Consider the following 144,179-nt stretch of genomic DNA (forward strand, 5'->3'; position numbering starts at 1 on the left):
AATTCTTTACCTCAGACCTTTAAGCCGTTTCTAGGGGGGCGGGCAGTAACTTGCACTTTCCAGTACCGTACGTAAACAGACTCAATAATTTGCTGTTTTCAGGCGTATGGATTCCATTTGCTTCCGGCATTTTGATCAGATTTGTAGTGCTTACGGTAACATTTTCTATCGAATCACTAAACTTTTATCACCGAATTCCGTACAAAGTTCTCAAAGGACCATACACTTTTTTGACTTGCATTATGATCAAAAATACTTGTCAATTTGCTATAATTTTCTAATTGTATATAAATTGTGAGATTTTGGGGATGTGTGTTTGTTTGTTGGGTTTTACGTCGCACAAACCAAGTAAAGGTTACATGGCGGCTTTCCATCTTTTCTGCTGCATTCCGAGCATTATTTCAGGCCTATGCAGACAACTGCTTACCTATTCCCTCTCCACGGGAAGGGAGCTCTTAGTAAGTTCTAACATCAAAGTTACAAAAATCATATATTTATTTGTTCTCCCCGAAACCCAAAACTCGACGCCTTCTACAATAAAACACGGGTATTTATGTGCATAGACAATTCCATAACAGGTTATGTCACTGTTCTATACTCTATCTTTTAAAAAGCGTCTTAAACGATATGAAACCGTTCCATTTCAAATAATGAGCGTCTACTGAACTATAATACCGATAATGAACGTATATCGAACATTTTAATAAAAAGCTATTATAAATGTTTGTGCTTATCGACAAATGTTTACATTTCATTTTAATTTACAAAAACTTAAAATAAATGTAGCTAAATTTAATAAGTGTAAAAACCTTTGACCTGATATTTATATATTTATTCATAACACCCCACCCCTCCAAAAAAAAGTGAAGTGTAAATGACGATCATTTATCAAAGGGGAGTAACTATGCATGGTCATTTATTTACAATACGCCATTTCTGTAACCTTATCTCGTACAATAGTATTTAAATGGACGATAAAAGCATCTGACAGAGCTAAGAATTCAGGGTACTTTGCGTTATTTGAGCCGCGTCACGACAAAACCAACATAATGGGTTTGCGACCAGCATGGATCCAGACCAGCCTGATCCGCGCAGACTGATCAGGATCCATGCTGTTCGCTATCAGTTTCTCTACTTGTTATAGAGTTTGTAAGCGAACAACATGGATCCTGATCAGACTGCGCGGATGCGCAGGCTGGTCTGGATCCATGCTGGTCGCAAACCCATTGTGTTGGTTTTGTCGTGACGCGGCTCAAATAACGCAAGGTAGTAGTAATTAAACTATACTATAGTATTGCTAAAAAAAAGTCGTCTGCTAACTACCGACATCAAATGGAGAAGGTGAGATATTATTACTTTCTTTCATTAAAAGGCATAACGTTATCGCTTTCAAATATAGCCGATATTGTAGGAAAATATGTATATTTTATATTCAAAGATATATCTTTATTTTATGCTTTTCAGTGGATTACTGATTTATCCGTGAAAATTATATTTGGTAATTTCACAGTGAAAATTATCAAAATATAATTTCACTCTTTTCAATGACGAAACTACTTTTTTAAGATTTTCCCCATGTGGTACCTCAATTTTATTTTTGCTGACAATTCTGACAATGTCAGGCTGTTTAAAGAAAAAGCAAAACTGAAATTGATAAATAACTTAAATGTCAAAAGTAATAAAAAGAAGAAAACTTACTTTTATTCATTCAAATTCATGAAATTCCAATCACCAAATTTCGTTTTTTTGTTTCATTTTGACAGTTTCAAAAATACATTCCTTCCCCATGCAAAACTGCTCTTGATGACATTTGGGCATATTAAAGTATCCTACGAGCAATAACTGCCGTATGCTTTATGAAAAATTGAAAGCATTGACAGCCATAACTCGAAGAATAAGTTAAATCAACCCCAGCGTTCTTGAGCAGGTTTCCAAGTTTTCCATTTTCCTAGCTCCTTTTCTGAATGTTTTCACATCTGTCAACACTTATTTTTAGTCTGTTACAATCCTCAAATAAGTTTTCTTTCTTTTAAAAATGTGTATGACTAACAAATCCAAATTATATCCCTCTGAATCTTACACAATTATTTTCCTCCCATGAAATACACAACTTTTAAAAAATGGCTGCCGCTTACAATTTACAAAGCCAGGTCTAATATAAATTCGCACTAAGTAAACAGAAATATGGATGGATGGTTGGACTTTTTCTCCTACAAGAATTGTTTGTTTTATTATCAAAACAAGCGATCATTCATATTTTTTTAATAAAATTAATAAAATATCACCGTCATTTAATGATGATTGGCGGACTTATTTTTCAGCTCAAGACTTCTTTTTTTTAATGAGAAATTCCGAATAAATGGGGCTCTCAATGGGGGAAACAGTTTTAATATTAACGTTAAAATTATGGAAATTTCGTTTAACTTGTTTTTAAGCATAAAATAAAAAGAAAATTTGTCTGTTTGTTGTGTAAGATGTAATTTTATTTCATCTCGTGAACTTTAAAAACAGTATTCTCACTCGTGGCTTCGCCACTCGTGAGAATACTGTTTTTAAAGCCCACTCGATGAAATAAAATTTCATCTTACACACAAACAAACAAATATCCTCTATGTCCGTTTGCCCATAATCGTTTCTACACAAACATGATGTATAGATCAAAATGCGCGAGGCGAATAAAAGCAGTATTTTTTTTATCATGTCCTTTAAATATTATACAAAACGTTATTTATAATTTAGAGTATTTCTATGAAATATTCACTTTACTGTAGGGATGAATGTATACTTCAGGATACAAATGCATTTAAGGTGCCTTTCCTGTTTATAATGTATGCTTTAGAAAATTCGGACAAAAACAAATAAAATTGGTGTTTCTATAATGTTTAATTGTTAAGAGTAGCCCTATTTGCTAGATTATCTATATGAAAACATAGATAGTATTGTAGGGACACATGTATACTTTACGATAAATAAATGTATTCATAGATATATCTGTGACTTTATTCGTTAGAGTGAACATAATACATGCCTTACTAGGTGAAAAGTGCGCGGTAATGAAATGTTCAATTCTTACACTGGACGTAAGTCACTAAGATATATCTATAAGATATTCACTACAGTGTAGAGACGAATATAGATTTAAAGATAAATTTTTGACAACTCAGGCCGGTTGTCAGTCATAATAAATACAAGTACATGTATATCTAAGACAATACGAATAAAGTCGGTTTTGCTGCATTCATTAAGATATTTTTTATCAAAACAAAATTAAACCATATAGAAGGGACACGGGCATATTTAAAGATAAACATATACCTGTCCGTTTATCAGTGATGGTCCCGTCGTCTGCTGTTTATCGGTATATTACCTGATTTTACAACTTATGTAAAATGTCAATTCTAATGTATTCCTTAAACAATATAAATTATATATATTTCAACGTTCCGTTTTGCTTTGTTTTTTTAATGAAGTAACTGAAAAGTATTTTCAGTCTTTATTTTGATTAGATATGCATAAAACAGTACGCAGTAATAAATATCATGTAAATTAAGGAATAATAAAAGTTGAAACGCATGCCAAAAATACGTTACCAATGGCGGTGAAATATTCTGAATATATGCCTTTTTGTGCGATATGGATTATTTGTACCGATAAAGTCCTGCATATTACACAGTAGCAAAGAATAAATGAATGACATTCGAGGTATAATACATCGGAATTTTGTAAATTATTGTCTGATTTTTACTATCTAATATTACGTGATATGGAAACTGCTCTCCGTGTAGCTAAAGTAACATTATGCTCATGTTTTCATTATCAAGATTAGCTGTATGGACTGCATAATTCAAAAGATTTATGTTTTTTATATTTGTTTGGGTCGTCAGACCAAACAAGTAATGGTAGCGAAATTTCAGACTCTAATGCTGTTAATTGCATTAGACAGACGGACTGTCACATGACAGACGGATTAATTTTCAAGCAAAATAATTCCCGAATGGTCAAAGATTTCTAAAATTGTTTTATTCTTTATAGATATACATGCTTATAGTAAGCGCCATGATTATTTACACAAGTGTTAAACAACAGTTAGCGTCGTTACAAAAATTCAATGAACGCAGCCCCCACCCGGCCCAGCAGATACAAACCCTAACTTAGAATAATATGGTTTTCTTCAGGCCGTTAACATATAAAATCACCGTGGCCGAGGGGTATGCGCGCTCGCTTAGGAAGCGAGATGTCTTGAGTTCAAATCCCAGTTAAGGCAACTTTTTTTTCAAATTGTTTAATTCAAATATACATTGAATTGAATATCAGTGTTGCAATTAGTCTTATAGCCAATTTACTACAATTAAAACGCTGGAAAGCATTGGTGGCACTATACAAAAACAAATTGTTTTATAATCTCACAAATCTAATATCAGCCACGATATCACAATTGAATTAAAATTCACTGCTGAATAATTTTGAAAATGATATAACACATATATATTTTATTCGTCGTTGCTCATTGTCGTTAAACAATAAAACAAAGCATACATGGAATGACTTGGCAGAAAATTCAAATACATAAATAAAACTCACACATTCGAGGGGGCTATTACTAATTTTACTTGCACATATATTTCGATCTACTTTAAGAGTTCTTAAGCTTATCTACTCAGTATCATGTAGACGCTTAATATGCCTCTTCACTGACCAAGAGTTATCTATGAAAGCGTCTGCATGACCTGAGTCAAAAACATTATGTTGAAAAAATGCCTAAAGACATACAGTGTTTTTACTGACAGGAAACTCAGCAGGTGTCCAGGCTCAAATATACATGGACTAAGTGACGTACATTTATCTTAAGCCAGTTTTTGCCAATACGCCGTCTTTGATAGAATTTTTCTATTTAGGTCAGGCTGTCTTGGGGGCTTCAGTCCTTTAAGCTCCATCCCGATGGATCCGAACCTGTAACCCTTATTTTTACCCGTATATCGTTTGAAATTCCGTACACTCTTGAGAACCATATATGTTCCGCAGTCAATTTCATTATTTATTATGTAACATTATCAATACTTATTAATTATATCAATAATTCATCGGTAAAGTAACATCAATATATATAGCAGATAAAAGGTTATAACAATGCGTGCTAGATTAGATTATTAGTTATAAAAAATTTAGATAGGTAATATGGCCCTATATAAATGGTGGTTTTGGAAATATAGCCTATGTCGCTAGGCGATGGTTATATCACTAACAAGCGTTTATATAAAGCCATCTAAATAAAAATGAAGTTTTTTAGTAAGTTTGTATAATTGATTTTAATTAATATAATATAATATATTATTTTTGTAAGTTTGTATAATGTTATATAATATAAGTAAATATTCAACATGTTTATTCATTTAAATAAATGAATAAAAATACTTTCAATGCATCGAAAATTAGATGATCACGTAAATGACCATTACGAATAACAAATTTTTATGGAAATGTGACATCATTTTATTTTTAAATGAAGGTGTTTAGATAATTTTTACCACGCAATACCATCCGATAGTTTTGAAGTTTATTTTCATTATCAACATTATTTTTTTATTATATCAGTGTCACTCTGCCTGTGTATTCCCGTTATAATATAAATTTTGATTACGAAAAACTGAGCTCCTGACAGACTGTTAATTAAGTCCGTGAATGGGATATTACATTTTTTGTCCAAATGACAACAATAAATGGTCGGCGAACCATACGCTAAATAACTATGGAAACGCGCTGTATAACCAATATGCGTCTACGTGACACCTATATCAGACGACATTGAGCACGGCACCTAGGTATCGTTAACAAACATAATCAACATACGAAAAATAAAAAAATATTATAATATATTTAAGGGTGTGCTGGAATTGTAACGTATAAATACATGTATTTTTCGTGAAAAACATATCGATAAAAGAAAACTGTTCTCCTCAAAATAATGTCGATAAGAATTCGGCTAAACAATGAGTGAGAGCACGAGCGCCTCATTTTAAAGTTTTCACGAGTTTCATAAATTCTATAAAAACCCGTTTGTTAAGATATCTTTATGAAACTTTCATTGTCTGAAAGGGAACAACGTTGCATTAAAGAAAAAATAATACAATAGGGGAGAAAAAAATGTGTACGGTACCGCTATAACTACCGCGCGCAGCAAGCTTAAGTGCAATTTTTCACAAATTTCATTTATCGCCCAAGAACAATTTTATTAAGATATTTGGATGAAAATTCCACTGTATGGTAGGGAACAATATTGCATTAGAGAAAGAACAATAAATATTATGATATACAAGTTTACAAGTTTTACAAGTTTATTCATAATTCATCCAGAAGGTCTTAGACCCATGTGGCAAAACATATACATATATACAAATATGGCGACAAGGTACATGCATCACAAGTACAAGTATTGAAACGGTTGTGTATCTCACTGTATAAATCGTATGTAAAATGATCTGACATACGGTAGGTTTTAGTTAATTGTGCCAAAAATATGTTAAAGTATATACTGTGATGAAGCTAAGATCCAAAGCTTTCATTGGTGTTATAAATTTTAAAATCGGATTAATTTGATTGTCGAAGATAAGGGAAACAACTGTTTTTTATTCATTCGATATACCTCAGTTGTTTGCGTAGTTCATATTGAAACTGTTTATGGGTGTATTCTGTACATAATGTCAAAATATATATCTAAGTACATGTATTTTTAGGGAAAAAGCTTAAATCAGATAAAAGATGGACTTTCACTTCCACTGAATATTTAAACATATCGATATTTATTAAGATATATAAGGATTATTTAGATCGGAATATAGTTAATTACATATACAAGGTAGACAATGATACCTTAGGTATACCTTATACTACGGAAGAGTATACTGACCCCCCTTACATATTTTATATGCCTGTTTAAAATACGACGATACATGATAACAACATAGTTCGTAATGGTTTTTTAAAATTTATATATATAGTTCATATTGATCTTTCCTGTTTTTTGGTTACTATACTGTTAAAGATACGTATTATAAACTTAAGTCTTTCTGAAGACCTTACTTTAATTTATAAGAATTATGTTTTTTTCTTCTTTTCATTGAAATTCTACCTCAAGAAGCAGACGTTTTCTTGATGTAAACGCTTTTATTCATTTGAAAACAGTATGTTTTCGAGGCATTATTTGTTTGACAGATATAGAGATGATATAATCATATATAATATATATATTCTTTACCTGAGTTTTTAGCTTAGGTGATGTTTTATATGTTTCCTAACATAAGTTGATCGTTATGATAACACGCTTGCGGTATACGAGTATCTTGCCAGTATTATATAAAATATTATAATTTAACTGATATATATTATTATTATATAAATGGTGTTGAAACTTATACTATAAATATTTTTTACATCTTTTTCAATGATTATACATGTTTTTTTAAATATCAAAACGAGAAAAGGGCCATTTAATATTATAATAATAGATGCGACTTATTATACCAAGAGAATCTAATTTAATTTATGAATTCATGAGATTCATATGATAAAGGCTAAAGTGTACAACTAATGTATGTTAAGAAGAACATTCTCTTCTCTTAAATTTCCAAATATCATCGAAGAAACAATGCATATTTGTGATTTATGGTGTATAATAACAGATAAAACTGTGCAAGATTTATTTCAGATATCATATAACTTGTCACTTTTTTAAAGATATGTATTATACAAAGGTTTTTTTTTTCTTGAAGGCATAAAAAATATATAAGGGGGGTTAGTATACTCTTCCGTTATTATACCGCTATAAATACTTCGCGCACCTAACTAAAGTTGAGTTTTTCACAAACTTCATTAATCGCTTAAGAACTTATTTATTAAAATATCTGGATGGAAATTTCACTGTATGATAGGTGAACATCTTGCATTTAAGAAAAATAAAAAAAAGATATTATAATTTATTTTAGGGTGTGTTGGAATTGTAACGTATAAATACATGTATTTTTCGTGAAAAAAAGCTTAAATCGGAATAAAAGGGTGGTTGAAGTTTCAAATATATAGATATTTATTAAGATATATCGGGATAATTTAGATCAGAATAACGGTAATTGTCTATACAAGGTAGACAACGAAAGCAATTTATGAAATCTTAGGGAGGAAAACCGGGGCGGGAAAACACGCATATAGTTCTGTTCTTAAAAACCGCGCAGCATATTTAAGTCGTGTGACTGATGAAAATTTCACTGAATACTAGGGACAATGTTATATTAAAGAAAGACTAATAGATATTATAATTTATCTATCTATATATCTAAAGAGGAAATTATATGTACAAGGTAAACAATAAAAGCAAACTATGATATCTTAGGACAGAAAACACACATGTATACCTGATAGAAGTACCGGGCCCGGCAAAAATAAGTTTTTCACAAACTTCATTGGTTTCGCGTAAAGTTATACAGTGATATACTTTCATGGAAACTCTACTGATATATAGGTTGAAGCATTGCAATTAAGTAAAACAATTACATTATATAATATATCTATATGCTTGTATGGTACAAGACTTTAAAATACATGTACATATCGAAAATTGAAAATGTCGAAAAATCAGAAGTCGTAAAATCTCGTCTGCATATTATGAAATAAGGGCGTGAGACCAATGTCGTAAAATGTCAGTTTGATCACGGTGACATATATTCTCCGGCGACAATTCGAACTAAATGTTATCATATCAAACTAAATAAGATAAATAAGGAAACAATCGATACGTTGGTGCGACACTGTCTCTTATTCAAAATGCACATAATTCAAATACATGTACGAGGTGCATGGTGAGAACATATAATGGTGAAAATGAACGGAAGCTATCTATAATCACGACTGTCCCACAATTATATGCTTATTACGGGACAGACACGTTGGGGGGGGGGGCTTTTAGGGTGTCGGGCTATTGCCGATTGTATGATGAAAGCATTATCCAGGGACAGGGGTGCGATAACGCCTCCTTCGGAATCAAGTATATTAAATGATGATAGTGCATTAATAGACAAAAATGGTGTTGATACTGTTCAAGAGATGCCGTAAAATGATAAAAAATCACTGTATGGATCTATTACATGCTTTTCGGTGATAAATATCAGTGAATTAAAAACTGATAATTTCACTGTTTTTAATTTAAGCCCCCTACGTTTTTTGATTGAAATACAAGCGTTCACAGTGCTTGAAACCACCTTAATGACGTGACTTCGTAAATGACGTCACGTTGTATATTTTTTTGGCGCGCCTTCCATTTAGTATTAGGTTAAATGTCATTTAAATGTTTATAATATAATACAAAGAAAATTTGTGACACTGAAATAAACAAATATCCTCTATATATAATATTACTTCAACAACGGGACAGAAATTCAAGGGATGAAAATGTCGTTGTCTTCAAGGTTGTGTAATATTTCGATATTAAATCATTGCTCCAAGTATATCAAAAAAATGTATTATAACAATGGCTGTTTTTAACATTTTTCGAAAAATCATTATTACGGCGATTAACGCGGTTTTCATAGGACGACAACCATCGCATTTTTTAACAATAAACTTTCATTTATCAAATATTTCATCTATATATAAAGCATCAGATTTCCCTTGTTAATTGATTTTTAGTGTTAAATAACATTATTTTGGACCGCTTTTCTACAATAAATACCCCCAAGGAACATACAGTAAAGCATATGCAACGGTTCTCATTTAGATAATGTTTGTCTCTATAGCACATGATTAATTGGGCGGAGCGATAAACCGTTTAGCGTCTGGTCAATTTCGCTGCGTGGCAGACTATACCTTTACGATACTGTACAAATGTGCATGTTATGTTTATGTGATAAGCGACGATAATTTCCATTACGCCGCCTGTCAATCAAGCTGGCAGGGGTCACAGAGATAAGCTAATCAGCGATCGTTATCAGTTTCACCCTAAGATGCCTACGAAGCCCATCATTTACCTTCAATAAAACAATGGTGCAGAATTAATTAAGATTGAAATTATTTTAATTTCATATAAATTTAAAGCTATTTAATCGGTATATTACATTATTAATAAAGTTACCAGATATACTGACATATTGACATATCGAGTAAGTTAGTTTATTATACCAAAGTCAATTGATTTCTACAAATGGAAATAATAAGTTTTGTAGTGGGTACAAAACATTTATCCTGGCTGTAGCACAATGCATTGAAAAATAAAAAAACGTTTCAATAAATCCACAATTTTTGCCATTACCTATTCATAATCACATTATAAACATATAATACGGTCCCAGAATATCCAAAAGATATGACATTTTGTAGTTTATAACGTATAGCGTCAATAAAAACGCAGCCGTAAAAATGCAAATGTAATAAGTGAACGTTGAGAAAACGAGGCGCTGTGAATATCGGAACTCTTTAAATACCGGACAATTAATTTAGTCATTCGTTAAACGATTGCATGAAACATTGACAATACCGGAATCTGTAAAAACCGAGAATTGGACGGTTGAAGGGGAAGATTAACAGTATGAAGTCAATTATATAGATAATTACCCTGACAATACCGGACGTCGAAGGTGTGAATAACCTTGCAATTGTCAATTGGTTGTTTCTAATTCGCTAACTGAGCGGTAACGAAATAGTAATTGTCTGATTTGTTTATTATGTCTCTTTTCACAGTTTGATTTACTTTGATTTATATTTCTTTCTTTAAAACATTAAAAATGTGTATTATTCTTTATATTTCTGTTTAAATAATGACTAAATGACTATTGATACTGCATTATCTTTTCAGGACTTTACAACCGGATCATATATATTGTAAAATATTATTTTGTAAACCCCTTATGTATTTTATTAATACCTGATTGAATAAAGATATTTGAATTGAATTGAATTGAATTGTTTATTATGTCTCTTTTCACAGTTTGATTTACTGTAAAGCATATATGTTACCGTTTAAAAGTTATGCCTAAATGCGCAGGTAAAATCGGTATGAATAAAAACACAGATTTTTTTATAATGCGTTGCTTTTGTATATTAAATTCCGTATGTAGAAATTTATTGACTATTTGTGTAATAAACAAACTTACTCGGTCCGTCAATATGCCAGTTTATTTGGTAACTTTATAAATGTACTAATTAAATAGTTCTAAATTTACATAAAATTAAATAGACAGGAAGCTTGTCTTAGGTAAATGGTGGACTTCGCAGGCATCTTAGCGTGAAACTGATAACGATCGCTGATTGGCTTATCTCCGTGGCCCCTGTCAGCTTGATTGACAGGCGGCGTTATGTCAATTTTCAATGACTGCATGTTTATATTTGATACAAAATAACTAGTTGTATGGCTTTATGCTACGCACGCCTTACGGCACACTTGTTTTTCATCCCTTATTACATAATCGCTACGTCTTAAAAATCTGTATGACACCGATTAGATTACCATTTGAGCATATTACCGTTTAATCTTATAAATAATGTTTATTTTTGTTTGTTTGTTTTGAAAAATTTTCAGTACTAATTTTTCATCCGACGATGATAACAATAGAAAAATGAAACAATTTCCATTATTGGAATTGCTTGGTTTTATCCATTATATGAACAATATTAAAATTTGTTTTCTATAAGGTTATTATTACAACTAAACGAAGTGATCAACATATTGTTTGTTTTTCGAAAAAAAAAAAAACCTTACCGCGGTATTTATATTTTATGAATTCAAATAAGTTATATACTTCAAAACCAGGAGAGACTTGCAATTTAGCTTGTGAAACTATTTGAATGTCAAAATAGACTGGATGAGACAGAAAATAAAGATAGCAGACCGGCGAAGAGTACATCAAAGCATTTTGGATTGTTTTATATTTAAATGAATTTTGGTGATTAAATCGTTACATATGATACTTTCCTGTATTCATTCCCGTCATATTCCAAGATAAAATGCCAATGCCTGTTTTGTTATAATTATTATTATCATTATTATTATTATTATTATTATTATTTCTTCTTATTATTATTATTATTATCATTATCATTAATATTATTATCATCAATATTATTAATTATTATAATTGTTATTATGATTTTTTTTATTTTATTATTTATTATTATTTTTATTATTTTTTATTATTATTTTTTATTATTATTATTATTATTATTTATTTATTATTATTATTATTATTATTATTATTATTATTATTATTATAAATTATTATTATTTCTTCTTCTTCTTATTGTTAGCATTTTTATTATTATAATTATTTTTATTATCATTATCATTATTCATATCATTATTATTTATTATTATTATTATTATTATTATTATTTTATTATTATTATTATATTAATATTATTATTATTATTATTATTATATATATATTATAATTATTATTTATCTATTATTATTTTTTTATTATCATTATTATTACTATTTTATTATTAATATCTTTTTAATAATAATATTATTATTATTATTACTATTATTACTATTTATTTTTTATTATGATTATTATTATTATAATTATTATTATTTTTAGTATTTTTGTTATTAGATCTATTATTAATTATTTATTTATCTATTATTGTTATTATTGTTATTATTATTATTATTATTATTATTATTATTATTATTATTTTGTTGCATATTCCCTGCCATTTTATTTGATTTTTGGATTTGATTTTATTCGTATATTTTGTATTATATGTTATAAGCGCCACACCTAAAAGATAGAACACTCTCCCATTTGCAAGGAATGGGAGTAATCTCCCATTATAAGAAATTTGATTTTATCCCATTTATCAAAATAGGATTTTCTTCCCATTATTCAGATGGGTGATTTCACCCATGGGTGCGTTTCACCCATAATGAAAATGGGAGATTCTAAAAATATTTATATTTCGATCTATATTTTTCGGAAGGAATATCTAAAGTCAAGATTAGTGATTTTTTTTTTAAATAATGGTATATAATTTTTTTTAATTCTCCCGTGATTTTTTTCTCCCATTCTCGTAAAGGGGAAATGAAACCCCACGAAACTCCCACTGGGAGACCAAATCCCCAGTGGGGGAATCGAAAAACCCCATGGGACGGCCAACTTTGAATATCTCCCCTGCATTTAATTCTAAGGGTATCGCCATTTCAAAGGCCAGGTTTTACTTGACTCTATCTCTATTATTGACTGGTCTTTAAATTTTTTCTCTAATCAATTTAAAAAAGGTAGCTGAGTTTGCGAAAATCCCGGATTTGCAAACTTATTCCGGAGGCTGTTTATAACTTTTGTCGTTTCTTCTCTTTTCCCTCAAGTCAAATATAACTATCAGGGCTTACGGAGGTGGATTCATAAATGAAGTTTGCATCTGGTAAGATAAAAAACAACTTCTTTATAGTTAAAATCACAAACTTAACGCATGCTTTTACTTGGAGACCATACGCCGCTTTTTATGGAATGGTACGAAAATGTCACGTCTGCTAATGTTTAAGAATTTACAATTGCAGCATGCTCGTGTTGAAATGTTTAATTCCTGTTAAGCCAGTGCTAAGGGACGTTCCCTGTACATGTAACTTGCACTTTCTAGTAAAGTCTATGAACAGGCACAATCAAAACAGGCTGCAGCATTTTCAATTTTCGTTTAGGGCATTCCATTCTGGAAAGATTCTGTTTTTTTATATTTTAATATTAGTAATAAGTGAGTACATTTATGAATGAGAACAAAAAGTTGAAAAACTATTATTTCATGTTTTTAGGACAGTAACTTAGAAATCATTTTCCATATACTGTAAAGTGAGAATATCTTTCATTTTTTACAAAAAGGTTTTATTTTTTTAACTTCATGTTTTTTATCTGCCACCTAATTTTTTCCTTTCACACACAGGAGAAGTAACGTTACCCATTAGCAAATTTATATGATGGATAATTGCTTTTTAAGGATTGAATTCCCCCATTAGGTACTCATAATAGACAGCTTAATTGGAATCAGATTGTTATTGGAATGTCCAGGGGTCATTTTATTTCACATATTATGTAAAACCAGACGAACAGACGTCGAAATACATTCCTTGCGGAAAATATTCACGTCTTGACAATTATTAATTATATCTAAAGATATATAAGTGTCTCAGAAACTATGTGTCTGTGCAAATTGCAAAGGTTTCATTTTCTATTGAATTAAGTCTAACGCCGTTAAATGTTTGACTTATACCTTAAGGTATTAGGCCCCTAATTGAAAATTTTAGCATATTTTTCAAATGGAAGTCTTTTTTATTTCAAAGCATTCAGGACATTATTTGTGTACTTTTAGGAAGTTTTTGCCGTGTAATTACAAAGAAATAAGAAAATTTAACTAAAAACTTGTATCAAGTCCTAGGGGGGCAAAATGGACAACCACCAGCAAATGTTCAAAAAGAAAAAAAATATTTTCAGTCAAAAAGTTAAAAATTTACTATTTTTAAGTTTGGAAGACATCATACAATAAAGTTATACAGTAAACAAAAATATATGATCAAGCATTTCAATCTAAATGTATTTTAAGTATATTCCTGAAATTCTAAAATGTGTCATTTTGAGCATACTTTTTGTCCGACCCATATAAACAATGTCAAAAGTATTAGAAAAGCAGATTAGTGCATGCAAAAATAGTGATTTATATTTTATCTATATCATATGCAGTGAAGTATATTAAAAAATGAACAACTTTTACCGACAAAATATTCCAGAAGAAAAAAGAACATTTGAGAAGGTTAAATTTGCCGACTCGTAACTTGAAAAAACTAAAATTGATTTTTTACCCAAAAAAGAGAGAATAAATTCACTCTCTGCATTTCTAAAATATTAGTTATGTAATAATTGTTTTGTGAAACAATAAAGAAAAAATTTAAAGAGTTTTCTATTTTTCCAAGTTAAAAAGTCTTCACTACAAGTTGTTCTAATGGGATAACATGACATAATTTCATTAAAAAAAATCTTAAAATAATAAACAAACTTGTGTGTCTTCATTCTGTTTAGTTTAATAAATGATTAATTATTATTTTATTAAATGCTTATCAGTGAAAAACTTGCTTTAATCTGTGAAATAAAATATATAACAGCCACCGGAAAATCTTTGCACCACCGGGAAAGTGGCAAACTTCACTTTCATTTATACTTGCCCTAAACACTTAAAATCATGTCATCTGATAGATTTCAGGTTAATTATAAATAATTGACTTCATTTAATGCTATTTTAATTTTTTTTCTTATCAAAGATTTTATCTTTAAAAAATTTGTCCGGGCGGAGTTTTATGTATTCCGCGCGGAATTGTGCTGTCCGGGCGGAATTATTTGTTCATGGCAGTAGGCAAAAATTTGAAAACATTATGTCTTGTAAGAGTAAGAATAAGTTATGTAAAACTGCCAAATATTTGTATGAAGCATTTCAAAAAAGGAAAAGATTTGTCGATGTAGAAGCTGCCTCTTAATCTGCATTATATAAATACACTTCATTATACTGTATATCTGTGACAATTTTTGTAGGGTATATGTAAATTTATTATGTGCAAGCACTGTATTATGTATTTTTTATATGTTTATGTTGTCTTGTCCATATTCTTCACTTTGCAATTGTTAAATTGGCCAAAGGCATGTTATTATGCCGATTTGCTGAATAAACTGAACTGAACTGATTATTTTGTTTATCGCGTGGCCACAACTTATATTAGCATAAGATTGCAGCCTGAAAATTGTATCTTGTGGTCACATCTGATTATCTTGTGGTCACAACATTATACGTTGTGGCTACAAGATGATATGATATAATGTACTGCAAATGTCATTTCTATGACACCATAGCATTTAACTTTATTTATTCAATATATTGTACATAAATGACATTTACAAACATTGCACAACAATGCAATTCAGACTGGATTGGAAAACAAGTAAAACAATACTTATATCAATTCCTCTCCACCATAGCATTTAGATCAAACAAAGCTTAATATTTTTCATCCTTTTATTTTGAAGCAAACACGTATTCTTCAATAAACTAAAAGTCTTGATTATGACTTGAAAAGGACACACATACTACTCCTGTTCTGAATTTACTTTCGCATTTCTGCCTTTTACTTCATATACTTCACTGATATTAATGACAATTTCTTTTGACTAAGATAACACCTCATTATGAAAATCGTTAAAGTATAAATAACATTTTTTTACTTTTTATGTAAAACACTTAACAAAGAACCTTTTAAACTTTATTAATGAATTACATTCAATGTGCTTCACTTGTTTAGATTTCTAATGAATTATAAACCTGATGGGAATTAAGGATGATAACGCATGTTTATATACAGACAGTCATTGTATAATTAAACCCTATGGATTAAACATTGCTTTATTCAATTTTCGTTTGAAACGATTAAAATTTTATATTGTTTTGTACAATTTATTTTACCGCCTGACCTCAAGTTTTGAAGACATTAATACATTTCTTACGATTTTTATTTCGCTTAATTGACGCATCCTGGTAGGAACAATTTCATCCGTATGTGTGCAGGGGGGGGGGACTGGAGGTAGGATGAGCAAATGAAGAAAAGCTCATAATTACATATAAATACATAGGTTTATTTCTGTATTTCAAAAGTTAGATGTCTAACCTAATTTACAGTTCTTTGAAACTAGTAGATTTTTGTAACTTCAGTTGGTTCTAAAAAGTTTGCATTAAAGCATCAACCCTGTTCATATAACCTGGAATATAGTAGTGGTGTTTGTTAGTCAATTCAATTTCCTTGAATTACATTTTGCCTCCATGCAAACTTTTAATAATAATTTTGTAACAAAATTGTCAGTAATTTTTGACAATATTGCATTTCAAATTTGTAAATGACATACATTTTTAAAATGAAAACGAAATTAACCAGATCTTTAAAATGATTAATTACATCACAACATCATTAAATGAAAAATAAGTCACTATTTTTATCAAAGGAAGCTTTCAAATAAGAAACATGCATTTGTGAGAACTAATGGGATTTTAATTACATCATCCCTTCAAAAGATCTGTTTGCTTTGTAAAAATGTTTTCCAAAATTATAGGAAAATGTTTTTGTTAATTTTGTCAGTATTAATAATGTTGTTTATGCTGCTGAAATATAATTATATTTTATCTGAAAAGAGCGCAACTATTTGTCATTTCCCTGCATAACATAATTAAATGAATGGCATTCCCCCGTCTTGCAACGTCTGGAACACATAAATGACGAAATAAACAGGCTTCTTATTTTGCGTATTAATTATGCTATTTGCATTAAAGGTGTCTTTTGTTTTGAGTCGGCGACCGCGGGGTCTTTCACCAATACGGATCAATGTCTGAGCACTGTCATTTACGTTTTGCATTACTGTCATGTTATGTGACACTATATGTAATAAAATATAAAATGTATGAAATGAGATAAGGATGCTCGGATTGTTCTTAGATAAGTGGAAACAGAATTAATTAAATTAAATGATAAGCAAACTATACAATAATTGTTTCAGAATGATTTAAATTAAAACAGTAATAATGAAAGGCTTGATAAAAGAATGACCAAGAATGGCAATTTTTTTCCTTTCAATTGCCTCAAACACCAAAACCTTTTGCATGTTTCAATGGGATACTAAGAAAAAACAAAGTTTTTTCAACTTGTGAACCCTGTGTCAGTTGCTAAGTATATTAAAATTCAAAGAAATTAACTTGAAAATAACACATAATGTTATACACAGACGTTTAAGTTGCAAGTACTATTCCTAGATCAACAAAAAAACTAAGAATTAATAAGTTTGTTAACAATATGTTTATTTGACTAGACTGTTGAGAATACTTTGATAATTTAAAAAGAAAAAGAATATTAAGGATGTCGATATTTATTAAATATAAAATATACCATTAATTATATAATTATTGTATTTTTGTAGGCATCTTTAAATGAAATAAAGCTGTAATAACATTGTTTCCAACAATATAAATAAGTAGAGTAAGTAAAATTGAATTGATATGTAATGTGCATTATATTGTACGTGCAAATGCAAACAACGACAACAAAAGAAAAACATCATCATCAACAACAACAGCAACAACAAAAAAGATGAAAACCCACAAAAATAATCAAATTGCAAAAAAATAAAAAAAATAAATAAAGGCTGGAAATAATTTTAAAATTAGTTTTATTTCAAAATTTCTTTGATTTTGGATAAAGTACAGCAGCTGTTATAAAGTTACAATAATATATAGTTACATTATATCACGAGAATCATTTTTTCTTGAACACATATTTCACCTTTAACACGTTTAAAGGTATGATTCAGATATTTAACGACGTTAGACATAATTGAATAGAAAATGAAACCTTAGCAATTTGCACAGACACTTAGTTTCTGAGACACTTTTATATCTGTTAATATAATAAATAATTGTCAAGACGTGAATATTCTCCGCAAGGAATGCATCGTCTTTTCGTCTGGCTTTACATAATATGTGAAATAAAATGACCCCTGGACATTCCAATAACAATCTGATTCTAATTAAGCTGTCTATTATGAGTACCAAGTGGGGGAATTCAATCCTTAAAAAGCAATTATCCATCATATTAATTTGCTAATGGGTAACGTTACTTGTCCTGTTTGTGAAAAGAAAAATAATAGGTGGCGGATAAAAAACATGAAGGTAAAATAATAAAATATTTTTGCAAAAAAAAGATATTCTCACTTTACAGTATATGGGAAAACGATTTCTAAGTTGCTGTCCTAAAACATGAAATAATGTTTTTACAATTTTTCGTTCTCATTCATAAATGTACTTACTTATGACTAATATTAAAATAGAAAAAAAAACAAAAAAACACAGAATCTTTTCAGAATGGAATGCCCCAAACGACAGTTGTGAATGCTGCAGCCCGGTGTGAGTGTGCCTGTTCAAATACTTTACTAGAAAGTGCAAGTTACATGAACAGGGAACGTCCCTTAGCACTGACTTAACAGGAATTCAACATTTCAACACGAGCATGCAATTGTAAATTCATAAATATTAGCAGATGAGTTCATACGGTGGTTATCATGGAACCTTTAACGTGAAATGTTCTTACCATTCCAGAAAAAGCGGCCTCCAAGTAAAAGTATGCGTTTAGTTTGTGATTTTAACTATAAAGAGATTTTTTTATCTCGAGGGATATCTGCTTTTTAAAACTTATATTTCACTTATCAGATGCAAACTTCATTTATGAATCCACCCAGTAAGCCCTGTTAGTTATATTTGACTTGAGGGGAAAAGAAAAGAAACGACAAAAGTTATAGTTGGATTGAAAATTGTCATTTTTAATGATAAAATGACGGAAAAAGTGAAAATATAATATTGCATAAAAACAAATTCAATGTTGCTAGAAAGAATTCAACTATAAAATGTTTTTTCCTTGAAAGACAAAGTTGGGGATTGAACCGCCTAAAATTATTATATAGTTTTAATTTTAAATTCCAATGTTATATCATCAAATAGCAAGATTTTTCTATGATGCCACAACAAATTAAGATACATCAGTACAACATTACTTTAATGCAGATCGATTTTCTTAATAAAGTGCATACTAGTACCTTAAACGAATAATATCTCTCTACCTTTTCAATATGAGAAATCCTGTTCATGTAACAGGAAATGTCACTTTCATTTCGGATTAATTGAGACAGTTGAAGTAGCTTATCTTTCCTGGCCATGACAAGATAAGTGAATGCTTCAGTTTATGTTGCAATGTACATACAATTTGTATCTGCCACAGACGTAATCTTGCAGTTAATGAATTATGGGTTGGAAGGAAAATTACTTCAGTCTCTATTATAATACCATTAAAGTGCATAAAGCTATATGTCTGATGCATGTTATTAACAAAAAATATTGGTGGAATTTAAAAAAAGAATAATTCCAAATATAAGAAAAAATCTGTTTGTATATTTTTCATTAAAGCTGATGGTAAATGCACTAAACAGAAAACAATACTAATTTAAATACAGAATAGAATTCTGTTCACGAAACTTTTATTCTGTTACTGTACATTATTCATGTGCGTTAAAAACAGAAACAGTTTATCTAACACCCATTCAACATTCTACCATTCTATGTTATGAAGCCACCCAGCAAGCTTAAATGAGGTCGGTTTTTCTTCTCAGGAATCAAATAAGGACATAACAAGGCGGGACTAGGTCTTCTTTGGAAAGCGTCATTTTTTTATTTATAATCTCAGTGTCCTTTTAAACCACTCAAAACGTTATGTTAAGAATCGCATCTTGTTATTTCTGTTAAAAGGTTAATTTAGTCTGAGAATTATTGTTTGTCTTTTGAATTTGAAACTGCACACAAAACAATTTAATGGCACGAAATCGTAATATCACATTTTAAGTAATAGCACACAATACATTAGAATAAAACGATATCAGTGGCATATCAAGTCATCTAAACAAATCATTTAATATATATTTTTGTATATTTAAGTACGTGTGTTAGTGTATTTCAATGTCAGAAACAATCCTCTACATTTGTAATTTTTCAGTTTATGCAGGGACATAACTACAATACATCAGTGTTTTGTTGACATTAAAATTGTTTTCTTTCTCCAGCCGTTGATTTTTCAAGGTACAATTTATAGGAAGTAAATGTGTAACAATGTATAATATCGTTTTAGCTCAAATAAAAATGTGGTAAAGTCGTATATTTCAATAGGAATATAGATACATAAATAAATTTTGATATTAGATATATTTTCTTTTCACAGACATGGACTCCATTACTTGACATAAGTATATTTTATTTTGCAGAATATTTATACAGTTTGATTCTGACTGGACAAAATACAAAATCTTCATTTATTTTTAACTTTTTCTCTAAACCTCTTGTTGACTTAATTATCAGTTGTCTACACCTCACCCCCGCTCGTTCGATCAATCAATTGTTGTACAAATAAATAGATGTAGTTTAAAGTATAACTGTAAAACTGCATTGATAGAGACCAAGAACATTTTATTTTCGTCTGCCTATGTCTGATATATAATAAATAAATTGATTTTTTAGACGCCTCTGCTAACTCATCTAAAGGCTTTTCGATGCAAATATATGTAAAGTGTGACATCTGTTGCATTAGATTGGTCGGTCGTCAAGCAAGTTGGTCTTTTAAAAAATATTTCTGAACGTCTGAGACATTAATAAAATTATTCACTTCTTGCAGCAGTCAAGCTAAAATGAAGAATTTATGAAAATACAGAAAATATGCATGAGTTTGCAAAACTGTATAATAAAATGGGACTATTCTGGCGTCATCGGTTTTATCATTATTTTTTCTTTATACGCTTCGAATTCTATATTACTGGATTTTCTGTTCTGAAATTGAAAACAATTATAATTCCATGTTTATTATAATCTTGGTACTCAATATGATGAATATATATACGAAATTTAGAAATTTCGATCTTTATCTAAAATGAAAATTTCCTGTTTACAAAACCTGCAAAAAGAGAAGGGAAAGAATTAACATAAATTTGGGAAAATGCCAACATATGTAAAGGAAAACATTAAATAAATGCCCTTTCCTTCTCATTATTTCTTCATCACCCTATTCCAAATATATTGTTTGCCCAGTTCTGTTTTGTATTCATCGACTAAAATAAGATCATTTCAAATTGATACTTTTTTGCGAGAAGACATACATGTCAAGTTGTAGCTCATATTGATCTGCAATGATAATTACTTAAAAACGTAGTTTAAAATGTCATGTTTATGATTACTGAATACTTACATATTCATATTGCAATAGATAATACCTGTAGACCTGTAGTCGTTTTTGTAGAATGTTTGACGTACCTTCATTCTGATTAAATTGATGATACAATGCTTTATAAATTAATGACTGAAAGTGCAGGACAAAAGTGAAAGTGCAGGACAAAAGCAGGTATATCTTAAATCTTATATCAACAATATGCTGGAGTTTAAAATGAGTTCTGTAACAATATACGTTGAGTACATCACGTGATCAATTGGACAATTTTATGTGAAATCGACAGAGTTGAAAAGTATGAAGGTATTTATTTATTTCCCCCAATATCTAGCAGAACATAAAACATTTACTTTCATTTTTGTTGAGAAATTAATACGACTTCTATATAAGTTTTTGCCCGAGATTAACACTCATGATATAATTATATACAGTCATCAGAATAAATAAGACCATTTTTATTAATTTGTCAATGGTCATGAATGATTTTAAAATACCATCTCTAATAGCAAATATATATTCCAGTTCGTGTCATCAACGAAAACATGCTTCGAATACAAATTGCCAACAGTTAATTCAATTGTGTAAAATATTAGTACAAACATCAACTAGGGAGAATAATGTTAATGAATAAGCAGTCTAGATTTTCTATGACACAATTTACACGTATTTATAGTAAAAGTTAAAAGGTTGGAAAGTTGCAAAAAAAGAAGGGAAAGAATTAACATCTTGTTGGGAAAATGCCAACATATGTAAAAGGAAAACATTAAATAAATGCTTTCTTAAGCCCTTTCCTCCTCATAAATTCTTCATCACCCTATTCCAAATATATTGTTTGCCCCGTTCCTGTTTTGTATTCATCGACTAATATAAGATCATTTCAAATTGATACGTTTTTGCGAGAAGACATACATGTCAAGTTGTAGCTTAAATTGATCTGCAATTTTAATTACTTTAAAAAACGTAGTTTAAAATGGCATGTTTATGATTACTGAATACTTACATATTCATTATGCAATAAATAATACCTGTAGACTTGTAGTCGTTTTTGTTGAACGTTTAACGTACCTTCATTCTAATTAAATTGAAGATACAATGTTTTAATCAATAATTATTATTGACTGAATGTGCAGGACATCTAAAAAGCAGGTATATCTTAAATCTTATATCAACACTATGTTGGAGTTTTAAATTAGTTCTGTAACAATATACGTTGATTACTTTACGTGATCAATTAAACAATTTTATGTGAAGTCGACAGAGTTGAAAAGTAAGAAGGTTTTAATTTACTTCCCCTAATATCTAGCAGAACATGAAACATTTACTTGTCATTTTTGTTCAGAAATTAATACGACTTCTATTTACAAGTTTAAGCCCTAAATTAACACTCATGATATAATTATATATAGTCACCAGAATTAATAAGACCATTTTTATAAATTTGTCCTTGGTAATGAATGTTTATAACAGCAAATATATATTCCTGTTCGCGTCATCAACGAAAACATGCTTTGAATACAAATTGCCAACAGTTAATTCAATTGTGTAAAATATTAGTACAAATATCAACAAGGGAGAATAATGTTATAGGAATAAGCAGTCTAGATTTTCTATGACACAATTTACACGTGTTTATAGTAAAAGTTAAAAGGTTGGAAGGTTGCAATATTGCACTAAAACAGTACTCAAATAAGAAGGGTCTATTTTAACACATAGGCAAAATGCCACCCATGGATTTACAAATGCAATGATCTCCCTATTCAGCTTAGCGGACGGACAAACAACACGAACGTGTCACGATGTTACCTGTGTTATAAATGTCTAATGTCTAGCCTTTTCTTATTTTCCACTCCCGGCACTATTGTTTATATCATAGAAATAAAAGCTTCACATACAAATTGAATGTATTGTTGCTGTACAAAATACAAATGCAATACAAAAGTATTTTTTCATTGTCAAGTTACCCTCCCACCAGGAAAGAGTTCAATTTTATTTTGTTTTTGATTAATTAATCATTTGTTTTTCATTACGTCTCAAAAACAAACACTGTTAAACATATGTCAACAAAAACTTTGCAGTAACATAAAAATTTGTATGCTTTATTTCAAATATATAACTGTCCAAAGAAATGGCAGCCATTAGAACTGTATCACAACATTGTAATATTATATGTTATTTTGGTTTTGGAGTGATATATGTGGATATATTACCTGGCAAGATTTTATATCACCCGAGCCGTTAGGCGAGGGTGATATTTTATCTTGACAGGTAATATATCCACATATATCACTCCAAAACCAAAACAACAATTTTATTACACTTCCCATCCCGAGTAAGATTTTAAAATAAATCATTTCTGTTTTAATTGAAACGTCGAAATAAGATCCCCTTTAGGGTACCCCTTCACCACAACATGACGTCACGTAAATACATGACGTATTTGGTTTCGTACCTAACGAATGTAAACAAGAGAAAAGGAGTAGCCTGTTGAAGACACTTTTTTGTAATTAATATCAAGCATTGGCGAGACCATTTTTGTTTTCAATACTGATGAGAATATTTATCATTACTTTCTTTTTGTAAATATTTTTATTTGACATTTAAAAAGTGCTTGTATATCGGAATTTACACCGCGTAAAATCGAACCGTACGCGCATCGCCACAACGCATGTTGTTTACAACGTGGGGTACCCAACGGGTATATTTAGTGTGTATATTACCCGTCTGGCTCGGTAATATCAATTTCTTTCGACGGATCAATATCCAATCAAAAAGGTGGAAAAAATCTGGAAGGGTAATTAATGGTTATTTGGCTATTAACTGGGATCTTCATTTTGTTTCTTATCGATTTTTGTAAATAAGATAATGTTATCAAAGAAAATGAATCAAAGTTCATATATGTCACACTTGCAAATTGGTTGTTATAGATACAGACCTTAAATTCGCGTCTTTTTGTTAAAGTGCCTCAGATGTCTCTTATGGTTTCACTTAATAGCACATATCGTGACTTGAATTATATGGAGTTCAAAGAAATGTTAGCAATTTGGCAGAATATTGCTGAGACATCAATACTCCTAATAATATTTTTTTACGTTTCCGACTTTCTATCTCGTCTATGTCGTCTTTCTGTTTGTATTTTCTGTTTTATAAATTTTTACTGCAATGGTCCCGACGTCTTTGACATATTTCAAGAATCATTATGGGTGATCTAAGACACGTGGTAGTAATTTTGTCAAACATTGTGAGCGTGATGATAAATATATTCTCAAAAGTATACATACATATTTATTTCATAAAACATTATGTCAGCACTGCTCTTATTAAGATATTTGTTAAATTTGACACTTCAATATCATGTATTCAAAAGAAAAAAGAGTAAACTTGATTTAATGATTCTAACTATGAATCATTCATCAACTGGTAAAAATTCTATCTTCAGATATTCCTTTTCATTTACCTTGTCAACCTTATATATATATGAGATAGCAGCTGCAAAATTTATTTTGAATCTCTTTGCTGCAGAAGCGTTTGAAAAGAGATATCGATATCAAAACATCTGTGTTCATTCTTTATATCTTCATTGTCATCCTTAATTTTAACATAATTTAATGGAAAAGGCATACTATCAAATAACTTTTTATGTTTGATACATTTTCAGTATACTACTAGGTAAGCAAAAGAAGTGCGTGCATATATTTACAGTATACTGTGCTCCTCTTAGTTCACGGTACTAAACGCTTTGAAACCAGAAAGCAAACAACAAATGAAACTTATGGTACAAAAATTGTCAAATAGGTACTTTCTGCTGTATGGCACAAGGAAACAACAATATATTCGGTCAAAGTCAATTTTAATCAACCAAACGTAGACCATATGACGGCCATTTTGAAAACAGTATGTCATCATTTAAATCGCGGTAATGTTACAGTTCAGGTTTTTCATGTTTCAGTTAAAATTTCTTCATGTTAATTTGCTTGATTTTAAATATTAAAACTATTTTTACTTTGTAACTCAAAATTTATTTCTTCAACAAATAAGAACATTTAGAAACAACAAATAAGAACATTTAGAAAATGATGATTGTTTCAGACGGATGCACAAATTTAAATGACAATTGTTACTTTTTGCAGAAATTTGTGAAATTTTGTTCTGTTTTACGTAAAAATCTAAAGATTTAATATATTTTGCATGTATAGGTTATTGAATAAAATATGTCAATTCTGAACAATTTTAGCACTGGTCACATGAAAATATGACATTACCGTGAAATAAGTGATGACGCGGAATTAGCGATGTTGAGTATAGTACATAAATTATACATGCATCTTGCTGTTAAAAAAATGAAAACACCCTATATCTTAACATCACTATTTTTTATAGGTTTTATCAAGTGACTGCAAATGAACAGAATTCAGTTGTTAAAACGTTTTTCAGTCTGGAAATGAGGAAGATTAATGAGCAATCTTTTTTTTTTCGATAGTTGCAAACGCGTGTACAGCAGAAGGCTATAATTTGTAAATCCTCAAATGGAAAATGCTTTCCCTTAATTGATATAATGGCAAGGTTTAAAAATGATCTGAACTCAATTAAATTGTTATAAATTGAGATCCATGGTGAAACAAAACTGTCAATATTTCAGTTGAATGCGCGGCTGTGCATTTGAGCTAACTAGTTTGACTGACTAACTTCACATAAACACCTCGTAAAATGTATAGGAAAAACCTTGAAAACGACCACATAATTTTAAATGCCATTTTCTTAAGCCGGTGCTAGGGGGCGTGGACGGTAGTTTGCACTTGACAGTACCGTCCATGAACAGGCTCAATCAAACCGAGCGTTAGGCTTTCTTTAGGGATTTTTATTTCACTCTATTTTATCGCCACATCAGCGTTGATTGTGCCGTGTGGAGGCTGTAAAAAGTCGCCCCGTACATTCAATCAGTGTTGTTTTATTTCCGATCCTTAAGATCGTTCAGCACGACATTATTGTTGTGCTTGTGGTATTTTAGTTTTATCTATTCGGCATCTTTCTTGTTGGGTGGTTCCAGTATTCCTCACTTGAACACTGTTGAATCACCCTTAGGATATGAGGCCTGCTTTTTAAATTTGTCTTCTGACGTTATATCTGTGATATGCAGGCTTCATAACCTCAGAATTCCATTTTATTTAGTTCCGCCAATTGTTTTCTCATTTAGGGCACACGCATTTTTTTTACTTGGGGGCCATATGCCGCTTTTCATGGAATGGCACTAACGTGTCACATTGAAGGTTCCATGATAACCGCCATATGAACACATCTGCGGATGTTTCAAAATTCTAAATTTTACCAGTTCATGTTAAATGTTGAATTCTGCTTAAGCCGGTTATAGGGGGCGTGGACGGTAGTTTGCACTTGACAGTACCGTCCATGAACAGGCTCAATCAAACCGAGCCTGCAACATTTTCAATTTTGTCGCGTTGGGCTTTCTTTAGGGATTCTTATTTCACTCTATTTCAAATATAAAATTTTTCTTCGCGTCAAATATAAATGTTTATCATGAAAAAAGTGGATAAGTAACTACTTTGAACAAATTATCAATGGCTGCAACATTCAGTCGTTGCAATGATTTGTAAGCTACATATACTACATTTACGTTTATTTTCGAGATAAGTTTGTTAAAAGATACATAAATCAACTAAATAGTATTATGTACACTTTTACGACGTTGTTATTAACTAGTGCATTTAAAACTTGAATAAAAGATCAATCTATTTTTTAAATTAATACATAAATACATTTAAATTTTATGATTTTCTTTTGTCAAATGAAAGGCAGCCAGACGACAGAATTAATGGAATAAATGATGACTTAGTGGTTAGAATAATGTTGTGTTTCTTTACACATTGCAAATCTGATTCAACAAAGTATCAACCACTTTTTCCCTTTAATTTACATTTTGTATCTATAAATGGTCAGGGAAGCCTGTTCGGAATTCTAGGTTTGAAAAATGTTGTTTCAGTATTACACTCGGAAGTCGGATCAATTTTAGCACACAATGTTATATATCTGAGGTTTAAAATAAAAAGCATATTTGCTTCAGAAATATAGTGCTTTTTTTTATCTCGTAAGGACAAACACGTGTTATAATGGTTAAATAATAATTTTAGAGCATTTAAGATGCTTTTTACTCGAAGAACATTTTAAAGTAGAAAATGTAAACAAAAAGTATTTTGACTTCCATATAAAAACAAAATCGCTATAACTGAACTTATTGCCAGAAAGCAAAATATGATTAAGGTGACTGGCCAATGAGTATCCTTTTAGAAACTATATAGCAGGACACTAAAAACAAAAAGCTTATCAGGAGTAAAAAAAGCCTTTCTAGGGCATATGGACATTTACACTCAACATAATGATTTATACACGCAATGACATCTTTGGCACTAAACGTTTTCAACTGCCTGTAAATTATCACTATTTAACCTAGTAACTTGGAAAAGTGACAAATTAATTACTGACATTAAGTCGTTTTCTTGAAAGCTTTTATCCACGTGTCGTTAAATATAAAACATGATGAATGACATCTCTTTATTTGCAATAATGACATCATCTGGTGAAGGTTGAAGACTCACAAGAGGTGTTTTAGAATCTTGTGTCATCAAATTTATTTATACGTCATAAAGAAACGGCTGTGAAACATATCTGTTCTGGGTTTTTGATATTATTTTTATAACGTAGTAATTTGTGAAATTTAAAAAAATAAAGTTATCTATAAATATTTACACAACTTTAATAAAATGTCAAAACTGAACGGAGTTTCTCATTTAGCAGTGGCAAACAATACGTATGATTGTAGAGATAATTTATTTCGCTGATACAAATCGACAATTTCAGCAATACACTAAATGGTTTGATTAACCTTTAAAAAGTTCATTCGTCTACTACACGTTAAATTGCATATTATTACATTACTGCTTTGTATGTAATTAAAAGATTTAGATCTTTAAACAGATTTTACTTGACTGATGTAAATTACAAAACATAATTTCTTAAAAAAGTAAAATGAAAATCGTAAACGTTTAAGTTATATTTCTTAATGCGTTTAAATAACCAGAATAATTCAAAATACGTATATAATAATTCCATGCCAACATGAATCAATAAACACGTGAATTTAAAGTAAAGTAAAATATAATTAAACACTAGGGATCACTTATATGATGCAGCGTTAGGAACATTTCTTTGGATGCCTAAAGAAGTTCTCATAATTAGAAAGGTATATTTCTGTAAATGACTTCACACAACTGATTAATATTACATTAAACATCAAAACTTTAGTAGTTAAATCACTAAATTTTTATACAAATGTATCCCGAAACAACCATTTTCAATCACAACCTAAAATCAAACACATATTTATTTCTGCGGCGCTGAAGTCATGTCAGGCTAAATTGCATAAAGTCACACATTGTATTAAGTTAAACACCTGCAGAAATGCCATTCTTGATTGATTGTCAGATATTATAAAAAAAACCAATAAGAAACTGTTTTAAGGTAGACCATGGGTAATGGGCACCATAAGGAACTGTAAAATTGACAACATAGGACAGTTATATGTCTTCAATGCCACCTGTATGCAAAATTTAAATAAAATTTACCGTGTGGTTTATGAGTTATGGATATATTTCTGAACTAAGACTTTGCCATTAGAAGGGCTTATTTTCAGAAATGAGGAAACTGTAAATAATCTGTAATATCATCATTATAAAAAATGTTTTTCTATTGCTCATTGTTAAGAAACAAATAACAACATTCAGGTAACACATTACACAAGCAAAATGTTTGTTTCTAAACAAAATGTTCTTAATACGTATAATAATGTTACCCTACCCCACCCACTTTTAACACTAATTTTACCATTTCCCTATCTAAAATGCCTTATTCAAAATATCCCTAAAATTTATCGAAATGAGGGTCTGTTATCAAAGTTTGCCTAAATTTTCTCAAAGGTATATTAGTTGATCATGCGAAATATAAAATACTTTTACCGTGTAGTTTTTATTTTATCGAACTTTGAAAATATCTGGTATCATATTTGCTATAAATTTTGGCATTATTTAGCAAAAAAAATACCTAAAATAATTATATAATTTAAATCAAACTTTTTTTCTTCCATAAGGGATCTGAGAGATACATAAATAATGTTAAAAAGAAAAAAAGAAAGAAAAAAAAATTTCCCTTTCTGGGGATTGAACCCACGCCCCTCAATTTCAATGTAGTTTACAAGCGATTCTAGCCTATTCGAATACTCTTCAAAGTGGAGGTAATGCATTACCCATGGTCTACCTTAATTGTCCAAATTTAACTATATCAAAATAGTCTCTTGTTTAAAATAGTGATAAAAAATTTCCAAGCAAGTTAATATCTTTATGAAGTATTGGCTACAGAGTTTTACCATTTACCTCAGTCTAAGTTGTATTGAAAAGTAACTATTTGTTGTATCATTACATATTCATCAGACTTTACATAGGGGTCCTTATTTATAAAATCTTACTTTGATTCTTTAAAGTGATGACTGTAGGATAGGTCCTTTGTAAGTGATACCAGATGGCAGATCTAGTCAAGTTTCCAAATATGGTTTAATAAAGTGCGAAAAGTAAAACGCCTGCGATGGTGGGATACATTATCATTTTGCACCCAAATATGCGTACTGAAAAGTGACACCTTCAACTGTCCTTTTGTAAAACATGATCAGTAGCCGTACCAATGCATTATACTGTACATAATTATGTTAAAGCATTTAGTGTAAGTTTTTTTTTAAACCTTAAAAACTGTTGAAAATCATTAAATAGACGCTTGTGAAAGTTTCTACAACTTTTAGTAGCCCTGACATATCTTGAACAAATTCTTCATTGTTGTTTACCTGCTGTTTGAATTTAGGTAAGAATATTCCTTGGAATGACCTGAGTGAGTTATATTGTTTCTATTCTTTTTACTAAGCAAGATCAAAACTTGTTAAAATGTACAAACCTAAAAATGAATAAATGTTGATAGATGCATTAATAGCTAAAATAATTTTGAAGCATCATTTGCCCTTCTATTAAATATTAGCTAAAAGCAGCTTAACTGATTGAATATTGGTTGTTCCGGGATATATATAACATCATTTAGGGTTCTTTGAAACTGGTAGTTTTCTATTACTTTGAATTTTGGAATAAAGCATCTACTTTGTTTAAAAGAAATTCTGACTGGTGTTTCTAATCAAACTAAATAAACTTATATTACATTTCACCTACAAACATAAGATCTTTAATCATTCCCGTTAATAAATTATTTATTTTATAGGCTTTGACAAAATTCAACATCTTATGGGTTTTAACCATGTACTGAAAATACGACACTAATATATTTAAAACGAATTTCTTGTTTTTACTTAACAGCATTCAAGAAATTAATTCAAAGTATAAAATATAACAGATGGATAACAAAATTAAGTTTAAAACAGAATTTTAAGTACTTCCTGGTGATTTTATACATTAATCACATTCTAAGGTCGTAAAAACAAATTGTTTTGAAAATGAATAAGAAAAGTAACAGAGGCAAAAGGATCTTAAAACGTCTTTTAAATGAGAACTAACACAGAAAAGCTTTTAAAAAAGAAACATGCAATTGTAAGAACTAATGGGATGTAAATTTCATTATTCATTCAAAAATATATATGTTGGCTTTGTAAAAGAACTTTCCCCAAAATTAATGGAACTTTTGCTAATTTTGTCAGAATTAATAATGTTGTTTCTACTGCTAAAATGTAATTACATCTTTTCTGATGATGTCACGACAATTTGTCATTTCCTTGTATGGCATAATTGAATGAATGACTTTCTACCGTCTCTCAACAGATAAAACAGATAATGTTGGAATAAACAGGGTTCTTATTTTGCCAATTAGATATGCCATATAAATTTAATCATTGTATCGTAGAATGTTCCAACAATACGAATCAATGTCTAAGGACTGTAACACTGATGTTTTGTATTAATGAAATTTTAGGTGAAAGTATGTAAATAACTTTCAACATCCGCCATAAAAATAAAAATTTACATATAAATTGATGCTTTAGTTTTTCTTAGATAAACGGAAATATAATTTATTAAATGATTAACAAACAGTATATAAATTGTATTAGAACAATAATTAGATCAAAACAAAAATAATGAAAGGCTTGTGATAAAAGATTCATTAGCATAACCATGCCTAGCACAATTTTTAATATTTGTAGCTGCGTACTTCAAAGAAGTTATAACAATCTTTTGCAGGTTAAGTACCATTATCAGGAATCAAAGTTGTGTCACTTGTGAACTTTGTATCAATCGCTAGATATTTATCATAATAGACTGATACGGTTAAAATGTATGATCAAAGGGAAGTGATAAGTAAATTAAAAGTCATTAACAAGATAATAACGCAAAATGTCATATACAGATCATAAACTCGCAAGTTTTATGTTCAACCTCCAAGCTACAATGGTTTGATCAGCAGCAAATAGGAAGTAAAAAGATTGTTTAGAATATTTTTATTTGGCAGATGTCAATACTTAAATAATTTTACAAAAATTATATCTATATAAATATACCATACACAGTTAAACTTTATATATTATTCAAGGCAATAATAAAATAAATTTAGATGTCACAGATAAAATGTTTCGTACCATTTTGACTCAGTTAGGTGAATGTAATATATCGCCATGTTTTCATAAATATTTTCTACATTCAAATACAATCGCAAACACAATAATTACTACGAGTATCAGTGTTACAAATTACAATCGGTCATACATTGAACAAAACAAAATGTTCAACAAACCCCCCAACAAAAACAAATCACAATAAAAAATAAATATGAAAATTAAATGTCAATGGCCAAATTACAAAATAAGACCATATAACTAATCATTTTATCAAAATTCCGTTCAGTTTTCGATTTAATACTGGAATAAAGCAGTTTCGATTAATCCAATAAGTAATGAAACATTTGAACAGACAAATTGTCGTCTTTGAGATCATTTTTATTCTGATAATAGAATGAACAATCGTCTAATCGAGACATTTTTCCCGCAAGGAATGCTTTCCATTGTCTTGTTTCCATAATATGGGTAAAAAATGTCCCCTGGACTTTCCAATAACCATGTAATTCCGATTTTAAGCTGTCCATAATGTGTAGCTCTTGGGGAATTCAAACCTTAAAAAGCAATTACTCATTACATAACTTTCTTAATGGTTACGCAAGTTCCATTGGAAACGGAAAAGTATTTATGGATGGCATATAACAAATAGAAGTTTTAAGATAAAACTTTTTAAAAAATAATATCAACAATCTATAATATATGTAAAAGGATTTGTAAGTTGCCACCTGGAATGAATGTACTTTCATGAATGTACTCAGTTATTACTTATTCAGTTGGCAATTTACACTTAAAGCCCATTATCACACACCCGTGCCTATTTTGCGACTCCGTAAATATGGTATTGCACGGCCGTGCATATATTTTGACGTGACGTCATTAGCGTTATACAAACATAGTGTAAAGACGCGCTAAATGTTAGCGTTACACTGTAGGCGCGTCAATGAAAAATGACTCTTATTTCACTTTAAACGGTCTTTATTTTGGGTATGTGATAAATAGAATATTAAATTCGTGTAAGTTCATTACTGAATTTATTGCACTCGTTGAATAAAATAATATTATGCTCGCCAGAGGCTCATATAATATAATTTTATTCAACTCGTGCAATAAATTCAGTATTGAACTTACACTCATTCAATATCCTCTATTTATGCCTCGGAAATGCTTTTATATTTATTTCTCAAAAGCCTTTTAAATTTGGTATACTTTTATGGTATCCAAAAAGTTACTCATTGGCCAATTACATGAACCAAGTTTTTCATCTGTAAGTACGCTTATAGTGAATTAGTTTTTTGTATGGACGTCGAAATACTACTTTGTTTACATATTGCAACTTTTATGACACGCAATCTTCACATCTATCGCTACTTTTTCAGGTGACGAGCATCTACCATTCTCTAAAACCATTGTTTGAACCTTATAAAATTTGTGTTTGCCTTTTCTTTAGTATAAATGATTTATTTCCGAGGCATAATGTGACTTTAAAATTGTTTCCTTTCATTTGGTTGGATATCTGCTTTTTAGAATTTATATATCACTACTCAGATGAAAACTCTACCAATATTTAACGTTTTATAGTCTGATTGCATCGAATATAAGTTTTATCTGTAATGTCATGCACAATACAAACAATAGTAAGCATAGTTTTTAAGATAACATACTGTAAAGTACATCATAATTTGTATGCATGCTGACGTCCTTAAAAGAAATGTCAAGCATTTATTTAATAATAATGTATGTTTCAGAAATAAATCTAGAGTAAATAACATACATGTATCTTCATATCTATTTTATCCCTTGCAAACTTTATCCAGCAGTTTATGCATCATGGTTTTAAACATTTCCGGAAAAAGAGGCTTCAGACTTTGTTATACTTTTTAAGCTTTATACTGCCTATATGTTACATATATTTTGTATGCTTAAGATTATGTTTCCGTATATTTAGATGTCTGGGACAAATACAAATCGTAATTTTTCTTTGTATTAAGGGGTCATAGCTACAAAACACCAATATTATGTTGAAAATGTTAACATAAAAAGCTGATTTTCCTGTATCAGTTTATTGTGACAGAATCTGTTAATATAAAATGAATATGCCTACAACTTGATACTATGAAACAGATTACGTAGTAGTTCTTTGAAAGTAAAGTATCAATTAAGCTCAAATATAATTATGGTTAACACGTATATTCAACACATATATACATTATAATAACTCGAAGATTACATTATAATAAGATAAAACACAAGTGGCTCTGCAAAAACAAAACCTAACATTAATTACTAGAATTTTGTACTTCACAACAGCAGGTGTCAAGTGCTGTGTGGCAGTCGTAAAAAGTTGCCCCGTACTTCACTTCAGTGTTGTTATATTTTCTGGTCCTTCGGGATCATTGATACCAACACTATAAAGTGTTGAGAATTGAGTACCGCTCAAGCCGGTGCTAGGGGGCCTGAGGGATGTTGCACTTATTCATTATCCCTCATGTACAGACTCAATCAAACCGAGTCTGCAATTCTTATGTTATTTTGTTGTGATTAATGCTTCCGAGGGATCACTTTGTTTCCAGAATTTAATATATTCTATTTTACAGAAAAAATATACATTTTGATTCTGAGCGGACAAAACACAAATCTAAATTTTTACTTCAAACCATTTGTTGACTGAATTGTCGATTTCCTAACAAACGCTGATATACAAAAGAGATAGATGCATTTTAGGTAAAATACAACTGTAAAATGACATTAATACAAACCAAGATTTTATTGTATTTTAGTCTGCCTATGTCTACTTTTGGACCGGGTTATCTGACAAATTGATTGCATTTTTCAGACGTTTCATGACTTGTTATCTCATCAAAAGGTTTTTCCATGCAAATATATGTAAAGTGTGATATCCGTTTCATTACACTGCTCAGTCGCCAAGTAAGTTGCCTGTTTAAAATCTATTTTTGAACGTCATAGATACCAGTAAGATTATTCACTTATTGCAGCAATCAAGCTGAAATGCATTATTTATGAAATTATAGAGACTATGCATGTTATTGCAAAACTGTATAATAAATGACGACTTTTTTGGTGTCATCTGTTTTCAGATAAATCTTTTATTTTACAGCTAAGAATTCTATATTATTGGTTCTTCTTTTCTGAAATTGATACCAATAATACTTACATGCTTTATTTTATCTTAGTACTCAATAACATATATATGAAATCTGGAAATTAGGATCTTTGTCTAAAAGATATATTAGAACAACTTCATTAAGACAACAATTACACAAAAGTTTGTTAGGTAAAACTTAACTTCTGTTGTGTCTTTGGTACTGACCGAAAATTAAAAAAACAACAAAAATTCGAAAAACCTCGGTGGTGACTTTATTTTGCAGGCACTGACAACCTACAAAGCTTTGTGATATACTTAACCTTTTGACTCTTGCCTTTTTACACATAAAAGATGTTTCTTATTCTATCTCTGCCTAACAGTATAAAATTAAAAAAAAACAAAACAAAAAACAAAACTTAAAAGAAAATTCAATGGCTTAAGTGTCATTCATGTGACATGTACACATTGATTAAGTGAAAAGATGTCCAAATTATGATGTTTTTCTAGATAATGCACTTTAAGATATAATTAGTTTGATAAGCAGAATTAAAAAAATGAATGGACAAAGTATATCGTAGGATTCAGTATGTGAATAAGAAATATTCGTCAATTTGAAACAGAGGGTAACCATACACCTGTAAGAATTAATTAAATTTAAATTACAATTTCAATTACATCGATATCATTCTTTCAGATTTGAGCGCCGTGTGCAAAAAACTTTTGCCTAAATAAATGGAAATTGGTTTTTGCTAATTTTGTCAGAATTAATGATGTAATTTATGCTGTGAAAATACAGTCATGTTTTATCTGCTAATAGAAAAAATGTTTGTCATTTATCCTGCAAGGCATCATTAAATGAATGACATTCTCTCATCCTGCAAGTTCTGGAACACATAACGTGCCAAACATAAAACATAGAAAAAGTCCTGTTCGTTAAAGATTAGAATATCTACTCACATATACCATATTATACAAATGAGTACCTTTAGTTAATACAAGACGAAGCAATAGTTGAAGGAGCCATGTTTCCAATAAAACAATCTTAAAATATTCAATTATCATAATTGTTTATTTTCGGGAACGATCAAACTATTATTTTAATATGTTCATGTTGATGAATATCAGAAACCTCTACGTATCTTTCACAACTTTCATACTGGTTAAGAAACCTTACGAATAATCCGGAGAACAGTGATTGAAAATTACAGATGCTAAGGTACAATCTAAACAAAACACATATTTCAAACAGTAAAGGCACCAATGTTTAGAACTAGACTAATGTCTGGTAATGATAGACATACGTGTAACTCTTTAACAGTTTATAAAAAGTTATCAATATATAATAATAATTTTAATACTACTTTTCACTATAAATATTGGCATAAGTTTTCATAAAATTCATGTATTAACTACATGTACTACTGTCGACTATGTCCACTTGACAACATTTAAGCCGCGTCACGACAAAACCAACATCCTGCAAGTTCTGGAACACATAACGTACCAACCATAAAATATAGAAAAAGTAACTGTTTGTTAAAGATTAGAATATCTGCGCACATATACCATATTATACAAATAGTACCTTTAGTTAAGACGAAGCAACGTTTGCGACCAGCATGGATCCAGACCAGCCTGCGCATCCGCGCAGTCTGATCAGGACCCATGCTGTTCGCTTACCAACTGTTCGCTTACCAACAAATAGAGAAACTGATAGCGAACAGCATGGATCCTGATCAGACTGCGCGGATGTGCAGGCTGGTCTGGATCCATGCTGGTCGCAAACGCACTATGTTGGTTTTGTCGTGACGCGACTCATTTTTTTTTAAGTTGGCTGCGTTGGCCCATCTCCTAGTTTTCTCTTATCTTATGTAAAAACTAAAAGAACATATTTTAATTTTTTGTTTACATTCTCGATACATACTATGTTAAGTAGTTTATTTGATCAATACAAAAATGTATTACACATACATGTATTTTGTAAGAAACTAGTGAAATTTACGTTAAACAACAACAACAACAACAACAACAATAAAACAAAAAAGACGTTCATATCATATTATTTCATTATGCAATATAAAATTCTTGTTTTGATAATGTCAAGTTTTCAATATTAAATTGAACAAAATAATGGCAACTAATAACTTGAGTTTGAAAAATAAACAGTTCAAAATTTTGAATGGATGTTTATCGTTAGATTCAATGTTAAACTAAACGATTCAACAAATTTAAATAATCAATAAAATTAATTGTTTTTCTATCAATATCAATATCTTATATAAAGTAGATATTTATTTTCGACCAATGCACTTGTACTTAGTTGTATTGTTCAAATATTCAATGTTTCAAACTTTTTCTACTTCGTATGAGGATAGAAACGTATGCATTAATTAATTCTCTATGAAAATGAAATTTACTGGATAACGATATACATTATCTAGAAAATCTTAAGTCTAGACTTCAATTCAGGTAAAAAGTAAAAGACACAAGAAAAGATATAAAATAACAGGTTCATATATCTAACATATTTCTGTGAGAAAAGATAATTTAAACAATACATCCAGATACGTGATCAAATAAACAGATTTTACGTGAAACCGAACTAAACGAACAAAATAAAAGTAATTTCCCATTCATTTTTACAATATCTGGCAGAACATGAAAATATTTACTGGTCATTGTCGTTCAGAAATTAATACGACTTCCATTTACAAGTTTATGATCGAGATTAGCTATCATGAAACATTTATATTTAGTCGTCGTCAGAATAAAAAATATGAATACGTCCGTGGCAATGAATTATTTGAAAAATCTTACATGTAATGACGAAAACCTTTATATTTCTCAGTTTGTGACAAAAATACAACGTGCTTTGAATACAAATTGCCAACTATTAATTCAATTGTGCAACATATTAGTACAAATATCAACAAGGGAGAATAACATTTAATAAAAAAAAGCAGTCTAGATGCTCTAAGAGAAATTTAACACGTTTATATACTTAAAGAACAAAAGGCAGTACCCTAATGATTAACATATATTTGGTTATATATCGGTCAATCTAACCCACTTTTCCGGATAATTTACCAGGAATTATTAATTTATTCGCATATAAAGGACTACCAAACTGACATGATTTCTGAATAAGCTGTTAGAGGCGAATGACGAACGAGGTCGAACCAGAAGGTCGTGGAATTACAAATGCGATGCTGTCCCTATTTATAATTACCTAAGGAGGCATACTAACTGTGGTTTAAATCATAGAAATAATTAATAAAAGTATTTCTGCACTTCAAATTCAAGACTAATGTTTTTTTTTCATTGTGAAGTTATGATCCAATACTGAAAGTATTTCTGTTCTACAAATTCAAGACAAAAGTGTTTTATTTCATTGTAAAGATAAATTAAATTATGATCCAACATGAAAACAGCTCAATTCTTTTAATATTCTTAATAAATCAATCGTATGTTTTACATTGCGTCGCAAATACCCGTTAAACATAGCAAACACATAACAATAATATTGATTTGTAAGTTGGATTTCATTATATATTTTATTTGGTCTTTAATAAAATTAGCATCCCTCTTTGGCTGGTCATATTTATTTGTACATGCAGCTAGATGCAGCGTTTGCATTGAACTTTATTTTTACTTTATTTCTTATAAGTTTTTACAAATTATATTATTTTGTCAAAGTAAATATATCCGGGTTCTCATAAGTCACACTTGTAAATTAGTTATTATATATGCCGATGTTATCATCCTGTTCTTTCCTGTTAAAGTGCTTCAGATGTCACTAATGGTTTTACTTAATATCCAGTGTCGTGACTTGAATTATATGAAGTTCAAAGAAATGTTATCAGGTTCGCAATCTTGCTGAGACATCAATGCTTCTAATGATAATCTGTTTATGTTATTGACTTTTATAACTCTGAGGTCTCTTAAGTCTTCATCTCCAACATTTCTTTGCTGTATAGACGTCTTTGAAATGTCTTGATTTCAACACTGTACTGATTGGGAACATACAAAACCGTTCGGCCATGAAATCTGGATGACCCCATTTACACTTGATTTAATTGTTTACTTTGATAAGAGGTTGCATATCACTCAGGCGCTTTTTGCCAACAATTAATACATGATTGTTTTATAATTGATAAATGAAAATATATATTAATTTATGATATTATATCAATTGATTTCCTGCCTTTCTTCCTTCATTTCCTTCCTTCATTCCTTCCTTCCTTCTTTTATTCATTCATGAATGAAATTCATTCATTCTTCATTCATTATATCTTCATTACTGGAACCATAGCATAGCATAAGAGACATAATTTAAGGCTCTCTTATCGTTGACTCATTTTCTATGTACTTAAAAGACAAATATAAGCAGACATATACATAAAACACAGTTTCTGATAATAAATGTACCTCGCTGTTAAAATATTAAAGAAATATAAACTTAATTGTCTAAAGTTCTTGGATCGTTTCTATTTTAAATTGTATTACTAAGCGACTAAAAATGAACAAGAATCAGTGTGTTAAAACGTTTCTAAGAAGGAAATGATCAAGATTAATGAGAAATCAAATTATTTGATAAATGCAGACGGCTTGTACAGCAGAAGGCTATAATTTGTTCATCATTAACAAAGAAATGCTTTTCTTTAATTGAAATAATGACAAGGTTTGGAATGGAACTGAACTCAATTAAATTGTAATGAATTGAGAACCGTGTTAAAAATAAAACAGTAATTGTTAATCTTTCATTGTTATTTTAGTTCAATGCAAAACTGAACAAACTAATTTTCAATCTTGAGGGTACTAATTTGTCGCATATTTAATCTCCTATTTCTGACTTACAGTTTCTAAAATGTAAATTCTTGAAGTACACTGATATTTTTGCGATAAAAATCAAACTAAATCGGTCACCGTTTAAGACTTAGATTTGATTAAGTGAATCAAAATAAACGCAAATAGTTTGGTCATGCACACAATAGGTTTGTTATAAAATTTAAATAATTTAATACTTAATAAAATAAAAACGTGGTTGTATTATATTTATTACAATTTCGTTTAAAACTATGAAACAGAAATAGCAAAATATATAACTCGAAATTCAAGAAAATAATGACATACTTAAGTGTTATGAAATACTTTCCAAATGATCAGTCTCACTAGTACCAATCCTATAGAAGTTGTATTTATTGCTTTACAAATATAAATCAATTAAACTAATACTAGTTTGTCACGATATTTTGTCAAAATATAAGAAGGAAAATTTGCGTCCTGTGCATATCATATCCTTTTGAAACGCATTTTTTGTCAAAATAATGTCTTGGGAATGACAGGCTTCATAATTATACCCCTGCATCGACATAACCATGGTTCAATGCAATAAATTTGTCTCAAAGTCAAACAAAACAAATATGGTCAGTATTAAGCGCAATACGTATTTTGACAAATATTATGGCGTTAAGTCGACTATGTAAACGTGAGACAGAATAAAAAAGCAAGGAAACAATAATTGTACCATAAAAAGTGCACCAGTACAGTGAAAGGACAGATAAGCAACGAATCAGGTTTACTGGTATGTATCGCTACATAACCGCCGTCTGAAAATGTTATTCAAATCAAAATAAAAACCTTTCCAAGTATCAGAGAGTTACAATATTATTAATTTGTTGATTTGAATGAACATGAAACAAATGATTGTAAGATATTGAGTGTCCAAGGACGACCATATTTTAAGCCCAACTTTTTTTGTAAATTGAGATTTATGTACGACTGTGTATCGTTGTGAAATGTTGTGTATGTATACAACTATATATACAATGAATTTAAATATGATTAAACATAAGACAGCATTTATTTTTTATCAGTATTATAAAACACAAAAGAAGACAGAGAAATATGCATCGTGTACGAACGTTTTACTTGTTTTTTATATCACGTCATTTCATACTACTTTATCAATACATAGTACATACTTGAACAGAAAAAACAACCCCTTTATTAGGTCTCTTTTTACCATATGCAGTATTTTATTAGGGGGCCATAAACCGCTTATGGAATGGCACGGACGTGTCACATTGAAGATTCCACGATGACCGCCGTTTGAACATTTCTGCGAATATGTGTTCATACAGCTGTTTTCATGGAACCATAATGTGAAACGTTAATTCCATTTTGTAAAAAGCAGCGTATAGTACCCACAAGAAATGTGAGTATGCCCTAAGGTAAAACCAAATAAACAGAATTTTGAAGTAAAAAAGACCCAAAAAAAACAAAAAAAACAAAACAAAACAAAACACGTTGTTATATCTTTTGATATCTTTAGTTTGCCGTTTAAACCTTATTTCTTCATTTCTGTTTTCATTATGCCCTTTATGCTTTTTGTTATATAATATTCAATATTTAGATATTATTCTTAAAAACCAGTTTGTCTCTACTATTGGTCTCGTCAGGTTGAACTGCCTCGACTATGTTACATTATTTTAACGCACATCGCAAACAGCACATTTATAGACCGTGTCCCTGTAATGTTCAAGCCCGTCTTGTGATATTTAAATTGTTTTAACAATACATCCACCATAAGTGACGTTAACCAAAGTCTTTGGTACATTAATACCTTTTTTATATACCTCAAATTGACGATCGAAGAATGAACTGTCTGAATTCTAATTTGTTGAACGTATTCTTCTCCTACTATCTTGATAACACAGTTTTGTAAATAATGTTGGAATATTTGAGTTGACAATGACATATATTGAATGAATACGAGTATCATAACAATGCTTTTAAAATGTTTTTTTGTATGTAGTTTTAATAATATAATGCATTCTAAGGAAGTTATTTTGGGATCTAAGAACTTGTGTACATGTTTCTAATTGGAACAAATTGCTATCCAAGAAAGATACAAGGTTATCTGGACAAACAGCCAGACAACGTTTCTGTAGAAGGTCATTCATAATATGTCTTGGCCTGTCCAAATGAAGGCAATAAATTATAGTTAACCAATACCGTTAGAGCTAATGATGTCCGTACAATAGTGTTTCAAGTAGATATTGACGTTTCCTTATCTGCAAATATAGTCTATATAAGGGATCTTACACCGGTTGCCGGTACAAACCGAAATATCTAGCTCGAGGGTAACTGCTAACGGTGTAAACGAGGCTCTGTCGAGTTCCCCGACAGCTAGATATTCGTGTAAGTGACGAAAGCCGATGTTTGATTCATTTTTCTTGCATATTACAAATAAGTGATATTTCGAAAGGAAATTATGAAAACTTATATTTTATCTAGCAACTTAATTTTTAATAGTAGCCTGTAAATTAACAACTTCATTCAAAACGGCAGAATGACGTCAAGAACGCAATTCATTCATAAATGGCGCGTGGGAATGATGTCATTTAACACACGCGACTTGGCTTACATGCGGGTGTTAGACAGAGTTTTCTAGCACCAGTGTAAATAGTAGATAATCCTGTCTGATATGCAAGAAATAATTATAACGTAAGGACCTTTAGATGAATATTGAATGATTAAATCAAGAGAATGAACGTTACTATTGTTAAACCTTATATAAGATACGTGGTTAAACGTTCTTTTTTGTTTTTGTTAAAATTTTACATGGAAAATATTTCCTTTATTAGACATCCTTATATTGTGAATATTACAGGATGCAAAGATTCAACGCTGGCTTATTATTAATTATAATTATTTTCAAATATTATCTTTGCTGTATTTTGAAGTTGTTAACTTAAAAATCAATAGTAAAAGTCCAATTGAATAATTTTTGTTTTTATAATAGAAATAAAATGACTGAATTATTTACAGGATAATAATTAAGAGTTAAGAAAGATAAATATCTCCTTTTAGAAAAATAATATACTTTACCATTTAATGATAGGTCTTAAAAAGAAAAGGAATTGAAATAGTCTGTTCAGTGACAAGTTACATGCCATGACCTGTATTTTCATTTTCCCTAAATATATAAATGATAACTATTTTTTCCTTTCTGAACCCCCCCCCCAAAATAACAACAAAAAAAAAACAACAAAAAAACAAACAGACTTATATAGTAAATGAAAAGCTAAATTAATATCTAGCGAAAAACGTGCTGCTGTTGCCACTAATTAAAATATGCCCCTCGAATAAATTAACCAGTTTTGAAGCAACCGTCACCGTTTTTGCCATGTACTTGTCCTGCTTATTGATGTCATTAAGAATATTGATTTCTTTGAGCTACTTCTTTTGCAAATAAATTTAGCTCTATAAATGTCCGTAACAGGACATTATTATCCGAAACCAACCAAAACCGAAACAAATGATCGTTCAGGAAATCGGTCAATGATTAACTTTCTTGGACATTAAATCAGGAAACATTTTAAGAAAAAGAAAATGCATTTGTAGAGCTTAATGGACCTTTAATGTTACTCTATTAAACGTATAAATGTCAATTAAGAATAGTTGTTCAAATATAATTACTTGGAAATACAGATATGCAAGAAAATATTTCTAAAGAAAGTTTTCGGCCATTTCATGTAACGTTATCTAAAATAATCATTGTTTTTTATCTTTAAATATATCAAATATAAAACAGTTGTTTTTGTTCATATTTCTTAAAATGAGTGTTGGAATATATCATACGACAGAGATGATTTGAAAGTTTATTTTTTCATTCCAAATCTTAAAATTCTTTGTTGATTGAAATCCTTTAATAAAATCAGCTTAAAATATGGATATAGTGAAGCAATCATAGTCGTTGCATTATTTACAAAAGTATAATATCCGTCATTTTGAATATCGTTCTCTTATAATGTATTTTTTATTTCACACACACATAATTTCTGTTCCGCTAGGTTAATGTACTATGATCATTTTTTTCTGAATTTATTACTTTGTTGCTTTTTATCGCTTTTTGACAAATGGAGAAAAATACATTCTGATTACATCGGAAGTAAAAGATATTATCACCGGTCATATAATTTCCTCTGTCATTATCACTATAATTATGCTTTGGTCATATCTAAGACCAGCTCTTTTCCCAACGTAACAGTAGAGGAAAAAAGTATTGTAAGGGTAGAGCATCGTATTCCTAATCCGCAAGTCGTTGTTTAAAGCCCATCAATATCCATACTACTTCAGAAACTATTATAAATGTTCTTCCTGTATGACTTTGTATGGCTAAAAATAGTAACAATAATTGACAGTAAAACACAGAACCTGTTTAAAAATTACTGTTTACCCTGTTAGATGTATCGAACTATAAAATAATAATTTCTAATTATACTGTCAATAGCAATAATAGAAAAAATGTATTTAAAATGAATTTGTATGAATAATGAAGGTCAGTTAAACTATATCAATCAAAATTTTCTCGGTTGTTTTAAATGCTTGACGTATTTCAGAGTCCAATGATTCAGTCATTCTCTATTATGTCTTGTTTCTAAAGGTTACCGAATTATGATCCAAATGGGAATTCTTATTTGCATTTGTATAGCTATTGGAAATAGCTGTAAACGAACTGTGAATATCGTAGATAAGAGAGCGTTTCTTTAAGGAATTCTGTTTTTATTTCCAATTGATTTCAATGACGCCTACGAGAAAATATATTCCGAAAAGACCTTTTTTATTTTTTAACATTGAAACATGCCTCTATCTGACATTTTAACGGTTGTATTCCTTTGCTGATACATGAACAAACTAACGTGTCGTCGCTTGAAAAACGTTTTGTTCTAAGTGCCAATTTGTTGTTTTTGAGAAAAAAGCATGTAAAGATTTAGTATTGCATAACTTTTTTATTTATTGTCGGATTTTGAAAATTTAAAAACTAGTAAACGTGATGTCGAGAGAACAACTCAATATCGCTTAAGATATGTGGATTTTAATATTTCCTTGCTTGTAAACCTAAAAAAACATTTAGAGATAGAACAGTCCTTGTAACTTTTTTTCAAAAATTGTTAAATGTGACTTAGAACATTATGTCTTTTAAGTTGAATTGATTTACTAGTATATCATATAAAACAGTATGTTTTATCTTTAAAAGGCTGCCAAACATGCTCTCGGCTAATTATCACTTGATTAGTTGACTTTGACACTACACTACTGTAAAACACTTATTTTTCGCGAGAACCTTATTTCGCGAATTTGAGGCAAAATGTCCAAAATAATTATTTCGCGTCAACATAAATTCGCGTCTTCCCGAAAAATGTGAAACCAGAAACCCGATGTCATTCAGATATTTTCTGTCCTGTCCGTTCACTAACTTTGCATCGTTTATTGTGCGACGAATGCCTTTATATCTGTATCGATTTTTCTGCTAGCTTGCTAATCTTCTTGTTAAGAGAAACCGTCTGTCTAAAAATATGTCAATAAAGTTTGATAATTATTTGATATGTGTTCACTGTGTTTGTCACAGGTATTGTTCAATAGACATTGACCTTGATCAATTGTGTTAGAAATTTAATTATTCCATTAAGTTGGACAGATTTTCACATTAATTAGAACAATCTGTAGAAATACCATTTAAATTTTGTGAGACGCATTAATTTGTTTATACTTAATTCTAGTTCAAGTCACACTTACCTTCCTTGACACAGGTAATATGCAGCGAAGAAGTTTCTTTCCAATTCCTCAATAATACCAAATTGTTACAGATAAATATTTCATACTAGTAATCTCTACGATATGTATATGCTGCAACACTTGATTAGCTACATGATGTACGATACTTTCCCGCAGATATATATCCATGTGTACGCATTTTCGGATAGTGTTCATTTTCGGACAAGTGTATAGACAAAGTGAAATATTCGCGAGAAATATGAATTCGCGTCTTAGAAAACTCGCGAATATTAGCGAAAATAAATTTCTCGCGAATAATAAGTGTTTTACAGTATTTCTTAGACTATATGTATCTACCTACATGAACTATGACATTCGAAATCTTATTAAAATCCTTAAATCCATTATATTATTAAATGGCATTTAAACAAATAATGTAAATAAATAAAGATAAAATACCCACATACATTTTCTAGACATTTTATCTATTTTTATAACTTTGGCCATTGCTATTAAATACAATCAAAGTGATTCAATGTCTGGAAAAATAGTTATACCCGCAAACGGGAATAGAAAACTTTCAAATCTTCTAGAATGCTGGAAAAAATCTTTCAAGATTTTTTTCATGAAAATTCAAAAGATGGTCAAATTCAAATTCCTTTCAAAAGTATGAAATAATAGTAATTATTTTGTTATGCGCTTTACACGTTATGTTTGTGTTGGTAAGAAGTTCTTCTAATTAAAGGTATGAAAAAAAGTTTCTATAACTTAAGTAGGCAATGAAAACATATCTGCTAGAAAATACCTTAAAGATGGAGCAGGCATGACTTATATTTGAAAAATGTCATATTTAAAGATTGTTCGTGTACAAAAACATTACAAACATGATGCTATATAAATATTCATTTAGAAATTTAAAGGCCAAATTACAAGACAAACAAAATATACATAAAAGAATATTGTCCTCCTTCTGTCTGTGGTATAAAATGTGTTTACTTTAAAGCAATCTATTAGTTATAAAATATTAACGCATTCGAAAACATATATTATATGTAAACGTATATTAACTTCTATAAATTTTCTTTAAGGCCTTTTTTTTGCCCCAGAAATGCTTTTATCTTAATCTCTCAAAAGCCTGATATTTGGAGTTCTGTTATAGTTTCCAAAATATTCCACATTGGTCAGTAACCTACAAATGTAAACCATCTTATGCTTTTGTTTCATATTGGCAATGAGTACAGTTACAGTCATTTAGTATTTTGAATGGAAGTAAAATACTACATTGTTGACATCTCGCTACTTTTATTTTAAAACATTTTTCATTCATAAGTATATAATTCAGTATAATTCAGGCGAATAGCTTCTAGCATGCTGTTGATCATTATTTACAATTTTTTAAATTCTTAATATGTGTCTGTTATAAAGATAAATAATTGGTTTTGAGACAGAATGTGCCTTAAGTTAAAGAAGCTTTAGAACATATAGCAAATTTCTTTTTACGAATTTGTTTGATGAAATTGTATGATCGCAGTTGTTTCTATCCGAAAATACACATCCGAAATTACTTTCAAATCATGATCAGTTTTGCTTGTTGTTTAAAAACATGCAGTTAATTTACAAGACTTAATAATAAAATGTCAATGATTGGCGGGAATAAATGAATACATAATATCATTTAATACTTATATTTAGTATAAATATATGAAATAAACAGCAAACCATCTAACTCAGAATGTTTCGTACAACATGGCGGTGTCCTGCTATCACGTGATTTTATGCTATGTTTTGATACGATAATTTTGGATTTAGAACAGTATGTTGCATATATCCCACAGGTCACGTGATATTTATCGATGATATGATTAGTCCAGTAAGTTAGAACAGTCTATCTATCACGACATACTAAATTTGTGGAGATAGAACAGGATGGTTTCGTTGTAATTTATTTATGAAGCTCTGAAGCTCTTATATAACATGCCAAGGAGATAGAACAGACCATTACGGACAAAATAGCATGATCTTGTATAAATCATTCTTGATATGGGCAGATAAGTTGTCCTATAAAAGTATTACTATAAAAGTTCGGTATATTGAGTTAAATCGTATACTAACTGACATGCAAGTAACCCGCACTCACTGTCTGTCTAGAGCATGCTCGTTGATTGACTGGGGTTTACCTATTATGACGACAGGGGAAAAGATAACGAAAGAAAAGTCATATTCAGATTTTCTGGGCTTCAATATTGTGACGACAGGGAACGTGTTTTATGGTTGTCTATTATACAAAGAAAACGCATGTACGTACAAATCCGAAAGCCTCTTGTTTAATTGCTGTTTCTAGTACTAATCTATTTGTTTCTAAATAATCGACTTTCAGTTAATGTAAAACTATAAATTTCCTACATTTCCTTGTCATGTTTCATACTTAATATTTTAATGAAAGAATGTTCGTATACTATGATGACAAAAAACATATTCGATTGCAAAAAGCCAGGTATAATGTGTTATACACTGTATTTACAACCGAAAAAAATGAAAATGTGAAATACTAACCGAACTGAACTACCATTTCAAAGTATAATTTAGCAAGTATAATTTAGACACAAGAAAAGAAAAAAACATATTTTACATAAATTGTTAACAAATCAGTATACATATATGATATACGAAAACTGCTGGATGATAGCAATGAGACATAAGATTTCGATATATACATTTGAAAGATCATCTACAACCTTTATTAAATATTCTGTTGTAACGATGTACTAGCCTAATGTGTTCTTTCTGGTTAATGTGTCATTCACCACATGTGATAAGCAGGTTCTTATATCAAACATATGTTCGTAAGAAAAGATAATTTTAACATTACATCCAGATACGCGATCATATAAACTGATTTTGTGTGAAACCGAACAAAAAGAACAAAATAAAAGTAAGTTCTCATTCATTTTTAATAATATCTGACAGAACATAAAAATATTTAATGGTCATTGTCGTTCAGAAATTAATACGACTTCCATTTACAAGTTTATGGTCGAGATTAGCTATCATGAAACATTTATATATAGTCGTCAGAATAAAAAAATATGAATACGATCATGGCAATGAATTATTTGAAAAATCTTACATGTAATGACGAATACATTTTTATTTCTCAGTTTGTGACATTAAAGGCAACGTGCTTTGAATACAAATTGTCAACTATTAATTCAATTGTGCAACGTATTAGTACAAATATCAACAAGGGTGAATAACTTTTAATAAAATAAGCAGTCTAGATGCTCTAAGAGAAATTTAACACGTTTATATAGTTAAAGAACAAAAAGCAGTACTCTAATGATTAACACATATTTGGTTATATATTGGTCAATCTAATCCGCTTTTTCGGATAATTTACCAGAAATAATTAATTCATCCGCATATAAAGGACTACTATTTAAAACTGACATGAATTCCACATGAGCTGTGAAGGACGAATGACCATCAGATACATTTTCTAATGTCAAACCAATGGCTCGTACAATTATAAATGCCCTGCTGTCCCAATTCACCTAAAAGGGCATAATTACTGTTGCTTAAATCATAGAGATAATAACTAAAAGTAATTCTGCACTATAAATTCAAGACTTACAGTTTCTTCAATTGTAAAATTATTATCCCAAATGAAAAGAGCTCAATTCTGTATATATTCTTGAAAAATTAATTTTATGTTTTACATTGTGCCACAAACACATATAAACATAAAACGCATTGAAATAACATTGATTTGTAAGTTTGATATCATTATATGTTTGATGTTTTCGCCAATAAAATTATCGTTCTTTTAGCTGGTTACAATTATTTGTACTTGAAGATAGATGCAGAGTTTGCATTGAACTTATATTTACTTTATTTCTAGTATTAAAGTGTTTATAAATTATATTATTTTGTCAAAGTAAATATCTCCCAGTTCACATACATCACCCTTGCAAAATAGTTATTATAGATACAGATGTTATCTTTCCGTTCTTTCCTGTTAAAGTGCTTCAGATGTCACTTATGGTTTCACTTAATAGCCAGTGTCGTGACTTGCATTATATGAAGTTCACAGAAATATTAACAGTTTTACAATCTTGCTGAGACATCAATGCTTCTAATGATAATCTATTTATGTTACTGACTTTTATAACTAGGATGTCTCTTATGTCTTCATCTCCAACATATTTTTGCTTTATAAATCGTCTTTGAAATGTCTTGATTTCAACACGGTACTGATTGGGGACCAACAAAACAAACTGTTCGGCTATGAAACCTGGATGACCCCATAAACACTTGCTTTGATCAGAGGTTGCATATCACTACGGTGCTCTTTGCCAACAATTAATACATGATTGTTTTATAATTGATTAATGAAAATATATATTATGATATTATATAAATTGATTTTATATTTCATTCATTAACTCATTCATCCGTTCATACATTCATTCATTTATTCATTATATCTTCATTACTGGAACCATAGCATAGCATAAGAGACATTATTAAAAGGCTCTCTTATCTTTAATTCATTTTCTATGTACTAAAAAGACAAATATAAGTAGACATATACATAAAACACAGTTTCTGATGATAAATGTACCTCGCTGTTAAAATATTAAAGAAATATAAACTAAATTGTCTAAAATCCTTGGATCGTTTCTATTTTAAATTTATTACTAAGCGACTAAAAATGAACAATATTCAGTGTGTTAAAACGTTTCTTAGAAGGAAATGATCAAGATTAATGAGAAATCAAATTATTTGATAATTGCAGACGGCTTGTACACCAGAAGGCCATAATTTGTTCATCATCCACTAGGAAATGCTTTCCCTTAATTGAAATAATGACAAGGTTTGGAAATGAACTGAACTCAATTAGATTGTAATGAATTGAGAACCATGTTAAAAATAAAACTGTAATTGTTAATCTTTCATTGTTATTTAAGTTCAATGCAAAACTGAGCAAACTAATTTTCAATATTGAGGGTACTAATTTGTTGCATATTTAATCTCCTATTTCTGACTTACAGTTTCTAAAATGTAAATTCTGGAAGTACACTGATATTTTTTTGATAAAAATCAAACTAAATCGGTCACCGTTTAAGACTTAGATTCGATTAAGTGAATCAAAATAAACGCAATTAGTTTGGTCATGCACACAAAAGTCTTGTTATAAAATTTAAAAAATTGAAATACTTATTAGAATTATAACGTGGTTGTATTATATTTATTACAATTACGTTTAAAACTATAAAACAGAAAAAGCAAAATAGAAAACTAGAAATTCAGGAAAATAATGACATACTTAAGTGTAATGAAATACTTTCTAAATGTGCAGCCTCTCTAGTACCAATCCTATTGAAGTTGTATTTATTGCTATACAAATATAAATCAATTAAAATAATACCATTTTGTCACGATATCTTGTCAAAATATAAGAAGGAAAACTTGAGTCCTGTGCATATCATATCCTATTGAAACGCAATTCTATATGTCAAAATAATGTCTTGGGAATAACACACTTCAGAATTATACTCCTACATCGATATAGCTGTGGTTCAATGCATTAAGTTTGTCTCAAAGTCAAACAAAACAAATATGGTCAGTATTTAGTGCAAAACATACTTTTGACAAATACTATTGCGTTAACACGACTATGTAAAGGTGAGACAGAATAAAAACAATCAAGGAAGCAATAAGTGTACCATAAAAAGTGCACCAGACCGTTGGAATACAGATAAGCAACGAATCATGCTTACATGTATGTATCGCTACATTACCCTGCCATCGAGGATGCCGTCTAAAAATGTAATTCAAATTAAAATAAAAACCTTTCTTCGTATCAGAGAGTTACAATATTATCAACTTGTTGATTTGAATGATCATGAAACAAATAATAGTAAGAAATCGCGTGTTCAAGGACGTGTTCATGTTTAAGCCCAACTCAATTTAGATTAATGTACGACTGTGTATCATTGTGAAATGTTATATATGTATAAAATCATATATACAATAAATTTAAATATAGTGAAAACTAAGACAGTTTTTATTCTATATTTAATTTAGTATTATAACACCCAACATTTATACATGAAAATTGAATTTAGAAGATAAGTTCATACAGCTGTTTTCATGGAACCTTTAATATGACACGTTGATTCCATTCTATAGAAAGCAGCGTATGGTCTCCCAAATTTAAAATGTGAGTATGCCCTAAGGCAAAACCAAAAAAGGAATTTTGAAAGTGGATCAGAAGTTAGGAAGAGAGTTGTTTGAAAAAACAACAACAACAACAACAAAAAACAAAAAAAGAAAGAAAAATAAAACAACAAACAAACATTGTAATATCTATTGTTTGCCGTTTAAACCTTACTTCTCATTATGAACTTTAAGTTTTTTGCTAAATATTTAAATATTATTCTTAAAAACCACTTCGTCTCTTTTATAGTACTCGTCAGGTTGAAATGCCACGATTTTGTTACTTTAACAGTTTGAAATAGTACAAAACACTATTGTATTTTTCTTGACTGAAAAAAGTTCCAGATAGTTTTCAATATCAATATATTTAAATAAGTTGTCTCTTGTATTTATCTCCGAATTCTTATAAGTGCTGAAGATGAATTCATTTAAATACTATGCTGCCGTCAGTAATTGATCGCAAACATTACAAACAGCACATTAATAGACAGTGTCACTGCAATGTTAAATCCGTCTTGTGATATTTATTTTGATTTGTTATAACAATAGACATACACCATAAGTGTCCTTAACCAAAGTCTCTAGTACATCATTACCTTTTTTGTATACCACAAATTGATAATCGAAGAATTAACTTTCTGAATTCTTATTGGCTGAACGTATCTTTGTTTATAATGTTGGAATGTTTGCGTTGACAATGGCAGAAATTGAGTGAATACGAGGATCATTACAATGCTATTAAAATGTTTTCTTGTGTGTAGTTTTAATAATATAATGAATTCTAAGGAATTCTTTTGTGAAATATAATGCATTCTAAGGAAGTTCTTTTGTGATCTTAGAACGTTAAACATTTCTGATTGAAACAAAATAGTATCATTGAGATACGAGGTTTTCTTGACAAACAGCCACACAATGTTTCTGGAGAAGGTCATTCATATGTCTCGGCCTGTCAAAATGAAGGCAACAAATTATAGTTTACCAATACCGTTAGAGCTAATGATGTCCTTACAATAGTGTATCAAGTGGATACTGAAGTTGTTTTGTCTGCAAATAAAGTCTTATTACAAGGATCTTATACCGGTTGCCGGCACAGACCGGAATATTTAGCTCGAGGGAAACTGCTTACGGCGGAAACGAGACTCCGCTAAACAGTTACCAGAGAGCAAACTATTCATGTATGTGACGACAGCCGGTGTTTGATTTTGTTCTTGCATATTACAAATTAATGATCTTTCAAAATTAAACTAGAAAAAACTTATATTTTACCTAGCACTTTTTTTCTTTTAGTAGCGTATGAATTAACCTCATTTATTACGGCAGAATGACGTTATCACAAAAATTGCAATTAATTCATAAAATGCGCATGGGAATGACGTCATTTACCGCACGCGACTTGTCTTACATGAGGGGTGTAAGACTGATTTTTCTTACACCGGTGTTGATAATTCAGTAGATCATTCCATCTGATATGCAAGAAAGATATTTTACGTAAGGATCTTTGGATTAATATTGAATGATTTAATCAAGAGAATGAAAGCTTGCAAGTGTTACACCTTATATAAGATACGTAATTCTACGTTCTTTATAGTTTTTGTTAAAGATTTTCTTGGAAAATATTTCTTTTATTAGACATTCTTATACTGTGAATATTACAGGATGCAAAGATTCAAGACTTGCATGAATTAATTTCAAAAATTATCTTTGTTGTTGCTTAAACTTGTTAACTCCAAAGTCAATTTAAAATTTTTGTTTGTTTTATAACAGAAGTAAAATCACTAAAGGATGTAAAGAATAATAAAAAGTAAAGAAAGCTAAATTTCATCTTCCAGAAAAATAATGGTATGTTTTTTATAACAAGACTAACTGTATCAGTGATATGTGTTTAAAAAGGAAAGGAATACTCTGTTCAGTAACAGACTAATATATTTAATGAAAAGTGAAATTAATATATAGCGAAAAACACGCTGCCGTTGCCACAAATTAAAATATGCCCTTTGTATATATCAACCATTTTTGGAGCAACGGTCAACACTTTTTGCCCTGTACTTGTTATTTTAACCAGATTTTCAAAATGTCAAATATCCATTTTTGCAGTGATGTCGTTATAAATGCATTGTCACGATTGCCTCTGACACAATCAAGTGAAATGGAAACTGCCGCTTAAGCTGTCGAGCAATGTTTTATGATTTGTTCCTTAAATCAATTGGATTTGGATTTAAAAGTATTTATCTGCATCAATTGAAATATTTAAAACAACACACCTAAAATAGTAACACACTTGTCAAGAAATGATTTATATTTTCTCTCCCTAGAAAGAACTTACATAAGTTATGTAACGTTTAAATGATTGTATTAGAGCATGTTACATGCTTATCACATTAAAAAGTACCGTTGTGTTGAATGCTTAATTATTCATTTTAAAAGTAGCAAAATGTAAACAAAGTTGTATTCGGCTCAAATACAAAATTACTACAACTGTATTAATTGCTTAAAAGAAACAGAAGCAAATGATCGTTCAGGAAATCGGTCAATGATTAACTTTTTTTGAAAATTATATCAGGAAACATTTTTAGGAAAAGAAAAAAATTCTAGGGCATAATGGATCTTTAATGTCACTCTATTAAACGTATAAATGTCAATTTCAATTTCATGTAACGTTATCTGAAATAATCATTGTTGTTATTATCTTTACATCTATCAAGTATAAAAAAGTTGTTTATGTTCATACTTCTTCAAATGAGTGTTGGAATATATCATACGACAGAGATGATTTGGAAGTTTACTTTTTAATTCCAAATCTTAAAATTCTTTGTTGATTGAAATCCTTTATAAAATCAGCTTAAAAATATGGATACTCAGAAAATGAAAATAGTGAAGCAATCATAGTCGTTGCATTATTTACAAAAGCATAATATCCGTCATTTTGTATGTCGTTCTCTTATAATGTATTTTTTATTTCACGCACACATAATTTCTGTTCCGCTAGGTTGATGTACTATGATCATTTATTTTCTGAATTTATTACCTTGTTGCTTTTTATCACCCTTTTACCAAAGGAGAAAAATACTTTCTGATTACATCGGAAGTAAAAGATATTATCACCGGTCATATAATTTCCTCTGTCATTATCACTATAATTATGCTTTGGTCATATCTAATACCAGCTCTTTTCCAAGCGTAACAGTAGAGGAAAAAGTTTTGTAAGGGAAGAGCATCGTATTCCTAATCCGCAAGTCGTTGTTTAAAGCCAATCAATGTCCATACTACTTCAGAAACTATAAATGTTCTTTCTGTATGACTTGGTGTGGCTTAAAATAGTAACAATAATTGAAAGTAAAACACAGAACCTGTTTTAAAATTACTGTTTACCCTATCAGATGTATCGAACTATAATTTAGCCATTTCTGATCATACTGTCAATAGCAATAATGGGAAAAATGTATTTAAAATGAATTTGTATGAATAATGAAGGTTAGTCAAACTAACTCAATCAAAATTTTCTTGGTTGTTTTAAATGTTTGACTTATTACAGAGTCCAATGATTCAGTCATTTTCTATTATGTGTGGTCTCTAAAGGTTACCGAATTATGATCAAAATGGGAATTCTTATTTGCATTTGTATAACTATTGGAAATAGCTTTAAACGAACTGTGAATATCGTAGATAAGAGAGCGTTTCTTCAAGGAATTCTGTTTTTATTTCCAATTGATTTCAATGACGTCTACGAGAAAATCTTCCGAAAACACCTTTATTTATTTTTTAACATTGAAACATGCATCCTACTGACATTTTAACGGCGGTATTCCTTTGCTGATACATAAATAAGAAAAATACCACAAGCTAACAATATTTAGCAACGTTTCTTGCTAAATATTGTTAGCTTGTGGTATTTTGGTACTTTTTTCTTGCATTTGCGAAAGCTCTTAGCACTTAATAAGCATGATCGTTTATAAATCATTCTTGATATGGTCAGATATATTGTCCCACCATAAACGTTCCGTAAATGAACATTGTAGACATAACTATTGAAAACTTGTCATAGTTAAATCGTATACCAATATTGAAAAGTGGAGTGCAGGTATTAGTTACCCGCATTCACTTTCTGTCTAGAGCATTCTCGTTGATTTGCTCATTTATTCTGGGGTTTACTTATTTTCACGACAGGGAAAGAAAAACAACAAAAAAATCATATTCAGTTGCTCGCACATTGATTACTTTTTTCTAGGCTTTAAATTGTGACGACAGGGGACGTTTTTTTATGTTATTCTTTGATAAAAAAGATACGCCCCATCGAACAAATCAGATTTTTTCGATGCTCTTTATAGTACTAAACTATTAGTTTATAGAAAATCGACATTCAATAAATGTAAAATGATTAATGACCTTCATTTCCTTGTCATGTTTCATACTTAATACCTTAATAAAATGCTTTTGGTATTCTATGATGATAAGATCTGCCATACTCGATTGCAAAAGCTTGGTATAATGTGTTATACGCTGTATTTACAACCGGAAAAAATGAAAATGTGAAATACTAACCGAACAGAAATACCAATTCAATGTACAATTTAGCAAAGAGAATCCGAATAATTCATTTTATGATATCTTTGAATGTTGCGATACATTTTTCTTAGGATTCACTTTACATCGTTTGTAAATATTAGTGATTTAAAATCAAACTCAGACTTTAAACAATATTGTCTTACTAAAAAGTTGGACAAAATGTAGAAAGTAAAATAACTTCGAGTAAAGAGAATTTGAGACACTATATACATATTAATCGTTTAATTCTGTTTTACCCGATTTTTACTTGTAATAGTTAAAAATTTAAATTTCAAAAGAGGAAAAAATTATATGGTTTCAGATCAGTCTTCTCCATAATCATACAGGAAAAGATTTCATCACAAAATTAAAGTCCAGCTAACAAGGAAAATAACATAATAAGACGTGATCAGGCTTGACAAGTTGTAATTTAAAATCAAATAGAACTGTCACATCAAGATTTGTTGCAACTTTTTCAAATTTGATTTATTTCAGAGTTGCAAAATGACAAAGGAAACTATTGAAAGAATTTGCCACATGTCCGACATAAAATGAACAGAAAAATTTCAATTACAAGAGTATTTGGCTTATTCTTTAAGGTAACTCCTTATTATGCAATCATAACAGTGCAGTTAAAATTAAGATTGAAATAAAAACTAAAGAAACACACGTGCCATTTTAATCAGTTATAAATAAATACCCATATCAAACCCTTCATAATTGTACACCATGTGTCTTTTCAAAATATGTTTTACTGCCTATATAATTATTATAAAATTATCAACTATTAAATAACGTAGAGGTTCATCTCTGGAAGTCATTCTTACTCTATAATTTAGAGGTGCAAAGACGGTAAATAAAATAATAAAATAATATAACAATATTAATATTAACACACGGTCTACGAGAACTGGAGTGTCAAGTAGCTGATGACAGTAGTTTTTACATGAAATGTTATTGTAATCTTTCTCTTTAATGTAGATACTTTTGCAAATCAAATTCGTGAAGTAAAGTGAGGGAAAGAAATCGTAAACTATCTATCTGAAAATATAAAAACAAATTGGGTTGTTCAATGTTTGACTTATCCACAGCTACATTTAAAGATCATAGTGCAGAATTTTTAAAGGTTCAAGTATTGGCATGAATTTTGACAATTAAATATCATTCAAAATGTCATATGGAATTACTTTATCTTTGTTCAAATTTGTTAAAAAAGGAAAGAAGAATGAGGAAAAATAGGACTTATTCTATTTGAAGTCAACAATAAATAAATGATGAATTTCATTATATTTTCAAAATTTTCTCATAAAACATAATTATGTATATGAGTTAATACTTTTCATATTTTCCTTCTACATTAAAGTGTGCGACTCTAATGTGTAGTGATAAAGAAAAACCTAGCGTACTATAATCTAGCTACATTTGTTAAAGCAATATTTCTGAAAGTTCTATGATTCATCTTCCTTATTCACTTCTTAGACATGTTTGTATTATTTGTTATATTGTTTGATCACTCTTATGCCCTCATGTACCGTGATTTTTGTTAAAAAATAAATGAATAAAACTAACACAAGAACACTTGGTAAAAAGGCAAGATATAAGACAACTTATAACAACAAAGGAAACAGTTGTAATATAGGAAACAAGTGACAATTACTAACAAAGTGTCCGAGAAAATTTTCTGTATTTGTGAATAAATAAACCACAGCAACAAAAACAAAAAAAGTAGATAAAACATTAAAGTTTTAAGTCTTCATAAGATATGTTGTTTTTATATCAATGCAAATTAAGACGAAGTATATTATATAAATAACACATGGGTTTGTGGGTAACAGTAAAAATATTATCCCGAGGAAAATACTGTTACCCGAGGCGTAGCCGACGGTAACAGTATTTCTACGAGGGATGATATTTTTACTGTTATCCACAAACTCATGTGTTATTTATTTTATTACCCCGAACAAATACTATGATTTGTAAACGAAATCTAACTGTAACAAAAATAAATAACTCAACTGTCCTTACCTTGCAAGCTCTAGGCCTACTGTACTTTAGAAACTGTTTTCCTTTTATTCTTTAAGCAAGTGATGATATCTACCAGTCATAAACATACAATAAGCTGTGTTTTATTCAGAAAACAAAACACTAACCTATTTATAAGGTTATGATCCTTCTGTATTCAGAATATTCTTCGCATGGTTTTTGACAAAGTGCATTTACAAATTAACGATGATATCCTACAGATGTCTGTCCACCAACTCTTTCTGTAACGTTTTACAGGTTAAAATTGTTAAATAATCCTTTGTTGCATGCTTTAATCGTCTGTATGTTCAGGTTTGACACAAAATTATCCACATTTTCAATAATTTCCGTTGAAAACGGATGTTTACTTTTTGACTATTCAACAAAAAGATATTTTATACGCGAAAAGAACTCTAGGGTGCAAAGAACTAAATTTTATGAGAGTCATAGTTACTTTGGTGATGCCATAGGCCCTATCGTCAAAAATAAGAATGAATCGAGAGAAAAATGGCGGCCATTGTATTTCATTTTATTTAAAAATAGACCACGTGACCAGATTTTATACTGTTAAAAATACTGTTACCTATGTAACCGTGCAAAATTCTTAGTCACGTGGTACACTTGCATTAACAGTAAGAATAACTCCCAGAGGCCTATGGGAAATTAACATTAGGAAAAAAGTGAGGGGTAATAAAAAGTAATAAATAGGTCTGGTTCAGTATGAAATAATTATAATTGATTTCAACCAACAAAGTATTTTTCAAACACAATTGTCTTTTGTCTATATTTATAAACGATTTACATTAATATCAATTGATATAATAGTCAATATTGCGAGTCATCAGAATGAATCTTCATTTCAGTTTTTATAAATAGCCCATTACTCGGTAGACACATTTATCAAATATAATTTGCAAAGTAAAACAGACAATGCAAAATAATCTTGTAATTCTTGTGCACAAAATATTACTCAATATTACAATAAAAATTATATGGTCATTAGAAGTAGACTTTTTTATTATAACTTCATAAAAAAACACACACACACAAGCAAGTAAAAAAAATGTGTGTTGAATTTAAATGTTCCTGTAACATTTCCTAGGATAATGTTAATAGTATTACCAAAAATATAAATTTAAACTTGTTTTTATAAAAATTATACTTCATTCATAGAAAAAGGATAATCATAGATTTTTTTTGATATGGCTACTGAATTAAAGAATTCAATATAAGCATTTTTAATAAATATTTCCTTCTACTAAATGCTTCTTAGAAAAGCCTCGAGACCTCAAATTACCAAATAACTGCCGCCCCATTTCTGCACACTCAAATTTCTCCAGTGATCTTTAAAAGCATGTTTGCGGCTTTATTTCTGCTCTACCTGAACTAATGCACGACGTAGAAGTGCCCAATGTTGCCTCTCCGTCTTTGTGTATTTTGAAGTTAATAGCTCTTCAAAATGCGATTCTTGTTAAACGTGGCCGAAAAATGAAGATATCAAGCTATAAAGGTCACTTATCAATTCAGATGAGTATTATTAATATGTCACTGAGAATAATAAGAAGAATGTTGACTTGAATATTAGCTCCATTCACATCTTACCACGCGACCATGGTTAGTCAAACTAACGCAATCAAAATGTTCTTGGTTAAATTGCCTGCAAATTGACTTATTATAAGTTCCAATTATTATGTCATTTTCTATTATTTCTTGTTTCTTCGGGTTATCGAAGTATGCTCCTAACGGGAATACTCATTTGCATCTATATATCTTTTGAAAATAGTTTTAAACCAACTGTGAATGTCTCAGATAAGAAAGTATTTTCTGCAAGCAAAATCTGTTTTTATTTCCAATTGATTAAAATGACATCGTTGAGAAAATCTCTCCAGAAGAAATAAATTCCGTGATTAATATTTATTTATTTCTTGACATTAAAACATTTAGAAGCACTTAAAATTTTTACTTTTGTTGACAAATGAATGAAAAAAGGTCCATTTCTGGGAAATATTTTACTTGTGGCACGCTATGATCGTATCTGTCCATTTAATTTAGAAACAATGATAAATTCTAAAAAATAATCATATTTATGGTAAAAAACATTTTTGTCAACAGAATAATATTTTTGTTGTGAAATACACTGTATGTCTACGAATGACTTATTTTAGACTATTATACGAGTTATATATACTATAGATGCTTGTAGGCTTAAACCAAAACAATTGCTAAGAATGTTTTAAATTGATGTATTAGGTACTAGGCTGGGGCGTCCATGGCCGAGTGGTTAATGTCGTTGACTTCAAACCACTTGCCCCTAACCGCTGTGGGTTCGAATCCCGTCAAGGACTTTAGATTATTTCATGTGAGGAAGCTATCAAGCTATTTTACGGAACGTCAGTGGTTCTACCCAGGTGCCCGTTCGTGCCTGAAATAATTCACGGAGGGGCACCTGAGGTCTTCCTCCACCAGTAAAGCTGGAACGTCGCCAAATGACATATACTGTGTCGGTGTGACGTAAAATCCAATCAAAGTTCTAGGCAAGTATTATACGTACATCTATGTCGTCAAATTATACGTTCGTATTGTTTCTGGAGTTGCGTTATTTTCTTCCATTTGAAAAATATCTAAACACTTACATACTATTACTTTTTTATAAATTATATTTGGAATGTGCAGAAAAATCGTAATATGATATTTTAGTTTAATTATAGTTTGATACTTTAACTGTTTGTTTATAGGAAAATGCCTTTCTTTTAACCTAAAATGATTAAATTCGTATGTTGTCATTGTTATTTTGTTCTATACGTCATATCTTAATTAATTAGGCTTTTGGTATGATAATAAGGTTTGCCCTACTCTATTACAGAAACTAGTGATTGCATTCAGTGTGTTGCTTTTACTACAAGATAAAAATAAAAAGTGAGAAATGCAAACTGAAACAGGCTTTTGAAGTACAATTCAGTAAAAAAATCGAAGAAAAGAGAATCATCTTTCTATATACTTAAAATGGCATTGTGTACATTTTTTTCATTTTAATGTTATCATGAATTGACTATATATTATAAAGGATCGACTGTTTTAATTGTGATTGACCAGCAGTTGATACTAGACAATGTTTAGTATAAAATATAAATCTGATTTCTCTTATCATATCAATGGTTGACATAAAATCAAAATTAGATAATTTAACAAAATATACCTTCCGAGTAAAGATATGAAACAATTCATGCGTATTAACCTTTAAGTAAGCTTTGAGGAATATCACACAATAAATCACTCATGTTTTGAAATGAAATTTCTAAGGAGAAACGAATATAATTCCGTCTGAAAACATTTCTCATCAAATTAGGAGACCATCGTACATGGGGAAATACAGAATAAAACGTAATCAGGCTTTGCAAATTGTAAATTTAAATTTTAATAGAATTGTCATATAAATTTTTATTACGTTTTGTAATTTTATTTGATTTACAGTTGTAAAACTAATGTAGCAAACTCTTGAAAGAATATTCAAGAATTAGCCACACAAAATATCATTAATTCGGGGAGGGATAGAAATCGTAAAATAATAAATTCTACAAAAAACAATAAAACAAAAAGAAAATCGTAAAATAATAAAATCTACAAAAAACAATAAAACATAAAGAAAAACACAATTCCTTACGAACGGCCAAACAAACAAATTGAAAGTATTGCAGACTCCGTTTGATTGAGCTGTTCTTTGACGGTACTGGAAAGGGTAAGGTACCGGCCTCCCCTAGATCCGGCTTACCTAGAATATGGTTAAAAATGGTGAAATTTTGAGTTTTGAAACATCCGAAGATGTATTCATAAAGACGGTTATTGTTATTTAATGCCCAATAAACATTTACCTAAGAACAAACTTAAACCATAGCTTGATTCAACGATTATGTAGATTTTAAATGTGAAACATCATGTTTGTTGTCATATGGAATAATTAAGTTTAAATGTGTTAATAACATTAAGAATAAAACTGTAAAACACAAGTGTTTGCTTCTTAAAACATTTGGTAAACAGGCATTCTATAGATACTAGACAACTTAGAAAAAAGAAGTAATTAAATGTCAAAGAAGCAAATAAAATCACATTTTATCTTACAACAATGTCCGAGATATTTTTCAAATTAACAAACTTTAAAACCTTCAGCCTTTGTAAGATATATTGTCTACATATCAAATGAATGCTAATGAAGACAAAGCGCATAAAGTAATTGGTAAGTCTGGTTAAGTTAAGTATGATATAACAATAATCTCATTATTATGATTCAGTTCAACCAACAATTCATTTTTCTGCAAATACAATTGTCTTCCGTCTTTATTATCGCTTTTCATTTAATAAATAAATTTATATAAATCAATTAACATTGACAAAATCATCAGAATGAATCATGATTCGATGTTTTCATCAAAAGCTCATTTATTACTTTGTAGACGCATTTATAAAATAAATTAAACAAAAACAGAATGTTTGATTCTTGTCAACAAAATATTGCTCAGTATTAGAAAAATGACATGGTGAATTAAATGAGAATCCTTTTTGAAGTGCACAAACACACAACAACAAAAACAAAGAAAATCAAATAACAGAAAGAAAAGTGTATTGAATACAATTCTCGGCATTATGTAAGCTGACAGGTAAATGAATTCGATATGTGCAGTATTATACTTTAACATGCACATTACATGTTTATTTTTGCATAATTATATCAAGTATAATTATATGGAACTTTCTATAATTAAGTCACACTTTATTCTTAGAAAAAAGAAGTTTTAGAATTTTAAAGGGCCATGAATTGCAAGAAAATCATAAAACCAATAGCTGTATGAGTTAAGCAATATCAAACTGCTAGTAAAACCTAATATTCTAATGGTATTATCCAAATACAGTCCTTTCATTAAATTGTGTTCACCCTTTTCCTCACATATTTTTTTATAAATCTCTTTAAAACTGTCGAAAAAAACAATTTTGTATTTTACTTGTAATAAAATCAGAACATCATTTGTTTCTATCGTCATGTTGAGTATTCTTCCATAATTTTCACAGGAAACACATAAATGACAACTCAAGCGGAATTCTTAATGTGACTTTCTTGACAAAACACACAAATAAATGACAATCCGAGCGGAAATTTAATGTGCACGTCTTACAAGTAACACACCAATGACAGCTCATGTGGAATTTAAATATAACATTCATGCACAAATAAACGCAATTGACATCTCGAGTCAACGTCTTATCAGAAACATACCGATGTCAACTAAACTGTAATCGTAATGTAAACTAATCGTAGAGTGAACTTCGTACAGAAAATAAATTAAAAAAGAAACAAGTATAACTAATCAAACGTCATTATCTAACATGTCTCTCTCTGGACAATGTCCCGTTTTGAGTTTGCGTCTGCGTAAATGCCTCATTATTTCTCTATATGTCTCAAAAGAAAATCTAGGTTCTTATTTCTCTTTGTATGATAATGACAACAGTTGTACAATTTAGGAACGTGTCCGTTCTTTGGAATTTCATTTATAAAATTGAAAGCTTTTCTGTGTTTCACATCACAAGAACATTTTTGATTTGAAGTTATTTCATGTTCCATTAGCGAACAGAAAGTGTATTTTCCTGAATATGTTTCTATACGTACGTTGATTTGGCAAACATACGATTCATCAATGGCTTTTTCTTAATTTTATCAACAAATTATTCAAAATAAGTGTAACAAAATTGAAAATAAAAATTGAAACAAATTTACAACTTGCGCTTCAATTGATTTCCTTATTTTATGTTTATATAATAATGTCTTTGTAATAAACGAGGTCATCTTAGTATTATTACTTGGGTAATAAAATTGATACCTACAATTTGAAAATGACAAAGAAAAGTCGTCCAACGGATAATAATTCACATACTTTCTGACATATGAAACGTTTAGTATTATTATTCGGTCGAATTTAAACTTGCATATTGTTATAGGTATATTTTTGTCTCTATCTTCCTCATGCTTAAAATTACATACAACTTTTTCAAGAGTAAATAGTTTGCTTAAAGTGTGCAACATTCAACACAACTTTATGCCTTTTGTCATTACTGTTTGAATTAAATGTTCTACTTCGCATGAGTAATAGAGAAATACAGAATCCCTAAGAAAAGCCCAACACGACAAAATTGAAAATGTTGCAGGCCCGGTTTGATTGAGCCTGTTCATGGACGGTAATGGAAAGTGCAAGTTACCGTTCAAGCCTTTAACACACGGGAGACACGAAACATGTCTGTAAAAATCAATAAATTAATGATATTGGTGGTGAATTTACACAATTTAATGTAAACAACGTCTTGAATTTTATATTCTATAAGGTCTAAAAAATTATGATTAAAAAAATATCCATAGGCAAACACTGTCGACGAATCCGGTCACACATAAACGTCTGCATATGTACCAATTATTATTCGAATTTACTGATATAAGCATTTATAAAAAAGAATATTTATACCCTATCTGTTTAATGCAATCTATGCTTAGGATAATAACCTGTTCACGAAGTTTGTCGTTGTCAAATGTTTCAGATCTTATTTGTCGTTATTAGTTATTTTTATATTTTATTGTTTAGTCAGAGGCACAGATAAAGTATTCCTGACTAAGCCTCAACATGACAGAAAGTCTCAAGGCAGTAATCAAACGAACGGAGTCTGTCCAAATGATGTTAATAAAAGATGGCAATCCGACTTCATTAGAGCTGATGATGTTCGGGCAATACAGCTAATAAAGTAGGAGCTTTATAGGAAATCAGCGAAAAGTGTGAAATCTGCAGATTATATAGTTACTATACGACCGAGGGTACGCTAGGGTGAAATTATGAATAATTGTCTAGTAAATAAGATAAAATTTACTCGAGTTTTAACACATGACGGGACTTTAAAAGATGTGTACCAATTGGTTTAGGTGTTATCCAGTAACTTGTAGGCAATTTTGTAGCTTATTCCCTCATCCTGTTTTTTCCAGAGTAATCATTTTTATTGTAAAACCAAAACTGTAAACAGTTGCAAAATCCCATAAAATGATGTTCAATTTAATTCTGAGTATATTCCTTTGTTATCGTTTGCAGCGCTTTTAACGTTAAGTGCTTCACTTGAAGTTCGTATAATTTTCAATGTTTATGTTTTTATTCCTTCAGACCTCAGTGGAGTTCCTTTTATAAAGTGTGACAGGGATATGACTGAAAACTAATTTACAACAATATCCGTGAGTAATAAGTACTAGAGTATTTACTCATCATTATTTAATTGAGAAGAACAATGTGTGTTGCACAATACCAATCATATATCTTCAGTAACATTTAATATGAAATATTTGTATTTTTCTTTTGTATGCTATGATATCACTGCCACTTTCGCTACTTTAATCATCAATCAAAATAGTAAAAAATAACAAAGAGTTGAATAATTATAGAAATGTCTTAATTACATAATAACTGACCAACTTTATTGATAAGTTTTCCAAATACAATTCAGTTGTCTGTGCTGCTATTGTGACAAATATATGGAAAAAAAAGATAATTAAAAAAATTGAAAATCTTTGTCTGAATCAAGAGAGGTATGAAGTTATATTGACACAACAACATTACAGAGGTCAAAATGTCTGGATAAAGTCATTCATATGTCTTGGTTTGTCAGAGTTAGGGTTTTAAATTAGTGTACAACAATAACGTAAGAGCTTATGATGCCTTTACAAAAGTGTTTTGACTACATTGACGTTGTCGTGTAAATATAGTCAATATACGACATGACAACCTAATTCATTATGGACAAATTTAAATGTATAGACAACTAAACAATAACTCCATCTTTTTCTTAACAAATTACTTTTTACAATAATAACGCATTTTCTTGTCTGACAAATTAGAATAGCTTCAAAGTGAATAAGTCTGTAATGTAATTACAATAAATAATTACTTCGTTGGTACTTAGTATTAAACATAACAACAAACCACGAACAAATTTTATAAAGATGATGTTGGCAAATTTGAGATACATGGGATATTACATAAAAATTATATTCATATAGCAGATTATAATATATTCTAGACCAAAATTTTACATTCAGTCAAATGAAAATACTGATGAAATCGTTTATAACTTAACATTTTTATTCATGCAATCTTAAAAATTTCCAAATGGTACATTTTTTATGTTTTTAATCAATACTTTAAATACTATGGAAAATGTGCCAATTGTAGATTTATCCACTTTAAAAGTAGTATGGACCTCGGTAAGTGGATATAACCCTGTCACAAATCTTGAGGATGTTTTAAATAAATAAACATAATTCAGGGTGTTCGTTAGACCCTTGAAATGACTCTTTGACCCTTCAAATTTCCAAAAGGCCTGATTTGACCCTCAGGATTTTGACTCGAGGGTCAAATTTTGTTAAAATCATGGGAATTTTGCCTTGTAGTTGGTAAAACTTGTCAAAATGACCCTCAGGATTTCAAAGCTAGTGAACACCCTGATAATTTATTTGCTTCACATTGCATTGACAACTTTGTTAGCATAAGGCAAGATAGTACTTTGCAGAAAAAAACAATAATTATACTATCCAAAATAATGATAAAAGTATCAAAAGAACGGAAACAAATAATTGATTTTGTTAGCTAAGTTGTTTATTTCTCATTATAATAAGCGCATGCATTATAAACAAAGACAATCATTTCACAATTTATTCTAATTGATACTATTGAACTAGGCGTATCGCTATGCACAGAAAGAGATATATTTGCCGTCGATTATTAATAAGGAAATAAAATTCAATATAGAAGATTTAAAGACCAGACATTCAGGATGTTTCTTTGAGAGAATTTGATTGTATTCTACGGCTGCAAAATTCATCAATGTTTAACCAAACAAATATTTTTAAAACATCCACTTCTTTATGCATCTATGTATAGCTTCAATAAAGCATTTCAATGTGTTCATTGAAATCGAAAGGACTAAAAAGATTAAATGCCTCTCCGACAATGAATTGCCTGAAAGAAATCGGGTTTTATTTTGCTGTAATTTGATCAATTGTGAAGACTCTGCAAATTGCAAGACTCTTTTTTTTGTTCTTTTCATTTTCAAGAATATTCAAGAGAATAAGGATAAAATCATTCATCCATGCGCACTAAGGCAAAGGGAAATACTTAAATTTGATATGATATTTAATACAAACTTTTTAATTTCAACAGGACTGTGATACATAATTATATGTCAGTTTTCTTTAAGACAGCTTTGTTTTGATTTTAAATTACAACTTGTCAGCTCAGTTTCAGTAAAAAAAATTATTCTTCTATGATCCTTTGAAATCTTACTTGACTGGAAATAAAGTAGTTTGTTCTTGAAAAAATTGTCATGCTGTTTATTGCATGTTTCTTTAAAAAAAAGGACAATGCATTTATGAAAAATGTACATCTATAAGGTTACCTAAAATTGATATTTTTGTATTAAATCGAACAAAAAGCCTATAAAGAACCATCACTTTTTTTAAAAAAATGGATCAAATTAAAATTATTATTTTTTTAGTTTTTGTTTCGATGCAGAAAAGTTAGCATTTTCAATGAAGAAATAATGTATATAAATTAATGAAAGTAACACGTGATTAGAAATAATACATAGGCGACTTTTATATCATTAGTGTGACTCGTATTAAATGTGTTCGGCTGCAAACAAGCCGAGTCTTTTATGATTTTGAATAAGACGCAACTAAAATCTACGATAAAACAGATGATTTTGATTTTGATATTGTTAACTATCCACATTTAGATTGAGGTGTACCCCATAATTAGGTCGTGCAGTCGTGTTGATGATTTTAATGAACGCAATTATTTATTACGGACAAATATCTTAAACAAGGCTATCGCTTGCATTAATTGCGAAAATATTTTAATTAGTTTTACCATCTTAATAATGATTTAGTTTTTAAATTTGATTTAAATGTAAAACCTCTTTTACGACTAGGTATTCGCAAGCCTGATTTCTATAGAGATGTGGTTTACAAACTTCGTAGGATCATGGGTCATAATTGTCTGAATTGTCTTAATGTTCGTCTTCTGTCTTGTTTGTCTGACCCTTTTAGGTGATTTTCTTGTTTCTCTGCCTTCTTTTTAGGCATCGAGTACTTTGGTAATTGTCATTAGGTTGTACGTTTTTGTACATATTCACACGTCATTTATGTGTTTTATATATTTTGTCTAATGTAACCATGACCATTCTTAGAATTTCACTTGGCGGGGGTTAATTTATTTACAGTTTCGTGTTATATAGGAACATATTGGGCCTTAGAGTGAGGTAAGGCTTCCAAATCTTGTCTAAACTCCCAGTGGTGTAACTATCACTGACAGTTCAAAGGCGGTACCCCTCTGAGTTCCTTCACGAGTTTCAAATGTCTGTATTGTTACTCGTTTTAAATGTTGCATGTTTTGTGATGTCTACTTTATTAAATTGTGGGTAACGGTAACAATTTTCTCTCCCCCTTTCTCCCATTTTAACCCTTACAGTCCTTGTCTCTTTAATTCCCGTATGGGCCCGTTTTAGGTTTTATTATTTCACACATGATGTATTTCTTTTCTCCTTTAGCCACCCTAATGTCCACTCCCTGTTTTGGTTTGGTGCCTTCTGGATACCCTGCTGTGGTAGCTTGGGTGTGTTAGGGCTGTTTCCGGTGAACGTTGCCTTTGCCTTGTTGTCTTTGTTCTCGTTTTTTTTAAATAAATAATTTTAAAAATAAAGTTACAACGAAATACGGATTTACAAAGAAAAATTTAACATCAAGATTAAAATAATTTGTCTGTCACATATTATGCATGTATCGATAATATATTTAAATAAAGTGTCCCTTAATTAACCATGAACATTAAAATATGTTGAGTCTGGTGAAGACTCATTTTAGGACATAATTTTTATCGAATTATAATGAATGATGCTCAAGCTTAAATTCGAAGTTTAAGTTACTTAATGTGTCATTTTCCTGACAAGACAAATAAAGTGCTGATTATGCAAAGTAGATGTTTAACCATTTCATGTAATGTTATCTGAAATTGTTTTATTAACTTTAAATCTATCAAATCAATCAAATAATTTTTATACAACAGTTGGTTATATTTATACTACTTCAAATAAGTAAGAATAAGTCTTATTTAAATAAGATATAATTTATTTGAGAACCTACTTTTGACAGGTCCAAAATATAAACTTCTTTGTTGATTTAAGATGTTAATGAAGTAAAGTCAGCCAAACTAAAATGGATACTCAGCAAATGAAAATAGTTTAACAGTCGTTGAATTATTTACAAAATCATAATATCTGTCATTTTGAATGTTCTGTTTTAAGTATTTTTTTTTTCATTTCACGCACACAATATTTTCTTTTCCGCTAGGTTAATGTACCATGACTGGTCTTATGAATTTATTACCTAGTTGCTTTTTTCATCGCATCTTTACCAAAAGAGTAAAATACTTTCTAATTACATCAGAGGTAAAATATATTATCATTGGTCATATAGTTTCCTCATTATCACTATAATATAATTATGATTTTGTCATATTTAAAACCTACCTCAAAGTATTAGTAGAGATAAATGTACTGTGAGGGTAGAACATCAGGTTCTTAAGCCGTAAATTGTGCTTAAACAGAACAGTTCTAACAGTTTAGAGTAAAACACAGAACCTTGTTTTAAAATAACTGCTTATCATGTTAGATTAATTGAATAATAACTTATTATCTGTGTAAATTAACAATTTCTAATCATAGTGCGAATAACAATAATTTGTGAAAATGTTTTTTTTTTAAATTTCAAAGTGTAATTTAATACTTCAGATGCGTTTTATATACATGCATGGTACCGAGAATAATAAGAAGAATATTGTCTTTTTGAATATAAGCTCAATTAACTTCTCACCACGCGATCAAAGTTAGTCAAACTAACTCAATGGTTGGTTAAACTGCTTGCAAATTGGCTTATCACAGATTCCAATTATTCAGTCATTAACTATTATGTCTTGTCTCTAAAGATTACCGAAATATGCTCCAAATGGGAATTCTTATTTGCATTTGTATGACTATTGAAAATAGGTTTAAACGAACTGTGAATGTTATAGATAAGAGAGCGTTTCTGCAAGAAATTCTGTTATTATTATTTTCTAATTGATTTAAATGACAGAAACGAGAAAAATCTTCCGAAAAGAAATAAATACCTTTATTTATTTAAATTTTAACATGCCTCTTACACGCATTTTAGATATAACATTTGTTTTTGCCGATACATTTATAAACTTATGTTTGTTGCTTTAAACAGTAAGCTTAAAGTAAAGTTAAATCTTTGAATTATTTCTGGGACGGCTTTCTCTCTCTTTCATTATTAGCTATTAGCACTTATATAGCATTATAGTTTATTTAATATTATTGATATGTGAAGATAAATCGTCTAATAATATAACAGTTCGGTACTGGAAGATTAACTTTAGGATTTTAGATGATAATAATAAATGATTAATTTCGTAAATTTCCTTGTCATGTTTCATACTTCATTTATGAATGAAAGGCTTCTGGTATGATAAAAAGATCCGCCACACTCGCAGAAATTAGTGATAGTGAGAATAATATAATAAGATGTGACCAGGCTTGACAAGTTGTAATTTGAAATCTTATAGAACTGTCATACAAAGATTTGTGCAACTTTTTGAAATTTTATTTGTTGCAAAACTAACAAAGAATACTATTGAAAGAATATGCCAGAATAACCGACATAAAATAAACCAGAAAATTGCATTTACAAATGTGATTGGTTTAATCCTAAATGTAACTGTTTATTATCTGATTATTGCAACACAGTTTATATGAAAATTGAAATAAACTTTGAGAAATACACGTGTCATTTAAATACGCGATAAATTAATACCTTATATTAAGCCCTTCATAAATGTATGTATTCCATGTATTTTCCCCTTAGAATATGTCAGAAGGCTTTAAAAAAATAATATTATGATAATATTATAATTTCTTAAATGACGAAGAGGTTTGGCTTTGGAAGTCATGCTTACCCAGCTTCAAATCGTAAACATTTAGAGGTGCATAAACGATAAAATAATGCTATAAAACACACAGTCTACGAGAACTAGAGTGTCAAATAGCTTTGATGACAGCAGTTTTTACATGAAAACTTATTGTGAAAAAATTTCAATGTATTCGTGTGGTAAAGTTCAAATGATATTCGATATAGTACACGTTCAAAACAATATACATGTTTCGGGGAGGGATAAAAATAGTTAAATATATATCTAAAAATATACAAAATGTGTTGTTCAATGCTTGATAGACATAAATTATAACGAAACAACAAACCCTAGCTACATTCAAAGATAGTGCAGATTTTTTCAGGTTCAGGTATCGATATGAATATTTACAATTGACAACCATGCAAGTTGTTACATTAGAATAGGTTTAGTAATGTTCAAATATGTTAAAAACATTTATAAAAAAATTAGCAATTAGTCTTTGTCTAAATTCTGCCCTTCTTAAGCCGAAATGTCGTAACATTAGTATTGAAAGAAAACAACAGAACTTGCTTACTTTAAAGACAACGAAATATAAATGATAAGTTTCGTTATATTTTTAAATGTTGATTTTTTTCACACATAAACGACACATGTATACCACTTATTACTAACCTTAGTTTCCTACTAAATTACATTTTGCCACTCTAATGTGTAGTAATCATAGAAGTACTTAACTTAATCTAGCTACATTTGCCAAAGAAATAATGCCGAAATTTGATTGCGCGATCTTCCTTATTTACTTCCTTGCCATATTTGTATTATTTGTTATATTGTTTGTTCACACTTATGGCCTCAAGGGCCGTGGATTTTGTTAATAAATAAATAAAATAACATTTACATACGAATATTTGACAAACAATCAAGTTATAAGACAAGTCATAAAAACAAGAGAAACAGTAGTCATACAGGAAACAAGTGTCATTAATCTAACATATAGTGTCTGAGAAAATTGTGTGCATTTGAAAAATTAAACAAAATAACTAAAGACTCAAAACGTAAATGCCATCAGTCTTCAAAAGATACTACAGGGATATCTTTATACCATTGCAAATTAGACAAAATGTATAAAGTAATAGATAGGTCTGGTTCTGTATGAAATAATTATTATTGATTCCAGCCAACAAAGTATTTTACAAACACAATTGTCTTTCGTATATTTATAAACAATTTCCATTTATATCAATTTATATAATAGTTGATATTGCCAGTCATTAGAATGAATCTTGATCCCACTTATAAAAATAACCCATTACTCGGTTGACGCATTTATCAAAATATAATTGGCAAAGTAAATCAGACAATACAGAATTATCAGTTCATGTATACCAAAAATTGCTCAATATCACAATATAAATGACATGGCCAATAGAAGGAGACAAGCTATCTTGCAAATAGCTTCTAAAAAACCCCCAAAAAACTCAACAAATAACAAATGTGTTAAATTCAATTGTTCCTGCAACATTACTCAGAATAATGTTAACTGACAGGAATATGAATTCAATAATTACAATAATATATTCTGATGCCATTATGCATTTTACTGTACTTGACAAATAAACCTTAATCTCAGTAAATCGGAAAACTTTTTTTGGATAAAGCTTCTGTTTTGAAGAATTCCATATTAGCATTTTTTATGAATATTTCATACTATTCAATGGGTATTAGAAGAGCTGTAAGGCTTTCGTAATCTCGTGACCTAAAATAACCTAATTACTGCCGCCCCCATCTCTGCACATTCGAATTCTTCAAGTGATCTTATAAAGGATGTTTGTGACTTTATTTCTACTCTACATGAACTAATGCACGACGGAGAAGTGCCCAATGCTGCCTCTCCGTGTCTGTGTACTTTGAAGTAAATAGTTCTTATATATAAGATTCTATCTACAAAAATCCAAAAATGCAGGAAAATTGCGCCGTTATTCCTTTGTTTAGCTCCATGTGCATTTTTGCGGTAAAATGAACCTTCCAAAACTAGTGTATGGGCTAAGAAATACAAATTTGAAATGCTTTCATGTCATATGCCTTGGCCCGCGCGGTGATTGTTTCAACAAGGTTATAACCACTGTTTTTATCTTGAATATAAATTATTTTCTAAACCAATCCTTACATATATTTGGTCCAATTTCGTTTTGTATTACAATACAATATGTTATATCAATTATACGGCATAATTAAGACATGGTGTAAGGAACAAACCAAAATAATATGCTCTTGTTTGCTCTTATCTCTGTATAATAATACAATCTAAAGATCGCAATAAGCTCCCATGACATCGGATCAGAAATAAATGTTTTGGTTTAAAGTTTTATTTAGCTATTCATTTAAGTCTGCAAAATGTTGCAGCCTTTCCCTTTCAGAATTTCTGCCATTTTTTCAAATTGTACAATACACATCTGTTGCATGTAGTCATTATAAAATACCTATCTGTTGCATGTAGTCATTATTAGTGCTCTGGCACGATTGCTTCTGACACAATAAACTGACATGTAAAGGACAGTTAGCCGTCGAACAAAGTTACATGATTTGTTTTGTATTTATGTCCGCAAATTGGATTAAGGATGATAAGGAATGTGTGTGCATATATTGGAGTTTTGAAAAGATGCACCCAAAATGATAAAACATTTGTCAAGAAATATAATTATGAAGCAGTTCATTGCATGAATAGCAAGCAATGCTCTTAGTATAGTAATCCTTGACAATCTAAAGATTTGATCATAAGCTTCATTCACTTCTCACCACGCGACCATGGTAAGGCAAACTAACTTAGTCAAAATGTTCTTGGTTTAGCTGCCTGCAAATCGACATATTATAAGTTCCAAAATATTCTGTCATTTTCTGTAATGTCTTGTTTCTTCTGGTTATCGAAGTATGCTCTTAACGGGAATACTGTTTTTGCATCTATATATCTATTGAAGATAGGTTTAAACGAAGTGTGAATGTCTCAGATAAGAAAGCGTTTTCCACAAGCATTTCCAATTGATTTAAATGACATCTACGAGAAAATTTCTCTAAAAAAAATAAAGTCCTTGATTTATTTATTTCTTGACATGAAAACATTTAGAAGCACTTTAAGTTTTTTTCTTTTGCTGATACATTCATGAAATAAGGTATAGTGCTTGAAATATTTTACTTGTGGCAAATAAGGATCTCATCATTACATTCCATTTAAAACATTGATAAAATCTAAAACTAATAATTAATGGTAAAATACATTTTATAAACAGGAACATGTTTTTGTTGTGAAATATGTCTACGAATGATTATCATTAGACAAATATCATATCAAAGTTGCTTGATGACAAACGGAAAGAACTAATAAGTTGGTGTATTAAATTAGGCAAGTAAATGGTGAACTCTTTTTATGTACATCTACGTATATCTTTACATTATAACCTTTGTTTTGATAACGGAGTTGCTTTGTTTTCTTCCATTTGCAAAATGTCTTAACACTTGTGACATAAAACCTGGAGTAAATTATGTGCATCGACCAAAAAAAAATGTGCATCTACAAAAAAAGGAAAAAGTAGAAATTGAGAAAATACAATACCTAAAGATCGCCCGAATTGAAAATACTGCAAGCTCCGTCTGATTGAGCCTGTTTATGGATATGTCTGGAAAGTATTTAATTTAGGTATCGCTTACTCCTTAGCACCGGTTTTACCAGTATTAGGTGCTTAAACATGGCTAAAAAATGGTGAAATTTTGAGTTCTGAAATATCCGCAGATTTGTTCATAAAGTCGGTAACTGCTTTTTCAATGCTTAATCAGCATTAACCTTAGAACGGCCACAGCTTCATTCAATGTTGATGTAAAGGTGAAACATTATGTATGGAATAAGGTTAATTATCAAATAAGTTTAAATCTGTTGGAAACATTAAAAACAAAGCTTTATTATAAAACGTATGCTTCTGTAAACATTTGTAAACAAACATTCTATAAGAAAACTATTGAAGAAATTCACTGTCAAGCATGCAAATAACAAAGTTTTTAATCTAACATAAATTTTCCGAGAGTTCTTTTTTGTATTTGAAAATCAACAAACATAAAATACTTTAGCCTTGATAAGATATATTGTCTACATATCAAATGAATGCAAATTAAGACAAAGTTTATTACGTAATTGATAAGTCTGGTACAACTATGATTGAGTTTAACCAACAAGGTTGTTTTTTCTGCAAATACAATTGTCTTCCGTCTATACATCATCATTTAGAATAACAATTAACAAGATTTTCATTGATATAAATTCATATAAATCAATTAACATAGACTTTATCAGAATAAATCATGATTTGATGTTTTCATTAATAGCTCATTTATTACTCGGTAGACGCATTTATCAAATAGATTCAACAAAACAGAATGTTTGATTCTTGTCAACAAAATATTGCTCGGAATTAAGAAAATGACATGGTGAATTAAATGAGACTATTTCACTGTTACAACAAAAACAAAGAAGAAAACAATAACAGAAAGAAACAAATAATCAAGCAAGTGTATTGAATACATTTCACAGCATAATGTAAGCTGACGGGTAAATGAATTCAATATATGCAGTATTATATTTCAACATGTGTTTTACATGCACATGTTTTTTCCATAATTATAACCAGTATAAAAGGAACTTTCTGAAATAAAGTTACAATTTATTCTTAGAGAAACGATTTTTAGAAAAAACAATTAAAGGGCCACTGAATTGAAAGAAGCAATAAAGTCAAAGGCTTTATGAGTTAAGCAATATCAAATTGCTAATAGAACAAACTATTTTAATGGTATTATCTAGATACAATATTCCTTTCAATAAATTTTCAACATTAAACTTTTCCCGCGCATATTTAGGTATAAAAAACCCTTAGAATTGTCGAAATGGAAATTTTTGTTTTTTATTAGTAATAGAATCAGAACATCATTTGTTTCTTACGTATTGTTGAGTATTCTTTCTGAAATATCACAGAAAACACATAAATGACAACTCAAGTGGAATTTTTAATGTGACTTTCTTAACAAAACACACAAACAAATGACAATCTAAGCGGAATTTTAATGTGCACGTCTTACAAGTAACAGACCGGTGACAGCTGATGTGGAATTTAAATATAACATTCATGCACAAATAAACGCAATTGACAAACTCGAGTCAACGTTTCACCAAAAGCCTACAAATGTCAACTAAACCGTAATCGTAATGTCAACTAATTGTACAGTGAACTTTGTACAGAAAATAAACTAAAAAGAAACAAGTATAACAAATTAAGCTTAAAATTGACAATGTCATTATCCTTTATATCTTTCGCTGGCAATGTCCCGCTTTGATACCATCTAAGACGTTTGCGTCTGCGTAAATGCCTCATTAATTCTCCATATTTCCAAAAGGAAATCTAGATTCTGTTTTCTCTTTATATGATAATGACAACATTTGTACAATTTTGTAACGTTCTCGCTCTTTGAAATTTCATTTATAAAATTGAAAGCTTTTCGGTGTTTCACATCACAAGAACATTTTCGATTTGAAGTTATTTCATGTTCCATTAGCAAACAGAAAGTGAATGTTCCTGAATATTTTTCTATACTTTGATTTAGCAAATATTTAACATACGTTTCATCAATCATCATCATTTTATAGATTTTATCAACAAATGATTCAAAATAAGAATAATCAAATTGAAAATAAAAATGAAAAAAATTACGACTAGCATTTTCTTGTTTGATTTGTTTTGTAAGCCTTTTGAAAGAACTGGTGTATAACTTACCATTAATGTACAAGAAAAAAAGAGAGAAAAAAATTGCAGGATCGGTTTAATTGCGCATGTTCACGGACGGAACTGGAACTGGAGAGTCAAACAACAACAACAACAACAACACCAACAACAAAAACAATAAACAGATCTAAATAAAATAGATTTTTGAAAGAGGTTATGAAGCCATTTTGTCTTAAAAGAATTATCATTAAAATCTCAGCAAAACATACAGCGTCTTGCTGGTTTCCATTTGTGATAATGTCAAATTATTTAATATAAATACGAAGTCGAACCAAGAAAGTTAAAGTCATATTGCGCGTTTCTAGCTTTCCTAGCGTAAGAAGATTTCACTGACAGGTGCCCTTCGTGCAATATTTCAGACACGAACGGGCACATAAATAGGTTTATAATAAGACTATAATGCTCCTTTTCTGCTTATCTGAAATGTCAAAAATAAGATACATTATTTTGATAAAGTCATATGTTTGTGTTTTAAAAACGACATCAGAAATTGATTTGATCAAATAGATATAGTTACAGGTATTTAGTTTAATAGAAATATTCGTCAGATTAGATCGATATAATATCATCGGATTCTTAACACCTTCCTAATTATTAACTAATTAAATCTTTTTGTAAATGTTCGTAATGTCTAAACTATAATTTATTGAAAAGTTGTGAGGTTGTATTTTTCAAACAAAGCAAATAGCATCGTGTTATCGCAATGCTTTTGTTTCTTAGACATAATGTGAATTTACAGTTCAATTAAAAAAGCTACTTTCACTCTCTTATTTATTCCACGCTATGCGAACTAAATTAACTGTTGAAAAAAATCCTACCGACTAAATGAAAATACAAAACATCTTATTCCAGATATGTAGACATAAAGCTTTATAATGATTCGCTCCATTTAGGGATTGCTTATAAGTAGTTCATTATTGGAGCAGACAATATTTACCAGACAGCATTATAATTATGATATAAACAGGCATTAAAAAGCCAAATGTTATCGGTAAATTGATTTCCTTATTTTATGTTTATATGATTATGTCTTTGTAATAAACGAAGTCATCTTAGTATAATTACTTGGGCAATACAATTGATACTTACAATTTGAAAATGACAAAGAAAAGTCGTCCAACGGATAATGATTCGCATAATTTCAGACATACGGAACGTTAAGTATTATTATTCAGCCGTAGTTAAACTTTCATATGGTAATAGGTTTATTTTTTTCTCTAGCCTCCTCCTTCTTAAAGTGACATACAAATTTTTCAAGAGTTAATATTGTTCTTAAAGTGTGCATCAAGGTAACATTCAATACAACTTAAAACCTTTTGCCATAATTGTTTAAATTAAATGCTCTACTTCGCATGACAAATCTTTAACGCACGGGAGACACGGACACTTTTTTAAAAATAAAAAAATAATGTTATTGGTGGTGAATTTACACAATTTCATGTAAACACCGTCTTGAATTTTGAATTATATGTGGTTTGAAAAAAAGATAACAATTAAACAAATAACTACAAACACTGTCGCCGAATCCGGTCACACAGAAACAGCTGTAGAAACTGAAGAACAGTAACCAATTATAATAAGAATTTACTGATATAAGCATTTATAAAAAATAATATTTCATACTCTACTTGTTTTAATGCAATTTAAGTTTAGGATTATGAATGGTTCACAAACTTTCACAAATGTTCCAAATCTTATTTGTCGTTATAATTTATTGTAGTATATTTTTCTTATAAAGCAGGATAAAGTATAAAGTAAGATAAAGTATTCCTGACTTAGCCTTAACATGACAAGTCTGAAGGCAATAATCAAACGGACGGAGTCTGTCCAAATGATGTTAATAAAAAATGGCAATCCTACATCATTAGAGCTAATGATGTTCAGGCAATACAGTTAATAAAGTAGTAGCTTTATAGGAAATCAGCGAAAAGTGTGGAATCTGCAGATTATATAGTATCTATACGATCTTGAAAATTATTAATAACTGTCTCAATAAGATAAACACTTAATAAAGTGAGGAATCGAAGGGAGTATGTTTGGTAAACAGTTTGCAACATTATTAATGTGTGATAAGTAGTAATAAATTTTTCTTGCTATCATTTATGGGGAAAACATTCTCTTCTTGACATATATTTTAGGGAGTATTTTATCATTATTATTGAAATGTGAAGAGCAATGTGTGATGTACAACACACATTATAAATCGTCATGAAATATTTCTATTTTTCCGTTGTTTGCTATGATATCACTGCCATTTTGAACACATACAAATAATTGAATCATAAGTCAAAATCAATAGTAAAAATACAGGTAACAATATTCCAAGAAATTTCTTAATTATATAATAACCGACTTATTTCATTGACAAATTGCAAAATACAATTCAATACACTGTGCTATTTTTGTAACAAACATGAAAACCTTTAACAAAAATAAATGATAATTGAAATAAACAAATAAATGCAAAATCAAATTTATTCATAATCTTTTTTTTTACTTGGATTTATATAATAATAGAAATAATAGAAATAAAGCCAGAAACGTTGATAAATTGTTAATTGCATTTTTTATAATATGCACTGGCTGACTATTTTCATTATTCTTACATAGAATGAAGAGGACTGCAATAATTGAAAAAATGTGTAAATGTTTACAATGGAGTTAGTGCAAATACAACAAACTAAAATCTACGAGCACTGGTGACTATGAAGAAATATAAAATCGAAAAATTTAACAATTACAATCTGAATTCAAAGATTTATGAATAACGGGAACAGAAATATATATGGCCAACTATGTACGAACAAGAAAGTAAGTAAATAAATAAATAATATTAAGAAGAACCCTTATCGAGTAATTTTATTAGTATTGTTTTTAGTAGTGCAACTATGTTTATTTGCATTCTGCTGAAATTCTTAAGTTGCAAAAGTAAGATGGTCAAAGAATTGTCTATACTTCTATTTGGAACATATTGCTATTCAAGAGAGCTATGATGAAAACAGCCATACATCGGTTAATTAAGATGTCTGGAGAAAGTAATTCATATGCCTGGATCTGTCGAAATGAAGACAATAAATTATAGTTTACCAATATCGTTAAAGCTAATGATGTCTTGCCAATAGTGTATCAAGTGAGTACATTGACGTTGCTTTGTCTAATAATGATATAAATCGTTATATAATCGTCTATTGGATGACTATTGGATGATATACCAAAGACGATTAAAGCGTTTAAGTATTAAATCTAATATAAGAGACGTTATGTTCATTTAAGTTATTTTTTAGGTTTTGCTTGAAAATTGATTCTCGTATTTCGTTTTCTTATATTGTGGAGATTCTAAGGTGCAAATATTCAATACTGGCTCAAAGTATATAAAACTGTTTTTTATATAATCTATAAATAGCTTTGAAATGCCTTTCCCTGATTGGCTAACTATCACTTTTTTGTAAAACATAACAGGTCAATATTAGAGTCTATTCATTGTTTTTTTCCTAAAAATAGATTTTAAGAGTATATGCACCGGTTTTTATTCTAAAAGTAGATTTTCTGGAAATACCCGAACGACGCGAGACTATGACGTGACGTCACGCCAAATTCGTTGTTATTCTTCTGGAAATAAAACAACGTTGGGTGACTCGTAAATAAAAGTCAAATTACTCTATTTTAGTTACCGTCTTTACATTTTAAGAACATTCAGAATTAGCGTGACAATGCGCTCATTTAAAACACAGGGCCAAATTAAGGAAAAAGTAGACAAGCTGAAATTTAAAATTTCCGATTTCCGTCGTACGCAATGACAGATTTGATATGCTTTATAAAAGCTATTTATAAATTATATAATAAAAAAAATATGGACTTTTCAGCTGGTAAATATGATGTGATATGTACTGAACAATTAATATTGACCTGAGCTATCGCCCAGTTCAAAATTAATTTTTACAGTACATATCACATCATATTCACAAGATAAAAAGTCCATATTTGTATAATATGTGCTGAATGAAGTTGCATAATTGTAATTTTTTTTCTGAAATGTGTGTTAAATAAAATTTCTCTAGCGTAACTACTGGGCTTTAAAAGATAATAGCAATGTCATACAATTTATACATTTTGTGGGTTAAAACATGTAAATTTCACAGATTGGCATGTTTCTATCGCGCGAATTGTTGTTAAATAATTTCAGAATAATAAAGAGGGCGCTGTATTTTAATGAACAATGTAAAATTGATTTACTGACGATAATGTGGTTCTGAACAGATATTCCAGAAACAATTAAAAAAATGTTGTATCATTTTAGACAGTATACGATCTTTTTAACGATAACCAGTACCATTAAAGGCCAAAATAATTCACAATTAATATCTGGTTTAAATGGCACAGTGTCTGTTTTGCTGAAAAGGAGTTATTGTTTATACATCACTGAAAGCATGGAGTCTGGAAAATACTAATTCAATAATGTTAATGAAAGTAAAACGTCATCATCTAAGAAATTGAAACTGTCGATTACAATGAGTAATAAAGCTAGAAACGTTAAGTACAAAGTAGTTTTTTAGAAACGTATACAATATATTGCAGTAACCTAGCACCCGTTTTTACTAAATTGTTTTTTATGAGTACATGTATTTACAAGCTTATTAAAGGGAACATTTTATTTGGCCTCATTTGCCATTAACAATAAAAGTTAATAATTTACTGAACCAGACGTATATTTTCTCAGTGTACTAACATGATAGCACTATATATACAAGTTGATAAAAGCAACAAATGATTTGAGTTCATACATGGTTGATTTTGTCCCATCTCAGATTAAAGAATGAACCATTTAATTTTATGAACAGGTGCGATATTGGGGTTTTATGTGTCTTTGACTCGTCTTTTTTATAATAATATTAAGACAATGAAAAATAATAGTTACCTACAACACGCATTACTATGACATTTAACATGTTTGCGAGACAAATGAATTGAACAAGACTTTCTATAACAACATACCATTACAATTTGATCGATAACAGCTTTTATCAGCTTCACAACAGCAAAAAAAAAAAACCCCAGCAGTTTCTAAATTCAAAAGATTATTCAATGTATCAGACTATACATGTAAAAACGGTAGATGATATATAAAATATACAGTTATTCCTCTATAATACATATCTAATACTCTTAGACTTTGCCTTTCTCTTTCTAGTCTAGTGAGAATATCTAAATATTAAAGATTTCTGACAGTCTCGTTCAAAGTAACTGTCTTAGATAGATATTATTTAACGCCGTGTCCAATGTGATAAAATATAGGCGTGCCTTAGGCAAGTAAGCTACCACCGCCCTTCATTGCTTATTCTAATCTTTTACATCATTTCATGTTTCTTTATAACGTCTGTTACATAGCATACGCTTATAATAAATGAGTCAACAATGTACTTCTAGACACGCATCATACCTTAAAGAATTATGTACATAAAGTTAGTTCCCTATTCCTTATTCCTTATTTCTTTTTCGAATAAGGAATAAGGAATCAGTTCCTTATTCCTTTTTCTAATAAGGAATAGGGAACTAGTTCCTGATTCCTTATTCAAATCGAAATAAGGAACAACAGAATTAGTATTTATTTAAAATAAAATTCATACCTCATTCAAATCATTGCATAAAGAATCTGCATCAATTATTTTGACAAAAATGTTAAAAGTCGAATAAGGAATAGGGAACCAGTTCCTTATTCCTTTTTCAACTCCGAATAAGGAACAGAAGAAAACAGGTAAAGAAAGACACCAGTTGCAGTTATTTTTGATAAATCTGCATTAGAATTGCAAGGATCAATCATAAACATCATGAAATAAAGCATCTGCATGAAAAATATTTTGGAAAAAAAATGTTCAGGGTCATTCGATTCCAAATAAGGAACAGAAGTAATTACGTAACGAAAGACAGCAGTTGCAGTTATTTTTGATAAATCTGCATAAGAATTGCAAGGATCAATCATTAAAATCATGAAATAAAGCATCTACATAATTTTTTTGGAAAAAAAATGTTAAAGTCGAATAAGGAATAGGGAACCAGTTCCTTATTTCTTATTCAACTCCGAACAAGGAACAGAAAAAAATATGTAAAGAAAGACAGCAATTGCAGTTATTTTTGATCAATCTGCATAAGAATTGCAAGGATCAATCATTAAAGTCATGAAATAAAGCATCTACATAATTCTTTTTTTTTTTAAATGTTAAAGTCGAAAAAGGAATAGGGAACCAGTTCCTTATTCCTTATTCAACTCCGAATAAGGAACAGAAGAAAATACGCAAAGAAAGACACCAGTTGCAAATATTTTTTATAAATATGCATCAGAAATGCAAGAATCAATCATTAAAATCATGAAATAAAGCATCTACATAATTTTTTTGAAAAAAAAAATGTTAAAGTCGAATAAAGAATACGGAACCAGTTCCTTATTCCTTATTCAACTCCGAATAAGGAACAGAAATAATTACGTAAAGAAAGACACCAGTTGGAGTTATTTTTGATAAATCTGCATTAGATTTGCAAGAATCAATCATAAAAATCATGAAATAAAGCATCTGCATAAAAAGTATTTTGGAAAAAAAAATGTTCAGGTTCATTCGACTCCGAATAAGGAACAGAAGTTATTACGTAAAGAAAGACAGCAGTTGCAGTTATTTTTGATAAATCTGCATAAGAATTGCAAGGATCAATCATTAAAATCATGAAATAAAGCATCTACATATTTTTTTTTGAAAAAAATGTTAAAGTCGAATAAGGAATAGGGAACCAGTTCCTTATTCCTTATTCAACTCCGAATAAGGAACAGAAGGAAATACGTAAAGAAAGACACCAGTTGCAGTTATTTTTGATAAATATGCATAAGAATTGCAAGAATCAATCATTAAAATCATGAAATAAAGCATCTACATATTTTTTTTTGAAAAAAATGTTAAAGTCGAATAAGGAATAGGGAACCAGTTCCTTATTCCTTATTCAACTCCGAATAAGGAACAGAAGGAAATACGTAAAGAAAGACACCAGTTGCAGTTATTTTTTATAAATCTGCATTAGAATTGCAAGGATCAATCATAAAAATCATGAAATAAAGCATTAGCATAAAAATATTTTGGAAAAAAAATGTTCAGGTTCATTCGACTCCGAATAAGGAACAGAAGTTATTACGTAAAGAAAGACAGCAGTTGCAGTTATTTTTGATAAATCTGCATTAGAATTGCAAGGATCAATCATTAAAATCATGAAATAAAGCATCTACATATTTTTTTTTTTGAAAAAAATGTTAAAGTCGAATAAGGAATAGGGAACCAGTTCCTTATTCCTTATTCAACTCCGAATAAGGAACAAAAAAAAATGCGTAAAGAAAGACCCAGTTGCAGTTATCTTTGATAAATCTGCATGGGAATTGCAAGGGTCAATCATAAAAATCATGAAATAAAGCTTGAGCATAAAAATATTTTGAGAAAAAAAATGTTCAGGTTCATTCGACTCCGAATAAGGAACAGAAGTAATTACGTAAAGAAAGACACCAGTTGCAATTTTTTTCGATAAATCTGCATAAGAATTGCAAGGACCAATCATTAAAATCATGAAATAAAGCATCTATATAATTTTTGTTTGAAACAAATGTTAAAGTCGAATAAGGAATAGGGAACCAGTTCCTTATTCCTTATTCAACTCCGAATAAGGAACAGAAGGAAATATGTAAAGAAAGACACTAGTTGCAGTTATTTTTGATAAATATGCATAAGAAATGCAAGGATCAATCATTGAAATCATGAAATAAAGCATGTACATAATTTTTTTTTGAAAAAAATGTTAAAGTCGAATAAGGAATAGGGAACCAGTTCCTTGTTCCTTTTCCAACTCCGAATAAGGAAAAGAAGACAATACGCAAATAGAGACACTATTTTCAATAATTTATGATAAATCTGCATAAGAATTGCATAATTACATAACTTAAATCATTGCATAATAGAGCAGGCGCGTGTTAACATAATGAAAAAATGGTCAAGTCAAGTAAGAAATAAGGAATAAGTTTGTCAGCATACATGCATATTCTATATGGTTAAAACAACGAGTACTTCTTTCTGCAAAGTTTAAACAAAAAGCTGTATTAGAACTTTGTTGTCCAAGTTTGTAACTTGGAAATGACCAGGGCATTTAGGGGCGTGTTATTAAAATTTCCTGATTTGTGTTTTTGATCTATTGAAATGATTAATTTTGTTTTCTGAAAAAGTTTATGAAATTAGAAATAGACAAGGATAATGACGTTGATCGATCTACAGTTGTTATAAAGTCGTTATAATACGATTTATAGGAACACGTTTGTGACAGTAATAACATGAAAAATTTATCCAAAACTACACATTTTTACATCCGTTTAACTAACTAAAATTGCTATCAAGAAAATGACGTTTGCTTACACGCCACCATTGTTGCTCTTATGTGCTAAATGGTGAACGTAACGAATAAGATTCCAAATTGTATGATTGATCATGGCAAGTCTAATGCAGATTTCTCAGAAATAATTGCAACCGGTTTCTTTCCTAGGGCATATTCTTCTGGTCTTTATTTGAGTTGAATAAGGAATACGGAACTGGTTCCCTATTCCTATATTTGAATTTGACATTTATTTCAAAATATTTTTTATGCAGATACTTTATGAAATGATTATAATGATTGATGCTTGCAATTCTAATGCAGCTTTATCAATAATAATTGCAACTGCTGTCTTTCTTTACGTAATAACTTCTGTTCCTTATTCGGAGTCGAATGAACCTGAACATTTTTTTCCAAGATATTTTTATGCAGATGCTTTATTTCATGATTTTTATGATTGATCCTTGCAATTCAAATGCAGATTTATCAAAAATAACTGCAACTGGTGTCTTTCTTTACGTAATTCCTTCTGTTCCTTATTCGGAGTTGAATAAGGAATAAAGAACTGGTTCCCTATTCCTTATTCGACTTTAACATTTTTTTCAAAAAAAAAAAAATATGTAGATGCTTTATTTCATGATTTTTATGATTGATTCTTGCAATTCTTATGCATATTTATCAAAAATAACTACAACTGGGGTCTTTCTTTACGTATTTCCTTCTGTTCCTTATTCGGAGTTAAATAAGGAATAAGGAACTGGTTCCCTATTCCTTATTCGACTTTAACATTTTTTTCAAAAAAATTATGTAGATGCTTTATTTCATGATTTTAATGATTGATTCTTGCAATTCTTATGCAGATTTATCAAAAATAACTGCAACTGCTGTCTTTCTTTACGTAATTACTTCTGTTCCTTATTCGGAGTCGAATGAACCTGAACATTTTTTTTTCCAAAATATTTTTATGCAGATGCTTTATTTCATGATTTTTATGATTGATCCTTGCAATTCTAATGCAGATTTATCAAAAATAACTGCAACTGGTGTCTTTCTTTACGTATTTCCTTCTGTTCCTTATTCGGAGTTGAATAAGGAATAAGGAACTGGTTCCCTATTCCTTATTCGACTTTAACATTTTTTTCAAAAAAAATTATGTAGATGCTTTATTTCATGGTTTTAATGATTGATCCTTGGAATTCTAATGCAGATTTATCAAACATAATTGCAACTGCTGTCTTTCATTACGTAATTACTTCTGTTCCTTATTCGGAGTTGAATAAGGAATAAGGAACTGGTTCCCTATTCCTTATTCGACTTTAACATTTTTTTAAAAAAATTATGTAGATGCTTTATTTCATGATTTTAATGATTGATCCTTGCCATTCTTATGCAGATTGATCAAAAATAACTGCAACTGCTGTCTTTTTTTCCATATTTTCTTCTGTTCCTTATTCGGAGTTGAATAAGGAATAATAACTGGTTCCCTATTCCTCATTCGACTTAAACATTTTTTTGGAAAAAAATATGTAGATGCTTTATTTCATGGTTTTAATGATTGATCCTTGGAATTCTAATGCAGATTTATCACTAAAAATTGCAACTGCTGTCTTTCTTTACGTAATTACTACTGTTCCTTATTCGGAATCGAATGAACCTGAACATTTTTTTTTACAAAATACTTTTATGCAGATGCTTTATTTCATGATTATTTTTATTGATCCTTTCAATTCTAATGCAGATTTATACAAAAATAACTGCAACTGGTGTGTTTCTTTACGTATTTCCTTCTGTTCCTTATTTGGAGTTGAATAAGGAATAAGGAACTGGTTCCCTATTCCTTATTCGACTTTAACATTTTTTTTCAAAAAAAATTATGTAGATGTTTTATTTCATGGTTTTAATGATTGATCCTTGCAATTCTAATGCAGATTTATCAAAAATAATTGCAACTGCTGTTTTTCTTTACGTAATTACTTCTGTTCCTTATTCGAGTCGAATGAACCTGAACATTTTTTTTCCAAAATACTTTTATGCTAATGCTTTATTTCATGATTTTTATGATTCATCCTTGCAATTCTAATGCAGATTTATCAAAAATAACTGCAACTGGTGTCTTTCTTTACGTAATTACTTCTGTTCCTTATTCGGAGTTGAATAAGGAATAAGGAATTCCCTATTCCTTATTCGACTTTAACATTTTTAAAAAAAAAAATATGTAGATGCTTTATTTCATGATTTTAATGATTGATCCTTGCCATCCTTATGCAGATTGATCAAAAATAACTGCAACTGCTGTCTTTCTTTACATATTTTCTTCTGTTCCTTATTCGGAGTTGAATAAGGAATAAGGAACTGGTTCCCTATTCCTTATTCGAGTTTAACAATTTTTTTTAAAAAAATATGTAGATGGTTTATTTCATGATTTTAATGAAAATAACTGCAAGTGGTGTCTTTCTTTACGTATTTTCTTCTGTTCCATATTCGGAGTTGAATAAGGAATAAGGAACTGGTTCCCTATTCCTTATTCGACTTTAACATTTTTGTCCAAAAAAATTATGTAGATGCTTTATTTCATGATTCTAATGATTGATTCTTGCAATTCTTATGCATATTTATCAAAAATAACTGCAACTGGTGTCCTTCTTTACGTATTTTCTTCTGTTCCTTATTTGGAGTTGAATAAGGAATAGGGAACTGGTTCCCTATTCCTTATTCGACTTTAACATTTTTTTCAAAAATAGTTTTATGCAGATGCTTTATTTCATGATTTTTATGATTGATCCTTGCAATTCTAATGCAGATTTATCAAAAACAATTGCAACTGGTGTCTTTTCTTTACGTATTTTACTTCTGTTCCTGATTCGGAGTTGAATAAGGAATAAGGAACTGGTTTCCTATTCCTTATTCGATTTTTTTTTCAAAATAATTTATGCAGATTCTTTATCCAATGATTTGAATGAGGTATAAATTTTATTTTAAATAAATACTAATTCTGCTGTTCCTTATTTAGATTTGAATAAGGAATCAGGAACTAGTTCCCTATTCCTTATTCGAAAAAGGAATAAGGAACTGATTCCTTATTCCTTATTCGAAAAAGGAATAAGGAATAAGGAACTAACTTAATTAACATTAAAGAATTAAGTCTTTTTTTTTTCAAATAATTATTATGTTTCTGAATTTGAACATGAAACATTGTGAAATGTTCATATAAATAATGACCTAAACACACGTTGTTTGTCTCTGAAAGATTTAGTTTTCAAAGCATTTTTAAATGTCGATTCTATAAAACAAAGACATATCTATCAATTTACTTAATAAACTTACCAAGCACACACTGTCAAACGTCAACATTTAAGGATGATAAACACAAACTTAATTATATGGTTCGTATGTTAAATATAACAAAAAGGCTTATTTACTTGAATTTGTCAGGACAACAATCTTATCAATTAAAAATATTTACATAAAAACTATTTGAACGTAACGTTTCTCTTTTATATGCACTCGAACCGTAAAAATGTGCATAAATTGTGCTTCCGTCCAAATTTCGTCCGGACCAGTATTCCAAATGTACTTTACCGATTATCTTTAAACGTAATACTTTAGTAGAAAGTACAGTATGCGAGACCAAGAACTCTACCTTGTCTAATTTAAGATTTATTCCCCGTTATAAGATTAACTTTAAGATATTTGTCCGGATCAAGGGTTGTGAAGTTATATTCATACAACAACATTACAGCGGTCAAGATGTCTAGAGAAAGTCATTCATATGTCTTGACCTGTCGAAATGAGGGCTTTAAATTAGTGTACACCAATATCGTTAGAGCTAATGATGTCTTTAGTGGCTACATTGATGTTGTCGTGTAAATATAGTCGATATTCATGACAACCTTATTCATTAGGAACATATTTAAATGCATAGGCAACTTAATAATAACCTCGTCATTTTCTTCACCGATTTCTTTTTTACAACGAGAACGCATTTCCTTGTTTCGCAAATAAGAGAAGCTTGAATAAGTCTGAAATGACAATAAATCATTACTTTGTTGGTACTAAGACTTTAGTATTAAAAATAACAACAAAACAATTTTTTTAAATTTATATAGATGCTGTTGGCAAATGTGAGATACATGAGATATTACATATATTCATATAGCAGATAATAAAATATCGTAGACGAAAATTTTAGTATCAGTCAAATAAAAAAACATACAAATTCGCTTAGAACTTAAACATCATTTCTATTTGTGCAATTACTTTTAAGTATATCCAAGTGGTACATTTTTATATTTTCAATCTAAATTTGAAATACTTTTGGAAAATGTGCCCACTGCTGTAGACTAATTCACTTAGAAAAATGGATTTAACTCAATGCAGTGTTGGAGCAGTACCTCTAGGCGCTTGCAGAAAACATGATCCCAAAAATAGACAAATATCGTATTTTTCCGCCGATTTGGACGTTGTTCATTCAATATCGTATATAAATCGGGGTGAAGAGATGAAATAGACGTCTTAAAGTTCATTTCGTTTGGTAAACTGGCGAGATTTTGCAGTTAATCATCCCAGCACCTTGTCCGGTATATACTGAATACAGTATTTAGTTAAGTGCTCCAATCCTTTTTTAGTATCACTCCTTTAAGGTCTCAACCCGGTACGGAATTAGACCGAACCCATTGTAGTCTAGAAAGTAGTTCTTTAAAATTATGAAATGGCCCAATTTAAGTCATCTCTAGTTAGATTGGTCATAATTAAAGTGTATTTATTGCATGTGTGTAGTTTTTGTGTGTTATATGATGACTTTAAAAGTTGTTTTTTGTGTATTCTCCAGGAACTCATTTTTTGGTGGAAGGATTAAAGATGTACTACCCACCAGCTGTCAGGAGTTTTTTAAGTGGTGAATTTAAACAGTGTTACAACAGAATGAAGATTTTCTGAAAAAAGTAGATGGCTAACCTATTATATTTTGGGCATCATTTGACTTAGATAGTGTTAATGTTTAAAGTTGAAGACAGTATATAATTCATCAAGAACATTGGAATCCAGAATTAAACCTCAAATTTGACTGATTTACTATAGAACTAATAGTACGAAAATTCACCGGGCCGAGTCCAAGATAAGAAATGTCAAAAATGGGAACTGGTTGATGGATCTGGATGAAACTTTGCATCAGTGTTGTGTTTATGAATAGAAGTCAGGAAAATAAAGGATTACTGACAGGTTTGAAAATTTTAAATTTTATTTCAAATTTTTAAAATTTGACATTTTAAATTGGGACATATGTTGTTGTTGTTATCTCCCCTTCAAATGTAGATGTCTGCTACTGTGTCAGTAAGCAGGGAGAAGGGTACAGAGCTTTTGCATGAAAGATAAACCACATTTTATTGAATTAAAACTGTAAAAAAATAAATTTAGAATTAAAAAAAAATGAAATTTAAATTTTGTAAAAAAAGCAGTTTATAAATTGATAAATTTTATTTTTGCACCCTGTGTTTAAGCAATATACTATAAATCTAGGGCTTATCTATAAATATAGATTTAAATAGAAAATGATATATCCTTTTAGAGTGGAAATGCACTCTTACCATTATAGATTAAATTATTGCACTGATAGACGTCATGGAGTGTGTGGTTCCAGATTGAAAATTACTATTGTGTAAAGAAAAAATGAAAAATTGCAAATAAGCTCATTCTCTCCGATATTCTCTATGGGCCCCAAGAAATTCACCAGCCTATTTGGATTCGAACTAGACACAACAATGTAGCCTTATTGCTCATATGAACCACACATATATGTTTTGATGGTTCACATAAGATTAAGATGCAATTGTAGTAATCATGTATATACTCGTAAAAATATTTCAATATGTGTACCTGGTATAGTCCTAATGAAAGAGAGAATAACAACCTTGATACATGGCCACAAATTCGATGTCAAAACTTAGGGGAATTATATTTTGGAAATATATAGGCATTTTCAGTGTAGTGAGAAACTTGATGTTTTGCTGTGTTGCAGAATGTATTTGCTAGTTATATATTACAACATAAAAGATTTCTAGTCATTAAACAAGTGGTATTTTATGGATAATTGGCTCATTTTAGAATTAACACAGATTGTATATGAATTGTTTCTAAAGTTGTTTGTTGTTGTAGCTGCTACAGCAGTTTAAATTAGGTTAGGTTATATAATGTCTAAACTGCTATGTTTCATGCAGGCATTGCATTTTTTCAGCACACAATTGTATTTATATAAGTTTCTCCTGTGTGAATTAGCAAATCTAAGCCATTTATTAATTAAGACATTATTTTCTTTCTTTTTCAGATATTAGAATTACAGAGCATAAATGCCCCTTATAATTTTCTTAGGCATGTACTAGTGTTGCATATTTTTTTCAGACCATGCAGTTACCAAAGCCTGGGTTTGAGTATATGACCTTACCTTATCCTGGTAAAGATCTATGGAAGGACTCCTTCAGCTCCGTTTGGCAGCAGCTTTGTCAGGACACATTGAGAAAGGTAATAACTTATGTCTAGTTTGAAACGTTCAGCTATTGACGGTAGCGCCTCCCAATGCTCGGGCAATATTTGGGGTAGTTATATTTTGATGTATTTTCAGGAGAAAATTTCGATATTCTAATTCTGGACTATATTTAAGACTTCTCAATGATTTAAAGTAAGGAGAAGGTATGTGATCATCTTTTTGAAAGCCTTATTTGTGTGAGAGTTGGCTAATCTTACTTTGTTCAGAAGACATAGCCCATGGTGATATGGTAACCTCTTTGCTAACCTTAAGATTACCTCTGTTTGTCTTTATTGATATCTTAAGCAAACAAAATGTAGGGTGTGTATGTTGGTTCTTTACTTTATTTACCATGGTATATATAGGTAAAAATCATAATCAGTAAGTTTTATTACAATATTGAAGGAAAAAGTTAGTGAAAAAAGCACATTTAATTGTGTTTATAATGTAATTTAAACCCAAAATTTCATGCTCTCCATTTAAAGAAATTTGAGTTTCATTATCACAATTTTTCAGCAATAAGGTCTTATTCTTTCATAAAAGTAACTGTATGACATTAGCCGTGGTAACATTAAACTTTATTCAAAGAAAATCCATTTACAGAATCAAAAGATATGAACAGAATTTGTAAATATAAATTTTTGCGTAAATCTCTATTGGCCGAGCCTGACTTTTCGCATGAAGGTTCATATTTAAGAAATTGTACCGCATTAATGTAATTTGTTAGAGACATGTCAAAACCTATATGACTGTATTTGTAATATAACACTAAATTACTAGGAAATGAGTATAAAGTTTGGCTTAACTTAAATTTTGGATTCATTTAGGTCTCAACCCAGGTACGGAATTAGAAGACCGAACCCATTGTAAGTCCTAGAAAGTAGTTCTTTAAAATTATGAAATGGCCCAATTTAAGTCATCTCTAGTTAGATTTGGTCATAATTTAAAGTGTATTTATTGCATGTGTCTTGTAGTTTTTGTGTGTGTTATATGATGGCACTTTATAACCACAGTGTTGGTTTTTGGAGTTGTATTCTCCAGGAACAATCATTTGTATTGTGGAGTAGAAATTTAATGATGTACTACCTCACCAGCTGTCCAGGGAGTTTGTTAAGTTGTGTCGAAGATGTTAATACAGAAATGTAGACAACAGCAGAATGAAGATTTGCTGAAAAAAGGAGATAAGGCTAAACCTATTATATTTGGGCATCATTTGAGCGTTACGAATAGTGTTAATTGTTTAAAGTTGAAGCACGTAATATAAATTCATCAAGAAAATCAGTGGTAATCCAGAATTATAACCTTCAAATTAAAACTGATAAATACAAATTTATGAACTAATAGAGCGAAAATCACCGGCCGGGAATTCCTTAAAGGTCAGCTTGCTACTCGGTTAATTGATACATCCGGTCACTATCTTTTAGGATGTTTGAAACAATAAGCCCTATATATCAAATTTGTTACATATTGCATTGATAATTTTGTCAGCATAAGCAAAGATAGTACTTTGCATAAAACAACATACACTCCAAAATAATGAATAACATTATTAATAAAACAGAAAGAAAATGATTTTAATAATAATAATGTTGTTTACTTTCTCATTATAATAAGGCGCATGTATAATTAACAATGACAATCATTATATCAATGTATTCTAATTAAAATTCTAATTGTAATATTATTTTGAACTAGCAGTTATTACTCTGCTCAAAAAGAGATATATTTGCCTTCATTTATCATTACGTTCATACAGGAAATAAAATCCAATAAATAAAATTTTAAACACCAGACATTCAGGATGTTTCTTTGAGATTATTTTTTTTGTGTGTCCTAACTGTCCTGCATCATAATCATACATATGTTATAACAAACAAGCCATATTTTTACATCAAAACTCCACTTCGTTATTAATTTATGTTATAAACTTCCAATAAAGCATTCAATGTGTTCATTGAAATGGAAAGGACGGAAAAGATTATATGCCTCTCCGACAATAAATTGTCTGAAATAAATCGGATTTTTATGTAGGTTGAATAATTATGATGACTCGTTTTTTTATTTTAATTTTCAAGCATTTTCAATTGACTAAATAAAAATCATTCATTCATGCGCACTTAGGCAAATGGAAATACTTAAATTTGATATTTAATACAAATAGTTCAATTTCAACAGGAGAGTGATACAGAATGAAGTAATAAAGTAAAGATCTAACTGTTTCTTTACTAAACCTGCTAAATTAATACCAAAACATCTTAATGTTTTTTTTCCTTTTTCGTTTAATGGTATTTAATTTGATACCTTTTCCATAGCCAAAGTAGCATAAAGATTGTTGAAATAATAAAAACATTTGAGGTAAAAACATCTGTAAAACAGTATTTGTATTATATCATATTAGCAAATGTTGTCAATCTATAATTTTGAGACTGTTCACGAAACAGTCCATATAAACATGCGAGTTCTTCCTCAAGTAAGAAACAAGCTTTGAATTTGTACTCTTTGAAATTTTAGTAATTTCTAGCGTCTATTTTTATCTTTCGTGATCCTTTTTGAAAACGCTTCTTGATGGAAAATGAAGTTTAAATTGTCTATGCAAAACTGTCATGCTGTTATATTGCAAGCCATCATTTTAAAAAAGGAACCAAGTCATGGATATAAAATTTGTAACAGGTATTCATAAAGGTTACCTAAAATTGAAATTTTGCTATTTAAATCGGAGTCCGAGTCTTTTTTCATGATTTTGAATATGACGCATGATTTACTACGGAATGACACGATGTATTTTGCGAGTTGTCTATAATATTTATCCAAGCGAACTTAAATTGAATAAGACTAACTCTTCAGACATTATACTGTAACTAAAATCTACGATAAAAGAGATGATTTTGATTTTATTATTGTTAACTATCCACATTTAGATTGAGATGTACCCCATAATTAGACTTGCTAGGTCGCGCAGTTGTGTTGATGATTTTAATTAACGGAATTTATTTCATATGAACAAGTATCTTAAACAAGGCTATCGCTAGCATTAATTGCGTAAATATTTTACTTAGTTTTGCTATCTTAATACAGATTTGAATTTAAAATTTGATTTTAATGTAAGAACTCTTTTACGACTAGGTATTAGCAAGCCTGATTTCTATAGGGATGTGGTTTACAAACTTCGTAGGATCACGGGTCATAATAATTTGTCTGCTGTCTTCACTTATATTATCAAACGGTTTATTAAAAGATGTTATGACCCAATTATTTTAAGGCATACCACGTGCTTGGTGTTCAACCCTACGCTTCTCGTTTTTAATTACATCTGGCGGACTAAGTGTGACACTCTATGATGGACAGTGCTTTAAAGCCTTTTGGGTCTGAATTGTCTTAATGTTTGTCATCTGTCTTGCTTCGTCTGGCCCTTGTAGGTGATTATCTTGTTGCTTTGCCTTCCTTAAAGGCATTCGATTCTACTGACGTTGTGTTGTAATGGTCCATTAAAGCTGTACCTTTTTGTACATAGTTCACAATGATCATTTTATAGGTCAGTTGTTCTGATGTCTTTTGTTATATATTAATTTTCTAAGTGTAACCTATGAGCCATTCTTTAGAATTTTCACTTGCGGGCGGTTAATTTTTATTTACAGTTTTCAGTGTTAAAATATAGGGAGAGCATAATTGGGCCCTCTTTAAAGAGTGAAATAGGTAAGGACTTTCAACAATACTTGAAGAATCTAAAAACATCAACCAATAAAGGTGGGTGTAACTATCACTGAACCCGTTCCTCAAAAGGACCAGGTACCCCTCATGAGATTCCTCCACGAGCTTCAAATGTCTGTATTGTTACTCGTTTTGAATGTTGCATGTTTTGTGATGTCTACTTTGTTAAATTGTGGGTAACGGTAACAATTTTTTCTCCCCCTTTCTCCCATTTTTAACCCCCTTTTTCACCTTTTCAGCCCTTGTCTCTTTAATTCCCGTATTGGCCCGTTTTAGGTTTTATTATTTCACACATTTACGTGTCCCTCTTCTCCTTTCGCCGCCCTAATGTCCACTCCAGGTTAGTGCCTTCTTGGTGCCTTGCTGTGGTGGGCTTGCGTGATAGTAAGACGAATAGGGGCACTGAATGCGTCCTATCCGAAACGTGCCTTTGCCTTGTTGAATCTTTGTTTTTTGTTTATATTTTAATAGAGTAAATAAATCTATAAAATATTAAAATATACATGGAAGTACAAGAATATACAATAAGAGGATTATTTATAAACAATTGAACATCAAGATTTAAATAATTTTAAATTAACTAGGAGATAATTTACACTTTGCATATCATATATTTGAAACAATTTTCTTGTTTGACACATATTACACATGTATCAATAATATATTTAAATAAAATTTCCCTTAATTACCCTTGAAAATTAAATATACGTTGAGTCTGGTGAAGACGTTTACTCATTAAAAGGCGTAATGATTTTTATCAAATTTATATTTTATGATGCTCACCCTTAAATCCGAAGTTTAGGTTAAGTTTAAGTTTAAGGATTTATGTACATCAATCCTGACAGGACAAATAAAATGCTGATTATGCAAAGCAATTTCATGTAACGTTATCTGAAATAGTTTTATGAACTTTAAATCTATCAAATATAAAACAGTTGTTTATATTCATACTTGAAAGCGTATAATTTAAATAAGGCAGAGTTTATTTGAGAGATTATTTTTTGATAGATCCAAAATATAAACTTTGTTGATTTAAATCGTCAATGAAGTAAAGTCAGCTAAACAAAATAGATACTAAGAAAATAAAAAAAATGAAGTCCTTGAATTATTTAGAAATAATATCTGTCATTTTGAAAGTTTCGTTTTAGTTTATTTTTTTATTTCACGCACACATTATTTCTTTTCGCTGGGTTAATGTACTATGATTTGTCTTCTAAATTTACAACGTAGTTGCGTTTTATCGCATTTGTACTAAAAGAGTAAAATACATTCTGATTACATCGGAAGTAAAAGATATTATCATTGGTCATATAATTTCCTCCTTCCTTATCACTATGATTGTGATCTTATCATATTTAAGACGACTATCAAAGTATTAGTAGAGATAAATTTACTGTAAGGGTAGAGCATCAGATTCCTAATCCAGAAGTTGTGGTTTAGAGCACATCAATATCCAAACTACTTCGAAAATTATAAATGTCATTCCTGTTAGACTGAATTGTATTGTGCTTATATAGAATGGTTCTGACAGTTTAGAGTGAAACACAGAAACGTGTTTTAAAATAACTGCTTATCATGCTAGCTATATAGAATAATAGCTTATCATCACTGTAAATTAACCATTTATAATCATAGTGTCAATGACAATAATGATTAGAAATTTGTTTTCAAATGAATTTGTTTCAAAGTATAATGTCATTTATTATTTCAGATGCATTTTATATACATGCATGATACCGAGAATAATAAGAAGAATGTTGTATTTTTAATATCAGGTCCTTTCACTTCTAACCAAGCGATCAAGGTTAGACAAACTAACTCAATAAAAATTTCTTGGTTGGTTTAACTGCTTGCAAATTGACTTATTACAGATTCCAGCAATTCAATCATTTTCTAGTATGTCTTGTTTCTCACGAGTACCGAAGTACGCTCCAAATGGGAATTCTTATTTGCATTTGTATGACTTTTAAAAATATGTTTTAACGAACTGTAAATGTTATAGATAATAGAGCATTTCTGCAAGATATTCTGTTTTTATTATTTTTTAATTGATTTAAATGACATCTACGAGAAAAATCTTCCAAAAAGAAATAAATACCTTTATTTATTAATGTTTAACATTGAAACACGCCTCTTACAAGCATTTTAAATGTAACATTTATTTTTGTAAATACATGAAAAAAACTTATGTTTGTTGTTATAAACAGTTTACTAAGCTTTTGGTAATTTGTTATGTTTTTGTTTCGTTTCAGGAAAAAAGACTTTCGACAAATAATTTACTTATTCCAAGTAAAGTGAATTTGAGACATTACATACATATAAACCTTTATAATCCGTTTTCACTCAATAGTTACCTGTGATGTTTTCAAAAGTAAAAAAATAAAGAAAGGAAAAAAAACCAAAAAAAACCTCCAAGATATTTAAGATTTTGCTTCTCCACAATCTCGTAGAAAAAGATCTCACATAAACATTAGAGACAAGCTTACAAGGAGAATAACATAATAAGACGTGACCAGGCTTGACAAGTTGTAATTTGAAATCTAATAGAACTGTCAAATAAAGATTTGTGCAACTTTTTGAAATTTTATTTGTTGCAAAACTAACAAAGAATACTATTAAAAGAATATGCCAGAATAACCGACATAAAATGTGCCGGAAATTGCATTTACAAATGTGATTGGTTTAATTCTAAATGTAACTGATTTATTATCAATGATCATTGCAACCACAGTTTAAAATGCACAAATGATGAATAAAAGTTAATACTTTTGAGAAACGCACAGTGTCAAAATAAATACGCTGTTTAAATATAAAACCTTATATTAGGACGTTAACAGTGAAACCTGATGGTTGCCACCGGGATACCATGTTAAATTTTCCGCCTCTCCTCACTATAATGGCGAAATTACCACCAAAGTGCCTATAACCCCGAAGTAAATAGAATAGGTCATTAGTGTGCCGGAACCCTAGAAATAAGTATAATTGATTCCAGTCAACAAAATATTTTACAAACACAATTGTCTTTCGATTATTTATAAACAATGTTCATTTATATCAATTTATATGATTGTTGATATTGCCAGTCATTAGAATGAATCTTGATTCCATTTATTAATAATAGCCCATTACTCGGTAGAGGCATTTATCAAATATAATTGCCAAAGTAAATCAGACAATATAGAATTGTTAGTTCTTGTATACAAAATATTACTCAATATATCAATAAAAATGACATGGTCAATAGAAGTAGACTCTTTGTTTTGCAAATGGCTTCACAGAAAAAAAAAGAATCAACAAATAACGAGTGTGTTGAATTCAATTGTTACTGCAACATTACTCAGAATAATGTTAACTGACAGGAATTTGAATTCAATTATTACAATAATATATTCTGACGGTTTCATGCATGCTACTATAACCCAAAATATAAAACATGACTGTTTTATTGACCGATATACCTTAATCTTAGTAAGTCGGAAAGTTTTCATTTTTTTTGATAAGGCTACTAAGCATTTTTTAAAAATATTTCCTCCTATTTAATGCGTCTTAGAAAGGCTGTACGTAATCGCGTGACCTAAGATTACCAAATTACTGCCGCCCCCATCTCTGCACACTCGAATTATTCATGTGATCTTTTAAAGCATGTTTGTGGCTTAATTTCTATTCTACCTGAACTAATGCATGACAGAAAAGTTTTTTATTACGCGCCACCAAGATCTTGTGTGTTTTGCCGAGGCATTACCCCTTTTATACCCTTTCCGGGGGGGTTTTCTTTTTAAACTTGATCTCTAGTAATAAAGTGTTCACATCTCTGCAAGTAAATATATACTTGCGTTTTCTATTTAAATAATCGCCAAAAAAAATGCTAGGCATTAAATTGACGAACTCGTATTCCTTTGAGTTTACCTCCATATGTTCCTCGCCTTAATAACCAATAATATTGCTTGTAAGGTAGTTAAAATGTAACCTTCGCAAAACAAGTGTAATGCGGCAAAGAAATACAATTATATTTATGAAATCAACTTCGCAATAGTCATATGCCTTGGCCAGCGACAAGGTGATTGTTTCAACCAAGGTAATAATAAACCACTGTATTTTAATCTTGATATATTAAATTATTTTTCTAAACCAATCCTTACATATATTTGGTCCATATTTCTGTTTGACCAAATATGTTATGTGTCAAGTTTCCTTACGGCATAATAAAGACATGGAATATTCCACGTAAGGATCTCCCAAGATCCAACTACAATATGCTTCTTGTTTGCTCTTATTTTGCCGTATATATTTAATAACGATCAAATGTGTCGCCACCCTAAGCTCCCATGACATCGGATTAGAAAAAATGTATGTTTTGGTCCTTTTTTAAAAACTTTTTTTTGCTTCTATTTAATTTTTATTTTAATATAAATTTCATTTTTAATTAAGTCAGCAAAAAATGTTTGTCAGCCTTTCTGATTTGGCAGAATTTTCTGCCATTTATTTTCAAATTGTTAAAATATCTATTCTGTCTCCGAACATTGTAGTCTATTATATAAATGCTAGGGCACAATTTCTTCTGACATGATAAACTGACATGTAAAGGACAGTTAGCTGTCGAACAAAGTTATATGATTTGCTTTGTAGTTATGTTCGCAAATTGGATTTAGGATAATAAGGAATGTGTGTGCCTATATTGGAGTTTTGAAAAAATGCACCCAAAATGATAAAAAAAATTTGTAAAGAAATATTATGAAGCAGTTCATTGCATTAATAGCAAGCAATGCTCTTAGTATAGTAATCCTTGACAATCTAAATATTTGATCATCAGCTTCATTCAACTTCTTAAAACAACGCGACCACGATTAGTCAAACTAACTTAGTTCAAAAGTATTCTGGTTTAGCTGCCTGCAAATCGACATATTATAAGTTCCAAAAATATCGTGTGCATTTTATGTTCTTGTTTCTTCTGAATTTATCGAAGTATGCACCAAACGGGAGTGTGAATGTCCTCAGATAAGAAAAGGCCGTTTTCCACAAGCAAAAAAATCTGTTTTTATTTCCAATTGATTTTAAAATGACATCTACGAGAAAAAATTTCTGCTTAACAAAATTAAGAAAGTCCTTGATTTTATTTATTTCTTGACATGAAAACATATAGAAGCACTTCTCAAGTTTTTCTTTTCTTTTGCTGATACATTCATGAAATAAGGTCTAGTGCTGGAAATATTTTACTTGTGGCAAATAAGGATCCCATCAGTACATTCCATTTAAAAACATTAGAGTGAAAAATCTAAAAACTAATAATTAATATGTGTAAAATACATTATAAAAACATAGAGTCAATTGTTTTTGTTGTGAAATATATGACTACGAAATGATTATGTCATTAGACCTATTCATCATATCAAAGTTACTTGATGACAAACGGACAAGAACTAATTAAGATTTTGGTGAAATATGGAATATTAGGCAAGTAAATCGTGAACTTTCATTTTTAAAGATGTACTTCTATATCTTCACATTATAATCGTTTACTTATGTGAATCTACGGAGGTTTTCTGCCATTTGTAATATGTCCTTACACTTGTGACATAAAAACCTCTCCTAGCCAGTAAAATGATGAGTGTAGTTTACAAAAGAACGGTGAAGAAATTAGCAGAAAAGCACAATCCCTAACGGTCGCCAAAATGAATATTAATGCCAAGCTCCGTTTGATTGAGCCTGTTCATGGATATTACTGGAAAGTATAAGGTATCGCTTACTCCCTAACACCGGCTTTACCAGTATTACATGTTAAAACATGGTTAAAAATGATTAAATTTTGAGTTCTGAAATATCAGAAGATGTGATCATAAAGGCGGTAATTGCTTTTTCAATGCGTAATCAGCATTAACCTTAGAACATCCACGGCTTCGTAAAGGGAGAAGAAACCTTACGTCTCGACACTTTGTAGTACAAATTCATACGGACTTTGGTTCCAAATAAGCTAAGACAATTGTGTGCACTAAATGAGCCAATACAATAGAGGTCCACACTTTTCATGAATTAACCAAATCCTACAAGAAGCGCCGTTAAACAATATGATTGTCATATGGAATAAGATTAATTAAGTTCAAATCTGTTGGAAACATTAAGAACAAAGCTTTATTATAAAACCTTTGCTTCTGTAAACATTTGGTAAGCAAACATTTTATAAGAAAACTAAGGAAGGAGGCAAATAACAACGTTTTTAATCTAACATAAATTGTCCGAGAGTTCTTTTTGTATATTTGAAAATCAACAAACATTAAAGACTTCAGCCTTTAAAAGATATATTGTCTACATATCAAATGAATGCAAATTAAGACAAAGTGTATAACATAATTGATAAGTCTTGTACAACTATGATTGAGTTTAACCAACAAGTTAGTTTTTTTTCTGCAAATACAATTGTCTTCCGTCTATATTCATAAACGATTTTAATTTATATCAATTCATATAAATCAATTATCATTGACAAAGACATCAGAATAAATCATGATTCGATGATCAATAGCTCATTAATTACTCGGTAGACGCTTTTATAAAATAAATTAAGCAAAACAAAATGTTTAATTCTTGTCATCAAAAAACATTTCTCGGAATTGAAAAAAAAATGACATGGTGAATTAAATGAGACTATTTTTGAAGTTACAAAACCACACAACAACAAAAACAAAGAAAAAATATAACAGAAAGAAGCAAATAAACAAGGCAAGTGTATTGAATACATTTCACAGCATAATGTAAGCTGACGGGTAAATAAATTCGATATGTGCCGTATTATATATTAACATGTACATAATATGTTTATTTTGCATTTTTATAACCAGTATATAGGGAATTTCTGAAATAAAGTTACAATTTATTCTTAGAAAAACGATTTATTTTTAATTTTAAGGGCCACTTAATTGAAAGAAATCCATAAAAGCAAAGGCGTTATGAGTGAAGCAATATCAAATATCTAATATAACAAAATATTTTAATGGTATTATCCAGATGCAACCCTTTCAATAAACTTTAAACATTAAACTTTTCCCGCGCATATTTAGGTATAAAAGCCCTTAAAATTGTCGAAATGAAACAATTTTGTATTTTTTTAGTATAATCAGACCATTATTATTTTGTTTCTTTCGTATTGTTGAGTATTCTTTCTGAAATATCTCAGGAAACACATAAATAACAACTCAAGCGGAATTCTTAATGTGACTTTCTTAACAAAACACACAAACGAATGACAACCCAAGCGGAAATTTAATGTGCACGTCTTACAAGAAACACACCAATGACAGCTCATGTGGAATTGAAATATAACATTCATTCACAAATAAATGCAATTAACAAAATCGAGTTAACGTCTCACTAAAAGCCTACCGATGTCAACTAAACTGTAATCTACTGTCAACTAATTGTACAGTGAACTTTGTACAGAAAATAAACCCAAAAAAAGAAACAAGTGTAACTTATTAAGAGTAAAATTGACAATGTCATTATCCTTTATGTCTTTCGTTGGCATTGTCCCGCTTTGATACCATCTAAGACGTTTGCGTCTGCGTTCATGCCTTATTATTTATCCATATTTCCAAAAGAAAATCTAGATTCTGTTTTCTCTTTATATGATAATGAAAATATTTGTACAATTTTGGAACGTTCTCGCTCTTTGAAATTTCATTTATAAAATTGAAAGCTTTTCGGTGTTTCACATCACAAGAACATTTTCAATTTGAAGTTATTTCATGTTTCATTAGCAAACAGAAAGTAAATGTTCCTGAATATTTTTCTATACTTTGATTTAGCAAATATTAAACATACGTTTCATCAATAATCATCATTTCTAAACATTTTATCAACAAATGATTCAAATAAGAGTAATTAAATTGAAAATAAAAATTGAAACAAATTTAATTCTAGCGTTTTTTGTTTGATTTGTTTTGTAAGCCTTTTGAAAGAACTGATGTATAACTTACCAAAAACTTTGCAAGCTCGGCTGAATTGCGCCTGTTCATGGACGGACAAACACCAACAACAACAAAAAACAACAACAAAAACCACCACCACCAACAACAACAACAACAATAGACAGAACTTTTTAAGTTTACTTATTAAACCTTTTGCAAAATGTATGTTAATGTCTAAACTATAATTTATTAAAAAGTTGTAAGGTTGTATTGTTCAAGCAAAGCAAATAGCATCGTGTCATAAATAAGTAGCTATCGCAAGTGCTTTCGTTTCTTAGGGATAATTTGAATTTGAACAGTCGTGTACCATGAAAACATCTTGTTTCAACTCTTATCATCTTCATGCTATTTCGAGACTAACATTAACCCCGCTCCTGAATACACATTCGCTCTTACTAGTCTAATTATCGAAAATTACAAAACATATTATTCCCAGAATAATAAAGAATTTATTAATGATTTACTCCATTTAGGGAGTGTGCTTATAAGTAATTCATTATTGGAACAGAACATTTACCAGACTGCATCTTCATTATTTATGATAAAAAAGCCAAATTCACGTGGTAAATTGGAATTCTTACATTATAATGTTTTTATATAACTAATGTCTTTGTTGTAGAACGACGTTCATCTTTGTATTATTTACTTGGGCAATATAATTGATACTTACAATTTGAAAATGACAAAGGAAGAAGTCTATCCAACGGAATAATGAATAACATTAATTTCTGACGTATGAAACGTAGATGTAGTGAATTATTTCAGTCGTTAGTCCATAAACTTTCATCCAATGTTCAATAGCATTTATTATTCTTCTCTTCTAAAGCCGCCTTCGTGCTTAAATATGATGTGGACATACTAACTTTTTCAAGAGTAAATAGTGTGCTTAAAGTGTGCATAAAGGTAACATTCAATACAACTTTTTCCATAAGTCTTTTGCCATAATTGTTTTAAATTAAATGTTCCACTTCGCATGAGAAATCTTTAATGCACGGGAGACACGGAAAAATTCTGTTTGTTTCATTTAACGCCTTTTCCAACAGTATTTCAGTCATATAGGCGGGTAGTGTCCTAACCATCGTTCCTGGAGAGTTACACCAGTACTAGACTACCTTCTTCCCCGCTAAACTACCAAAGCATCTCCCAGGGATCGAACTCACGCCAGAGAGATAACTGAATTAGAAGTCATCGACTCTAACCCCTCGACCACGGAGGCGGTTGTAGGAAAATTTCTGTAACAATCAATAAATTAATGTTATTGGTGGTGAATTTAAACAACTTTATGTAAACAACGTCTTTAATTTTGAATTCTATGTGGTCTGAAAAAGGTTATAATTAAAAAGATATTCATAGGTAACTGTCGACGAATCCGGTCACACAAAAACATCTGCATAGTAATCAATTATAATAAAAAATACTTATATAAGCATTTATAAAACAATATATCTGTTTATAATTTAATATTTTATACCCAATCTGTTTTAATGCAATTTATGCTTAGGATAATAACCTGTTCACGAAGTTTACCGTTGCCAAATGTTCCAGATCTTATTTGTCGTTATTAGTTATTTTTATATTTTATTGTTTAGTCAGATACACATATAAAGTATTCCTGACATAGCCTAAACATGACATAAAGTCTCAAGGCAGTAATCAAACAGACGGAGTCTGTCCAAATGATGTTAATAAAAAATGGCAATCCTACATCATTAGAGCTAATGATGTTCAGGCAATACAGTTAATAAAGTACATGTAGTAGCTTTATAGAAAATCAGCGAAAAGTGTGGAATCTGCAGATTATATAGTAACTATACGATCTTGAAAATTATTAATAACTGTCTCAATAAGATAAACACTTAATAAAGTGAGGAATCGAAGGGAGTATGTTTGGTAAACAGTTTGCAACATTAGTAATGCGTAATAAGTAGTAAAAATTTTATTGCTATCATTTATGGAGAAAACATTCTCTTCTTGACATATATTTTAGGGAGTATTTTATGATCATAATTATTGAAATATTGAACAAGTTGTGTTTACAATACAATCACAAATCGTCAGTTACATTGAATATGAAATATTTATATTGTTTCTTTGTTTGCTATGATATCATTGTCAATTTAAATAATTGAATCATACATGAAAATCAGTAGTAAAAAATGGTAAAAATATTCCTTAAAATTTCTTAATTATATAATAACCGACTTATTTCATTGACAAATTGCAAAATACAATTCAATACACTGTGCTATTTTTGTAACAAACATGAAAACCTTTAACAAAATTTAAATGATAATTGAAATACACAAATGAATGCAAAATCAGATTTATTCATATTTTTTTTTATACTTGGATTTATATAATAATAGAAATAATAGAAATAAAGCCAGAAACGTTGATAAATTGTTAATTTTATAATATGCACTGTCTGACTATTTTCATTATTCTTACATAGAATGAAGAGGACTGCAATAATTGAAAAATGTGTTAATGTTTACAATGGATTTAATGCAAATACAACAAACTAAAATCTACGAGCACTGGTGACTATGGAGAAATATTAAATCGAAAACTTAAACAATTACAATCTGAATTCAAAGATTTATGAATAACTGGAACAAAAATATACATGGCCAATTATGTATGAACAAGAAAGTAAATAAATATTATATTCAGAAGAACCCTTATCGAGTAATTTTATTAGTATTGTTTATAGTAGTGAAACCTTATTCATTTGCATTCTGCTGAAATTCTTAAGTTGCAAAAGTAAGATGGTCAAAGAATTGTCTATAGTTCTAACATATTGCTATTCAAGAGAGATATAATGAAAACAGCCATACATCGGTTAAGATGTCTGGAGAAAGTAATTCACATGCCTGGATCTGTCGAAATGAAGACAATAAATTATAGTTTACCAATTATGTTAGAGCTAATGATGTCTTGCCAATATTGTATCAAGTGACTACATTGACGTTGGTTTGTCTAATAATGATATAAATCATTATGTAATCGCCTATTGGATGACTATTGGATGATATACCAAAGAAGATTAAAGCGTATAAGTATTGAATCTAATATAAGAGACGTTATGTTCATTTTAGTTATTGTTTAAGGTTTTGCTTGCAAAATGATTCTCGTATTTCGTTTTCTTACATTGTGGAGATTCTAAGGTGCAAATATTCAATACTGGCTCAAAGTATATAAAACCGTTTATTATATAATCTATAAATAGCTTTGAAATGCCTTTCCCTGATTGGCTCACTATCAACTTTTTGTAAAGCATAACAGGTCAATATAAGAGTATATTCACTGTTTTTCCTAAAAATAGATTTTAAGAGTATTTTCACCGGTTTTTCTTCTAAAAATAGATTTTCTGGAAATACCCGAAAGACGCGAGACTATGACGTGACGTCACGCCAAGTTCGTTGTTATTCTTCTGGAAATAAAACAACGTTGGGTGACTCGTAAATAAAAGTCAAATTAGTCTATTTTAGTTACCGTCTTTACATTTTAAGAACATTACGAATAAGCGTGACAATGCGCTCATTTAAAAGGCAGGGCCAAATTATGGAAAAAGTAGACAAGCTGAAATTTAAAATTTCCGATTTCCGACGTACGCAGTAACAGATTTGATATGCTATATAAAAGATATTTATAAATTATATAATAAAAAATTTGGACTTTTCAGCTGGTAAATATGAGGTGATATGTACTGAACAATTAATATTGACCTCGGCTATCGCCTCGGTCAAAATTAATTTTTTTAGTACATATCACATCATATTCACATGATAAAAAGTCCATATTTAAATAATATGTGCTGAATGAAGTTGCATAATTGTAATTTTTTTTCTGAAATGTGTGTTAAATAAAATTTCTCTAGCGTAACTACTGGGCTTTAAAAGATAATAGCAATGTCATACAATTTATACATTTTGTGGGTTTATACATGTAAATTTCACAGATTGGCATGTTTCTATCGCGCGAATTGTTTACCTTTTCTTTGTACTTGTAAAATAATTTCAGGAAATAAAGAGGGCGCTGTATTTTAATGAACAATGTAAAATTGATTTACTGACGATAATGTGGTTCTGAACAGATATTCCAGAAACAATTAAAAAAAATATTGTATCATTTTAGACAGTATACGATCTTTTTAACGATAACCAGTACCATTAAAGGCCAAAATAATTCACAATAAATATCTGGTTTAAATGGCACAGTGTCTGTTTTGCTGAAAAGGAGTTATTGTTTATACATCACTGAAAGCATGGAGTCTGGAAAATACTAATGAAAGTAAAACGTCATCATCTAAGAAATTGAAACTGTCGATTACAATGAGTAATAAAGCTAGAAACGTTTGGTACGAAGTAGTTTTTTAGAAACGTATACAATATATTGCAGTAACCTAGTACCCGTTTTTACTAAATTGTTTTTTTATGAGTACATGTATTTACAAGCGTATTAAAGGGCACATTTTATTTGGCCTCATTTGCCATTAACAATAAAAGTTAATAATTTACTGAACCAGACGTATATTTTCTCAGTGTACTAACATGATAGCACTATATATACAAGTTGATAAAAGCAACAAATGATTTGAGTTCATACATGGTTGATTTTGTTTCATCTCAGATTAAAGAATGAACCATTTAATTTTATGAACAGGTGCGATATTGGGGTTTTATGTGTCTTTGACTCGTCTTTTTTATAATAATATTAAGACAATGAAAAATAATTGTTACCTACAACACGCATTACTTTGACATTTAACATGTTTGCGAGACAAATAAAATGAACAAGACTTTCTATAACAACATACCATTACAATTTGCAATTTGATCGATATCAGCTTCACAACAGCAAAAAAAACAAAAAAACAAAACAAAACAACCCAGCAGTTTCTAAATTCAAACGATTATTCAAGGTATCAGACTATACATGTAAAAACGGTAGATGATATATAAAATATACAGTTATTCCTCTATAATACATATCTAATACTCTTAGACTTTGCCTTTCTCTTTCTAGTCTAGTGAGAATATCTAAATATTAAAGACTTCTGACAGTCTCGTTCAAAGTAACTGTCCTAGATAGATATTATTTAACACCGTGTCCAATGTGATAAAATATAGGCGTGCCTTAGGCAAGTAAGCTACCACCGCCCCTTCATTGCTTATTCTAATCTTTTACATCATTTCATTTTTCTTTATAACGTCTGTTACATAGCATACGCTTATAATAAATGAGTCAACAATGTACTTCTGTCTACGCATCATACCTTAAAGAATTCAGTTTGTTTTTTCAAATAATTATTATGTTTCTTAATTTGAACATGAAACATTGTGAAATGTTCATATAAATAATGACCTAAACACACGTTGTTTGTCTCTGAAAGATATAGTTTTCAAAGCATTTTTAAATGTCGATTCTATTTAACAAAGACATATTTATCAATTTACTTAATAAACTTACCAAGCACACACTGTCAAGCGTCAACATTTAAGGATGATAAACACAAACTTAATTTGGTTCGTATGTTAAACATAACAAAAAGGCTTATTTACTTGAATTTGTCAGGACAACAATCTATTTGAACGTAACGTTTTTCTTTTATATGCACTCGAACCGTAAAAATGTGCATACATTGTGCTTCCGTCGAAATTTCGCCCGGACCAGTATTCCAAATGTACTTTACCGATTATCTTTAAACGTAATACTTAAGTAGAAAGTACAGTATGCGAGACCAAGAACTCTACCTTGTCTAATTTAAGATTTATTCCCCGTTATAAGATTAACTTTAAGATATTTGTCCGGATCAAGGGTTGTGAAGTTATATTCATACAACAATATTACAACGAAGATGTCTAGAGAAAGTCATTAATATGTCTTGACCTGTCGAAATGAGGGTTTTAAATTAGTGTACACCAATATCGTTAGAGCTAATGATGTCTTTGGTGGCTACATTGATGTTGTCGTGTAAATATAGTCGATATTCATGACAACCTTATTCATTAGGAACATATTTAAATGCATAGGCAACTAAATAATAACCTCGTCATTTTCTTCACCGATAACTTTTTTACAACGAGAACGCATTTTCTTGTTTCCCAATAAGAGATGCTTGAATAAGTCTGAAATGGCAATAAATCATTACTTTGTTGGTACTAAGTATTAAAAATAACAACAAAACAAAAACAAATTTTATATAGATGCTGTTGGCAAATGTGAGATAAATGAGATATTAAATATATTCATATAGCAGATAATAAAATATCGTAGACGAAAATTTTAGTATCAGTCAAATAAAAAAACATACAAAATCGCTTAGAACTTAAACATCATTTTTATTTGTGCAATTACTTTTAAGAATATCCAAGTGGTACATTTTTATATTTTCAATCTATATTTGAAATACTTATGGAAAATGTGCCCACTGTAGACTAATTCACTTTAAAAAAAATGGATTTAACTCAATGCAGTGTTGGAGCAGTACCTCTAGGCGCTTGCAGAAAACATGATCCCAAAAATAGACAAATATCGTATTTTTTCCGCCGATTTGGACGTTGTTCATTCAATATCGTATATAAATCGGGGTGAAGAGATGAATTAGACGTCTTAAAGTTCATTTCGTTGGGTAAACTGGCGAGATTTTGCAGTTAATCATCCCAGCACCTTGTCCGGTATGTACTGAATACGGTATTTAGTGAAGTGCTCCAATCCTTTTTTAGTATTACTCCTTTAAAAGGCAGCTTGCTACTCGGTTAATTGATACATCCGGTCACTATCTTTAGGATGTTTGAAACAATAAAATATATCGAATTTGTTACATATTGCATTGATAATTTTGTCAGCATAAGCAAAGATAGTACTTTGCATAAAAACAACATACACTCCAAAATAATGAATAACATATTAATAAAACGGAAACAAAAAATGATTTTAATAATAATAATGTTGTTTACTCTCTCATTATAATAAGCGCATGCCTTATTAACAATGACAATCATTATATCAATGTATTCTAATTAAATTCTAATTGTAATATAATTTTGAACTAGAAGTATTACTCTGCTCAAAAAGAGATATATTTGCCTTCATTTATCATTACGTCATACAGGAAATAAAATCCAATAAATAAGATTTAAACACCAGACATGCACGAAGTTTCTTTGAGATTATTTGATTGTGTTCAACGGCTGCACAATTCATTAATGTTTAACCAAACAAATATTTTCAAAACTCCCACTTCGTTATACATTTATGTATAACTTCAATAAAGCAGTTCAATGTGTTCATTGAAATGGAAAGGACGGAAAAGATTAAATGCCTCTCCGACAATAAGTCTGAAATAAATCGGATTTTTATGTAGGTTGAATAATTATGAAGACTCTTTTTTTAATTTTTATTTTCAAGCATTTTCAAGAGACTAAATAAAAATCATTCATTCATGCGCACTAAGGCAAAGGGAAATACTTAAATTGAATATTTAATACAAATAATTTAATTGCAACAGGAGAGTAATACGGTATTAAGTAATAAAGTATAGATCAAACTGTTTCTTTATAAAACCTTGTAAATTAATACCAAAATATCTAAATATCAATGTTAACCTATTTCTTCTGAACTCGTTTATAGTATTTAATATGATATCTTTTGAATAGCCAAAATACCATAAAAATTGTTGAAATGATCATGATTATACAAACCATTTGAGTCAGAAACACATGTAACACTATATTTGTGTTGTATCATTTTAGCAAATGGTGTCTTCTTTATTTAAGACATTCATGTTTTTTATTTGAAAATAAAGCAACTAATTAAATGTTCTCTAAGACAGCTTTGTTTTGATTTTTAAATTACAACTTGTCAGCTCAGTTTCAATTCTTATCCTTCTCGGATCCTTTGAAAGCTATCTTGATTGGAAATGAATTATTTTTTTCTAAAAAAATTGTCATGCTGTTATTGCAAGAATCTTTTGAAAAAGGGCACATTGACATTTTTTAATGGATCAGATTAAAATTATTAAAATTTGTTAGTTTTTGTTCCGATGCAGAACAGTTAGCATTTTCAATAAAGAAATAATGTATATGAATTGATGAAAGCAACACGTGACTAGTGATTATACATGGTTGACTTTTATATTGCTAGTCTGACACGTAGTTTTACATGATTTTAAATAAGACGCATGCTTTACTGCGAAATGAAACGATTTATTTTGCGAGTATCAATAAAATTTATCCCAGTGAACTTAATTGAATAAGACTAACTCTTCATACATTATAGTAACTAATATAAAATCTACGATAAAAGAGATGATTCTGATTTAAATATATTAACTATCCCCATTTACATGGAGATGTACCCACCCCACATCACATATATTTCTCAATTAGTTAGATTTGCGTTCGGTCGTTTGATGATTTTAATGAACGCAATTTATTTATTACTGACCAACTTCTTAAACAAAGCTATCGCTATCATAAATTGCGTGAATATTTTACTTAGTTTTTTATATTCGTAATTCAGATTAAGTTTTAAAATTTAAGTGTAATTTAACGACTAGTTATTAGCAAGCCTGATTTCTATGGAGATGTGGTTTACAAACTTCGTTTACAAACTTCGTAGGACCATGGGTCATAGTAATGTGTCTACTGTCGTCACTAAAATCATCAAACGGTTTATTAATAGATGTCATGACCCAATCATTTTACGGCATACCTCATGCTTGATGTTCAACCCTTTTACAGTTAGACGCTACGCTTTCCTTTTTTAATAACATATGACGGACTAAGTGAACGACTATGATGGACAGTTTCGAAAGTCCTTTGGGACTGAATCGTCTTAATGTTTGTCGTGCTTCGTCGGCATTTGTAAATGATTTTCTTGTTGGTCTGCCTTCCTTAAGAGCATTGAGTACTTTGGAAATGGTCATTAGGCTGTACCTTTTTGTATATACTTACACGATCATATATGTGTTTTATTTATTTCGTCTAATGTAACCGTGACAATTGTTAGAATATTACTTGACGGGGGTTATTACACTTTCGTGTCATATAGGAACATATTAGGGCTAAAAGAGAGAGAGCTTAGGCGTGCTTAAAACCTTTTAAAATCTCTAGTGGTGTAACCTCCACTGACTGTTCCGAGGCGGTACCCCTCTGTGTTCCTTCACGTGTTTCACATGTCTGTATTGCTACTTGTTTTCATTGTTTACATGCTTTGTGATGTCTAACCTATTAAATTGTGGTTAACAGTAAGTTATATATTATAATGGTCATATAATTTCATCTATCATTATCACTATAATTGTGATTTTTGTCACATCTATGACGACTCCCAAAGTATCAGTAGAGACAAATGTACTGCAAGGGTATCAGGTTCATAAGCCGAAGATCGTGGTTACGAGCCTATCAATATCCATACTTCTTCAGAATCTATAAATGTCATTCCTGTAAGACTGAATTGTATTGTGCTTTAATAGAACGGTTCTAACAGTTTAGTGTGAAACACAGAACCTTGTTTTAAAATAAATGCTTATCATTTTAGATATATTAAATGAGTGTGGTGAAGACACATTACTCATTAAAAGACGTAATATTTTTATCAAATTTATATTGTATGATGCTCATCCTTAAATTCGAAGTTTTAGTTACTTTATGTGACATAAATCGTGACAGGACAAATAAAATGCTGATGATGCTGATGATGCAAAGCAATTTCATGTAACGTTATCTGAAATAGTTTTATGAACTTAAAATCAAATATAAAACAGTTGTTTTGATTCATATTTGAAAGCGAATAATTTAAATAAGCCAGAGTTTATTTGAGAGTTTACTTTTTGATAGGTCCAAAATTTATTTATATAAATCGTTAATGAAGTTAATGAAGTTAAGTCAGCTAAACAAAATAGATACTCAGCAAATAAAAAAATATAAAGTCGTTGAATTATTCACAAAAGCATAATATCTGTCATTTTGAATGTTCTGTTTTAGTACATTTTTTATTTCACGCACGCATAATTTCTTTCCCACCAGGTTAATGTACTATGATTTGTCTTCTAAATTTATTACGTGGTTGCTTTTTTATCGCATCTTTACTTAAAGAGTAAAATACTTTCTAATAACATCGGAGGTAAAGGATATTATCATTGGTTATATAATTTCCTCTATCATTATCATTATAATTATGATTTTGTCATATCTAAGACGACCCTTAACTATAGAATTCAATTTCAATATAAAAGTTTCCTTGTAATGTTTCATACTTCATATATAAATGAAAGGCTGTTGGTATGATATTAGGATCCGCCACACTCGACTGCAGAAGTTAGTGATAGTGTGTAAAAAATGAAAATGTGAAATACTTACCGAAGTGAAATACCAATTCAAAATAGTTTAGCTAATAGAATCGGAAATCTTTTAGCGAACTCTTCCATTATATCATAATTTTGCATGTTACTATCCATCTTTCATCGTTTGCTAATATCAATGATATAAAATCAGAAATAAGATTAAAAAATATCGTCTCACTTAAAAGTGAATTCAAACTTTCAACTTACACGGAACATAACACAATAAGACGTGATCGGGCTTGACAAGTTGTAATTTAAAATCTTATAGGACTATCATATAAAGTTTTGTGCAACTTTTTGAAATTTTATTTGTTTCAGAGTTGCAAAACTAACAAAGAATACTTTTGAAAGAATATGCCAGAATAACCGACATAAAATAAACCGGAAATTGCATTTACAAATGTGATTGGTTTGATCCCAAATGTAACTGTTAATTACCTACTCATTGCAGCACAGTTAAAATGAAAATTGGAATAAACTTTGAGAAACGCACGTGTCAAATAAATACGCGCTAATTATAAACCTTATATTAAGGACTTCATAAATTTATGCACACCATGTTTTTTCCTTAAAATATGTCAGTAGGCTTTAAAATAATAATATGATAATAATATCATAATTTCTTAAATGATACGAACTTTGACTTTTATAGTCATGCTTATACTGGTTATCATGCTTTACGTAATCTATCTACATTTGCTAAATCAATAATGCCGAAACTTCATTGCACGATCTTGCTTATTCACTTGTTTGCCATATTTGTATAATTTGTTATATTGTTTTGTTCACTCAAGGGCCGTGGAGTTTGTTAATAAATATTTAAAATAAAACATTAACATACGAAAATTTGGCAAACAATCAAGTTATAAGACAACTCACTCATAAAAACAAGGGAAACAGTTGTCATATAGGAGACAAGTCTCACTAATCTAACAATAAGTGTTTGAGAAAATTGTGTGTATTTGTAAAAAAAAAGCAAAAATTAAAAAACACTAAAGGCTTCAAAACATCAAAGCCATCAGTGTTCATATGATACTATGTCTTTATATCATTGCAAATTAGACAAATTGTATAAAGTAATAGATAGGTCTGGTTCAGTATGAAATAATTGCTTCCAGCCAACAAAGTATTTAAAAACACAATTGTCTTTCGTATATATTTATAAACGATTGACATTTATATCAATTTATATAATACTTAATATTGCGAGTCATTAAAATGAATATTGATTCCATTTATAAAAATAGCCCATTACTCGGTAGACGCATTTATCAAATATAATTGGCAAAGTAATTCAGACTATACAGAATTGTTAGTTCTTGTATACAAAAATTACTCAATATCACAATATAAATGACATGGCCAATAGAAGGAGAAAGCTTTCTTGCAAATAGCTTCACAAAAATCACCAAAAAACTCAACAAATACCAAATGTGTTGCATTCAATTGTTCCTGCAACATTACCGAGAATAATGTTAACTTACAGGAATATGAATTCAATAATTACAATAATATTTTCTGATGCTATTATGTATTTTACTGTACTTGACAAATATACCTTAATCTCAGTAAATCGGAAAACTTTTTTTTGGATAAGGCTTCTGTTTTGAAGAATTCCATATTAGCATTTTTTATAAATATTGCATACTATTTAATGCGTATTAGAAGAGCTGTAAGGCCTTCGTAATCTCGTGACATAAAATTACCAAATTACTGCCGCCCCCATCTTTTCACACTCAAATTCTTCATGTGATCTAATAAAGCATAATTGTGGCTTTATTTCTACTCTACATGAACTAATGCGCGACATAGAAGAGCCCAATGCTGCCTCTCCGTTTTTGAATACTTTTAAGTAAATAGTTCTTATAAATGCGATTCTATTTACAAATAGCCAAAAATGCAGGAAAAGGAAAATTTCACCGATTTTCCTTTGACTAGCTCCATATGCATTTTTTGCGGTAAAATGGAACTTCCAAAACTAATTATGGACAAAGAAATACAATTTGTCTTATGCTTCGGCCCGCGCGGTGATTTTATTCAACTAGGTTATCTTAAAATGATTTATTTTCTAAACCAATACTTACATGTACATCTCTTTGGTCCGATTTCTTAATGATACGATTAAAAGATCGCAATAAGCTCCCATGTCATTTAACCATTCATTTAAGTCAGCACAATGTTGCAGTCTTTCCCTTTCAGAACTCATGCCATTTTTTTTCAAATTGTAAAATACCTATCTGTTGCATGTAGTCATTATAAATGCTATGGCACGACTGCTTTTGACACAATAAACTGACATGTAAAGGACAGTTAGCCGTCGGACGAAGTTACATGATTTGTTGCGTACTTATGTCCGCAAACTGAATTTAGGATAATAAGGTATGTGTTTGCATAAATATAATATTTCGGAAAGATGCACCCAAAATGATAACAATTTTGTCAATTAATAATATGAAGCACCTCATTGCATAAATAGCAATGCCTTAAGTATACTATTCATTGACAATCTAAAGATCTGATCATAAGCTTCATTCAATTCTAACCACGCGACCAAGATTAGTCAAACTTACTTAGTCAAAATGTTCTTGGTTTAGTTGCCTGCAAATCGACATATTATAAGTTCCAAAATATTCTGTCATTTTCTGTTATGTATTATTTCTTCTGGTTATCGAAGTTTGCTCCAAACGGGAATACTGATTTGCATCCATATATCTATTGAAGATAGGTTTAAACGAAGCGTGAATATCTCAGATAAGAAAGCGTTTTCCACAAGCAAAATCTGTTTTTATTTCCAATGGATTTAAATGACATCTACGAGAAAAATTCTCTGAAAGATATAAAGTCCTTGATTTATTTATTTCTTGACATGAAAACATTTAGAAGCACTTAAAGTTTTTTTCTTTTGCTGATGCATTCATGATAAAGGTCTATTGCTGGAAATATTTTATTTGTGGCAAATAAGGATCTCATCAGTACATCCCTTTTAAAACAATTAATAAAATCTAAAACTAATAATCGATGGTAAAATACATTTTATAAACAGGATCATGTTTTTGTTGTGAAATATGTCTACGAATTATTATTTTTAGACCATCAGAATATCAAAGTTGCTTGATGACAAACAAAAAGAACTGATAAGTTGGTGTATTAAATTTCGCAAGTAAATCGTGAACTCATTTTATGTACTTCCATATCTTCACATTATAAATTTGTTTTGATTACGGAGTTGCTTTGTTTTATTCCATTTGTAAAATGTCTAAACACTTGTGAAAAAAACAATCTAGAAACCTAAAGTAAATGATGTGCATCTACAAAAAATCCAAAAAATAAACAACAACAAAAAAAAACAAAAACAAAAAAAAACCCAGTAGAAATAGAGAAAATACAATACTTAAAGATCGCCCATAATGAATGACAAAATTGAAAATACTGCAGGCTCCGTTTGATTGAGCCTGTTCATGGATATTACTGGAAAGAATAAGGTATCGCTTACTCTCTAGCACCGGCTTTACTAGTATTAAATGTTAAACATGGTTAAAAAAGATGAAATTTTGAGTTCTGAAATATCCACAGATGTGACCATAATGGTGGTAATTGTTTATTTAATGCTTAATCAGCATTAACCTTAGGACGTCCACGGCTTTATTCAACATCGATTTAAAAGTTAAAAATTATGATTGTCATATGGAATAAAATTAATTTAAAGTTCAAATCTGATGAAAACATTAAGAACAAAGCTTTATTATAAAACGTTTGCTTCTATAAACATTTGGTAAAAAAGCATTCTATAAGAAAACTATTGAAAAGAAAAGTAATTCACTGTCAATGAGGCAAATAACAACGTTTTTAATCTAACATAAATTGTCCGCGAGTTCTTTTTCGTATTTGAAAATCAAAAAGACTTTAGCCTTTATAAGATATATTGTCTACATATCAAATGAATGCAAATTAAGACAAAGTGTATAACATAATTGATAAGTCTGATACAACTATGATTGAGTTGAACCAACAATTTAGTTTTTTTCTGCAAATACAGTTGTCTTCCGTCTATATTCATACACGCTTTTTATTTATATCAATTTATATAAATTAATTAACATTGACAAAGTCATCAGAATAAATCATGATTGGATGTTTTCATCAATGGCTCATTTATTATCCGGTAGACGCATTTATCAAATAAATTAAACAAAACAGAATGTTTGATTCTTGTCAACAAAATATTGCTCGGGATTGAAAAAATGACATGGTTAATTAAATGAGACTAATTTTTACAGTAACACAAATACACAACAACAAAAACAAAGAAAAAAACAACAGAAAGAAACAAATAAACAAGGCAAGTATATAGAGAATGATAGGTTGGTTCCGTGGATGGAGAAAGTTTATCTGGCGAGGCGGAGGAATTTAGTGGGTGAGCCGAAGGCGAACCCACTAAATTCCGGAGCAGAGCCAGATAAACTTTCTCCATCCACGGCACCAATCTATTATTCTATTTATCTTGTCACCGTTTTTTTAAGAATTTTATTAGGCAAACTACCTTTAATCACACTATCGGAAATGTTTCTATATAAACAAAGGAGGCCCGAAGCGTGCATTATTCTACAACAATGTACTCGCCGTTCATATTATCTCCCTGTGTATTTTCACATTGAGGACGCCATTTTGTTTGAAAAATGTGATAAATAAAAACGATTTTTTGTCGAATTTTGTTGTGAAAACTATCTAGAATGAAAGAAAATGGTCTAACTAGGAAAATGAATTCCAACACCAATATCTTTTATTCAGTCGTTAAAGCTGTACAGACGTTTAAAGTATTGTTTACGTGACGTCACAATGTAGCGCCAAATAGCACGACGTGCAAAACAATCAAATCAAGTACGCTATTTTAATGTCGCAAACGAGTTAAGTTTTACATTTATTCACTTTTAATAATTTTTATTTCGCTTGAAAAATTATAGAGTGAAATAAAATAAACAAAAAAAGTTTTATCAACGTTTCCAAAATTCGTTATTCTACACACAGAAGATTTAACGAACGTTTCTATTGGAAATTCTGAGGCGAAAACAAATTTAACCACCAAATATGATAATAAATATATTTTTTCTTGAAAAGTAGTCCGGCAAACCATGCATACCACGTGATCAAGTGCCGTAGATCAGTAAAAATATTCGACACCTTGTTATCGGGCCGAAATTAATACAAGTGACAGGTTAAATTGTATTGAATAGATTTCATAGCATAATGTAAGCTGACGGGTTAATGAATTCAATATGTGCAGTATTATATTTTAACATGTACATTACAAGTACATGTTTATTTTTGCATAATTATAACCAGTATATAGGGAACTTTCTGTTATTCTTAGAAAAACTTTTATTTTTTATTTTTAGGGCCACTGAATTGAAGGAAATCCATAAAAGCAAATGCTTTATGAGTTAATCAATATCAAATTGCTAGTACAATGAAATATTTTAATGGTATTATACATATACAATACTTTCAATAAATTTTAAACATTAAACTTTTCTCGCGCATATTTAGGTATAAAAAACACTTAAAATTGTCGAAATGAAACAATTTTGTATTTTATTAGTGATATAATCAGAACATCATTTGTTTCTTTCGTATTGTTGAGTATTCTTTCTGAAATATCACAGAAAACACATAAATGACAACTCAAGCCGAAATCTTAATGTGACTTTCTAGACAAAACACACAAACAAATGACAACCCTAGCGAAAATTTAATGTGCACGTCTAACAAGTAACACACCAGTGACAGCTCATGTGGAATTTAAATATAACATTCATGCACATATAAACGCAATTGAAAATCTCGAGTCAACGTCTCACCAAAAGCCTACCGATGTCAACTAAACCGTAATCGTAATGTCAACTAATTGTACAGTGAACTTTGTACAGAAAATAAACTTAAAAAGAAACAAGTATAACTAATTAAGCTTAAAATTAAAAATGTCATTATCCTTTATATCTTTCGCTGGCAATGTCCCGCTTTGATACCATCTAAGACGTTTGCGTCTGTGTAAATGCCTCATTAATTCTCCATATTTCTAAAAGGAAATCTAGATTATGTTTTCTCTTTATATGATAATGACAACATTTGTACAATTTTGGAACATTCTCGCTCTATGAAATTTTATTTATAAAATTGAAAGCTTTTCGGTGTTTCACATCACAAGAACACTTCCGATTTGAAGTTATTTCATGTTCCATTAGCAAACAGAATGTGAATGTTCCTGAATATTTTTCTATACTTTGATTAAGCAAATATTAAAAATACTTTTATCAACTATCATCATTTCTATAGATTTTATCAACATATGATTCAAAATAGGAGTAATCAAATTGAAAATAAAAATTGAAACAAATTTACGACTAGCGTTTTTTGTTTGATTTGTTTCGTAAGCCTTTTGAAAGAGCTGATGTATAACTTACCATTAATGTACAAGAAAAAAAAGAGAAAAAACTTTGCAAGCACGGTTTAATTCCGCCTGTTCATGGACCGACAAACACAAACAACAACAAAAAAACAACAACAACAAAAACAAAGAACTTTTTAATTTGACTAATTAAACCTTTTGCGAAATGTATGTTTATGTCTAAAATATAATTTATTGAAAGTTGTGAGGTTGTATTGTTCAAGCAAAGCAAATAGCATCGTGTCATAGATAAGTAGTTGTCGCAAGTGCTTTCGTTTCTTAGGAATAATTTGAATCAACAAAAACAATTACTTGACCGTCTAAATGAAAATACAAAACGTATTATTCCAGAGATAAAGTTTTATAATGATTTACTCCATTTAGGGATTGCTTATAAGTAATTCATTATTGGAACAGATATTTACCAGACTGCATTATAATTATGATAAAAGCAAAATGTCATCGGTAAATTGAATTGCTTATTTTATGTTTATATAATTATGTCTTTGTAGTAAACGACGTCATCTTAGTATTATTATTTGGGCAGTAAAATTGATACATACAATTTGAAAATGACAAAGAATGTCGTCCAACGGATAATGATTCACATAGTTTCTGACATATGAAAGTATCATTATTCAGTCGTAGTTAAACTTTAGCTTCCTCCTGCTTATAGTGACATACAACTTTGTCAAGAGTATTTAATTAAATAGTGTGCTTAAAGTGTGCATAAAGGTAAAATTCAATACAACTTTAAACCCTTTGCCATAATTGTTTAAATTAAATGTTCTTCTTCGCAAAAGAAATCTTCACGGAACATTTCTGTAAAAATCAATAGATTAATGTTATTGGTGGTGAATTTACACAATGTTATGTAAAAAAAACGTCTTGAATTTTGAACATTTGCATAGTACATGTAACCAATTATAATAAGAATTTACTGATAAAAGCATTTATAAAAAATACTTTTACCCAATCTTTTTTAAGCAATTTATTTTTGGGATAAAAACCCCTTTTCAAAAAAGTACCGGGCCCAAATTTTTCCAGACTTTTTTTGTTTTTTACATTTTTAATTTTTTTTTATCAAAACACAAAAAAGTACCTGAAACCAAAACATGACAAAAGCCCAAGCAAAATAAACAGATGGGCCCTGCCCCAAAGATTTAAAAAAAAGGCAATCCTACATAAAGATAATATTTGGGGCAATCAGTTAATAAATAGTACTTTATAAAAATCAGCGAAAAGGGGAATCTCTTTTTAATAAATCTATACGATTTTAAAAATTTTTAAAAACTGTCTCAATAGATAAACATTAAAAATGAAATCAAAGGGGTTTTTTTGGGTAAACATTTTGCAACATTTTTTAGGGGATAAGTAGTAATAAATTTTTCTTGCTATCATTTATGGGGAAAACATTCTCTTCTTGACATATATTTTAGGGAGTATTTTATGACCATAATTATTGAAATAAGAAGAACAAGTTGTGTTTACAATACAATCACAAATCGTCAGTTACACTGAATATGAAATATTTATATTGTTTCTTTGTTTGCTATGATATCATTGTCAATTTAAATAATTGAATCATACATGAAAATCAGTAGTAAAAAATGGTGAAAATAGTCCTTAAAGTTTCTTAATTATATAATAACCGACAAATTGCAAAATACAATTCAATACACTGTGCTATATTTGTAACAAACCTGACAACCTTTAACAATAATGAAAGAAATTAAAATGTCTTAATTATATAATGACTGACTTATTTCATTGACAAATTGCAAAATACAATTCAATACACTGTGCTATTTTTGTAACAAACCTGAAAACCTTTAACAAAAATAAATGATAATTGAAATAAACAAATAAATGCAAAATCAAATTTACTCATAATCTTTTTTTACTTGGATTTATATAATTATTATAATAGACAAGATAGAAATAAAGCCAGAAACGTTGTTAAATTGTTAATTGCATTTTTTTTATAATATGCACTGGCTGATTATTTTCATTATTCTTACATAGAATGAAGAGGACCGCAATAAGTGAAAAAATGTGTAAATGTTTACAATGGAGTTAGTGCAAATACAACAAACTAAAATCTATATCTACGAGCACTGGTGACTATGAAGTAATAAAAAATCGAAAACTTAAACAATTACAATCTGAATTCAAAGATTTATGAATAACGGGAACTAAAATACACATGGCCAATTATGTATGAACAAAGATGTGAATAAATATTATATTCAGAAGGTTCCTTATCGAGTAATTTTATTAGTATTGTTTGTAGTAGTGCAACTATGTTCATTTGCATTCTGCTGAAATTCTTAAGTTGCAAAAGTAAGATGGTCAAAGAATTGTCTATACCTCAAATTGGAACATATTGCTATTCAAGAGAGATATGATGAAAACAGCCATACATTGGTTAAGATGTCTGGAGAAAGTAATTCATATGCCTGGATCTGTCGAAATGAAGACAATCAATTATAGTTTACCAATTAGAGCTAATGATGTATTGCCAATAGTGTATCAAGTGACTACATTGACGTTGGTTTGTCTAATAATGAAATAAATCATTATGTAATCGTCTATTGGATGACTATTGGATGATATACCAAAGAAGATTAAAGCGTATAAGTATTAAATCTAATATAAGAGACGTTATGTTCATTTTAGTTTAGGGTTGTGCTTACAAAATGATTCTCGTATTTCGTTTTCTTACATTGTGAAGATTCTAAGGTGCAAATATTCAATACTCAAAGCATATAAAACCGTTTATTATATAATCTATAAATAGTTTGAAATGCCTTTCCCTGATTGGCTAACTATCAACTTTTTGTGAAACATAACAGGTCAATATTAGAGTCTATTCATTGTTTTTTTCCTAAAAATAGATTTTAAGAGTATATGCACCGGTTTTTATTCTAAAAGTAGATTTTCTGGAAATACCCGAACGACGCGAGACTATGACGTGACGTCACGCCAAATTCGTTGTTATTCTTCTGGAAATAAAACAACGTTGGGTGACTCGTAAATAAAAGTCAAATTACTCTATTTTAGTTACCGTCTTTACATTTTAAGAACATTCAGAATTAGCGTGACAATGCGCTCATTTAAAACACAGGGCCAAATTAAGGAAAAAGTAGACAAGCTGAAATTTAAAATTTCCGATTTCCGTCGTACGCAATGACAGATTTGATATGCTTTATAAAAGCTATTTATAAATTATATAATAAAAAAAATATGGACTTTTCAGCTGGTAAATATGATGTGATATGTACTGAACAATTAATATTGACCTCGGCTATCGCCCCGGTCAAAATTAATTTTTTCAGTACATATCACATATTCACATGATAAAAAGTCCATATTTGTATAATTTTTGCTGAATGAAGTTGCATAATTGTAATTTTTTTCTGAAATGTGTGTTAAAAAAAATTTCTCTAGCGTAACTTCTGGGCTTTAAAAGATAATAGCAATGTCATACAATTTATACATTTTGTGGGTTAAAACATGTAAATTTCACAGATTGGCATGTTTCTATCGCGCGAATTGTTGTTAAATAATTTCAGAATAATAAAGAGGGCGCTGTATTTTAATGAACAATGTAAAATTGATTTACTGACGATAATGTGGTTCTGAACAGATATTCCAGAAACATTAAAAAAAATGTTGTATCATTTTATACAGTAAACGATCTTTTTAACGATAACCAGTACCATTAAAGGCCAAAAATAATTCACAATAAATATCTGGTTTAAATGGCACAGTGTCTGTTTTTGCTGAAAAGGAGTTATTGTTTATACATCACTGAAATCATGGAGTCTGGAAAATACTAATTCAATAATGTTAATGAAAGTAAAACGTCATCATCTAAAAATTGAAACTGTCGATTACAATGAGTAATAAAGCTAGAAAAGTTAAGTACGAAGTAGTTTTTTAGAAACGTATACAATATATTGCAGTAACTTAGCACCCGTTTTTACTGAATTGTTTTTTTATGAGTACATGTATTTACAAGCTTATTAAAGGGCACATTTTATTTTGCCTCATTTGCCATTAACAATAAAAGTTAATAATTTACTGAACCAGACGTATATTTTTCTCAGTGTACTAACATGATAGCACTATATATACAAGTTGATAAAAGCAACAAATGATTTGAGTTCATACATGGCTGATTTTGTCCCATCTCAGATTAAAGAATGAACCATTTAATTTTATGAACAGGTGCGATATTGGGTTTTATGTGTCTTTGACTCGTCTTTTTTATACTAATATTTAAGACAATGAAAAATAATTGTTACCTACAACACGCATTAATATGACATTTAACATGTTTGCGAGACAAATGAATTGACAAGCCTTTCTATAACAACATACCATTACAATTTGCAATTTGATCGATATCAGCTTCACAAACAGCAAAAAAAAAAAAAAAAAAAAAAAAAAAAACAACAACCCAGCAGTTTCTAAATTCAAACGATTATTCAAGGTATCAGACTATACATGTAAAAACGGTAGATGTTATATAAAAATATACAGTTATTCCTCTATAATACATATCTAATACTCTTAGACTTTTACCTTTCTCTTTCTAGTCTAGTGAGAATATCTAAATATTAAAGACTTCTGACAGTCTCGTTCAAAGTAACTGTCCTAGATAGATATTATTTAACACCGTGTCCAATGTGATAAAATATAGGCGTGCCTTAGGCAAGTAAGCTACCACCGCCCCTTCATTGCTTATTCTAATCTTTTACATCATTTCATTTTTTTTATAACGTCTGTTACATAGCATACCGCTTATAATAAATGAGTCAACAATGTACTTCTGTCTACGCATCATACCTTAAAGAATTAAGTTTTTTTTTTCAAATAATTATTATGTTTTTTAATTTGAACATGAAACATTGTGAAATCTTCATATAGATAATGACCTAAACACACGTTGTTTGTTTCTGAAAGATATAGTTTATAAAGCATTTTTAAATGTCGATTCTATTTAACAAAGACTTATTTATCAATTTACTTAATAAACTTACCAAGCACACACTGTAAAACGTCAACATTTAAGGATGATAAACACAAACTTAATTATATGGTTCGACTGTTAAATATTACAAAAAGGCTTATTTACTTGAATTTGTCAGGACAATAATCTTATCAATTAAAAATATTTACATAAAAAACTATTTGAACGTTACGTTTCTCTTTTATATGCACCAGAACCGTAAAAATGTGCATAAATTGTGCTTCCGTCCAAATTTCGTCCGGACCAGTATTCCAAATGTACTTTACCGATTATCTTTAAACGTAATACTTAGTAGAAAGTACAGTATGCGAGAACCAAGACTCTACCTTGTCTAATTTAAGATTTATTCCCCGTTATAAGATTAACTTTAAGATATTTGTCCGGATCAAGGGTTGTGAAGTTATATTCATACAACAACATTACAGCGGTCAAGATGTCTAGAGAAAGTCATTCATATGTCTTGACCTGTCGAAATGAGGGCTTTAAATTAGTGTACACCAATATCGTTAGAGCTAATGATGTCTTAAGTGGCTATTTTGATGTTGTCGGGTAAATATAGTCGATATTGTTATGAAATTTGAAACTAATCTTTACTAGAAGAGTATTCTTTTAGGATGGTAAATCTGGACAATATTTCTAAGCTGGTTAAAATGTTTATGTTAACTTTTACTCATTTTTGTTGTAAAACAATTGAGTCATTAACAGTCCAGAATATTGGCACAGCTCTGTTATTTTTAGATTATGAGCAACCTCATTCCAAATTTGGAAAGGTCGCGCAGACAAAGGTCGCGCGACACTTAAGGTCGCGCAATAGGAAAGGTCGCGCAGAATCAGCTTTCCCAGGCATGCTAGTTCCAAATATGGAGAGGTCGCGCAATAAGAGGTCGCGCGGACTAAAAGTACTAGGTTTAAGTTATTTTTAGCCCTTCAGCATCTTAATTGTTGTAACAAAAGCATAATTTGGTCATATCAGATTTTATGAATGGGATTCCTTACTCACAGCTTTATCTATGTACAGGTTACTTGGTTCAAATGTTGAGCTGTATGTTTGTAAAGCTGGAGAGATTATATTTCTGTTGTTTAATGAATTATCAGTCCAGTATTATAAGTTTATAGAAATGTCAATCAGTAGTAAGTGTATTGGTCTTATAAACCATATATAGTACATATATCTTTATTACTGCAAGTATATTACATGTATTAAGTTGCATTATTGGACAGATAATTATTATCCTATTGAGTGTTTCAAACATGTAAATTTATATAACTATTATGTATTTTTGTACTAATGTTTGTATTGTACAACAGTCTGTATACCTGAACCAGTGCAGGCCATTTTGAACATTTTTAAGGCATTGTCAGCATTTTTAAAAGGTCGCGCAACATTCAGGTCGCGCAATGAGTTGTGTGCAAAACTGGAGAGGTCGCGCAATAAGAGGTCGCGCAAACAGTCTACTTTTGCACACCACCCTAGCTGCGCAAACAGAAGGGTATATAAGCTGGGAACTTTTCTAGCTGAGTTAGTTTTGGGTTTTTTGAGGAGTTTTGGAGTGAGTTGAAGTTGGTTGAGTTGAGTTAGTTAGTAATTGCAGAAATGTATTTGTTGAAGTTGTTAAGAATTTTACTTTGGTTTTGACTGTTGATAGAAAATAAAATGATGCATTATTTTGATTTACTGCAATAAATATAATCCTGCTTTCACTTGGACTTGACTTGTTCATTGTACCAGCATAGAGAAATGGTTGACTTTTAAGCGAAAAAAGTGAATAAAAACAAAACTTTTCACAAAAGTAGAAGCAGTTTTCGTAACACTGGTGCAGCGTCGGGATAAGAACTTTAACAATGCTTCAGCGCAGGGATAAAGACTTTGAAATTTTCTACTTTTGATGTGTAATGGACTTACAAAATGGAAAAGGAATTAGAATCATTGCGTCAGACTGTTTCTTTGTGCTGTTTAGAAATAGGAAACATCTCCAAAGAACTAGTTAGTCATAGTGAAATCTAACAAGTGCTTTTAGTGATTTTTGTAACAAAGTGAATGAAATTTTAGAAATGAAAAATAATGAAATCAGTGAATTAAAAATCATATAATGCAAAATTACGTGCTTCTATGTTAGACGATGACACTCAGGTTTTAGAAGAAAGTCAGTAATATGGGACCTAAAGAAATCTTGCTAGATCTGCATCAGCATCAACGTCTTGAAAATTCAGAAATTCAATGGATTTACGTCAACAACTTTCCAGAAAAAATTGATGAAAATGAATGATTTACAAGCTAATTAAACTGATGCATTTGGGCAAATATTGAGAAATTAAATGAAACTGTCCAAAATTTAAAACAAAGTGAAAAAAAGTTGGATTACAAGAAAATTATAGAAAGTGAAAATGAAAACAATTTCGAAGATGATAAAGGAAAATTTTGAACAGTCTATTATCATCAACTCCAGATGAATATAGACAGACAAATCCAAGTTTTGACAAATGAAATTGATGAAAATTACAAAGTATTTTACAATCAAGAGATGTTGAATCTTAAAGTCGCCTGCAGAACATTGCATTACGAGAAAGAATAACCAAAGAAATTCTCGGGATTTATAACATGTTCCACTACCAAACCAGGTTTCTTTTTGATGGTAAAAACGTCATACAAACACGCATTCATACGGTCAATTTGCTGTGTTGGCTGAAACATCCAATGGTAGTGTATAAAGAAGGGCATTTCCTTGCTGAATAGTCTGAGGACGATGCACAGAGTTTGTATCACAATGCCAGGGTCAGTCCTGAAACCAACAATCTTACAAACAGCTTGAGCAATTCAGCAGCAAGATTTGTAAAAGACGTTCTACAGCCTTTTATCTGATGGAAGCTCGAAAATGTAAAGCTTCACTCTAAGGACAAACTCGTGGAGTATCTGTTGAAGATATAAAGCGCTGGGTCGAAAGGGCTACCCCCACTGCAATAATCACACTATGGTACAATTTGTTTACGGCATTTTTTATTACGAGGTCTGCGGGTGACTCCCAGATGGCTTCTGGCTATATGGATGAAGGATCCGACCCAGTATCGAAAAATGCACGCGAGATTCTTGAGACGTACTAATAGTTTGAAAGGATAAACTAAGGCAAACACCAAAGTTCGAATGGTTCGTCAAGGGAACAACAATGTTTCTCAAGAGCAGTTTTTTGTCTTTCAAGAAAGAAATAGATAAAAAATTTGATGAGATTCTGTCTGTCATTAAAAAGCAAGATATGCAGCCAGAAAAATTCAAAAGAAGGGATTTATCTACTGTTGAGTGTTATAAGTGTCATAAATTTAGGTCATTATGCACGTGATTGCACGAGTCAGGCAGAGTGATAAAAATAAAGCGGAAAACTAGGTGGGACTAAGGCAGACGGTCTTGCGTTAGTCCAAAATCATAGTGAAAAAGTTGATAAAAATTCATTTTAATGATACCTGCAATGGATTATCTTTATTATTACCCATGAAATTTGGTGATATCAGTGCAAATTTAGTAGTAGATACGGGGAGCGTTTTTACTATTTTTTTTCTAATATTATCATATGTGCCTTCAGATATTCGTCCACATTGAGAAAATGACCCCAAATTTTAAGCTTTGAATTTGCAAATAAAGGGTTTTTCCCCTTTTTTTAGGTAAAATAAAAGAGTTTTAAAATTCAAAAGGTATATTTTAATTCAATTGTTTATTCACCAAATTCAAAAGATGTCTTTTGGTCTTGATTTTCTACAAAAAATAATTTTGTTTTAAGGAGAAAATGGTTGCGTTAAAGGAAAGAAGTATCCTACTTTTGAGGAATCTTCATTTTTCAAATATCTTCAAAAGTTCAAATCATCATTGTCCAAAAAATGTGAATGAATAAAAGGGAATTTGTTCTGGCGGAAAAAGGGGATACCGAGTTTGGAAGTTTCGGCCATTAAAAAAAAAAATGATGATAGTGAAAATAGCTTAATTGTTTGGCCATACGCTGGTCAACCCTCAAATTCTAAAATGGTTGTGTTCCAATTCGTTTTTAATGAATATTAGCAATGAAAAATGTAAAAATTGAAGCTAATACTACTCTTGGATATATTGAGAATGCCTGAGAAAGTTAGTTTTTGCCGAAAAATGAGTGTTTTGTTAATGAAAAGTAGTGTGACTCAAAGCTTCCATCTTCATTTAAAATGACTTTATGAAAAATTCAGTGAAAAATCTTAATTATGATCAAAGAGTGAAACTTAAGAATCTTTTGATTAAGCATTCATATGTGTTTGGCAAAGTCACCAATTGATTTCGGTCGTACATCTGTAATAAAGCAACAACAATCAATAGTTGGGGCAGCAAAGCCTATCAAGCAACGCCCTAGGCGCCCACCAACAAAGCTTTTGTAAATGAAGAAGAGAAAATAATTAAAGATCAGTTAGCGGCCAATTTATTGCAGGAAAGTAATTCTCGACTTGGGCGTCTCCATTAGTATATGTCAGGAAACGTGATGGAACAACACGACCTTGTGTGGATTATCGTCAGCTTTAACACGTAACAGAAAAAAGATGCATACCCCTTACCTAATATTAGTGATTGTTTGGAACAAGTTTAGGGGGATCATCATATTTTTTCGTGCTTTGGATATTTTGTCAGCCTATTATCCAGATTGAGTTGATGAGGCTGATCGCCCAAAGACAGCCTTCACTACAAAATTTTGGTTTATTTGAATATTTGGTAATGTTCCGTTCGGATTATGTATGCACCGTCAAGCCTTCCAACGATGTTTGGAATTAGTAATGAGAGGTCTTCAGTGGGAAATTTTGCTGATAACTTTGACAATTTGATTATTTTTGGCCGCACATTTGAAGAACATTTAGATAGGTTGATACAGTTTTTAACGCGTTTGTGTGAGTGTGGAATGAAACTGAAGCCAACAAAATGTTTTCTGTTAAAAAACTGAAGTGTATTCTTAGAACATGTAGTTAGTAAGGAGGGAATAAGCCCTCAAAAGTCCCTAAAGTTGTTGTATTTGCAAATTGGGGAAAGGTCGTACGATTTAACAACTCTGCGATTCCTTTCTTGGTTTTTGTTCATACTACAGGATATATATTCGTGATTTTTCCACAAGAGCTAGGGCCATTAAATAGGTTGTTGGAGGCCGGACAACCATTCGAAGTGGTCTGATGAATGTACAGAAAAGTTTCGACGATTTAACGCAGTGCATTGACCTGGTGATGAAGTCATGGCATACCCTCAAGATGATGGATTATTCATACTTGATTGCGATGCGTCGAATTTCGGTATAGGAGGAGTTTTGTCACAAATGCAGTTTAGTGAAAAACTTGGACAGTGTATCGAGAAGCCAATAGCATTATGCGAGCAAAAGCTTGAATAAAGGCTCAAAGACGCTATTGTGTAACACGTCGGGAACTGTTGGCAGTTGTTACATTTGTTACTATGTTTAAACAGTATTTGTTAGGACGTTCGTTCTTAGTGAGAAGTGATCATTCTTCATTAAGATGGATTATGTCCTTCAAAAACCAGAAAATCAGTATGGCAGATGGCTTGAAGTGCTATCCACAATATGACTTTTAAGCTAGAGCATCGCAAAAGGGAACTAAGCATGGCAAATGCTGACTTTTTTGTCGAGAATTCCGTGTGACCCTTGTTTCGTGTACTTGTTATAGTGGTCACTCTATTCTAAAAGTGAGCTTCCGTGTGGGGGTTGTAAAGAATGTGTGAAAAAGCATGAACAGTGGTCGGAACTTGCAGATTTTGATGATGTGGTTCCACTGGTGTCTAGAAAGTCAAGCGAGTCAGAGGAAAAGGTGTTCCTGCCGACTTAGTTAGGGCTGTTCGCCATAGTTGAATTTTTTGTTTTTTTTTGCGTTTGTATCTTTTGGGAGCGTTTTTTCAGGCAAATTAAACAGAAAAATTTCGTGGTTTTGAGAAAATTTTTTTCTGTGAGAAGATTAGGGCAACGAAGGAGAAAAGTGCGCCTAAGTCCTGGTGCTGCGGGTAAATTGATTTAAGTGATGCCACCAAAAAGAAGGATATGGGAAAAGACACCACATGCAGAGGTCCCGTACCCAAATTGGGGACATTTCTTCTGAAAAAAGTGATAAATTCTCAAATTAGGTAGGTTCGTAACCAAACTAACTTACAAATGGTGAGGACATTCCACATCCAAACAAAGCTGGGCGGGAAGAAAAGTGACTCACAGGAAGGTGATTGCAGTAAAATCGGTAAGGGTTTGTAGCGAAGTATGTAGGAAATAGCTAGGATGCGACAGTAAGTCGGGATGCGTCTGAGGGGGTTGTTTTGAAGGGTGCGTTATGCGAACGTTTGGAAATTTAACTCAGTTGGCAAAACGGGTTTTGGGGAAAATTGGAAAAGAAAATTGACAAATTAACACAAGAAGTAATTAAACACAATTATTATTACAGGAAGAAATAAACAATAGTGCAGCTAGCATTCAAGACTATCAAAGAACTTTTAACTTCGCACATTCAAAAAGAAATTAAAACATATTCCAACAGAAAAAAAAACAGCAATGAGTGACTTTCTAAAATGTCTTTACTGAACTTAACAAAGTGTGTTGGAGATTGTGAATTAAATTGAAGAGGACAGGGAAAACTGTTATGCGGTTTTATCTAATTGAACAGTAGAATACTTATGTTTTTATATTTCATAAAAATCCATAATGCTTATTTGTTAATTTGTTTAGTTTTTTGCTTTTGTTTAATCAGCATAATATCATATAACACTTAGTAGTTTTTCACATGTATTGTTTATTACCCAATATTATTCTTTTATTATTTATTTCAATTTCACTTAACAAGAGTTTTCAAGGTTTGTTTCAAATTTAAAAATTTAACATGTGTAAATTAATTGGTTTTGCTTCCGGAGTAAGCAAAGTCCAAAGGTGGGGAGAGTGTTATGAAATTTGAAACTAATCTTTTTACTAGAAGAGTATTCTTTTAGGTGGTAAATCTTGACAATATTTCTAAGCTGGTTAAAATGTTTATGTTAACTTTTTACTCATTTTTTGTGTAAAAACAATTGAGTCATTAACAGTCCAGAATATTGGCACAGCTCTTTATTTTTTAGATTATGAGCATACCTCATTCCAAATTTGGAAAGGTCGCGCAGACAAAGGTCGCGCGACACTTAAGGTCGCGCAATAGGAAAGGTCGGGCAGAATCAGCTTTCCCAGCGGCATGCTAGTTCCAATATGGAGAGTCGCGCAATAAGAGGTCGCGCAGACTAAAGTACAAGGTTTGAAGTTATTTTTAGCCCTTCAGCATCTTAATTGTTTGTTAACAAAGCATAATTTGGTCATATCAGATTTTTATGAAAATGGATTCCTACTCACAGCTTTATCTATGTACAGGTTACTTGGTTCCAAATGTTGAGCTGTATGTTGTTAAAGCTGGAGAGATTATATTTCTGTTTTTTAATGAATTTATCAGTCAGTATTATAAGTTTTATAGAAATGTCAATCAGTAGTAAGTGTATTGGTCTTATAAACCATATATAGTACATATATCGTTTATAATGCAAGTATATTACGATGTATTTAAGTTGCATTATTGACAGATAATTATTATCCTATGAGTGTTCAAACATGTAAATTATATAACTATTATGTATTTTGTACTAATGTTTTGTATTGGTAACAACATCCTGTATAAACCCTGAACCAGTTCAGGCCATTTTGAACATTGTTGAAAGGCATTGTCACCATTTTTAAAAGGTGGTCAAACATTCGGTCGCGCCAATGCAGTTGTGTGCAAAACTGGGAGGTCGTTCCGCAATAAGAGGTGCGCGCATGAACAGTGCTATTCCTTTTGCACCCACCTGCTGCGCAAAACAGAAGGGTATAATAAGCTGGAACTTTTCTAGCTGAGTTAGTTTTGGGGTTTTTTGTAGGAGTTTTGGAGTAGTTGAAGTTGGTTGAGTTGAGTTAGTTAGTAATTGCCCAGAAAGTATTTGTTGGAAGTTGTTAAGAATTTTTACTTTGGTTTTGAACTGTTGATAGAAAATAAAATGATGCATTATTTTGATTTACTGCAATAAATATAATCCTGCTTTCACTTGGACTTGACTTGTTCATTGTACCAGCATAGAGAAATGGTTGACTTTTAAGCGAAAAAAGTGAATAAACAAAACTTTTCACAAAAAGTGAAATGATTTCGTAACAATATTCATTACAATCTTATTCATTAGGAACATATTTAAATGCATAGGCAACAAAATAATAACCTCGTCATTTTCTTCACCGATTTCTTTTTTAAAACGAGAACGCATTTTCTTGTTTCCCAAATAAGAGAAGCTTGAATAAGTCTGAAATGACAATAAAGCATTACTTTGTTGGTACTAAGTATTAAAAATAACAACAAAACAAAAACAAATTTTATATAGATGCTGTTAGCAAATGTGAGATACATGAGATATGACATATATTCATATAGCAGATAATAAAATATCGCAGACCAAAATTTTAATTTCAGTCAAATTAAAATTATGAAATCGTTTATAACTTATTACATTTTTATTCCTGCAATTTTAAAAATTTCCAAATGCCAGGTACAGTTTTTTTATGTTTTTTATCAATATTTGAAATACTTATGGAAAATGTGCTAATTGTAGACTAATCCACTTTAAAAGTAGCATGGACCTCGGTATGTGGATATAACCCTGTCACTAATCTGAGGAGGTTTTTAATAATTAAACATAAATAATTTGCGTCACATTGCATTGACAATTTGGTTAGCATAAGGCAAGATTGTACTTTGCAGAAAAACAATATACTATCCAAAATAATGAATAAAGTATCAATAGATAAGTTGTTTATTTCTCATTATAATAAGCACATGCATAATAAACAAAGACAACCATTTCACAATGTATTCTAAATGATGTTATATAATTATGAACTGCACAGAAAGAGATATATTTGCCTTCGATTATTTATAAGGAATAAAATTCAATATAGAAGATTTAAAGACCTAGAACATTCAGGATTTTCTTTGAGAGTATTTGATTGTATTCTACGCTTGCACAATTCATCAATGTTTAACCAAACAAATATTTTTAAAAAATCCACTTCTTTATGCATTTATGTATAGCTTCAATAGAGCTTTACAATGTGTTCATTGAAATGGAAAGGACTGAAAAAGATTAAATGCCTCTTACGACAATTAATTGTCTGAAAGAATTCGGGGTTTTGTTTGCTGCAATTTGATCAAATTGCAAGACTCATTTTTTTGTTCTTTTCATTTTCAAGAATATTCAAGAGAATAAGGATAAAATCATTCATCCATGCGCATTAAGGCAAAGGGAAATACTTAAATTGGATATTTAATACAAACAATTTAATTTCAACAGGACTGTGATACATAATTATGTAATATATAAGAATAGATCTATCTGTTTCTTTATAAAACCGTGTAAATTAATACCAAAATATCAATGTTTTTTTTTAACCTATTCTTCTGAACTCGTTTATAGTATTTAATATGATATCATGAAACACAGAACCTTTGTTTTAAAATTATTTGGTTATCATGTATTAGATTAATTGAATTAATAACTTTTTATCTGGTGAAATTTAACAATTTCTTAAATATCATTAGTGCGAAAAACAATAATGTATTAAAATTGTTTTGTCAAAAGAAATTTTTTTCAAAGTGGAATTTTTAATACTTCCAGTGCGTTTAATATACATGGCATGGTACCCCCCAGAATAAATTAAGCAAGAATATTGTCCTGTTTAGAATATTTAAGATCCCAATTTTATCTTCTAAACCAGGCGATTTCCGGTTAGTCCAAATAACTCAATAAAAAATTTTCTTGCGTTGGTTTATAACTGCTTGCAAAATTGACCTTTTTTAAAGATTCCAAATTTTATTTAGTTTCATTTTCATTAATGTTTGTTCTCCTAAAATTACCCCGAAGTATTCTCCCAAAAAAAGGTTCCCTTAAATTTCAAAATTTGTACTGACCTAATTGAAAAATAGGTTTTAAATGAACTGTGAATGTTGTAAGATAAGAAGGCCTTTTCTTGCAAGAAATTCGGTTATTTAAATATTTTCTAATTGAAATTTAAATGGCCAGAAACCGAAAAAAATCTTTCAAAAAGAAATTAAATACCTTTTAAAGTTTTTTATTTAATTTTTAACACGCCTTATCCGCATTTTAGAATATAACATTTGTTTTTGCCCGGATACATTAATTTAAACTTATGTTTTGTTGCTATAAACATTTAAGCTTCAAAGTAAAGATAATCTTTGAATTTATTGGTCTGGGGCGGCCCTTTCTGCCCTCTTTCATTTTGAGCTATTAGCAACTTATGTAGCCATTATAGTTTTATTTAACCATTTATTTGATATGGTTGCAGAATAAGGTCGTCTAATATTAAATAGTGTTCGGTACTGGGAAGGGACCTTACTTAAGAAAAATTTTAAAGAAAACCGAATTCCCAAACCCACCTTTTCAAAAAATTAAAATGAAATTAAAATTTCGTTTAACAAATTTCTTGTCATGTCTTACTCCATTTAATAAATGAAAGACTTCTGGTCTGATAGAATTAGATCCGCCTACCTCGAACTGCAGAAATAAGTGATGTGAAATAAATAAATAAGACGTGGGGCCGGGCCCTTGACAAGTTTGTAATTTGAAAATCTAAATAAACTTCATATAAAGATTGTGTGCAAATTTTTGAAATTTTTTTTGTTGCAAAACTAACAAAGAATTATATTTGGAAAAATAATTGCCCATGAATAACCGACAAAAATTAAAACCAGAAAATTGGCATTTTACAAAATGTATTGGGTTTAATCCCTAAATGTAACTGTTTTATTATCTGATTATTGCAACACAAGTTTATTGAAAAAATTTGAAATAAACTTTTTTGAGTAAATACCACGGTGTCCATTTAATTTACCGCGAATTAAAATTTAATACCTTATATTAAAGCCCTTCATAAATGTGATGTATTCCCCATGTTATTTTTCCCTTAGATTATGTTCCAGTAAGGGCCCTTTAAAAAATAATTATTATGATAAATATTATAATTTCTTAAATGACGAAGAGGGTTTGGCTTTGGAAGTCATGGCGTTACCCAGCTTCATAATCGTAAACATTTAAGAGGGTGCGCAATAAACCGGATAAAATAATGCTATTAAAACACACAGTCTACGAGAAAACTAGAGTGTCAAATACTTTGATGACCCCAGAGTTTTTTGACCCCTGAAATGAACTAAAATTGTGAAAAAATTTTCATTGTAATTCCGTGTTTGTAAGTTCCAAATGATATTCCTTTATAGTAACACCGTTTTTTAAAAAACAAATATATGTTTCGGGGAGGAGTAAAAATAGTTTTAATTTTATATCTTTAAAAAAAATACAAAATGTGGGTGGTTCCCAAAAAAGGGGGGGGTTTTTTTTATTTTTAAAACAAAAAAATTATAAAACCCAAAACAAAAAAAAAAAACAACCCCAGCTACATTCAAAGAATTTTGTGTAGATTTTTTTTAAAAGGGGGTTTAGGTTTTTTTGGGGTTAAAATTTTTACAATTGGGGCAACCATGGGTAAGGTTTTCAAAATTTGGGAAAAAGGTTTAGTTTAATTTAAATATGTTAAAAACATTTATCCCCCGAAAATTTCAATTAGTCTTTTTCTCTTAAAACAGGAACTTTTGTTTCATTTTGACTTGAAAGAAAACCCAAAAGAACTTTTTTACTTTTGGAAAACAACGAAAATTAAATATAAGTTTCGTTTTATTTTTTAAAAGTTATTTTTTTCAAAACATAAAAGACCCCATGTGGGAACAAATTATTAATATCTTTAGTTTCCTACTACATTGCATTTTGCCACTCTAATGTGTTGTAATCATAGAAGTACTTATCGTAATCTAGCTACATTTGCCAAAGCAATAATGCCGAAATTTCATTGCGCGATCTACCTTATTTACTTCCTTGCCATATTGGTATTATTTGTTACATTGTTCGTTCACTCTTATGCCCTCAAAAGGCCGTGGGGTTTCTCAATATCACAATATAAATGGCATGGCCAATAGAAGGAGACAAGCTATCTTGCAAATAGCCTCTCAAAAAAAAAAAACAAAACAAAAAAAAAAACTCAACAAATAACAAATGTGTTGAATTCAATTGTTCCAGAAACATTATCCAGAATGTTAACTTACAGGAATATGAATTCAATAATTACAATAATATATTCTGATGCCATTATGCATTTTACTGTACTTGACAAATATACCTTAATCTCAGTAAATCGGAAAACTTTTTAAATTATTTTTTTGATAAGGCTTCTGTTTTGAAGAATTCCATATTAGCATTTTTGTAAGGCCTTCGTAATCTCGTGACCTAAAATTACCAAATTACTGCCGCCCCCATCTCTTCACACTCAAATTCTTCATGTGATCTTATAAAGCATGTTTGTGGCTTTATTCCTACTCTACATGAACTAATGCGCGACGGAGAAGTGCCCAATGCTGTTTCTCCGTTTTTGAATACGTTTAAGTAAATAGTTCTTATAAATGCGATTCTATTTACAAATAGCCAAAAATGCAGGAAAAGTGCACCGTTTTTCCTTTGACTAGCTCCATATGCATTATTTTGCGGTAAAATGGACCTTCAAAAACAAATGTATGGACAAAGATATACAATTTGTCTTATGCTTCGGCCCGCGCGGTGATTGATTCAACTAGGTTATCTTGAAAATGATTAATTTTCTAAACCAATACTTACATGTACATCTCTTTGGTCCGATTTCTTTTCGTATTACACCACACTATGTTATATCAACTTTACGGCATGATAAGGCAATGACGTAAAGGACAAACCAACATAAAATGATCTTGTTTGCTCTTATTTCCATATAATGACACGATTAAAAGATCGCAATAAGCTCCCAAAACATTTAACCATTCATTTAAGTCAGCACAATGTTGCAGTCTTTCCCTTTGTAAAATACCTATCTGTTTAATGTAGTCATTATTAATGCTATGGCACGATTGCTTCTGACACAATAAACTGACATGTAAAGGATAGTAGCCGTCGAATGAAGTTACATGATTTGTATTGTACTTATGTCCGCAAATTAAATTTAGGATAATAAGGAATGTGTGTGCATGTATTGGAGTTTTGAAAAGATGCACCCAAAATGATAAAAAAATTGTCATGAAATAATATGAAGCAGCTCATTGCATGAATAGCAATGCCCTTAGTATAGTAATCCTTGAAAATCTAAATATTTGATTATAAGCTTTATTCACTTCTTACCACGCGACCACGATTAGTCAAACTAACTTAGTCAAAATGTTCTTGGTTAAGCTGCCTGCAAATCGACATATTATAAGTTCCAAATATTCTGTCATTTTCTGTTATGTCTTGTTTCTTCTGGTTATCGAAGTATGCCCCAAACGGGAATACTGATTTTCATCTATATATCTATTGAAGGTTTAAACGAGGTGTGAATGTCTCAAATAAGAAAGCGTTTTCCACAAGGAAAATCTTGTTTTATTTCCAATAGATTTAAATGACATCTACGAGAAAGTTTCTCTACAGAAATTAAGTCCTTGATTTATCTATATTGACATGAAAACATTTAGAAGCACTTTAAGTTTTTTCTTTTGCTGATACATTCATGACACAATGTCTATTGCTGGAAATATTTTACTTGTGGCAAATAAGGGTCTCATCAGTACATTCCATTTAAAAACATTGATAAAATCTAAAACTAAGAATTAATGGTAAAATAAATTTTATAAACAGGATGATGTTTTTGTTGTGAAATATGTCTACAAATGATTATTTATAGACCATCACCATAACAAAGTTGCATGATGACAAACGGAAAGAACTAATAAGTTGGTGTATTAAATTAGGCAAGTAAACAAAAAAAAACAAAAACAAAAAACAGTCAGTAAAAATAGAGAAAAAACAATACCTAAAGGTCGCCCAAAATGAATGACAAAATTGAATATACTGCAGGCTCCGTTTGATTGAGCCTGTGTATGGATATGACTGAAAAGTATAAGGTATTGCTTACTCCCTAGCACCGGCTTTACCAGTATTAGATGTTTAAACATGGTTAAAAATGGTGAAATTGTGAGGTCCGAAATATCCGCAGATGTGACCATAAAGGTGGTAATGGCTTTTCAATGCTTAATCAGCATTAACCGTAGAACGTCCACAGCTTTATTCAACGTTGGTGTAAAATTTAAACATTATGATAAGATTAATTAAGTTCAAATCTGTTGGAAACATTAAGAACAAAGCTTTATTATAAAACGTTTGCTTCTGTAAACATTTGGTGAACAAGCATTCTAAAAGAAAACTTTTGAAAGAAGAGTAATTTAACAACGTTTTTAATTTATTAACATAAATTTTCCGAGAGTTCTCTTTCGTACTTGAAAATCAACAAACATAAAACACTTCAGCCTTTATAAGATATATTGTCTACATATCAAATAAATGCAAATGAAGACAAAGTGTATAACGTTATTTATAAGTCTGGTACAACTATGATCGAGTTCAACCAACAAGTTAGTTTTTTCTGCAAATACAATTGTCTACCGTCTGTATTTATAAACGATTTTCATTTATCAATTCATATAAATCAATTAACATTGAGAAAGTCATCAGAATGAATCATGATTCAATGTTTTCATCAATGGCTCATTTATTTCTCTGTAGACGCATTTATCAAATAAATTAAACAAAACAGAATGTTTGATTCTTGTCAACAAAATATTGCTATTAAAAAAATGACATGGTGAATTAAATGAGACTCTTTTTTACAGTTACACAAACACACAACAACAAAAACAGAAGAAAAAAATAACAGAAAGAAACAAATAAACAAGCAAGTGTATTGAATACGTTTCACAGCATAATGTAAGCTGACGGGTAAATGAATTCAATATGTACAGTATTATATTTTAACATGTACATTACATGTACATGTTTATTTTTGCATAATTATACCCAGTAACTTTCTGATATAAGGTTACACTTTATTCTTAGAAAAACGACTTTTTTTTAATTTAAGGGCCACTAAATTGAAAGAAATCCATAAAAGCAAAGGTTTTATGAGTTAAGCAATATCAAATTGCTAGTATAACAAAATATTTTAACAGTATTATCCAGATACAATCCTTTCAATAAACTTCAACAATTATTGAGTGAACTTCGTGCAGAAAATAAACTAAAAAAGAAACAAGTATAACACATTAAGCTTAAAATTGACAATGTCATTATCCTTTATATCTTTCGCTGGCAATGTCCCCCTTTGATACCATCTAAGACGTTTGCGTCTGCGTAAATGCCTCATTAATTCTCCATATTTCCAAAAGAAAATCTAGATTCTGTTTTCTCTTTATATGATAATGACAACATTTGCACAATTTTGGAACATTCTCGATTTTTGAAATTTCATTTATAAAATTGAAAGCTTTTCGGTGTTTCACATCACAAGAACATTTTCGATTTGAAGTTATTTCATACATAAAGTGAATTTTCCTGAATATTTATCTATACATTGATTTAGCAAATATTAAACATACGTTTCATCAATTATCATCATTGAATTTTATCAACAAATGATTCAAAATAAGAGTAATGAAATTGAAAATAAAAATTGAAACAAATTTACGACTAACGTTTTTTGTTTGATTTGTTTCGTAAGCCTTTTGAAAGAACTGTTGTATAACATACCATTAATGTACAAGTAAAAAAGAGAAAAAAGTTTTCAAAAACGACATCAAAAATTGATTTCCAACAGCTCTATGAACAAAATACATATACATGTATTTTGTTTAATAGAAATATTCGTCAGATTCTGTCGATATAAATTTTTCATCATCGGATTCTTAACATCTTCCTTATTTTACTTAAACCTTTTGCTAAATGTACGTATATGTATTAACTATAATTTATAGAAAATTTGTGAGGTTGTATTGTTCAAGCAAAGCAAATAGCATCGTGTCATAAATAAATAGTTATCGCAAGTGCTTTCGTTTCTTTGGAATAATTTGAATATACAGTTCAATTGAAAACAGCTTTTCACTCTTTTAATGATTCCACGCTATTCGAACTAAATTAACGCTTGAAAAAAATCACTTTTGCCGACTAAATGTAAATACAAAACATCTTAATACATAAAGTTTGATAATGATTCACTCTATTTAGGGATTGCTTATTAGTAGTTCATTATTGGAGCAGACAATATTTACCAGACAGCATTATAATTGTGATAAAAACAGGCATTAAAAAGCCAAATGTCATCGGTAAATTGATTTGCTTACTTTATGTTTATATTTATGTCTTTGTAATAAACGACGTCATCTTAGTATTATTACTTGGGCAATATAATTGATACTTACAATTTGAAAATGACAAAGAAAAGTCTTCCAACGGATAATGATTCACATTATTTCTGACGTATGAAACGTTAAGTATTATTATTCAGTCGTAGTTAAACTTTCATATGTTCATAGGTTTATTTTTTCTCTAGCCTCCTCCTGCTTAAAGTGACATACAACTTTTTCAAGAGTAAGTATTGTGCTTACAGTGTGAATAAAGGTAACTTTCAATACAACTTTACGCCTTTTGTCATAATTGTTTAAATTAAATGTTCTACTTCGCGAAAGAAATCTTTAACGCACGGGAGACACGGACACTTTTTTAAAAATATAAAAATAATGTTATTGGTGGTGAATTTACACAATTTCATGTAAACACCGTCTTGAATTTTGAATTATATGTGGTTTGAAAAAAAGATAACAATTAAACAAATAACCACAGGCAAACACTGTCGCCGAATCCGGTCACACAGAAACAGCTGTAGAAACTGAAACACAGTAACCAATTATAATAAGAATCTACTGATATAAGCATTTATAAAAAATAATATTTCATACCCTACTTGTTTTCATGCAATTTAAGTTTAGGATTATGAATGGTTCACAAACTTTCACAAATGTTCCAGATCTTATTTGTCGTTATAATTTATTGTAGTATATTTTTCTTATAAAGCAGGATAAAGTATAAAGTAAGATAAAGTATTCCTGACTAAGCCTTAACATGACAAGTCTCAAGGCAATAATCAAACGGACGGAGTCTGTCCAAATGATGTTAATAAAAGATGGCAAACCGACATCATTAGAGCTAATGGTGTTCGGGCAATACAGTTAATAAAGTGGTAGCTTTATAGGAAATCAGCGAAAAGTGTGGAATCTGCAGATTATATACGATCTTGAAAATTATTAATAACTGTCTCAATAAGATAAACACTTAATACAGTGAGGATGCGGGTATGTTTGGATAACAGTTTGCAACATTATTTACGCGCAATAAGTAGTAAGAAATTTTTCTTGCTAATATTTATGGGGAAAACATTTTCTTTTGGTCATATATACTTTAGGGAGTATTTTATCATTATTATTGAAATGTGAAGAACAATGTGTGATGTACAACACACATTATAAATCGTCATGAAATATTTATATTTTTCCGTTGTTTGCTATGATATCACTGCCATTTTGAACACATACGAATAATTGAATCATAAATCAAAATCAATAGTAAAAATACAGGTAACAATATTCCAAGAAATTTCTAAATTGCATAATAACTGACTTATTTTATTGACAAATTGCAAAATTCAATTCAATACAATGTGCCACTTTTGTAACAAACATGAAAACCTTTAACAAAAATAAATGATAATTGAAATAAACAAATAAATGCAAAATCAAATTTATTCATAATCTTTTTTTTTACTTGGATTTATATAATAATAGAAATGATAGAAATAAAGCCAGAAACGTTGATAAATTGTTAATTGCAATTCTTTTATAATATGCACTGGCTGATTATTTTCATTATTCTTACATAGAATGAAGAGGACCGCAATAATTGAAAAAAATGTGTAAATGTTTACAATGGAGTTAATGCAAATACAACACACTAAAATCTACGAGCACTGGTGAC

The sequence above is a fragment of the Ruditapes philippinarum genome, unplaced genomic scaffold (assembly GCF_026571515.1).
Source record: "Ruditapes philippinarum isolate M1 unplaced genomic scaffold, ASM2657151v2 ctg2484_1_1_1_1, whole genome shotgun sequence".
Lineage (NCBI taxonomy): Eukaryota > Metazoa > Mollusca > Bivalvia > Venerida > Veneridae > Ruditapes > Ruditapes philippinarum.